Genomic DNA, 144,179 nt, shown 5'->3' on the forward strand with positions numbered 1-144,179 from the left:
AGTTCATTTGAAAACATATATCTAACACTGAAAAATAGTTGTTTCTGGTGAGCGATACAGGGACGTTATGGTCCTCTTGTTTCTTTCAGTCTTAAATTGTAGTGATAAGCATGTTCATTATATATCATATATATGTCATTGTTAAATGTGAACTTATTTTGCCTTTAGAAAATATGAAGAAACTCTACTATATTTATGTATGTTATCATGATACTTTTGACATCAATTGTGGGATACTCCTGCATTTACATATGATGTGGTTAAATAACGAAGGACAATGAATTGGCGAGCAAGTCACTCGATTTCAGCGATTCAAAAACGGCGAATACATGACCACAGATATATTGCGACGGACGCGCCCTCAGGCGCGTTCAGAACTAAGTCATCTACACATGGTATTTCGTCGGCTACAATCGATCCTATGAAACTCCCATTCTTTGTGGGGATATCTAAAAACTTCCATATTTCGCCTTTTCAATTTTAAATAAAGTTATCCAAGTTAAAATATTAACGTATTTGATTGATAAAAACGCTGTAGCCCCCGTAGTATAATTGCGCAATATGCAAATAACTGCTTAAACGATTTACCGCTGTCGAAAAAGTAAGACAGCAAATTATGCTATAATTAAGGAGTAAACTTTATAATTCCTAGAAATTATAAGTAGGAAATAGATATTTCTACATTAAACAAAACATTTTTATTAACAGATCAAAAGTTTTTCGTGACTCAGCAATTCTAGAATAACTCGCGCATTTATAAAAGAAGAACTCTTTTCGTGGCGTCATACCGCGGGTAAAGCTGAATATCCAACGGTTATTAATAAATTAGACTACAGTATGAAGGTTAGTATTATCAATATTTATTTTTGAAAATGCATGTAACAAAAGGGTTGATAGTTTTTTTTCTATTTACATATCATTTCTTGGAATAAGTCGATAAGTACACTGATTTACAAGTTTGGTCAGAGTTTTAGGCATACATTTCAAAATTAATTATTTAAAAATTTGGACTTGTTCTGCTTGAAAGTAGAAAATCTGAATTATATCAGATTGGGACATCTAAAATATATTGCTCTTCAAATCTCGAGCTTGTATGGAACAAATTTTCCATGTGATATCTCATGTGGTTTTTTTAAAAAAAAAACCCTTAATGTCTCAAAAATGAACAAAAACTAACAACATAACATTAAAGCAGCACGCCTCCAGATTCATGCTAATTTTCATGAAAATTTTGAAAATATATTTGAATGTATAATATTATGAAATTACCAAAAGGAAGCAATTTACACATTATCACCACGTAAATTACCAAAAGGTGGTCAAAACATGCATAAATAGCCCTTACTGCGTTAGTAACGCAGTAGAAATATACTTGTAAATACCAAAAAATCAGTCATTAACCGCACATAACATGTAAAATATTACTTGAATCTTGCATCATTTTACTTTTCCTAAAATCTGATTATAAGTACATATTTCTCAAGTTTGATTTTATTGAATTTTTTTGACTCATCTGGAGACATGCAGCTTTAACGTTTATGATAATATTTGCTATATTCACTGGGAAGGACAACTTGAAAAGTCGGGTATAAATCTGTTAGCCGGTGCTTTATATTTGCAATTTTACATTATAATTAGGTATTTATGTATGGCAAAGATGAAGACCAGAAATAAACCGGTCAAAACTTGTGAATTGGCAAGTAATTTGGAAATTTTACTGAAACTACCAGATTTGAAGCAAGAGGCGATGAAAAAAGGCCTGTGAATTAGTTTTTGACACATAATACAAGATGTAAGACAAGCTTTATCATTAAAGTTTAATTTAGCACCTAAAACTTATTTTTGAACGGTGAAAATAACCATTTTTGACGAGTGTTTTTGTAGTATATACAGTTATCACAAGAACTCCTGAACAAGTTATCATACGTACTCCATCCTTCGTGTAACACTTCTTAACATTGTATGAAATTCAGTGAATAATAAAATGTATCCTGTTTCACATTTATTTTCATTTATACATGTGAAACACATGTGAAAGTGTAACACGTAATTTCTTGCTACATGTGTAATATAACCAATAAATTCAGTTTCACGTTACTTGACATATGTATTATCGTACTTTTTCAGTCATTTTAAAATACATATAAGGAAGGTGGAGGAAGGCTACTGACTAAACGAATGATATCAAACAATCGCAGTTATATTGATGATACAGCTGAAAACATCTGTATCATTTATTACAGAAGTCTTTCACTCAGCTTTGAAGAGTATTTAGATAGACTACAATTACTGTCAACTACATTGAAGCAGGCGTGGATTAAAACCCCTGAAGAGTCAACTTTTTGTTTTCTTTTTTTGTACTTTGTATGCTTCGATGTTGAAAGAAAAAGAAGTGTTTTATTTTAATAATATAATTATTTTAGGTATTAATTGGCCAATAATGCCAAATTAAAAAACAAATATGGTACCTCATATTTTAAAAGTCCAGAAAAATAAAAACTACACAATAAAAATATTTTATAATTCACATGTTTAACTTATACTTTTAAAAGAATTACGGCAAACTTTTAAAACAATCCCTCACTTTGGTAAATTTAAGGGCTATTTTGAAAGATGCTGTCTAAGTAGGAAAACGGTCAAACAAGTGTTTAAAATGGGTGGGTAGGGTAACATTTTTGTACATTTTTCAAACATTTTTAGTAGAAACAATCAAACAATCATTTTGCTGATGCGATTTATTTACTGAATGTTATTACTTGTTTCTTATCAAAGATCAATAGGAAAACATTTTCACAATGATGATATAATAGATTATAAAGGGTTTCCTTATTCCTGAAAAAGAGCCCTTCTAATAGCAAAACTTAAGATCTTTAATGACCATAATTGGAAACAATACGGTAAATTTTGTATAACTTTTGTCGATTTTACAGTTCCAAGTAGTGTCTATTAGGACAGTCATATTTGCATTGAAACAGTTTGTCGTTTCCCAAAATATTTCTGAAAATAAGGGTAAATAATTTGATGTTACCGTAACATCATGAGAAGTATCCTTAGTTATTTCATTTACAAATGATCAGTATCTAACAAAAACATATGGGTTGGGCACCAAGTTCTTAAACATTTGATGAAGCCCTTCCCACTCTAAATAGGTAGTTTTATTGTTTATGGTAAACTGATTCCTGTCTATTATTTTAATTTGTTATATGTCATTGTTTATCTTGGTATAATCTCAGACAAAATATATCCCAGGTATAATTTACTGTGTTACTTTTCACAGATTTCAAATTATTTTTTGCATATCAATGAGAAATGTTTCAGGCCTGATAATATTTTAAGAGCATATTGATTTATACTGATTAAAAAGTACTTATTACTATTTGTGGAAATGTTAAAACTAGCTATAAATGTATATTGAAACCACAAATATAACCAACCAGACTTCGTATTCAGTGTCAACAAAAGTTCATATAATGATTTGCAAAGGGAAACGACCAAGTTCTCAACATTTAAATAGTGATAATTTGACAAACATATATAATTATCTTTTTTCAATGTGGAAAAAAAATATTTCAGACCCGATTATTTCATATTATTAGCTGAAAAATCGGTAGGGCACTAATGATACTATTATTTTATTTTAAACTTCACAATGAAATGCTGGGTTTTATGTTAAACTTTTTGTAGGAGTGTGTGTTTATTTATACTATTCCGTAACATTGTAAATTTACATGAAAATAGATGTTGCGCGTTTTTGTTTTTGATTTTTTTTTTCGGACGAAGTTCGTCTGAGATCGATTTGACTTTTTGTAAAATTTACAGGGAATAACTGAATATTAGAAGGTTTTTCATTAGTCATTTTAATGTCAGGAATCACATTGGCCAGTCTAAAATTAGGGTAATAATCTAAAGGATTTTTCCGAAAAGTGAAAACGCTCAAATTATAAAATAAATTAAAAGGGTATCTGAAACAATCTTTCAAGTTAAATTGCTTGGATTTTTCTTTCTCCAAATAAATATTGCTGTAAAATTTTTCATTATTTCTCTCGTAAATGTTTTATTCAACATAAAAATTAAGCAAGTTTGAAATGACATTCTAAAATGACGAGTATATCAATTGAGTAGCTTTTTAAAAAATACTTCTTTTTTTTGTTAAAATTGTTTATAACCAGTGCTCTTCATATATGAAAGTAAATTTTGCATTGATAATCAACTCGGGTGTATCAGTACAATTTTAGGGTCCCAAGATGTTATGGGAAAGATAATGTAACTTTTTTCAAATGCCAACAGGCACTAAAAATTACTAAGGTAGAGGATTAACTTCACTAGTATGACTACGAGGTTGTTCAAAAAGTAATAGGACTGCAGCTCTACTGTTCACATTTTTTAATTTACGTACATAATTTTACAAGAAACAAATATCGGACCATGTTCTCTATATACAGTGAAAATATCAATACAAAATGTTTACAAATAACAATTATGTGCAATTTTAAAATGACAAGGAGTACGAAACCCAGCGCACGCTGACAATACAATAAATGAAGTTCATGTTAACTAAATACAAAATATAACACGTGTCATCTGGCCTGAAAGTATTCTTCCTAGTGCTCTAGTTGTCTTAATCATGTGACCATGATAAGGTCTCATATGTGGATATTAAGCGAGAAAGAAAGCGATCAAAATTTCGTGCATCTCTCCAAGAAAAATGCCCTGTAGCCGACCGTTTTCCTCTTTTCTCTAATATTTTAAGCAAACTGGGATCTTAACAAGCATAGACGTACAATGATGCTAATGCAACAGTGATTTATATTATTAGTTTTCACATGGTATGTCATCGTACGTTTTTAAAATAATATGATTATATAAAGTAATATAACAATATTTATCAAATAAAACGTATTATTTATTGAAACATAATTGGGGGGAAATACTACTAATCATTATCGTTAATCATTATTTTATAAATTTATTAAAACCAATCATATCTAATGGGATACAATAAAAAAGAATTTGATAGAAACTTCTTATATCCTTTGGTGAGAACTGAATAAGTAGACACGAAGCAGACATGATAAATGCCGGACAGTCCGCGTACCGTTTACCGTCGATCCATTTACAGCGTTTTTATTTGTTTGGGTCGTCAGACCAAACAAATAATGGTTGCGAAATTTCAGAGTCTAATGTTGTTAATTGCAAATGCCGAAAGAAGTCCACTTTTTTGAAGCGGTTACTTCCCTTTTGTATGTACACTAAAGCCAAAAAATTCAGGGAGATCACTGCGTAAAGATGGTCAAAGACAGGCGCATCAATTTTCAAGCAAAGTAATTCCCGAATGGTCGAATATTTCTAATATGGTTTTATTGTATTTTCTGATCGAAAATAACTAAATACAAAGCGGACATTCAATCTCTGACACAGAAGTTTACGACAAACCTAACAACAAGTAGTTCTCAAAACAGCTTAAAACTAGCGATTTAAAAGAAAAAAATATTTTATTTTGTTACAAGTATCCAACAAATTACAACGCATTTAAAGTTAAACAATAGCGTTGGCTTATAGAATTGTCAATAAATGCACAATCACAAATTACGAGGATGAATATGATTTTATCAATGAAAATACTATTTAAATTTTAGCCATGTCGATTAACGAATACTACACAAACCGAGTAGTGGAATATGTAGATTCTACATGCAGGACTGTTTGGGCGAGAGAATATTCGCTACAATATTTACTTCAATTTTAAACAACAGGTTTACCCTGAACAAAATACCTCGAAATTAATAAGGATTACAAACCCGAACTGCAATGGAAGTTCTAAATTTAGAATGACTTGATATTATTCAGACGCTCTATGTATAACATCTCCGTGGTACAGTGGTAACGCGCTCGCTTCATGAGTGATATGTCTCGAGTTCCAATCCCAGTCGAGGAAACTTTTTTTTTTGTTAAATTCTTTTTTTTAAGTGTTTTTGTTAAGGAAGTAGCCATGATATACAAGGATAAAGTGTGGCTGTCGTAAAAAAGAACATAAATGATTTTTTGATGCATCTCTAGTTATGCAGAATTCCGTTTGTATCAAACTCTGGTGCCTTACAAAAGGAATTATAATACATAAAAATAAACTTATACAGGAAAATGCATACAGATATACAGTACGATTTAGATTGCAAAGATCAGATAATACCACAGAACTTGCAGCCCTTTGATTCTTTATAAATATACACGCTTATAGTAAGCTCCAGGATACATCTGTGTTAAACAACAGTTAAAGTCGTTACAAGCCCTAATTTAGAATAATATGGTTTTCTTCAGGCCGTTCACATATAAATTCACCGTGGCTGAAGGGTTTTCGGGCTCGCTTAGGAAGCGAGAGGTCTGGAGTTCAAATCCCAGTAAAGGTAACTCATTTTTTTAAATTGTTAAAGTCAAATAAACATTGGATTGAATATCAGTGTTGCAATAAGTCATATAGTCAATGTACTACAATTAAAACGCTGGAAAGCATTTGTGGCACTAAACATATAATCTCACAACCTGCACCTTTCTTACATTCTGAGACCCAAACATATTCAGCGCCTTCTGTGCTTTGATTGCAATTGGCGTCACTAACGTCCTGTCAATTGTCCGCTTTCACCCTTACGACTTTCGTTGTTAAATTGATTGATACAGCTGAATACGAGTGTCCCGATCGCAGGATAATTTTCCTTCCTTAATCTTATCATTTTGTATGTATCTGAAAGAATATTGCCAATTTGTTGGCACAATTTAACGATCGTTCGAATTTCTGTTTGTTACCGAGTGCCTTATTTCTACATTTAACGCCATGACCACAGCTGTTCAAAACTGAATATTTATGCCATTTCATGCCCGAATGACGTCACATTTAGATATAATGCCACTTAAATATAAATAAATGTGTTGACAAACAGGGTAAAGTTTATGAATTTATTAGTACAACTTAGCTTCAATAACTATTTTATATGCTGCGCCTGGTGCATATTCCATATCACAGAAAACGCGCGTTCATCACAATAAATTGATAAACTTATGCATAAATTGTAGAAAACATTTTACAATTTGAAAATATTCTAAATTGGATGAAATATGAATATGCAAAACTATCAGTCCTATTACTTTTTGAACAATCCTCGTAGATATTGATTTTCATCTTTTATTGTTTTCCTGTAAGTATAGTAAAAGAAATAGAAAATACATGGTTGATGTCGGAATGGAGAAGGTTTATCCGGTGAGCGAGAAAGTGTATCTTGGCGAGCTTTAGCGAGCCAAGATTCACTTTCGCAGCGAACCGGAAAAACCTTTTCCATCCCGACATCAACCATGTATTTGATTTATCCTGCTTTTTATCATGTTTTTAGAATAATTAAATAGTTTCATTCTTCTTTTCCTCGATAAAATAGCATCTATATGCAGTTTTGTTTTGCTGCTAAACATGTGACGTCATCATGTGACGTAATGACTGGAGATAGATAAGTTTATCCGGCAAGGCTTTATCCAGTTGATGATATTGACAGTAGCAGGATAAATAGAAAATACATGGTTGATGTCGGGATGGAGAAGGTTTATCCGGTGAGCGAGAAAGTGTACCTTGGCGAAGATTCACTTTCGCAGCGAAACGGATAAATCTTTTCCAGCCCGACATCAACCATGTATTTGATTTATCCTCTTTCAAATAATGTTTTTAGAATAATCAAATGGTTTCATTCTTCTTTTTCCCCGATAAAATATCATCTTTATGTAGTTTTGTTTTGCTGCTAAACATGTGACGTCATCATATGACGTAATGACTGGAGATAGATAAGTTTATCCGGCAATGCTTTATCCAGATGATGGATATTGACAGTAGCAGGATAAAACGTTTTAATTATCATTAATACTTTATCTTTATGACATCTTACAGTTTACAAACTTTTTACGTTTTTTTTTTTTGCTTTTTCATCTTGTATATATTCTAGTAAGTATGTATCGAAGGACCCCATTGGAAATAAGCTTTCGGGCTTTCATGGGTAATCCAGGGTAATTGTACACTACATTAAACATGCTTTCACTTACACAGTCACATTATCATTAATTGGTAAATTAATATCTAGTCAAGTGAAAAAGAGATAAATTATTATTATTTTTAGATCTATTATTTATTTATTAATGAGCCACCTGTCTGTGATAGTTATGTTTGACAAACTTCCGAAATATTTTATTACAATTTTCTTATAATAACTTTTATATAAAATGCATAAGTGTTTATATTATGTGTATGTGTGTTTTAACCTAATAATATATATTTGTCTCTCTATTTGTTAGAGTAACCTCCGTGTGACGAATATCGTTTTATCAGTTCACGATGTATATACAGCATGATAAGGGAAGTGTAAAGCGGTGTTAATCTTGATACTGATTAAATTGTCTTGTTATACAATTGATGGATGTATGTCACAAGGTCTACCGTATATATTATAATTAATAAACCAACAAAATTGGCATCAAACTACACTACCGAAGAGCTAGATTCAGATGAGATGAAATTGTAGAAATGTATTGTGAATTGTGCAAAAAGAATGGTAAACATCGCAGCGCTGACGGATTTTGTGTGAATTGTGTCAAATATTTTTGCAAAAAATGCTTATCATATCATACCGATTTTTTACCTGATCATGTACATACTGACAAGACTAATATGCCACAAGATGCGTGCTTAAACCCGTGTCCAAGTCACAGCGAGGATATCATCAAATTCTACTGCTCAATTTGCAACATGTTTTTCTGTTCTAAATGTAAGAAGAACGACCACAAGGAATATAAAAATTTTCATCATTTACCCGAGGTTGTAAAAGATCTAGAAAAAGGAACAGAATTTTTGAACCTACATGACCTAAGGCAAAATTTAGATGCAGTTGTGGAGGAATCACAAATACACGTTTATGTTCTGTCTGAGGCTTAGAAATTAATGGAAGCAATGTGTAGTGCGGCATTGTTAGAAATAGATTCAATGAGGGACCAACTTATCAAGTATATAAATAGATCTGTTGGAACAATAAAATCAGATTTGAAATCAATAGAAAACGCAGAAATGAAAACAATTGATATACATGTATACGGCAAAAGATATTTTCCCGGTATGTTTTTTCCAGTAAATACATAAAACACTTGTACAGTGATCTATATAAAAAGTGACATAAGCTGCGGTCTCACTTACTCCCGACAGAGCCCAGGGCCACCCCGGTAAGTTACCGGGATGATCCGGGATGAAATTATTGTTGCGGTCACAATTACCCCGGAAGCACTACGGCATTTCCTAAATAACACGCAGGATGCACCCGGACCATCCAGGCAGAGCCCAGGTGAAGCTATGGTTCATGCCGGTGCTTCCCCGGTCGTTCCCGGACGATGCCGGCAGAGCCCCGGTTGACCCAGGTAGAGCCTCGGTCGATCCCGGCAGAGCCCAGGACGATCTCAGGAGAGCTCTGGTTGAACCCCGTTGGATTGAAAACGCGCGAAAATGATGACGTTGATACATAATTTTTATTTAATAATAATATAACAGTCATCATCTTGCACCATGCCACCGAAGGGTAAGGGTAAAAGGTCTTCTTCTGAAGCGACCTCCAATATTTAGGCGACAGTAGACAAAGACTGCACACCATATTGTGATGGAGAAAAGAATAAAGATCCTATACAGGAAGATGAAAATAATGACCAAGGATCCAGTAACACTGCCAAAAAGCAGAAATCTCTGCCTCTTTTACTGTCTGAGGAACAGGAATAAATAGAGGAACTAAATAAGGACATTGAATAATTGTTTACTGATTAAATAGAATAAAATGTTTCTTTAAAAATAAAACTTTCACCCGTAATTAATATTGTACTGTCACATTGACACCGACCTATAATATTTAACTGTGTGGTTATTAAGACCTTTTGATTGGTTAATGTGTCGTTTTAATTTAGGAAAATAAAGAATTTAACTGACATTATTTTATAAATCATTTGTTTTATTATCTGACCGTTTATTCACTGAATATTTAGGACAATGATAGCTCACAGGATGATAATGGTAAATCATCTAATATCATCAAGAAGAAAGAACCAACTCGTCACTAAGCCTAGTCAAAAGATTCTGTAATGGCTAAATGAACCGAGCAAATGACTGCTAACACACAACTACAATCGCATATACAAAGTCTATTGTCGCCAGCGCAAGTGTCTGCACAGCAATTGTGGGGTTCCTGGATTGGAACTGTCTCTGAGTCTTTTCATATCTCTTTGATTGACAATTTCTATCAGGAAAGCTTTGACCTAGTACAGAGATATTCCATAAAGAGTAAAGAGCTTTCACAGGTGCAGCAACAACAACAACAACGACCAAAACAGCAGTATTCCACCAATCAAAACGCTAATGATAACATCAGAACGCAACAAAGTAATTTTCAACACGGAAACACCTATGTTAATCTTCAACCATCATCGGCTCGAAGCACAGATATACCAATACATGATCAGCATGTGGAATCAGGCAACATCAGTATGTGGAATGCATCACAATCTGAGTCTATTCAACCAAACTACAACAACATGTGGAACACTGTTACGCCCGTCAGTGGTATGAGGAAAGCAACCCTTGTTCATCAAGGCACAAGCAAGGACTTGGTTGCCACTAGCTTACACATGTCAGAAATTCAGGCAATTTCTTATGATTTAGTAATCATGTACATGTATATGTAAAACAGGTTTGATTGCGAGAATGAACCGATTGTGACATTTTTAAAGGCATAATTTTGATTATAATCTATGTTGGTTAATGTTTTTTAATGATGAACATTTCTGATTATTGCCTATCAAAAACACAAAATAAAACAAAAATACCTTTTTTACTTTGGGTGCTACCCTTCAATAAGATAAATTAAAGTTTGTTATAGTAAATGTTTCCATTGATTTTCGTTTTGAAATATTTGCTTTACGGCAGTGCAATTTTTATGTATCTAAAATTACTGATTTTATTGGATACAACCCACTGATACTATTGGAATCAGATAACACTACTAGTCATTATCAATATATACAATTTTTATCGCAAAAATTTCATTAATTGAGTTGAGGGCATTTTTAATTTATGTTATTGAAGGGTAGCACCCAAAGTAAAAAGGGTATTTTTGTTTTATTTTGTGTTTTTGATAGTCAATAATAATAATGGGTTTAAATGTTATAAAAATACAATGCACGTCTTATAAGACTTATAAGTCTTATGATCAAAATACAATTATAAGCAATTCATCTGCCACGGAACTTCACCAACAGGACTCATGAAATAAGAACTAAGGTAGTCCCGTTGTTTTTTTTTTTTGCTCTTTTCTGGTGACGTCCCTGGCGAATTCGCCCCATGTACAAAAGTGGACGATTAACCCTCCATGAACCAGGTATAATGTAGTGCTGAGTATCCTCTCTCTGTCAAAATCTCAGTTTTGTAATGTTTGGTACCGTATTCTCATTACATTATGTAAACACACGCACGCTAAGACAATAGAGCATACAGTGCTTGGTTTCTGGCCCATAGTGGTAAGGAGGACTTGGAACCGGTTTGCCAAAATTCCAAACGCATTCTCAACTATTCGTCTGGCTCTTAATGGACAATAGTTAAACACCCTCTCCGTAATACTAAATTGTTGTTTTGAATACGGCTTCATTAATCAAGTGCGTAAAGCAAACGCGTCATCCCCTACTATGAAGGAGTCAATATCTGTATTGTCTCCTGGTAATGGAGCAGCGACAGGTAATCTTGTAGTATCATTTTCAAGACATTCTAATTCAGGATTATTTAACACTTGTGCATCCCCTGCAGATCCTGGCTGCCCGACATCCACCCAAATAAACCTTTAGTCTGCATCCACTAAAGCCATTAGAATTATCGAGTGAAACTTCTTATAATTGAAATACTCCGATCCCCCGTGTGGCGGATACCTTATCGCGACAGTGTTTGCCGTCTAGGGCGCCCACGCAATGATGTTTTTGCCACTTAGAACCAAATAGATCAGATTTAGCTTCCCAATCTTCCTCATCTATTGGACAGTCGATCACCTCGTCTGCTAATTCTGCAACGATTGCTTTATAAATCTGAAATGCAAAATATATTTCTTGCAACATTAAACCGGACATATAGCAGTTATTTCTTGCAAAATTGATGACTAGCTAGAGAAAATAGAGAGAAATAAACAGTTCAATGAACGTGATGTGACAATATAGCATTACTTATAAATAAAGATGTATTTACCTTTGGAATAAATGATGAGATACTGTTGTGAGCTACTCTGAATCCGTACATCAAAGAGTGGTAGTTATTACCGCTGGCCAAATAACGCAGAGTAACTGCTAACTTCAAACCAGGTTCTAGAGCCTTTCTGTATCTCGTGTCCTTCTTTGAGATACGATGTTCTACCTTCTGAAGTAACTCGTTGAACATTCTTGGATCCATTCTTAAAAAATTTCGAAATGCAAGCTCGTCCACTAATCTTAGTTCTTCTTATAGTTTAGAATATTGACCATACTCAATGCGTCTTGACAGCCAGGGCCTAACTCACACTTGCTTTTGCTTTCATCTTCCTGTGTCCCTCACTTCTTCAATTGTAAAACGTGTTTGTCTAAGTCTTAGTTGTAACACCATTTGTGTCAACTTTAAACTTTAAACTTCTCAATTTTTAATATGTAATTAATGCTTATTCAAGACTGGACAGGAGGGAAATGGGAAAGGGTTTTTATACAAACAAGTGCCCTCATCGCAAATTGTCGTGATTCTTTTGAAATGAACCGGGCTTTGCCGGGGCTTTACCGGGATCAATCGTAGTTCGGGGCTCTGCCTGTAGTTACCGGGGCTCTGCCGGCATCTACCGGGACTCTATTGTAGCTCTACCGCCTATATATTACCCCGGATCATTCCCGGTTTGTGCTGGCAGGCCGGTATAACCTCGGTCGTTCCCGGCAGAGTTAAGGATGAAGCCGGCAAAGCTATACCTTCCCGGATCATCCTGGACCACCCCGGTAATATTTAATATTTTATTCCATCCGGTGTCGAATGCCCTGATCATCCCGGATCATCCCGGACGTTGCCGACAGAGTTACAGATGTACTCCGGTTGTTCCCGGTCGTACCCTGGTCGTTCCCGGATCAGCCCGGACGTCTTCCGGGGATCTGCCGGGGCTCTGCCGGGATGTAAGTGAGACTGTAGCTTAAATTTGACATACTTGCATTCCAATGTTTACATAGAAATAATTTTTACATGCAGCCAAAGTCCATGGTAGAAGTACCAGATGTAGAAACACAGAAGTCAATCGTTGCAAACCAATTACAGAAACCATTAATTAAAGGAGAGACATGGTAAGATTTTAGATTTTATTTGAATATCTACATTATGTTTATAGTATATTAAATTTTAATCTTCCCATCTATAAACTCGGAAACTTTGTACTTTCACAGTTTTTCTACAACATTAGGGAAATGCACTCGTTTCTCACAAAACAGAGTTTCAAATATAATTACACGACACTATATATTTTATATTTAAAGGCACATTGTGTCCAAGAAATGCCTTTTTTCATTTCTGTAGAGTTTTTTTTTTTTGCTGTTCAATAATAGTTTCCAAAAAGTTACACATTGGCTTATTATATTTATAATCTTACAGTTAATAAACGTTATTATGATTCATTGTTTTGTATGGATTTCAAAAACTATTTGTTTACATTTTGCTACCTTGATGACAAATTATTTCACATGTAGGGCTACTGTCTTCAAGTAACAAACATGTTGTAAAACCGCTATTAAAACGTGTTTACCCTTTATTTGTATAATATGCCTTTAACGGATAATTCATGACCTACTTTATAATCAAACTTTTTATTTACTCGTAAGGGGTCATTCGTTGCCGAGTGGTGAACGTCGTTGATAACAAACCACTTGTGGGTTCGAATCCCGACAGGGACTTTGGATTCTTTCACGTGAGGAAGCTATCCAGCTAGCTTACGGACCGTCGGTTGTTCTACTCAGGTGCCTGTTCGTGCCTGAAATAATGCACGGAAATAGACCCAAGGTCTTCATCCACCAGTAAAGCTGGAACATTGTCATATAATATACAGCTCGAATTAGCTATTCCTTTCATTATCTGTTTACATCAATATTGACAAAAAGGGATGTCGATAATTCTTATATAAAAACATAATATTTATCGCCTAAATCTTTAACTACCTAAACAATAACTCGTTTTTTAAACGTTCAGCGTAATAACGTAGTCGTTGAGTGTTGGCTTCGTCAATGTAGAGACCGTTGTTCGATTCTAGGAAAAAGCATTTTTTCTTTTCTTTTCCTTTTTTGTTTTTAGTTATTTTTTAAGAACTCGTGAATTTATTTCACACAATACTATTTGAGAATATTTAGTTTTACACACAATCGCTTTTAACACGTAAAGTTAGAGGCAACACAGTCGTAATTATAGTGATACATTTGGAATGGAAGAAATTTTAATATATAAATATACAAATGAGCCGAATTTTTTTAAAAATATAACAAACTGAATTCAGAAATTTTAAAAAGAATTAAATTGACAATACTTTTCAATCTGTTTGATGACTGCTAAAATCAAATAATTTAATTTTGATAAATCGTTATAAGTTTAACTTTAAATTGTACAAAATATTAAATTAATCACAGGTTTATAAAAGAGAATATGAAAATGTTTTCTGAAAGTAAAAACCATACAGACATAAAAAAATATTGCACAATTCCAGATTTGAACTAAAAAATAAAGCATTTTCTTTTTCATGAACTCTTCATACATGTCATAATCTGAACTCTCTAACCACTACGCTACTCGGATTTACGTGTCTATATCCAATTTAATTATTCTTTGTGCAAAATGTAATAACTGAGTAACTTGCACAACCAATTATATCATAATGGTTTGACCGATTAATGTAAACGTTATCGTGTTCGATTTATACTGTGTCGACGTGATGTAAAACCCAATCAATCAAACAAACAAGCATACAAATTTACACGTAATACTATAAACATAATTTACTTCTGTAGATAATTTGTCAAAATGTAACATTATTATACGTGTATTCAATATGAATAATTATTATGGTTCGTATAATAAAATTTCAAACTATTCAGTTATCTTGAATTCAAATGATCATTGTTGAAACGAACAGTTTTTGTTGTGAGAACATAGATTTCAAGCAAATTTCTTACAGATTTTGTTTGTCTACGTTCACTGTCTTTATTTTAACCAATATTTGAGCCAATATAAACTACCTTGGATAAATACCAAAATATTGTTTAAGAAATTCTGGAAAGAAAGTGATCCCTCGGAAGCATTAATCACGACAGAATTACATGAACATTGCAGACTTGGTTTGATTGAGTCTGTACATCACGGATAATGAATAAGGGCAACATCTCTCACTCACGCCCCTAGCACCGGCTTGAGCGTTACTCAATTCTCAACACTTACTAATACTGGCATCAATGATCGGAAGAAACAGAAAAGTATAACAATACTGAAGTGTAGTTGAATTGCAGTGCAAACGAAAGAATGATTTTCGGGCAGAATTTACACTGTTTTTAGACAATAATATCCTTACAAATTTCAATAGAATCTGTACTAATAAATTTTGTTTTATAACATCGTTAAATAATTAAATAATTAATAATTAAGTGTACAAAATGATTTCTTGTGATTATTTATCCTTTCTTTCATAACAATAGGATGATTAATATTTTCTTTAAATTAAGCTTTGGTATAAACAGCATTGGGAGTTCATGTTAACATTTCAGTATGACAATTGTGTTGTTGTATGTTGTGTTGTTGTATGAAAAGACCCTTAAATGCTGAATGATTGATAATTTAGGTACATTATTGATGTCAAATGGTTCAAACAGTGGAAAAGTTATGTTGGTTACGAGAGCAAGGACCACTGTAATGAAGGCGAGGAATCAGCTCATCCAGGACATATAGACAATACCCCTATTTTACAAGGTAACGTTATACCAAACCAATCAAACATTTGTTGTATGTTGTGTTGTCGTATCTAAAGACCATTAAATGCTGAATGATTGATAATTTAGGTACGTTATTGATGTCAAATAGGACCTATAGACAATACCACTATTTTACAAGGTAACGTTTATCAAACCATTCAAACATTTAATAATAATCTTACCCTCAAAATGTTATTTTAGTTTCTTATTCATCACAAAAAATAAGAAAGCGATTGATATGTTTGAAATTATAATATTGGATGTTACTTTTATTATTCTCAAGGTTTAAATTCTTTATGTATCAAACTGTCTTCAATTTTTGTTTAAAGTACACCAATACATAACCAGTTTTGATAACACTTTTTAGTTTACGCAATAACCACCATTAAAAGTTCATTAATTAACTTTTGTTTCGAAATTAAATTAAATGTTCGATACTTGATTGTTACTTGCCATTATACAATAATGGCTCGACGATGCCAATAAATTGTCTAAATGTCCTTCGATGGCCATTATCACATAATGGCGAGCAGAAACTAAGTTAATAGCGTATTTCCAAATAGGCGGTGTTAAAATTAGCCAAAATTGTTATTTTTAAGATACACACCTTAACATCTTAAGTTTTCAGACATAATATTTCAAAGATTAATGTAATATTTAATGAAATAGAATAACAGTTCTGTTTTTCTTTCAATGTAAAGTTCCGATTATAATTTACCATTGCTATTTTCTGAAACAATCGTTTTTTAGTTTTCCCCAAAACCATATACATTTGTATAGTTTGGACATTCAACTTTTTTTGTAGAACTCCTTACCAAGAATCTAAACAGGTAAACACCATTTACTGCGGATTTAATGACGTCCGTGTTGAAAAAATGGGAACTCACACAAATATTTTGGCTTGAGGTCTATCACCTCAATTTGTCTTTACCAAGACAACTTATCGGAAACATAAAGATCTCTCCTGTCTTTTTAAGCTACCATCAAATCAGTGAATAAATGAAGACTGTTTAAGCAAGGTTAGAAAAAATGTTTTAGCACCTGTGACATTGACCTTAAATACAGAGACCAAGTTATGAAAATTTATAAATTAAGGCTGTATAAGCAACGAAAAGTAAATTTACAATTCTTATCATTGTTGAACTTGACACAATTGACCCTTACTCTACCTAATTGTAGTGGAACATTAGCGTTAAGCTTCTGCCTAACATACAAAGATCAGTCAATGACCATTTCTTTGTCTTTGGTCTCTAGACCATGCAAAGGTATAATACACAATACATTTACAAAGCATAACATGTACATAACAATTGACATATTAGTCACAAATAAGTAAGAAATGCTGTTGATCTTCAACACTGTTATTATCTCACACCTTGCAAAGTCGTTCACTTCTTAATTAGGGTATGGGTATATCTTCCCCTTTTTATTTCAAAATCCAAACTGCCAATTCTCAAGTTTGTGTTTATGAATCGATTTTTTGTTTGTTTCTTAACATATGATCGATAATTGATTTTAATATAAATGCTCTATGTATTGTTGAGCTTTCTGCTTTTAATCCTGATTTGTTTGCAGGATTTTTTAAGTATTCGTGCAAATAATTATTTCTGTTTACAAGGATGCAACACTATATTTTGCTTATTTTATTAATAGCGAATACCTCTATAATTTTTGACGTTATGTACATCACATTAAATTTCTTGTGTATTGTAATAATTCACACTAAGCTCATTGGAACTAATCAGATGCTAATTAAATAACCTTATTAGAATAGTTACAATATTGCCAATACTATATAAAAAATAATTCAGGCATAATTTCATTTGGTCCAGGTTTTTTTCTCTTGTGTCAAGTGTTTAAAAGCAAACTGAACTTCATATTCTGTTATAGAAGAATGAAAGATATGATGTTCAATTTCAGAATCTGTTTTTTTTTCAACAGATGCATCTATTGTAATGTGTTAAACATTATAATAGCATAAAATTGGCTATTCTTCCCTCTTTTGCCCATGCTATAACGGGACCAAAACCATGTGTTAACATAGTCACGCCGTCGAGCCCTGTGATGTGAGGTGCTCATATCTGACGCAAAGTCAACCAGAACCCAAATAAGTTTTGTGGTCTTTATTTAAGTTGATGCGAGAAAAAACTACAAATAAAGAAAGAAAACAAAAATACAATAACAATTAGAAACCATATTTTGACAGATTTTCTGAGAATTCTATTGTAAACCCTTATTGACTTGATTTCAAGAATAAAATAAATTTGTGACTAGAAGATGTAAAACATAATGCTGCAATCCAAGCTTTAAGATAACAAAACAGATCATTTAACAATAAATGTAATAAATTGTTATCTCAAAGCTTGAATTGCAGCATTATGTATTAAAAAAAATTGTCACAAATTTATTTTATTCTTGAAATTTCTTTCTTTCTTTCTGTAATCGTGAACGCAGCTTCCCATACATAGTTTATATTTATTCTTTTTATATTCAAAGTAGACATATTCAATAAGAATTTCACAGATTTCAATAGATTTATGTAGTTAAAATATTTAACTTAACAATGAACATAGTATATCTTTAACAAAATTTAAGATGCAATCGTTCATTGTCGTTTGATTTTGAAAATCCCAAAGCAACACTTCATTAACTGAGACCTGGACAAAAAGCTGCAACTTATCTCATATAAATTGATGTTCTTTGATAAAACAGACATTGCTTTTAAACAATTACGTGTAAAAGACCCGTTGTAATTAAAAACTACACATAAATCGTTAAAATTGTCAGCAGTTTCTAATAGAATATCATTATAATACCAATTATCATTATCTATTAAAGATCATCTTTTCCTAATAACCATTATTTTGCTCTTATAAGTATAGCCACCTCTAAACTCACTTCCTACAATGTTCAAAGAACTAGCTTGTAAATCCATTAGATTTTATCCAGAATGCAGATACAAAAGTCATAACAGTTAATGTAGATGTTCATTTATGATTTAAAGTAACATAATTGATAAGATGATTAATTAATAAAAATACAGACATGGCCCTTAAGTTGACTATGTTATACTTATCCACCAAAGTATGCTTATGAAATAATCTATGCAGTGTAAGTGTTAAAAAATATTAAATTATTGTACCTATGTTTAACTTTCATAAGGAACGGATAAACTGAAATATCACTTGACAGATGATTTAGATTATAAACTTGTTCCTGAAGAATGTTGGGAAATGTTGTTGTCTTGGTATGGACTCTTGGGAGGACAGGTAACAGTTATTTTATGTGTGAATACCTCTGTACGATATCCCTGTACGATATGTTTATCAAATGACGTTTTTTGAAGGTGTACATACTCTTGAGCATTTTTTCTTTGAATTAGACAACAAACACAACCCTTATAATAAACATGAGGTATAGAAAGTGGCAATAAGTATATAAGCAATATTGTAAATAACATATAACATAACATAAAAAATTCTATATTGTTAGTGCATGTACAGTATATGGAATTAATAGAGACATTAAATCATGTTGTTTTTAAATGACATTTACGATAAGTAAACATATTTGGTTAAAATAATTCAATGTTTTTGTAAGAACAATGTCTGTTGTCTCAAATTTACATCATTATTTGATTCAAAAAATTACTAGTAATATGATAATTATTCAAGGTACAGAAGCGAAAAATATATATGTTGTAATAAAGATTATCGAAATAAATTTTCGATGGTGTTGAATGTTTCGTTTGTTCAGGAACCATTACCAAGAAAAGTGATAGAAGAAGGTGTTTATAGTAAATCGTTGAAAGTGGAAATTTACTTCTGGCATTTAAAGATTTGTGATAACTCTAAACCAGATGATGTCATTACAAAATCTTTCAGCAGAAGCTATACAATCCGTAATATCACTTTTATTATATCTTTTTTTGAGTTTATGTTTTGTCCTTTTACAAAATTTAAAAAAATATACTGATCGAAATGGTCAAATCAAATTATTAACTATGTAAAACTACAATATAATAATAATAATAATAATAATAATAATAATAATAATAATAATAATAATAATAATAATAATAAAACCATAATATTATTGTTAACAGTGAAAATTATTCCATCCATTTTAGCATACCCAGTGATAAAGAAGTCCGTTTATGGAGTAGGTATATGACAAACATGTACGAACAGCTGATGGACAAAGACAAGACGTTGCAGGATGCAGGGTTATATCAGGGTCAATTAATGGTGATAGAGCAGAAAAATCCCGACGGATCATGGATTAAAGGAATCAAAAAAGAAAAAGAAATAAATAAAAAGTAACCAAAGCAATGAGTAGAGTTTTAAAATTGATGGAAAAAAAGTAAAACGAAGACAGGTTGGATCTTAAAAAAGTGGAATTGGATGTTTAGCTAAAGGAACGATATTCATTACAGCTATAACTACTATTCATATCAGGTTGCACAAAGATTCTATGCATTCATTTCATAAATGACAAGATTATTTAAATGTATGTATGTGTATAGAGGAAAAACTATTGTATTTATTAGAGTAGAGCACTGTCAGTAACATTTTCAGGTTTCTTTTTTTATTGAAAAAAATGCGATACTTTAACTTACATAACACTCCCTTTAATTGTTTAACTTGTACATGTATATATGCTATTATTACCCTTTCAGAATTTTTCCGCCTTTTTGTTTGGGTATTGATCACCCGAAAGAAATTGATATAACCGAGCCAGACGGGTAATATACACACTAAATTTCACCGTTGGGTACCCAACGTTCTAAACAACATGCGCTGAGTTGATGCGCGTACGGTTCGATTTTACGCGTTGTAAATGTATAGGATAGATCATGAGTACCAGTTGGATGTGAGATTTATCAACGAGCGAAGCGAGTTGATAAATCTCACATCCAACTGGTACGAGCGATCTATCTGACTTAGACCACAGGTAGTTTTCTCTGTTTAAGGTGAAAATTACACATGCGTAAACGGCTTTTTTCTCCGACAGTTACATAGGGATATCCAAATATTTCTTATTCAATCTATATGGCCTTATTGTAGGCAAAAAAATGCACGAGAAAATGGCATAATTAATGTTCTTTCATAAGTTACTGAATACACAATCTATTGAATGGAATGATAGATAGATGCAAAGGTGCAGTCAGAAGAAAATTGGGAAGAATTTAACATTTCTGAATGTGATAACATTATAATTTCGAAACTTGGGATATTTTTGTTGTTATTCCTGTTGATTCCTCAATTAAATGATTTAATGACATAACACCGTACACAGCGCTTGGAAGCAAGACTGCTTACCGAAATATACTCTTAGACAGAAATCATGGGCGATGGCTACTTATCAAGAGTGGGCTCGTTGGAGAAACGGGCAGGTAACTTTCATTTAACGTTTTCCTTAATGCTTAAACAACAATAGGGTTCAGGATATTAATTGGTTGTTCGGCTGAAGTTGAAAATATTTTACTTGACGTATATATAGATTCGTTTATTTATTGTATGCTTTATACACACCCAACATTGACTTTTTTTCTTCATTCATGAACTGAATTTTTTTTACAAACGTCCCTCTGAAGCCTTAAAGCATAGATTTTCCTTAGCGTTACAACCGCAGCCCAGTCACCGTTCGGAAACTCCACCCCCTTCCCCACCAGTGGAATCCCCTCTTCCCAAACCAGTAAATGAATGTACGTCTACAGTGTCTGCTATTAAGAGTACACCGGGCATAATTCAGGATGCGATTATTGTAACATAGTGCCTGAAAAGCCGTCGTAAAATTTAGATACATATATAGATTTAAATAGATAGATAAACGAATTTTACATCATTATTGCTAGTTTTTTCTTATTTACAAATACAGTAACTATTCTTGTAAAATGATGAAATGACATTTTTTTTAGAAGGGAATTACACTATTTACTTTGCAATAGGGTATGTAAGTCTCGTCATGTGACTTGCGAGATTTCACGATATTTTGCACTTCCGGGTACAAACAAATATCAACAACATTGCTAATCTATATTGGGTAATACTTGTATGCCGGTAAGAAAGTAAAACTTACACGGAAAAGCAATGGAAATGTTGAAATTGGCAGAGTCTTTTTATTTTGTAACGAAATGCAAATGGTTTCATCTTGTGAACAAGTATCAAGAAAGACACTTCTTATAATCTTCAGGTGGGTGTGTCATTTCGAATTCAGTTTATCGCAATAAATGCTGTAATATTTTCATATTTCTATGTAAATCTGATAAATTTGTTATTTGATACAAATAATTCGCATCTGACTTTAGACTGGTGAATTTGATTTTATCAATTTTCTATAGCGCAACCTGATTATCTCTCAGAAATATAATGTTTAGAAATTTCGGACAGCACATATTTCGGATAGAACGTTTCATTATGATTATCAGCGTGTTTTAGTTGAATATATTTTCTTATCACTGAAAATTTTATTTATTATTATTATTATCTTTATAAAGCACAAACAGTCAAGCTATATAACCAATTTAAATTGTCATAAAATTTGATGAAATATTTTACTCCTGTAGATATTTAGACAGAGGACAGTGGTGAGATGAAAAACGTCAGTATCCAATGTAAATACACATGCATGACATGATGTAGCTGCTGTAAAATCGTTTTGGTAAGAAATATACTTAAAGCTACTTAAACTACATTAATGAAAAACATATATTCGTGTATAACATAATGTTCACATTTTTGTAAATAATTACAAATGTACAGTGTAGCTAAATAAACAATCAGTATGACATATGTAGTTTATTCATGTTGAATACTGATTAAAGTATTTTTTTCTCAAGTAAGTGGGTCATTTTTTAAATAAATCATGTTCAGAAAATGGTTACAAAAACTTAGTCACTATCACATTTTTTAACATCATTTGTCAAAGCAACTCTACAATGTATGTAAACTAGGACACCAAGAAAGGTTTTTTCCTTTTCAACAATATTTTCTTTTCATGACAATATTTTTCTTGAAAATGATTGAAATTAATAGCTGACTAATTATTATTACTTTCAACTCATGATAAATTTTCTTTATATGCAGGTTTGTGATATCAAGGTTGGATCTTGAGTACTTGGCATGATGGCTTTTTTTTTGGAGTGTTCACCATCAGATTAGAAACCAAATAGTGATACCACTAGATATAGTTGAAAGGGAATGTCCATACCCAGCCTTGGAGTACATAGTAGTAGAGACATGGCAGTCCATTACAGATTTTTGACTGAATTAAAGCTTCTTAGAGCTCCATGGCTTGTGTAAACTGTCTGACTGAATGTTTGTATTCTAATAAAAACTAAGGTTGAAGACACTTCAAAGACATATGTCAGTGTAAAAATTTTTAACAAAATATCTGTCTTTCAAACTCTTTGTTAGAAATAAATAACCTGTCATAACTTTATATTTATATTCAAAGATAATTTATTTTCTGCAAATGACTGTCCAAAACAGTTTCAACCAGGCATCATCTAGTTTCATAACAGTTAAGATAAATCTGTTATAAATAGACTTGTAAGGTGACAAGAATGGTAAAAAGATAAATGTTCTGCATTAAAAGTTTTCTATCTTGATTGAGTTTTATATTATATCACCATGATCACTGAAATTGTAAAAGTAAAGTTATCTTTAAACATTTTATTAATGTATCAGTTTTAATTGATTCAAGGGAGTTTTTAATGACACATTAAATAATGCCTCAGAATTGCTTTTATTTTTATTCTTCAAAAGCTTTGAATTTGGTGTCCTGATATAGTTTTCAAAAAGTAACTATTTGCAATTACCTGAACCATCATTTGCTTTTGTTTTAGGCAGTTAGCAAAGTTATTTTGATTAAGTATTTTGTATGAAATATATTTTGTTTAAATTTTGTTACTTTTATGATAAATAATTTATTTACTGCAATTCTTTCTTCAGGTTATAAGCATGTGACATGCTCAAAAACCATGATATAAATATCAAAGAAAACTTGTTTCTGAGGCAAGATGTGTTAAATTCCTTCCACAAAAAGCCTTTCACTGCTCTTAGAAAAGCCATGGTTTGCATTGTACATGGCAGGTAGTAAGTAATACCAGAGTAAACAATATTAATGCAATTCATCTGTGTTGAGTATTCAGTAGCGAAACACTAACTTGCTAGCCCTTGAAAGCCCAAGTCTGTCTCTTAATCACATAATTGTAGAAGACATGCAATTCTGCATTCCTTGAAAGATTTTAGTGTCAGAGGGACAGTTATTACATACCATATACGTCTTTGTGTTTCAAATTACCTGTAATATAATGTATTGAACCTGTTGACATTTGACCAAAAGTGAATTATCTATACAAAACATGCAAAACTTAGGGTTTGCACTTGATACAATACAAATACATCACTGATACATTAATATACCCAAATTGGGAATGTTTCAAAATTGTAAATGTTTAAAAAAAATCAATGCTTTTAACTTCTGTCCAGGTACATAAAAGTCAATGTAGTCATTGAAGAGCTATAAAGAACTATTCATCAATATTATTTAGATAGTGTCTGTTTCGATTTCAGGCCAGACAAATTCAAATGACATGCATAGTATTTACTGCAATCTAGCCATTTCTGTTAGAGAATTTAAGTACACACTTATTTTGCAGATGAAACTTTATGATCATGAACAGCATATAGAAGAAATAAAAAACAGTTTATAAGTTTGATAAACTTTTATTTTTACACAAATTATAGTCCACTGCTTTGCAAATATATCACACTGATTTTCCAGTGGAAAAAAACTTCAGGAAATCACTTGAAATTATTATTAGTTATTTGGACAATGTGACTTTACACCGTGAATGTCTACTGATACAAGAATAGGCATATTTCCTTTTACAAATGTAAAGACTTTGAAAATTTACATGAACAAATTATCATGGAGTTAAAAATCATATTCTAATTGAAAAATGGTCAGCTTGGTATCAAAGCATTGAATGCAAATTTGTAAGCTTATCAATGATTACACTAACAATATTAGAAGTAGATGATATATAATATTTTTACTATTTTGTTTTCTTTTTCATCTTTACATCATAGTCATTTAATGTGATTCCATGAAAATCTTTATCTCTGGTGTGTTTTCTAATTTGGTATACTTAAAACTGCAATGAAATGTGGATATTTCACTCTGTTTCTATCATTGTGACATTAACAAGTTAACAAGATTATGGAATCATAGTGTCAAACACTATAAAATCATACTCTTTTACATTAAGATTTTTGTGCTGGATGTCATTCACTTTCTTCAGAAAAGTACATTTGGCTATTCTCAGTGGCTTATATTAAACTAATATTTCACTGTAACTGTGTGTTCTCTGATATTATTCTCAAATTAAGGAACTGGAAGATGGTAGTTGCAATAAAGTTCTTCCTGGACAAATTTTCCTTCATCTTTTCCTTGTTATCTGCAGAAAGAAAAATCAATAAATATGTTGTTATAAGTGTAAGACCTGAATATATTTCACTGAATAAAACACTAGAAATGATATTTATATTACTTTTAATAAGCTGGTCATGATTGACAGAAAATTTCATATTTGAAGTAAATAAAAATTAAAGATAAACAACAACACATAATATATAACAGTCAAAAATATTTATCTTCTTCAATTTGAAACATGACTGTTTTTCATGTTTTATTTACTTATCAATTATCATGCAGTGAAATCCAAAAAATTTTTAAAATATTTGTTTTATCTCTCCAATCTCAACTAAAAAGTAATCAATTATTTTACATGTATTTACCTTTGATGTATAGATATTTCAGGATCATAGGCAGTACAAACAGTTGATTAATGGTCCATAGTGAATATGCTTGTCATATACCTCCCTGTCTACACATCTGAAATAGTTTATTCAAATATTATATTTTTTATTTCAATTATAATTTGCTAGATACCATATTCACATGTATATATAATTGAAAAAAGTTTTAGTGCCTTGATACTATTCTCCATAGTTAGAAATGGATCTATACTATTAAACTTTGCATACATCTATGATCAATCGTTTCTGATTTAATTATCAAAACTCTTACTTGGGACCTGGGGTTTATTATACCAATATAAGTATTGAAATTTTGATAAAAATGGAAGAGAAGATATATCCGAATTACTGTGCAATGTCCGAATTTTGTATAACTTTAATATACACTAGAATTAAAGCGTTTCTCCATTGTTTATTTCAATAAGTAAAAGTGGTTTGAATAAATTTCGCACATAAGTAGTTTTAAAACAATACCAAAAGCTAAACAACTAGAATTCACTACCTTGACAAAACATCCGAAACAATTGTCACTATCCGAAAATAAACTAGTTTTATAAAACTCTATAAATCCCTCGGTTTTTCGTCAGATAATTGACCTACCTGCATATTTTTACCCGTGCTTTCCATTCCTGACTATCTGAAGAGGTTCGAAACAAATTTAACTTCTATATCTCTCGAGTTCTTCGGGGTTACCTACATGCGTAATGGTAAATATGTCTGCCGATGTACCCGGAAGTGGAAAATCGAAAGTGAAAGTAAACGAGACTTACGGGCCCTATATACATAGAAATTTTCCCCTCATAAAGCGTGCACATAACGGGGTTTTCCTTTCAGTTGAATAAAACATGATAGTTATATCAAACACTTTACTGTGATGTGTGGGATATATCAAACACTTTTAAACCTCTCTGATTGGCCGAGAGAAAACAGCTGTGGTCTAATCCGATTTACAAGCACTTTTTAACTGTCAAATGATAAATATTTACCAAAGTAGAGCAGTGATACCTATTCCCATCAGTATTGAAAACAAATTTGACCTTGTGAAAGCTTGATATTAATTACAAAAAGTGCGTTCAATAGACTATTCCTTTTCTCTTGTTTACATGTCTGTTAGGTACGTGAAAAATACGTCATGTTTTTATGTGACGTCATGTTGTGACGAAGAGGTACCCTAAAGGGAATCTTATTTCGATGTTTCATTTGAAACAGCAATGATTTTTTTAAAAATCGTCTAAACTCGGCAGGGGAAGGGTAATAAAATTATTATTTTGGTTTTGGAGTGATATATGTGGATATATTAACTGCCAAGATAAAATATCACCCTCGCCTAACGACTCGGTGATATAAAATCTTAGTAGGAATATATCCACATATATCACTCCAAAAGCAAAATAACATATAATACAATTTTGTCATTGTTGTGATATTTATGATATAATATTTATTTATTAATCTAATCTGAATAATAAACTTTCTGTCCTGTTCTGATTTAAATATACAATAAACATATAAAACTTGCACACTAATATTGCCTGTTGTATCTTTTCAGCTCTTAAGACATTTTCGTACATATATAATTATAAATCGGCGTTTTCCTTCACTAGCCTTCATCTGTACGTCTATATCAGAAAATTGTCGTTTTGCACCCGCATATTTATCATTGTTATGAAAGCATTTTTGCCATGGTAAGTGAACTTATTTTACAAATTATTTAGATTTCCTTGTATTGAATCATTATAAAATGTATTGCACGTATTTTAGGTGTATATCTATTAAAAATGTCAAATTTTTGCTCTTTTTTTATTTCACATGTCATACTTACACAGCTTAATATTCATGAACTATGATCTACATCTCAATAGTGTAGTGATATATGTGGATAAATATCATCAATACAATTAATCAATTTGAACGATAAAAAATATGTTTGTTCCGATCCGATACTGTTTTATTGCGTTATGTTGATAGGTTAAATACGTTTTCCATATAACTAGATATATATGTCCACATTTTACTTGTGTTAGCTTAGACCATGTCTATTTTTATTTATTCATTTATTTCAGCTTTTTGTTTTTGGTAAAATATTGAATCAAAATGCAATACATTTACATTAACTTATGTGATTTAAATAAGTAAAATACAATCATTAATGTATATTGTATTTGTATAGTTTGTCGTTAACTGTATTCTGTATGTTTACAATTTCATTACAATAATAATGTATTGTATATGTTCATTGTTTTTATGTTGTAATAACACGTAGACATCAAGGAATGCCAAGGGAAGAAAACGAATGCCAAAAAATGCACCATAGATGTAATATAAAACTAGTTTTATAAAAAAAATTCCTCCAAATATGTCCAAAAATTATAACTTAAGGAAACAATTTGTAACACCATATTTCTGTTGATGGCCTTTAATTAAACATCGAATTATTGATGCAAAATTCCTTTTTATCATAACATAAAAAAGTCAATTAATCAAAATGTTGTTTTGTATCATTTTTCTGTAAATTAGTATGCAAATTATTGTTCCACGTTTATCACATGTTCATGTATATTGCATGTATGCTCATGTTATTTCATGAACAGAACAGAAATTTTATTTCGTATCGTATACAATACAGTGTCTTGTTACATTACACATATCAAATATTATAAATAGATAAACACATGATATAATTCAAAGATTTTACAGTATATTGGAGAATGAACATATATTGATGCAGAAAAACTTGATTTTGTATAAAATAAATGTATATCAGAATAATATCATTTTTAATATCAGAATAATCTTATTTTAATATAAACATTACTAGCGAAATCTAAACGTTTACAATATCTATGAAAATAATAACAACATTTTAACGTTACATTTTATGTATAACCTAAGCTTATCAACATATCTTTTCTTGTACTATTTGCAAAATAAATAAATTTACATAAATTTAATAATATAGACTTTTCATACGACTGAAGTAATTCTATTGAATTTAAACATGCTAGGTTTTTTATAATAATATCTTTTAATGGGTTAAGTGCGTATTTCCTGGTACAGATTACAAACAAGTATAAAAATGAATTTGTTTTCAATATCTTGTGTATTACAAAGTTGACATATGCGCTCATGTCTTTCAAGTCTATTTCTACCATATCTACCAGATTCTATTATTAAATTATGCGCAGCTATTCTGAGACGAGTTAATTGTTGTCTTGATTTCATACACTTAATTTTATCTAAATAGCATTCCAAAGAAAAATTATCCTTGATATGTCTTTACAATGTATTTAAAACGTTATTATTAACAATATCTGAAAACCATTTTTGTTTAAAAACATCAATGACTCTTTAGATTATAAAGTTCAGGACAATTCCACACCTCAGAAAAACCAAATTCAACTAAAATTCCTTTTACTTTATACGCCCAGTTTTTTACTCCTTTTTTCCACTGATTTAATGTATTTATATACACACATTTAACATTGATATTGTTTAAATGTATCACTTTAAACCAATATTTTATTATGTGAACATATCTATTAACATAAAGTGGGTATCTTCCTAGCTCACCATAAATTGCTGCATTGCAAGAGCTTATTTTCACCCCAAGAATTAACTTGCAACATTTCAAGTGTAATCTCTCTATATCTTTAGATTTTGTAAATCCCCAGACTGGACAAGCATAATTTATGATAGAGCCGACAAACATCAAATAATTGCAAGGAAACAGAAGGGGATATTTCATACTTGTTAATATTACATATTAAAACATTCATTGCTTTCAAAGCTTTACCTATAAGATATTGAATGTGAAGTACAAAGAACCCAATGTAATTAAATACTACACTCGTCAACAATTTCCAAAGCTTCATTATTATAAAACTGACGTTCATGAGGAAGTACTGATCCTCTATTCTGAAAAAACAACTATTTTAGTTTTGGCGGTATTTACCTCTAGGTCCGATAGATTACAGTATTCAAATAAAGAGTTTAATCTTTGCTGTAAATCCTCTTGCGAGTTACCAATTATTACCATATCGTCAGCGAATAAAAATAATACTATACATATTTCAAATATATTTAATCCACAATCGACGGAGTTTTGTAAAAATAATTCTAGGTGTTCTAAAAATAGTGCAAACATGGCGGGCGAATTATTTTGCCCTTGTCGTTGCCCAACCGATAAATTGAAAAACTCTGAAAATGTCTTGCAATGTTTAACACACGACTTAACAATTGAATACATTGATTTAAAAGTTCTAAGTTACTTCCCATCTAATCCCATATTAAACAATTTATACCAAAATGCATTGCGGTTCACAGAGTCAAACGCCTTTTTTAAGTCGATAAAAGCACAAGGTAATCGCATTTTTTTAGTTAACACCTGGTTTATTAAATTATGTAACACGAAATTGCATCTACTGTACTAAATCCTTTTCTGAAACCAAATTGAACGTCTGACAAAATGTTATTATCTTAAAACCATTTTTCCAGTCTATTTGTCAAGATACTTATAAATAATTTCCCAAAGTTACCTAGTAATGTGATGCCACGATAATTGTTAACATAAGTATGATCGCCTTTTTTATGAAAAGGTATAATAAAGCCTTCAGACCATATTTCTGAAAAAAGCCTGCATCGAAAACTCTGTTAAAAAGATCAGTGATATGGCCTACTAATATATCAATAGAAAATATAAAGTATTCGTTCAACAAGTCATCACTTGGACAAGACGCATTGTTTCGGTTTAATCGCTTCACCGCATCTCTAACTTCTTCGCAAGGTATGGGAATATTAAGCTCTTCAGAAGTAGGGTTACTAATATCAGGATCAATATTATCATTTGAAATATTTGCATCAAAATTAGTTGTAGCCCTTATTTCTTCAAACATATTTTGCAAAATAATTTGGAAATCTAAAATAGGTATATCCGAACTTTGTGATACATTCACGTTTTTTGAAATGTTTCCAAAACTCTCTTGGTTTACTAGTTTTCATTTCATACAATTCTTGTGCCCTTTTAAGTCTATATTCCCGTTTTTTTTACGAACAATGTTTTTAAACTCTTTTTTCAAGTCACATAGAATATGCCTGTTAGTTTCGTTTTTATAATTACTAAAAATCGACAAAACACAGTAAGATAATTACGCTTTTTCGTAGCATTCTTCATCAAACCAAGAAACAATCAGAGTTTCCACCCTTTTTTCTACCTTTTCGCTTAAAAAGAGGCTCGGGTACATCTTGTAAGATCTTTGAAAAACTTTAAAACAATATTTTCAATGTCGCTCGAAGAAGAATTCTCAAAAATATCGTTTAAATCAGCCATTCTTCCTAATACCCCTTCTAAATTTATCTTTGTCAGCATCACGCCTTTTAAAATATGTACTCTCACTTTCTAAATTTCTTGGATTAAATTTAGTATCTAAGTATTTAACAGTAAACGAAAGCGGTGTATGATCACTGAATTCATAAAATTGACATATTTCGAATGCACTTATAATCTGAAAATTGCACTCTTTCAATAATTAATAGTCAATTGTACTGCTTGACTGACGGCTGTAATACGTAAATGCCCCTACGTTACAATCTTTACCTAAACGACCGTTAGCTAATCTCATTCAAGTAGTTTCACAAAAATCAAGAATCTTTTCACCTCTTGTGTTAACAATCGGATCGGAAGAGGCCCTGCATAATGGCACATCCGGAAAATAATCGTATTTTACATTATTATCACATACTATAAAATCTGATTTATTGTCTACTCTCCCATTCCAGTCACCTACTAATAACACCTTACCTAGGTCTTCAAAATAAAAAACATCATTAGTTAACATTTCAAATAAGTATACATTTTCAATACTCGCAATAGGCGAGTCATCAAACCACATATAAACTCCATATATTCTATATCAGTCATTGTCTTAACCCTTTACCTCATATATACGCGAAACAACGCACTTTCGACCCCCCCTTTTTTTAGGCCTGAAATAGTGAAAAAATGTCCTATTTGGGCCCCAAACACAGGTTTTCGTTTGAGCAATGTTGCTAAAAAAAGTTAGCACTTTTTCGGCGCCGCCCCCATCCAAAAGATACATCAGGGGGTTGCCAGAAGGGGGATGTGCCCCATTCTGTTTTGGGGGTTTGAAGGGGGGCGGAGTCCCCCTCATCGCCAAGAAAATTTTGGACTTGTGAGAAGCTTAAAATGACCCCAGGTTGATCATAAGGTAACGTGTAACCAACGCTGAAAAGCCTTTGACTCTATCTCAATCCCTTGAGAAGTTGCAGCACTTTGAAATAAATTTTGATGGAAAAAATCGAGGCAAAATAGTGATTTTTGGCAATTTTGAGATGTCCCCTCGTTGCCATGGTTACAGGAAATTTAAGACTGAGCATGTCGTTACAAAGGCAATAGTCCAGTCAACATTTGTGCCAAGTTTGATTAGTATTGAAGCATTTTTCATAGTTTCATAGCAGTTTGAACTTGTAAGAGGAGGCTTTTCAGTGAAAATGGCCATTTTTCACAATATGCTCATGGGGGAAAGGGTTAACTAAAAAAATTATAAATGTTACAAAACAACAATTTTTCACCAAAATTAGGTAAAAGACCACATGTTAACATGGAAAAACTTGATTTTGGGTGATTCCAAAGTTTTTCATCATCTTTTGTTAACCCTTTACCTCATATATACGCGAAACAACGCACTTTCGACCCCCCCCCTTTTTTTGGCCTGAAATAGTAAAAAAAAATGTCCTATTTGGGCCCCAAACACAGGTTTTCGTTTGAGCAAGGGGGATGTGCCCCATTCTGTTTGGGGGGGGGGGTTTGAAGGGGGCGGTGTCCCCCTCATCGCCAAGAAAATTTTTGGACTTGTGAGAAGCTTAAAATAACCCCAGGTTGATCATAAGGTAACGTGTAACCAACGCTGAAAAGCCTTTGACTCTATCTCAATCCCTTGAGAAGTTGCAGCACTTTGAAATAAATTTTGATGGAAAAAATCGAGGCCAGATAGTGATTTTGGCAATTTTTGAGATGTCCCCTCGTTGCCATGGTTACAGGAAATTTAAAACTGAGCATGTCGTTACAAAGGCAATGGTCCAGTCAACATTTGTGCCAAGTTTGATTAGTATTGAAGCATTTTTCATAGTTTCATAGCAGTTTGAACTTGTAAGAGGAGGCTTTTCAGTAGAATGGCCATTTTTCACAATATGCTCATGGGGGAAAGGGTTAAAAACTCACGGTCCAGTTTCATCCATATAATTGTATCACAATGGTTTCTTACAATAGTTACTCCGTTTTTAATATTATTTTTTTTTACATATAATACAATTAAGATGTTCTTAATATGATGGACACTGTCCTTGAAAATAACACTATTTCATTTGATGGAAGAAAATTTACGCAGACAGAAGGAACAGCGATTGGCTCACGATTAGGGATGAATTACGCATCTACATATCTTGGATCATGGGAATCACAGCTGATGACGATAACAGATAAACTTCCGCTTGAGTATTTCCGGTATGTTGATGACGATTGGGGCCTTTGGACTCACGGTATCGAGTCGTTAAAAACATTCCATGAGCTTGGGAATAACCTTCATCCAAGAATAAAATTAGAATTAAGATATTCAGCTGAAAAACTTGAGTTTCTCGACGTAATGACGAAGATTCAGAATGGCATTTTAATAACAGACCTATACACTAAACCCACAGATAAACACCTGTACTTGCATAAAAATTCGTCTCATCCGGAATCGACAAAAAAATCAATACCATATGGACTTGCCCTCCGTGCTAAGCGAATATGTACTAATAAATCGACATACAAACAAGATAGAGAAAATATTAAAACTCAGTTACAGAAACGAGGCTATGAAGATCGGCATATTGAAACAGAATTAAATAAAGTAGATAGTAAAAAAAAAGTGACCTATTACATTATAAATGAAGATAAAGAAAACACTGAAAGAATCCCCTTGGTACTGACATTTTCCAGAGCGCTCCCGAATGTAGGACAAATAGTACGAAAACACCTACCTGAATTACACACCTCAGATAGAATGAAGGAAATATTCCCGAATCCACCAATTGCAGCATTTAGAAGAGATAATAACCTACAAGACATTCTCGTTCATAAGAAACACAATAAACTATTTTTTTCAACAGCCGAATTCCTGTGCTCCTTGCAGATCCAAAAAGTGTGCGATTTGTCCGTACGTTATTGAAGCAGACACATTCATTGGTGTGAACGGGGCCTCGTATAAGGTTCGAAATCAGATCACGTGCAAATCTACGAATGTTGTGTACGCAGTTTATTGTAAGCGTTGCGAACGTTATATTTATGTTGGAGAAACAGGGGATACGTTGTACCAAAGACACCTTCTTAATTTATCCAGAATACGAACCAAATACAACGATCCGTTAGTGGCGCATTTTTACACGAACGACCACACAGTAAATGACTTTTCAATAATGGGGCTGGAAAAGCTAAACAGGAATGACCAATACAGAAAAACAATAGAAAATTTGTGGAAAAATAAATTAAGAACCTATAGACCGTATGGAGTAAATACCAAAGAATAACGCGGCAGACGGCAAACAACGCCACGGCGGGCGTCGTTCATTGACGTTACGTCACTTCCATTGTTTTGTTTGATATATTTGTATGTAGAATAAATGCTGTTGAAGAAGGCCGCAAGGCCGAAAGCTACGGCAAATTTAAATTAGCGTTTTTGCTTATATATATATATATATATATATATATATATATATATATATAATATATATATATATATATATATATATATATATATATATATATATATATATATATGTATATATATATATATATATATATATATATATATATATATATATATAATTATGGAAAAAAAAAATATATACATACAATGTCAAGGTTTAATGATGACGATTAAAACTAAAACTTACAGAAACCTTTTTAAACTCGCCAGAACCGAAGGTTCATGGTGAGCTATGAGTATCAAAAGGGAATGCTCCGTCGTCATGCGTCAGCAATCATCTTCTCTGAAACTGCCGGACAAAGTCACTTCAAAAATGGTCTGTAGTATCCTTAAGACAGTCCCACTGCAATTCGCTCATATCATTTCAGTTAGCCCCTAAAAAGGGGCCAACAGAGCTAAAAATAGAAAAACCTTAAAACATCTTTTTCTACTGAACTAAGTGATGAATGATCACCACACTTTGTCTGTAGCATTCTATGATAATCTGTTATTAAATTTTTTCTACTGTGTTATTCATGTAATATTGAAAAGCATAACAAAACAACTGGTGATATAAAATTACTAGAAACTGTAATGATTGTTTTTACTGTATCAGCCGACAATTACCTACGGTTGCACGTGCGACCAACCAGCAACCCCATGTTATTTATGTAACTGCAACTACTCGGCTGCTTTCGATTTGTTAAATCATATCTATGGGTACGTAATATAGAATGTGGTATATACTTGCCACTATTTTATTTTCACTAGGTATTCTATTAATTGAGTTTTAAAACTAACAAAATATTAAAAATAACATTTGTCTATTTCAAGATTTTGGAAGCTATTAACTTAATTTGATAGTAGAAAAGATAATTTTCAACAAAGTGTCATTTCATGACTTTCCTATCTATGAAGTTGGTAAGTCAATTAGTAAATGTTTTTTTTGAGTACATGTCCCTTGTAGATGTCATCACGTCAGGTGCAAGCGAATGGAAAGGTAATAAGTAATGTTGCATTTTGACGAAATAAATGTTGACACCAATGTTCTCTAATTTACATTTAAATGTATACAAGTATATTAGATTAATAAATTTATAATCTTAAAGTTATGATATGTTATATTGCACATGAATGTTTGCAGAATGCTTAAAATTGGCAATACAGGATTTACCCATCATTCTACAGAACACATCACCTCGTTGCTAGCGCCTATTCAGAAAACTAACTTTTGGTAGGATAAAACCGCCATTAAATTCCCGTAGATTGTTTGACATGTCTGTAGCTTGCAAAATCACTCCTTTGGTACCAGAGTTATATTATGATATTCTCATTCAACAGAACAGGGTCTTTCAGATATATATTTTTAAGACCCTGAATAGAAGAAGATTCTGCAGTTAACTATTTGAAACCTTTCTTACAACATCAACATTAAATAAACAATGTCAAATGAAGATTTCTTGTATTTCACAAGTTGCTGAAGTTTAGTCAGATTGACTTTTTTCTATGTATCAACACCAGGCATGTATAGTATGGATACGACCGGAAATATTTATGTGCCCTTGGTTGTCGGGATAAATTAACCAGTAAGTAAATGACGAGTACTAGCTAACCATTACATATATACAGGATATTCAAGTTTTTTTCTATAAATACAGGATTTATTTTCATCGAGTGGTATGAAAATAAATATTTCACGAGTGGTTTTATTATTTATATTTATAATAGAAAACTTGATTTTTCTGTTTATTATATACTTTTTATCTTTTTAATCTTATGAAAGAATTCCCTTTTAATTTTGTGTTTTGACTGAATTTAGAAAGAAGTAGTCCGGCAAGACACTAGTGAAAATACGGAAAATATATTTCACTGCAGTAAACACAATTTAAGTCGAAAGTACGGGAAATGAAAATACGCATTTTATTTCATCAATAATTCTCATCTTTCATTTATACGTATTAATTTAATTGACACATGCTAAAATCCAAATAACATATGAGTGTTAATTAAAACATTTAACTTAATTATCTTTCTTAATTTTTTACCATTAAAAATTTAGATAATTCGTTGAAAGTGATTTACTTGTCTTCCAGAATGCAGACTACACGTAGCTTTTCATGGCTGTGCAATGGGGCAGTTAGTAATTTTATAGCATAATTGAGCCGCGCCATGACAAAACCAACATAGTGCGTATGCGACCAGCATGGATCCAGACCAGCCTGCGCATCCGCGCAGTCTGATCAGGATCCATGCTGTTCGCTTACAAACCATATATACAAGAACGAACAGCATGAATCCTGATCAGACTGCGTGGATGCGCCAAGCTGGTGTCGCAAACACACTATGGTTGGTTTTGTCCATGGCGAAGCTCATATATTGTGTTAAAATGACTTTACGAGGGTGCAATTATTCTTTAAACTTGTACATGTAATTTATTATTTTATTTCAAAACTACTGACATCATGATGTTGTGAATAATAATATAATGATTTGTTTATAAGCACAGTTTAAGACTCATTTTGAGACATTTTATCCCAGACCTAGACGGAAACAACGTGAACTTTAAAATCTCGCAAACGATGCTAAGATAATTGAAAAAAAAAAATCTTAAAATCGTGGAAAATTCTTCTGAAAAAACGTTTTTACAGTATAATATTTTTTACAGAAGTAAGATTGGGGAGGCGTATGTACGTCACGGAGGTTACAACGAGGTTGGAGAGCTAAATGACGGAATCATCATACTTTATCCTCAAGCAAAAGCCTCTACCGTACCATTCAATGTTGCCGGTTGCTGGGACTGGTGGGGATACACTGGAGCATTATTCGGTGCGTTAGTTGTACATCTTTTATAACTTTGTACCACGTGATATAACACGTGCGTATATTCGAACACATTATGTTCATATCACAGTTAAACGTTATAAACCGCCCAACATTTTAAAAAGTATTCAGAAACTATTAAAAATTTAATTGTAATTTTGGCTTAGATTAGTATGTTTTAGTTATATCCGTTGATTAGTAAACGTTGAAAGTTTAAGTTTAAGGGTTTATAATCTTCCAGCAAACAAACCAGTGGATTTCAAACCCAACAGCCACATCAAACGTATGATTCGACAGAGATTGCTTGCTTTGTGAAACCCCACACGATATATACATGTTATTAATTCTAGGAAGTGTTTTGAATTGTGACAAATAAAAAATAAAACCACTTTTTGAGTTAAAGTGATTATTATAGACTGGAACTTTTGTGTATTCTTTTTTAGAAAGGATGCGACAATGGCTGTAAGTACATGCCCAAGTGGTTAGAGGGGTATAAATCTTAATATTGTATAAGGGATAGATGCTATTATTATCATCGCCCTAACTATATTTTTACAATAATAGCGCCAAATGCGCTAGTTAAATAATTATATTTTGACAGTTCAGGCTATTATTAGTCCTGGATTTTCCCGGGTAAGCAACTAGTTTTAAACTTGATTTTTTTAATTTCATTTTCTCAAGATAATAGAAGAACATCAACGATTATAAAATAACGCTTCTTCCATTGAAGCTCAACGAAAGGCGCGCTTAAAAAGATAACAAACACAAAGTATATAATACATGTAATCTTTTGCGCTGATTTTTTTTTTATATACTTTAAAGGCACACTAATCCTCTGAACTAAATACATATGTTTTTTCTCTAAAAAAGGGCATACTTTATATAACTCATAAAATATAGCAAAATGTAAACTTAGTGGTATTTTTGACTTACAGTCAAAATGCTAAATCACTCATGTTATATGCCATAGAAGCAAAAGGCGACTACTACTTGGACAATTAGCTCTATTTAGGAAACTGAATCAAAAACATCAAGAGTGAAAGGCTGTTGAAAAATATGAATTTTAGCATTTTTGGATCTCAAGACACTTTAATGAATATATGGTATTTGAATCGCGAAAAAAACGCAATAAGATAAGTGATATGCATGTTCAAAAGTCAAGATGCCTAGAAAAGAAAAACGGGTTTTTTGAATGACTGCCTTGTACGGCAATATTCAATTTGAGAGAAAATATAGTTCAATAAGGAAGCATCAACAATGTTCTAATTAAATGTAAGGCATGTAGTAGTGTATATTCTATGAATATTGACATGATTTTCTTTGTTTATTTAAATTTTCAACACATTAACATGATGAAAAAATGTCCAAGAAACATGAACTTGAAAACACTGCTAAAAGTGATCATTCCTTTATAGATATCAATTTAAGCCGTTCTGAAATGTAAGGAAGATAGCAAAGTTGTCTTCTGTTCTAAATATGCTACCCTCTGTGAGCAAAACTCTCACAAAGTTCTTTTTCGTTTAGGAACATGCACAAATAAATATTCAAGTCAAAGCGTAACTTTATTCGGAAAACGCAGCTAATTTATAAAACATAAACTATACATGTACGATTTTCTTGAATAAATACTTCAAACTATAATAACGTATATGTAATTTAATCCATAAAGAATCAATTTGAACACATATTTTCTCCTCCCTAAATAAGAGAAAAAAGACATTTTACCTATACAGTTTTTCAAAAATAGTTTATTGAAAATAGCAAAAAAGCAAAATATCTTTAAGTTACTGTTAACAATAAAAATTACAGCCTTGATTGCGCTTTCATGTGTGTATTTTAGCCGAAAATTTCTGTCAAATAATGTGTATGAATGCTCTTTTGAAATGAAAATTATTGTATGTTTTTTTAGATTTTTTTCGTAAAGAGAAAAATCCCTCGCGCTTTCGTTGGGGACCCAACTTTCGTTACTTCACATCAAGGACCCAGTGATGGTATAAATGTTAATAAATAGTATTAACCCCATCACACCCAGAAATTTATAATTTTATAGCAACCCACGACAATTGATATGGTCATTAATGCTGTGTGGTTGTCATCTGGGAATTCTAATGTTTTTTGATTATTTGTTTGATTATTTTAATTAATACTGAAGAAAAGTGTTGTTTCCCAATATAGATTGTTACATAAATGCAATTTATAATATGTATTTAAAAAAAATTAAAGCACATAGTATTGACATGTTTTAACACAACTAAATGTAATACGTTACTGTACGTAAACATCGTTTGCAAACCACCTTTAGTCATTCAGTGTTGACTTAGGGTTTTTAATTTTGAATTTGGTAGTTACATTGCCTGTTTTTAAAAATTATATTTCGATATTCGTCCTTGTATTGAACTTGTATTTAAGCTGTATTTGATTTTCTGGGTTAAGTAGAATATATTTAACAAATAACGGGAAATATTGGAAGTTTACAGACTGGTTAGTCAGACTTGGGCAAGGTATTTTGACCCGAAAGCGCAGCTTATATATAATAAAATGCCTATAACACATTTATTCGGTTATGTGGTATGTTAAAACGTTATATTAACACAATCAATTTACAAATATACTTGGCACGATTAAAGCAACGTTAACCCATTATGTCTCCTGTTTGTAATTTTAGAGAGTAACTTCCCTGTGAACGAATATCGTATATCAGTTCACATGTACACAACTGATAAAGGAAGTGTAAAACGGTGTTTATCTTGATACCGATTAAATTGTTTTGTTATACAATTGATGGATGTGAATGTGACATAGGTCTACTGTATATATATAATTAATAAACCAACAAAAATGGCATCAAACTACGCTACTGAAGAGCTAGATTCAGATGAAATTGTAGAAATGTATTGTGAATTGTGCAAAAGAAAGGTAAACATCGCAGCGCTGACGGATTTTGTGTGAATTGCGTCAAATATTTTTGTAAAGATTGCTTATCATATCATACCGAATTTTTACCTGATCATGTACATAAAGAGAAGACTAATATGCCGCAAGCTGTGTGCTTAAACCCGTGTCCTAGTCACAGCGAGGATATTATCAAATTCTACTGCTCAAGTTGCAACATGTTTTTCTGTTCTGAATGTAAGAAGAACGGACATAAGGAATGTAAAAATGTTCACCATTTACCAGAGCTTTGTAAAGGATCTAGAAAAAGGAACAGAAATTTTTGAACCTAAGGCAAAATTTAGATGTAGTTGTGGAAGAATCACAAAAAACACGTATCTGTTCTGTCTGAGGCTAAGAAATCAATGGAAACAATGTGTAGCGTTGCATTGTCAGAAATAGATTCATTGAAGGACCAACTTATCGAATATATAAATAGAAGTGTTGGAACAATAAAATCAGATTTGAAATCAAAAGAAAACGCAGAAATAAAAAAATCCAAGATACTTGTTCAAAACTGTCTGCATTGATTTCCGAGACATCATCCATGAAATCTAAGATGGAACAGAAAGTACGGGAATGTAAAAGATGTGAATTGTTCATGGCCATGAAGGATATGCAAACGAAGCATAAAGCCCTACAGCAGAATGTATTGGAGGTGAAGCGGCACAAGTTGAGGGACTTTGTGTTTGAAGCAAACAGCAGTATCAAATCTTTGATTTGAAAAATCATATTCCGTTGGGAAATCTAGTTTTCAAAACAGAATGTAGGTATCACCTGTATAAACGAGGAATCCGCACAAATGGTAAATATAGTTTTCATAATAATGATATTTACAATGACCCATATATAACACATTATAGTGATAATGATAATGACAACAGCAACAATAACAGCAACAACAGTTATAATAATAATAATACTTATTTTATAATTGTCATTACTGTCATTTCTATTATGATGGGCTGATAGAGGACATTGTGATAAGGAGGTTGACATAAGCTTATCCGGTGCTGAATGTCTCCCACAAATTAGGAATTATCTAGAAATTATTTCATAATGTTAAAATTCCGTCGACAGTTTAGATCATGCTATTACTTCGGGAAGCTCATATGTTCTATGACACTTTGTCAAGAAAGTGTAATCTGCTTGGATAAGATGTGGAGGAAAAGAAGTGTCAAACATTGCATTTCAACATATATTTATATCTATATTTATCATATGCTATCTGCTTGACAAACTTGCATTCAAACTTTACAGTGAAATAATTTTTACATGCAGTCAAAGTCCACTGTAGAAGTACCAGATGTAAATACACAGAAGTCGTTCGTTGCAAATCAATTACAGAAACCATTAATTAAAGGAGAGACATGGTATGTTTTTATTTAAATATCTATATTATGTTTTTGATTTACTTAAATTAAATCTATCAATCAATAAACTCGAAAACTTTGAACCTTTACATTTATTCCCACAACTTTGGTAACTGCACTCGCACTCGTATCTCCCAAAATAGCCTTTCAAGTATGATTACACGACAATATATTTTGTTCATTTTCTGATACCAACGGCTGAGTCATTTACATTTACATGCTATGTAACATGTTAATCAACCGTGAGTGTCCAACAATGATATTTTATATTTAAAGGTCCACTATAACCCAGAAATGAATTTATTTTCATATCTCTAGAGGTTTTTATTTTTGGTGTACATTAATAGTTTCCAAAAAGTTACTTATGTACCAATTATCTGAACCATCTACTTCTTCTTATTGCTTTATGGCAATTACAAAAGTTATAAAAAGATTTCTTAACATTATGCTACCTTTATGACAAAATTATTTCACATGTAGGGCTACTTTCTTCAAGTAACAGGCATGTGACATGTTGTAAATCTATTATTTAAACGTTATAAATTTCCTGTTAACCCTTTTTAATCATTTCTGAGGTACAATGTGCCTTTAACGGATAGTTCATGACCTACTTTCTAATCAAACTTTTTATTTACTTAACCTCCGTAGATAATTTGACAAAATGTAACATTATTATATTCAATATGAATAATAACTAAGGTTCGTATAATAAAATTACAAACTTTTCTATTATCTTGGCATAAAATGATCACTGTCGAATCGAACACTTTTTTGTGGGAACATATATGTCAAGCAAATTTCTCACAGATCGGCTGTATCAGAAAATTTGTTTTGTCTTCGTTTTGACATGAACCACACTGGATAAATACCAAAATATTGCTAAGTTTAATAACAGTGCAAAAGAAAGAATGATTTTGTGCTGTTTTGGGATAGCCTTCTAAGACCATAATATACTTGCATAATTATCATCCTTATATATAGTCAGAAAAAAATGTTCCCGTGTTTCTAGCACGTTTGTTTTCCAAATAACATTGGAAACTGTACTAATGAATTTTGTTTTATAACATCGTTAAATAACCAATCTAAATATACAAAATGAATTCTTGTATTTATCTATACTTTCTTTCATGACATTATGATGAATAATATTTTCTTAAAATTATTCGTTTGTATAAACAGCGCTGCGAGTTCATGTTTATATTTCTTTAAGTATGACCATTGTATTTTGTGTTGTTGTATTAGCAGACACTTAATGCTGAATGATTGCTATATCAGGTACATTATTGATGCCATATGGTTCAAACAGTGGAAAAGTTATGTTGGTTACGAGAGCAAGGACCACTGTAATGTAAGCGAGGAATCAGCTCATCCAGGACCTATAGACAATACCCCCATTTTACAAGGTAACATTATATTAAACCATTCAAACATTTGTTGTATGTTGTGTTGTTGTATCTAAAGACCATTAAATGCTGAATGATTGATAATTTAGGTACGTTATTGATGTCAAATAGGACCTATAGACAATACCCATATTTTTCAAGGTGATATAACATTAAACCATTCAAATATGAAATAAATATCTTACCCTTATATTTTTGAAAAGAGCTGATTTATTACATTTTAGTTTCTCATTTATTTCATATAATATATATTATATGCATAACTTTCAAGGTTCAGTTTCATTAAGTGTATTCGCAAACAACCTGCAACACTTTTTTTGATTTATTTTTGTTTAAAGCACACCTACAATTATTTCTTTAATATCACTTTAATAACAATCTTATATATATATAGATCTACATATATTGATATCACCAATAACAATCACACAAACACCACAATTTCTTTAAGTGTACATTGTATAATAAAAAAAACACATGCAACAATGTTTATATTTTTTGTTTAAAGTACACCGATACATATATACATGTATTTTGATATCACTTTATTAACAATCACACAATAATTAACATTAAATGTTCGTTTATTTTTTTTGTTTTGAATATATTTAGAGGTCGATTGCCATTATGCAATTATTGATCGATAATGTCAATAATGGCCGCAAACCTGGCGAGTAGCAGAAAGCAAGGTAATTGCATATACGGTTTTATCTTTGGCCAAATTTGATATATTTTAGTAATACCTAGCCCTTCCTAAGAATATTTTTAAAATTGTCCAATCTACTTTGTTTGTCGTTAAAAAATCATCTTACCAATTCTTACATGTCAGCATGTGCATTTGCAAGTAGTCACAATAAGCCTTGTTGTGAAATGTTTTCTAAGCTACCATCACATCAGTAAATAAAGCATTAGTAAATAAAGACTGTGTAAGCAAAAGTGTAAAGAAATCTAATTAAGCACAGGTAACTTGGACCTTAAACCCAGCGATCCCAAACTCAAGACAAAGTTTGAAGACTACTTACGGCATGTATCTTCCAATTATGAAAGAAAATACAGTAATTAAATTAAGGCTGTATAAGCAAAGTGTAATAATATAATTGTGGCACTGATGACCTTGATCCATCTGACCCCATACTCCATATAACGGTAGCGGACCATTCATGTTATGCGCCTACCAAATATAAAAGATCTTTCAATTAATATAGAGAACCAAAGGGAGACAATCTTTTTACCCAGCCACACTCTAGATATGAGGACCATCACTCAGTGTAACTCGGTTGATAAGCAAAATAATAAAAAAAGCTTCATAGGTGCCTTGACCTCAAATCAAGTGCCCCAAAAGTCCAGCTCCACCCAAACGTAAATGACTACCCATGGTATCTACTCATCAAATTTATGAAGTTGAAATTATGAATTAGAGAAGATAAATTCTTAAATTCGTGAAGAAAAATCTTGAATTCGTGATTGAAATCGTGAATTCTTGAAGTTGAAATGATGAATTCGTGAAAATAAAATTAAACAAGTGTGTAATTCTTTTAATCATAATTATATTTCTCAGTTCTTCAATGAAAAAGAATTTGGAAAATATATTCAATAATTGAAAGTTATGAACTAGCTTAACAGAGGTTGCATAAGATCAAAAATGAAATTAAAGTTAAAAATATTATAGTTGAGAATAGTGTCATCATAGTGAAACTGCTTAATAATTTTCATCATGAAAATATAAACGCAAAGACGTTGTCGAGTCATGAAGAGCTTCTAATGCTACTGGACAAAATCAGTTTAATGTCTAAAAAGCACAAGAAAAATCAATGTGTTTGTTTTTGTTTTGTTCCTTATTTATATTTATTCTAGGCTACGTCACGATTGAAAATATGACAACTCTTGATCTCGCACTGAAACAAAACAAATTATATGTAATGTGTGTACGAATTACTTATTTTGGACTGTCTTTTGAATTGTGTTGCAGTGGGAAGATGGTAAATTCAAATTAACAATGGACGAAATTTGCGTTTATTTAAGTTTTGATCATGTTTCGTGTTTCTTAGCATTTTAGTAATTATCTTTGGTGGATTTTACTTAATTCAAATGCACTTACCTTATTAGCTTTTTAATTAATTCATAAACATTCTGACATACATTTTAATTATATCCACTTTTCTTGTATTTTTCTAACATTTTTCATGAATTTTCCTTTAAATTTTTACCAGAATCTACAAATTCTAAATATTTCCACTACAAGTGGAAATTAGCGTGTTGTTATATTTGATTATTATTGCACTAAATACCAAAATACTCAAATATTTCGAATAATTCTTTCATCTTATGATAGTTCTGGCAACTCAATACGAACAAAATAACTACCGCCTAAGTTTGCAACCAGAAATGCATGAAGTTAAAGTTTTACACCAAAATGACTTGAACCAGATATTTGTGTGTATTGTAACTTTTTTGGAACATTCAAATTAAACAATTTATATATGACATATTTTGATTTGTTTGATGATTTTCGAACCTTATAGTTGTAAATAATTGAGTAGAAAACCCGACCAGAAAAATCACTTGTCAAATCTCAAAACATGAACATGACCAGTTTGGTTTGTATCTTCAATAACTTCGTCAAATCAGAAACCTAACACCAATCGTGTCATAAACATTGCCTTTAGGATTGGCATGTTAATAATTCATAATAACATACAAACCCACTTACCTGGATAAAATATGTACGTTTGGGCGTTATAAAATTTCATGTAGCCATTTTGTCAAGTTTTCAACCATTTCCCTCGCTTGAACCAAGCGTGCACCCACGTCACGTCCTGCCCCTTTGGTTTAGGTTCAAGTTGATACTAACATTGTAGAAATGACAACATTATGACATGTGTAAACAGGACATTGGCACCCCAAGCTAAACCGGCCCCAATGCAAGACTCGACCAGAGACTAATCGGCACTATTTCTTTAAATACTTTAGCCCTTTTATTACATTAATTTTACAATACAGTAGCGTGTTTTCTCCAATTAGAATACTTCAAATTAATTCAGCTGATAGTCAAGAAATTTTAAGCTTAAAATGAACCTAAAAGGCATACTACCATTATTATGGACAAAGTTATTGTTGACGTATGTATTGAAATGATATTTTGCTTTGAATGTTGTGCAAATTGTTTTTTTACATAGAAGTGCTACTTTCAATATGAATCATAAAAATACATTTTCTATACCGGTATTTGACGCTGCATGATTCAATATATACAGCATTAGGAAATATGAACTTTTCCGTGCACCTTTAAACTTCTATACGTATAGATTTTTAAGTGTAAATGACCCGTTGTAATTAAAAACTGTGTAGTTGAAATTGTCAGCAATTTCTAATAGAATATCATTATAACACGAATTTTCATTACCTTTTAAAGGTCCACCTTTTCTAAAAAAACACACATTATTTTTGTTTTATTAGAAGCCACCTCTAAGCCCCACTACCTACAAAATTGATATAAATTGTTCATACTAGCTTGTAAATCCATGGGATTTTAAACAGAATGCCATATCGTCTGCAGAAAGCAAACTATTTATAAATAACATATACATAGCATTTTAAGTTACGTTAAATAGTTAAAACTTGACACATGTATTCGCACACAAAAGAAATAACTATTACTGTAAATCAAAGTCACATAATTGATAATTTAATAATTGATTAATTAAAATACAGACATGATCCTTAAGTTGACTATGTTACACTTATCCCCCAAAAATTTGCGCATGAAACAATCTATGCAGCGTAATAAGATATTAAATTATTGTACTTTCAGAAGGAACGGATAAACTAAAAGAAAACTTGATAGGTTCCTGAGGAATGTTGGGAAATGTTGCTGTCTTGGTATGGACTGTTGGAAGGACAGGTAACAGTTATTTTATGTGTTATTATCTCTGTACGATATCCCTGTACTATATGTTTATCAAATGACATTTGTTGAAGGTGTACGTACTCTGGAGCAGTTTTTCTTTGAATTAGACAGTAAACACAACCCTTAAAATACACAAGAGGTAAAGAAAGTGGCAATAGAGTATTCATATTGTAAGTAGCATATAACATAGCATAACAAATGCTATATTGTTATTGCATATACAGTATATGGAATTAATAGAGAAATTAAATCATGTTGTTTTTAAAATAAGTAAACATATTTGGTTAAAATGATTCAATGTTTTTGTAAGAACAATGTGTGTTGTCTCAAAATTTACATCATTATTTGATTCAACTAATTAATATGATCATTATTCAAGGTACATAAGCGAAAATATATTTTGTAACAAAGATTATCGAAATAAATTTTCGAGGGTGTTACATGTTTTGTTTGTTCAGATACCATTACCAAGAAATGTGATAGAAGAAGGTACTTATAGTAAATCTTTGAAAGTGGAAATTTACTTGTGGCATCTGAAAATTTGTGAAAACTCTAAACCAAATGTCACCGTGACAAAACTTTTCAGCAGAATTGATACAATCCGTAAGATAATTTTCATTACAAATGTATATCCTGTTTTAAAGTTTATTTTTTACCCTTTACATACTGAGAAATGGTCAAATCAGATAAAAATGCTAAAACTTTCTTATATAAAAATACAAATGAATGAATGAATAAATAGATAAATAAATGAAATATATAAATGAAATAAATAAATGAAAATAAATGAATAATGATAAAATCAAAGAATGTTTGATAATCTTTAATTTTCACATTATAAGCATTAATACATTATTCCATCCATATGTAGGCAAACTTGAAGAAAAAATGCGTAGGGAATTTAGCATACCCAATGATAAAGAAGTCCGGTTATGGAATAGGTTTATGCGAAACTTGTATGAACAGTTGAACAGCAAAGACAAGACGCTACAGGATGCAGGGTTATATCAGGGTCAAATAATCGTGATCGAGCAGAAAAATCCCGACGGAACATGGCCTAGAGAAATGAAAAAAAATAGGAAGAAAATGGTAATTTAGCTAAAGAAACGATATTCATTACAGCCATAACATCATGTTAACAAACTGTGTATGTTTTGTGATTGATACTGTCACTGTGTGTATATTTTTTCTTCTTTAATTAAGTTTATTTTAGCTCGGCGCCGGAAATTCCATATGTCCGAGATCTCAGCGTCCATGCCGGTCCACTCTAGAAGTCTCATCGGGGACGTCTTTTTCATGCCGATCTTCCCAAGTCATGTACTTCGTTCGATGAAAGACAATACTGGAAAAGCATCAAGTTCCGTGACAGGCGGTTGAAATAAAATGGCTCTTGTTAGCGCCACCCTCCAGAGTTAGAAACGACAGGTCAACCAATCACCTCTGGTACTTGAGATGAAGCTGTGTGTATACATTTATTTAAGGTCGCCGCCGAAAAGCCCATATGGGCGACCGTACACTCAAGTCGGGCCATCCTAGAGCGTCCTGCCGAGATTTTGTCGTCGATTTTTTCCAGCTTTATTGGTGGAGGAAGACCCCAGGTGCCCCTCTGTGCATTATTGCAGGCACGAGCGGGCACCTGGGTAGAACCACCGACCTTCCGTAAGCCAGAAGATTTCGACCCGAGTGAGGATCGAACCTACAGCGGTGAGGGACCTGTGATCTAGAGTCAGCGACCGTATCCACTCGGCCACGGAGGCCCCTATGTGTGTATACCACGCTTGCTAAAACTTATATATGTATTTATTATGCAAATAAAACAATTTTCGAATATCAAAGAATATGTAAAATGTGTACTGCAAATATTTGTGCACATTACATTTAATAAATCAAAGGGCTGCAGCTCTATGGTATTTTCTGATCTTTGCAATCTAAATCATACTGACTATCTGTATGTACTTTCCTGTATAAGTTTATTTTTATATACTATAATTCATCTTACGCAGCGACAGCGTTTTGATTTTCTTCTATAACAGTTTGAGATTGATACATATGGAATTTTGCATGAAAAAAAAATAGAATTGCCTCGACTAGGATTTGAACCATAGGCCTCTCACACCCTCAACGAGACCGCTTACCTCTGCACCACGGCGAAGTAATACATATGTACCTTGAATAAAAACGAATACATTATGTAATTCTAAATTGAGAATTTCCATTTCGTGTTTGCAATCCTTATTAATTTCGAGGTATTTTGTTCACGATAAACCTGTTGTTTAACACTGATGAAAATAATTTAGCGAAAATCTTCTCGCCAAAACAGTCCGACATGTATATATTCCACTACTCGACAGTCAGATTTATTTGTGTACTACGCTCTGGAGTATTAATTTAATCGACATAGCTAAAAATAGCATTTTCATTGATTAAAATGATATTCATGATAATCCGAAGTTTTACGGAAATAGCCGAACATTTTTCATTGGGTAAAAAAGATATTCATCCGCGAAATTTGTGGTTGTAACCTCATATTTCTATTGACTAATCTAAACTTTTAATGCACTGTAATTTGTTAAATGCCTACATTAAAAATTATTCTTTCTTTTAAATTGCTGGTTTTTAAGCAGTTTTGAGTGAGAACTACTTTGCGTTGTTAGGACTGTAAGGAAATTTTGTGTTAGACCGTGGATGTTAGCGATGTATTTACTGATCTTATGATCAGAAAATACAAAAAATCACATGCATTCATTTCTTATTGGAAAATTTGACTTAAAATTTAAAGAAAATAAATTTCTAATTACTTCCCTTTATTAAAAAGGAATGTTAAATTCGGTAATACCTTTATAAATAATGCTTATTGGAACTTACAGTATTGGCAAATCTTAATTTGAGCATCATATATATTTATGAAATAAAACCATGAAAAAAATGTGTTACAGGATCTTTAAATGCTATATAGAGGAAGAACTATTGTATTTATTACAGTAGAGCACTGCCAGTAACGTCCTTATGTTACTTTTATATTAATTGGTAAAATAGCATACTTTAACTTTTGTAACACTCTCTTTGATTGTTTACCTTGTATATATGCTAATACAATTTTGTAATTTTGTCACATATATGTTATGATATTTATGTTTTGGTCTATGCCACAGTGCTGTATATATGCAAAGAATGAATAAACGTTCTGTTCTGATTTAAATATAAAATAAACATATAACACTTGCACCCTTATATTGCCCGATGCATCTTTTTAGCTCTGAAGATATTTTGGTACATATAGAATTATATAAGAATTGTCGTTTTGCACTCGGATATTTACCATTGTTACGAAAGCATTTTTACCAGTCTAATTGAACTTATTTTACGTGATATTTAGAACCTTTTTATTTCAAGGTTCCTTATAATGTATTATTATAAATTGTGTTGTACATGTTTTAGGTGTTCATTTCTTAAAAATGTCAATGCTTAAAATTTTAATCTCACCTGTCATACTTACAAAATGTAATATACATGAGCTATAATCTACATCTCTTGTGTCAATAGTGAAGTGAAATATGTGGATAAATACAGTCAATACAACTAATCAATATTAACGATATAATTTATTTGTTCTGACACGGTTTGTCATAGCGTTATGTAGATTAACTACGTTTTCGATTAAAATAGAAACATGAATATATGTCAACTTTATACTTATGTTAGCTTAGAACATGTGTACTTTTATTTATTCAACTATTTCAACTATTTGTTCGGGTAAATCATGCATGAAATACAAACATTAATGTATATTGTATTTGTATAGTTTGTCGATCACTGTATTCTGTATGTTTAGCATTTCATTACGCTTATAATGTACATGTATTGTATATGTTCATTGTTCGTTATTTTGTAATTACCTGTAGACATCAAGAAACGCCAAAAGAAGAAAACGAATGCCAAAAGTGTACCATAGATGTAATATAAAACTAGTTCTATAAAAAAATTCCTCCAAATATGTCCAAAAATTATAACTTAAGGAAACTATATTTGTAACACCATATTTCTGTTGATGGCCTTTAATTAAACTTCGAATTTTGATGCAAATTCCTTTTCATCGCAAGATATATACTTTGTGTATTACAAAGTTGACATATGCGCTCATGTCTTTCAAGTCTATTTCTACCATATCTACCAGATTCTATTCTTAAATTATGCGCAGCTATTCTGAGACGAGTTAATTGTTGTCTTGATTTCTTACACTTAATTTTATCTAAATAGCATTCCAAAGAAAAATTATCCTTGATATGTCTTTACAATGTATTTAAAACGTTATTATTAACAATATCTGAAAACCATTTTTGTTTAAAAACATCAATGACTCTTTAGATTATAAAGTTCAGGACAATTCCACACCTCAGAAAAACCAAATTCATCTAAAATTCCTTTTACTTTATACGCCCAGTTTTTTACTCCTTTATTCCACTGATTTAATGTATTTATATATACACATTTAACAATGATATTGTTTGAATGTATCACTTTAAACCAATATTTTGTTATGTGAACATATCTATTAACATAAAGTGGGTATCTTCCTAGCTCACCATAAATTGCTGCATTGCAAGAGCTTATTTTCACACCAAGAATTAACTTGCAAAATTTCAAGTGTAATCTCTCTATATCTTTAGATTTTGTAAATCCCCAGACTGGACAAGCATAATTTATGATAGAGCCGACAAACATCAAATAATTGCAAGGAAACAGAAGGGGATATTTCATACATGTTAATATTACATATTAAAACATTCATTGCTTTCAAAGCTTTACCTATAAGATATTGAATGTGAAGTACAAAGAACCCAATGTAATTAAATACTACACCTAAATAATTAAAATCGTCAACAATTTCCAAAGCTTCATTATTATAAAACCGACGTTCATGAGGAAGTACTGGTCCTCTATTCTGAAAAACAACTATTTTAGTTTTGGCGGTATTTACCTCTAGGTCCCATAGATTACAGTATTCAAATAAAGAGTTTAATCTTTGCTGTAAATCCTCTTGCGAGTTACCAATTATTACCATATCGTCAGCGAATAAAAATAATACTATACATATTTCAAATATATTTAATCCACAATCGACGGAGTTTTGTAAAAATAATTCTAGGTGTTCTAAAAATAGTGCAAACATGGCGGGCGAATTATTTTGCCCTTGTCGTTGCCCAACCGATAAATTGAAAAACTCTGAAAATGTCTTGCAATGTTTAACACACGACTTAACAATTGAATACATTGATTTAAAAGTTCTAAGTTACTTCCCATCTAATCCAATATTAAACAATTTATACCAAAATGCATTGCGGTTCACAGAGTCAAACGCCTTTTTTAAGTCGATAAAAGCACAAGGTAATCGCATTTTTTTAGTTAACACCTGGTTTATTAAATTATGTAACACGAAATTGCATCTACTGTACTACATCCTTTTCTGAAACCAAATTGAACGTCTGACAAAATGTTATTATCATCAAACCATTTTTCCACTCTATTTGTCAAGATACTTATAAATAATTTCCCGCAGTTACCTAGTAATGTGATGCCACGATAATTGTTAACATAAGTATGATCGCCTTTTTTATGAAGATGTATAATAAAGCCTTCAGACCATATTTCTGAAAAAAGCCTGCATCGAAAACTCTGTTAAAAAGATCAGTGATATGGCCTACTAATATATCAATAGAAAATATAAAGTATTCGTTCAACAAGTCATCACTTGGACAAGACGCATTGTTCGGCTTAATCGCTTAACCGCATCTCTAACTTCTTCGCAAGGTATGGGAATATTAAGCTCTTCAGAAGTAGGGTTACTAATATCAGGATCAATATTATCATTTGAAATATTTGCATCAAAATTAGTTGTAGCCCTTATTTCTTCAAACATATTTGCAAAATAATTTTGGAAATCTAAAATAGGTATATCCGAACTTTGTGATACATTCACGTTTTTTGAAATGTTTCCAAAACTCTCTTGGTTTACTAGTTTTCATTTCATACAATTCTTGTGCCCTTTTAAGTCTATATTCCCGTTTTTTTTACGAACAATGTTTTTAAACTCTTTTTTCAAGTCACATAGAATATGCCTGTTAGTTTCGTTTTTATAATTACTAAAAATCGACAAAACACAGTAAGATAATTACGCTTTTTTCGTAGCATTCTTCATCAAACCAAGAACAATCAGAGTTTCCACCCTTTTTTCTACCTTTTCGCTTAAAAAGAGGCTCGGGTACATCTTGTAAGATCTTTGAAAACTTTAAAACAATATTTTCAATGTCGCTCGAAGAAGAATTTTCAAAAATATCGTTTAAATCAGCCATTCTTCCTAATACCCCTTCTAAATTTATCTTTGTCAGCATCACACCTTTTAAAATATGTACTCTCACTTTCTAAATTTCTTGGATTAAATTTAGTATCTAAGTATTTAACAGTAAACGAAAGCGGTGTATGATCACTAAATTCATAAAATTGACATATTTCGAATGCACTTATAATCTGAAAATTGCATTCTTTCAATAATTAATAGTCAATTGTACTGCTTGACTGGCGGTTATAATACGTAAATGCCCCTACGTTACAATTTTACCTAAACGACCGTTAGCTAATCTCATTCAAGTAGTTTCACAAAAATCAAGAATCTTTTCACCTCTTGTGTTAACAATCGGATCGAAAGAGGCCCTGCATAATGGTGCATCCGGAAAATAATCGTATTTTACATTATTATCACATACTATAAAATCTGATTTATTGTCAACTCTCCCATTCCAGTCACCTACTAATAACACCTTACCTGGGTCTTCAAAATAAAAAACATCATTAGTTAACATTTCAAATAAGTATACATTTTCAATACTCGCAATAGGCGAGTCATCAAACCACATATAAACTCCACATAAATATATATCAGTCATTGTCTTAACCCTTTACCTCATATATACGCGAAACAACGCACTTTCCACCTCCCCCCTTTTTTTAGGCCTGAAATAGTGAAAAAATGTCCTATTTGGGCCCCAAACACAGGTTTTCGTTTGAGCAATGTTGCTCAAAAAAGTTAGCACTTTTTCGGCGCCGCCCCATCCAAAAGATACTTCGGGGGGTTGCCAGAAGGGTGATGTGCCCCAGTCTGTTTGGGGGGGGGGTTTGAAGGGGGGCGGAGTCCCCCTCATCGCCAAGAAAATTTTGGACTTGTGAGAAGCTTAAAATGACCCCAGGTCGATCATAAGGTAACGTGTAACCAACGCTGAAAAGCCTTTGACTCTATCTCAATCCCTTGAGAAGTTGCATCACTTTGAAATAAATTTTGATGGAAAAAATCGAGGCAAAATAGTGATTTTTGGCAATTTTGAGATGTCCCCTCGTTGCCATGGTTACAGGAAAAATTTAAGACTGAGCATGTCGTTACAAAGGCAATGGTCCAGTCAACATTTGTGCCAAGTTTGATTAGTATTGAAGCATTTTTCATAGTTTCATAGCAGTTTGAACTTGTAAGAGGAGGCTTTTCCGTGAAAATGTTTTTTTTTTAAATATGCTCATGGGGGAAAGGGTTAACTAAAAAAATTATAAATGTTACAAAACAACAATTTTTCACCAAAATTAAGTAAAAGACCACATGTTAACATGGAAAAACTAGATTTTGGGTGATTGCAAAGTTTTTCATCATTTTTTGTTAACCCTTTACCTCATATATACGCGAAACAACGCACTTTCGACCCCCCTTTTTAGGCCTGAAATAGTGAAAAAATGTCCTATTTGGGCCCCAAACACAGGTTTTCGTTTGAGCAATGTTGCTTAAAAAAAGTGAGCACTTTTTCGGCGCCGCCCCCATCCAAAAGATACATCAGGGGGTTGCCAGAAGGGGGATGTGCCCCATTCTGGTTGGGGGGTTTGAAGGAGGGCGGAGTCCCCCTCATCGCCAAGAAAATTTTGGACTTGTGAGAAGCTTAAAATGACCCCAGGTTGATCATAAGGTAACGTGTAATCAACGCTGAAAAGCCTTTGACTCTATCTCAATACCTTGAGAAGTTGCAGCACTTTGAAATAAATTTTGATGGAAAAAATCGAGGCAAAATAGTGATTTTTGGCAATTTTGAGATGTCCCCTCGTTGCCATGGTTACAGGAAATTTAAGACTGAGCATGTCGTTACAAAGGCAATGGTCCAGTCAACATTTGTGCCAAGTTTGATTAGTATTGAAGCATTTTTCATAGTTTCATAGCAGTTTGAACTTGTAAGAGGAGGCTTTTCAGTGAAAATGTTTTTTTTTTAAATATGCTCATGGGGAAAGGGTTAACTAAAAAAATTATAAATGTTACAAAACAACAATTTTTCACCAAAATTAGGTAAAAGACCACATGTTAACATGGAAAAACTTGATTTTGGGTGATTCCAAAGTTTTACATCATTTTTTGTTAACCCTTTACCTCATATATACGCGAAACAACGCACTTTCGACCCCCCCCCCCCTTTTTTTAGGCCTGAAATAGTGAAAAAAATGTCCTATTTGGGCCCCAAACACAGGTTTTCGTTTGAGCAAGGGGGATGTGCCACATTCTGTTTGGGGGCTTTGAAGGGGGCGGTGTCCCCCTCATCGCCAAGAAAATTTTGGACTTGTGAGAAGCTTAAAATGACCCCAGGTTGATCATAAGGTAACGTGTAACCAACGCTGAAAAGCCTTTGACTCTATCTCAATCCCTTGAGAAGTTGCAGCACTTTGAAATAAATTTTGATGGAAAAAATCGAAGCAAAATAGGGATTTTTGGCAATTTTGAGATGTCCCCTCGTTGCCATGGTTACAGGAAATTTAAGACTGAGCATGTCGTTACAAAGGCAATGGTCCAGTCAACATTTGTGCCAAGTTTGATTAGTATTGAAGCATTTTTCATAGTTTCATAGCAGTTGAACTTGTAAGAGGAGGCTTTTCAGTGAAAATGGCCATTTTTCACAATAAGGGTTAACTAAAAAAATTATAAATGTTACAAAACAACAATTTTTCACCAAAATTAGGTAAAAGACCACATGTTAACATGGAAAAACTTGAATTTGGGTGATTCCAAAGTTTTACATCATTTTTTGTTAACCCTTTACCTCATATATACGCGAAACAACGCAACTTTCGACCCCCCCCCCCCTTTTTTTAGGCCTGAAATAGTGAAAAAAATGTCCTATTGGGCCCCAAAACACAGGTTTTCGTTTGAGCAAGGGGGATGTGCCACATTCTGTTTGGGGGCTTTTGAAGGGGGCGGTGTCCCCCTCATCGCCAAGAAAAATTTGGACTTGTGAGAAGCTTAAAAATGACCCCAGGTTGATCATAAGGTAACGTGTAACCAACGCTGAAAAGCCTTTGACTCTATCTCAATCCTTGAGAAGTTGCAGCACTTTGAAATAAATTTTGATGGAAAAAAAATCGAAGCCAGATAGTGATTTTTGGCAATTTTGAGATGTCCCCTCGTTGCCATGGTTACAGGAAATTTAAAACTGAGCATGTCGTTACAAAGGCAATGGTCCAGTCAACATTTGTGCCAAGTTTGATTAGTATTGAAGCATTTTTCATAGTTTCATAGCAGTTTGAACTTGTAAGAGGAGGCTTTTCAGTAGAATGGCCATTTTTCACAATATGCTCATGGGGGAAAGGGTTAAAAACTCACGGTCCAGTTTCATCCATATAATTGTATCACAATGGTTTCTTACAATAGTTACTCCGTTTTTAATATTATTTTTTTTTACATATAATACAATTCCACCGCTGTTTCTTTTAGCCCTTTTATGTTTAAATTTTGTATAAAAATTAAAGCATGTATAACCATTAATTTCAATATTGGAATTTTGACAATAAAGATTCTGTTATGTATATTGTTTTCATAGGCTTATCAGCTTTATTTGATTCAAATAAATGCCTGTGAAATGCAGTCAACGAAAAGAAGATCTACATGTAGAGAGTTGCATGAATATTTTTTCCATAATTCCATAAACCTTTTTAAACTCGCCAGAACCGAAGGTTCATGGTGAGCTATGAGTATCAAAAGGGAATGCTCCGTCGTCATGCGTCAGCAATCTTCTTCTCTGAAACTGCCGGACAAATTCACTTCAAAATGGTCTGTAGTATCCTTAAGACAGTCCCACTGCAATTCGCTCATATCATTTCAGTTAGCCACTAAAAAGGGGCCAACAGAGCTGAAAATAGAAAAACCTTAAAACATCTTTTTCTACTGAACTAAGTGATGAATGATCACCAAACTTTGTCTGTACAGTAGCATTCTATGATAATCTGTTATTAAATTTGTTCTACTGTGTTATTCATGTAATATTGAAAAGCATAACAAAACAACTGGTGATATAAAATTACTAGAAACTGTAATGATTGTTTTTCTGTATCAGCCGACAATTACATACGGTGGTTGCACGTGCGACCAACCAGCAACCTCGACTTATTTATGTAACTGCAACTACTCGGCTGCTTTCGACTTGTTAAATCATATCTATATATAACTTCCGGTCAATGGCGGGTAAAAGCACGAAGTTTGTAAACAAAGAAAATATATGATTAAAATTAAGCCGAATCCTATAGCAAGTCTGCAATTATTAGAAAATGAATCATGAAACATGTCGTAGCGAGATGGGAGATTCAATAGACGAATCTGATAGTGAACAATCTGTGAAAAATATTTTTTCTGTAAGTACACAAAACCGGTTTGATGAGCGCCATGACAGTCATGGACGACAGTATGTAAACCCAAATCGTAAGAGAAAAAAGGCAGTCGAGGAAGTATTGAAATTGATGCATTTGTTGATCTAAGTACGGACGAAAAGCTAATTTGTATATTTGAACAAATGAACAAAAATTTTAACAAAATTGAGGCTATTGAAAAGAAACAAGAAAAGTGCGAGAACGATATACAGAAGGTAATCAATGGCGTCTGTTCAACAAACCAGAGAATAGACCAGTTAGAGAAACATATGTAGGTTACATACACAAACATTGAAACAAATGTCTTATCATTCAATTTACCAAGAAGCAAGAAGTAGAAGAAATAATATTATTTTCTATGGAGTCACAGAAAATTTGAATCAGACTGACAGAGATATTGCCTATGGATTCATGGAGCATGACCTAGTTATTGACACTAGTGAAATGTACATTGAAAGAGCTCACAGGTTAGGAACATTACATAATCCAAAATACAGAAATACAGATGACCCAAAGAGACCACTCATTGTGAAATTTAAATATTATACAGGTACAGAAATAGTTATGCAGAAAGCGTACAAACTGAGAGGGACAAAGTTTGGAGTGGACAGGGACTATCCGAAAGAGATTGCAAATGCGCGTAAGTCATTATATAACTCTCTGGAAGCAAAACAAGCACGCCAGGATAAAGTAAAAGTGTATATAAAATATCCAGCCAAACTGTTCATTAAAGGTGTAATAGTCAAAGATATGTTCCCAGAGTGGCCTAGTGTACTAGGTGTTAGCAGAATTGAGGACGCGAATCAAAGTGTCTATGCCAGGAAGAAGGTGTACTCGAATGAAACTGAGGTAGATAACATTTCATTGGGATCACCAATAGGGTCAGACAGAAACGATGAAGTATTCGAGTACAAACGAACTGACATGTATAGTGAAAAGGTAAACAGTGCATCACGTGACAAGCGGCCAAACCAAATTAACAGTAAAACTGACAAAAATGTTAACATGAAGCTGTCCTTACCTGAGAAAACGCCTTATAAACGTAAACAGTCACTATCCAGAGGAAGAAACCGTAATAAATCCCCAAATATAAACTCTAAAGTCGATGATATATATACGCAATCGTCCGATAGACAAGGTATGCACGCACCTGTTATAGCACGAGGGCACGATTAAACATCTATAAATAGCATGCAGAAAACCCATGAAACAGAAGATAGCGGGGGAGGTCAATTGAACCGTGACGGTAGACAGGAGAAACGTTAGGATCGGAGTGAGGGGAACAGGGGTGTAAATATGTATTTACTTAATTGTCAGGGACTGCTTGGTTTAAGATATAATAAACTTGACACTGATGAGATGAAACTTTTATTCAAAAAGCATGACATTTTATTATTTACTGAAAGTTGGTTAAATGATTTATATAATTATGAAGTAGATGGTTTTATTAACTTTGCTGTAAATAGAAAAAGTAAAAAGGTGCAAAGAGAGACAGTGGTGGTGTAATTGTATACATCTCTGAAAAGATAAAACGCAGTGTTGTATTCCTTAAAAGTGTAGAAGACTGTATTATTTGGTTACAATTAGATGGCAAATTGTTTAATTTAAATAATGATGTATTTTTGTGTTTATGCTACAATGTACCTACTGGAAGTAGTAGAGAATTTATTCTTGAACAGAGTATATTTGATATAATATCTGATGACATGTACCATTTTGAAAATGTTCATGACGGTAAATGTCATTTCTTTATTGCTGCAGATTTCAATGCAAGAGTTGGAGAGAAGCAAGATTATGTCGAAAATGAGTTTTTAATTAATGTAGATTTATTACCGGAGGATAACATCGCAGATACTGTTATGTTAAGAAAAAGCCAGGATAAGCAAGTAAATGAACATCGCAAACTTTTATTAAATTTTTGTAAGGCCACTGGTTTGAGAATTTTAAACGGGAGAACTGGCGCTGATAAAAACTTGGGTAAATTTACATGTGTAAAAGAGCAAGGTAGAAGTGTCATAGATTTTGCTTTATGTAGGCCCGACCTGATGAAATATGTTACATCTTTTAATGTTGAGGATCCAAATATTATATCTGATCATTGTGTTGTGAATTTTTCTTTATATTCAAAGTTAAACAGTATTGATGATGAAGTTGTGCAAGATAATATAAACAACCCTCCTTTTATGTATAAATGGGATAGTAGCAGGAAAAACGAGTATTTAGATGTACTTGAAACTGAGAATGTATGCCATATATTTACAGAATTAGGATATTCAATTTTTAACTCAGAAAATACTGAAGATGTTGATAAAACGTTGTCTGACTTTTATGTTGCTGTTGATGAAATATGTACCCCCCTGTTCAGGAAAAAGGTTGGAGATGTGATAAAAATAAATGGTATGACAAAGAATGTGTGGATAAAAGAACGATTTTTTTACCAATGTTTAAATGAGTATAGAAAAAATGAGTGTAATGAAAATAGAATAAATATGACTAAAGCTAGAAGTGAATATAAATGTCTTGTAAGAAATAAAAGGTATAATTTTGACAAAATGCAAACTACAAAATTAGAAAAAATGAGACTTTCAAATGCAAAAGAGTATTGGAAATTGTTAAAAAGTTTGTGTGGTACTAATAGTTCGAACAATATTTCTGCTGATCGTTTTGCTGTATATTTTAAAGCAGTTACAACCCAGAGTCTGCATTTTTTCAACCTGATGATGACATTCTACATTTTAAAGAAAGATATCTTAATAATGAGCTTAACGTTATGTTTTCAGAATTAAACGTGGAAATTTCTTCTGCTGAGGTTTTAAAAGCTTGTAATGAGTTAAAATTAGGAAAACCGGCTGGTCCAGACTTATTTTTAAATAAATTTTTTAAATATGGGTCTCAAATTAGATTTTTCTTATCTTTCCTTAAAAATTTATTTAACAAAATTTTTGACCTCGGTCATTTCCCTGAAAAGTGGACTGAAGGATACATCATCCCTATACACAAAAAGGTGATACAGATGAACCTGGAAATTACAGACCAATTACTTTATTAAGTACTATAGGCAAGCTATTTACTAAAGTTTTGAATAACCGATTAAATTGTTGGGCCGAAGATTATAATGTGTATATTGAAGCACAGACAGGCTTCCGAAAAAATATGGGAACGATTGATAATATCTTTATTCTACATGGATTAATTAATCATATGCTTAACAATAACAAAAAAACTTTTTGTAGCCTTTATAGATTTTACCAAGGCATTTGATTTTGTTGTACGTGATATAATAACTTAAGTTAGGCATTAGAGGAAAGATATTAGATGTCATAAGATCAATGTATAATAATGTTAAATCTAGAGTTAAGCATTTAAATACAGTTAGCACTGATTTTTTATGCATGTTGGGCGTTCGTCAAGGAGAATGTATTTCGCCTTTTTTATTCTCAATGTACTTAAACGACATTGAGGAGCATTTTATATTACATGGATTTGATGGTGTAAACTTAGATATGTTCAAACTTTTCCTTTTGCTATATGCTGATGATATTGTGATTTTTGCTGAAACCGAAATTAGTTTACAAAGAGGTTTAGATCTGTTATTTGACTATTGAATGAAATGGAAACTAACTGTTAATGTTGAAAAAACAAAGGTAATTGTATTTAGAAAAGGCGGCACAAACAGAAGAAATATGAACTTCACATATAATGGTCACACAGTAGACATTGTTAAAAAATTTCTTATTTAGGTATTACATTTACCACAGGTGGTTCTTTTAGCGCAACGCACGAGGCATTAGCAGGCCAGGCGTTGAAGGCAATATACAAACTCAAGTCTTATTTAGTTAAATTCACTAATATTGATGTTAAGCACTCCTTAGAACTATTTGATAAGTTAGTTGTTCCTATTTTAAACTATGGATGTGAAATATGGGGATTCAAAGAAACAAATGTTATAGAAAGAATACATTTACAATATTGTAAACAACTTTTAGGAGTACGTGCCCAAACCCAGAATAATTTTGTCTATTGAGAATTAGGTCGAACAAGTTTACTTTCTTATAGGTTAATATGTATAGTAAGATTCTGGTTTAAAATATTAGAATGCGAATGCACAAAATATATAAGACATGTATACGATATGATGTTAAGAGACTTAGAAATGTATCCTTATAAGATTTCATGGGCCTATAATATTAAACTTTTACTAGACTCATTAGGATTTAATCATGTGTGGCTATTCCAAGGAGTTGGAAACAAAAATATTTTTATAGATGTATTTAAGCAAAGACTGTATGATAATTGTTTACAACTATGGAACGCTCAATTAGAAAATTCGACAAGAGCCAGGACATATAAACTTTTTTCATGTTTTAGATATCAGCCATATTTAGACATTGTTAAAATTACTAAATTTAGAAAAGCATTAACAAGACTGAGAGTGTCATCCCATTATTTAGAGGTAGAAGCGGGTAGATGGCATAGGCCACAAAAAATATCATTTGACGAAAGAAAATGTAGACTTTGTTATACTCTAGAGGATGAGTTTCATTTTTTATTTGAATGTCCCCTGTACCAAGATATTAGGCAAATGCATATGAAAAAATATTTTTGGAAAAGACCTAATGTAATTAAATTTAGAGATCTATTTGAATCTGAAAATATTTGGATTGTTAAAAATTTAGCAATATTTGTTTGCAAAAGTTTTGATAAAAGAGACAGTGCATTGTATCAACGATAACCTTGTCCTCTCACTATTTCATATATATGATGCTTATATCAAGTCATTGATGTTATCATATACATTTTATAAGTATCACATATATAATAGACTAGATATGTTATAATGAATAAGTATTGACTTTTTAATAGACCTATTTTATGTATACCATGCTATATCATGCCATTGATGTTATGTAACTGCTGATTGTATTATTACTGTGTACTGATGGGCATATTGCCTTTGTATGAATAAAGTTTATCTATCTATCTATATATATAGAGGTAAAGAAAAAAAAATATCTATGGGTACGTAATATAGAATGTGGTATATACTTGCCACTATTTTATTATCACTAGGTAAACTATTAATTGAGTTTTAAAACTAACAAAATATTAAAAATAACATTTGTCTATTTCAAGATTTTGGAAGCTATTAACTTAATTTGATAGTAGAAAAGATAATTTTCAACAAAGTGTCATTTCCTGACTTTCCTATCTATGAAGTTGGTAAGTCAATTAGTAAATGTTTTTTTGAGTACATGTCCCTTGTAGATGCCATCACGTCAGGTGCAAGCGAATGGAAAGGTAATAAGTAATGTTGCATTTTGACGAAATAAATGTTGACACCAATGTTCTCTAATTTACATTTAAATGTATACATGCATATTAGATTAATAAATTCATAATATTAAAGTTATGATATGTTATATTACACATGAATGTTTGCAGAATGCTTTAAATTGACAATACAGGATTTACCCATCATTCTACAGAACACATCACCTCGTTGCTAGCGCCTATTCAGAAAACTAACTTTTGGTAGGATAAAACCGCTATTAAATTCCCGTAGATTGTTTGACATGTCTGTAGCTTGCAAAATCACTCCTTTGGTACCAGAGTTATATTATGATATTCTCATTCAATAGAATAGGGTCTTTCAGATATATATATTTTAAGACCCTGAATAGAAGAAGATTCTGCAGTTAACTATTTGAAACCTTTCTAGCAACATTAACATTTTACTAGCAATATCAAATGAAAATTTCTTGTATTTCACAAGTTGCTGAAGTTTAGTCAGAGTGACTTTTTCTACGTATCAACACCAGGCATGTATAGTATGGATACGACTGGGTATATTTATGTTCCCTCTGTTTGTCAGGACAAATCAACCAGTAAGTAATTGACGAGTACTAGCTAACCATTACATACATGTATATACAGGATATTCAAGTTTTTTTTCTATAAATACAGGATTTATTTTCATCGAGTGGTATGAAAATAAATATTTCACGAGTGGTTTTATTATTTATATTTATAATAGAAAACTTGATTTTTCTGTTTATTATATACTTTTATCTTTTTAATCTTATGAAAGAATTCCCTTTTAATTTTGTGTTTTGACTGAATTTAGAAAGAAGTAGTCCGGCAAGACACTGGTGAAAATACGGAAAATATATTTCACTGCAGTAAACACAATTTAAATCGAAAATACGGAAATGAAAATACGCATTTTATTTCATCAATAATTCTCAATATTTCATTTATAAGTATTTAATAAAGTAGTGTATCATTTCCATCATACTAGGATCTTTCTTTACGGAATTAATATGATTTATTATACAAAACTTACAAACATTGGTTAAATACGTTTATTAAAATTATATTTAATATTACAGACTGTTGAAGTTCTATAGATATCCGTATTTACCATTTGTTATTTAACTTGATAATGACTCGTCCATGCCACCATTATTGTTGATTTGTACTCTTACATCTCAAAAATATCAATTTTGTTGACTGCTCAAATTTTTTTTGAGACTGTAACCCCTTAAACTAACGGAGAAAGGGAAGTCTTTTTCGTATATTCAGCATCTTTATTGTTAATTTATTGAACTTTAACATTATGCTACATGTCATTTTCCGAAAATTGCATTAAATAATTATAAAAAACAACGTATTAGTAAATTAAAGCGTACGAATCATTTGTAAGAACAAATTTGTTATGTCTTTTCTTCTTTTACAATGGTACCATATCTTTAACAATTCACTAGCTGTATATGATAATTAACATTATTCTTTAGCCGATTAATGCATACCACGAATTTGTGAAAGGGCGATAACAATAACAAAAAACACACGCGTGCGCGCACGTGCACACGTGCACGCACGCACATTTATTGACACACATGCTAAAATCCAAATAACATATGAGTGTTAATTAAAACATTTAACTTAATTATCTTTCTTAATTTTTTACCATTAAAAATTTAGATAATTCGTTGAAAGTGATTTACTTGTCTTCCAGAATGCAGACTACACGTAGCTTTTCATGGCTGTGCAATGGGACAGTTAGTAATTTTATAGCATAATTGAGCCGCGCCATGACAAAACCAACATAGTGCGTATGCGACCAGCATGGATCCAGACCAGCCTGCGCATCCGCGCAGTCTGATCAGGATCCATGCTGTTCGCTTACAAACCATATTACAAGAACGAACAGCATGAATCCTGATCAGACTGCGTGGATGCGCAAGCTGGTGTCGCAAACACACTATGTTGGTTTTGTCATGGCGAAGCTCATATATTGTGTTAAAATGACTTTACGAGGGTGCAATTATTCTTTAAACTTGTACATGTAATTTATTATTTATTTCAAAACTACTGACATCATGATGTTGTGAATAATAAATATAATGATTTGTTATAAGCACAGTTTAAGACTCATTTTGAGACATTTTATCCCAGACCTAGACGGAAACAACGTGAACTTAAAATCTCGCAAACGATGCTAAGATAATTGAAAAAAAAATCTTAAAATCGTGGAAAATTCTTCTGAAAAAACGTTTACAGTATAATATTTTTTACAGAAGTAAGATTGGGGAGGCGTATGTACGTCACGGAGGTTACAACGAGGTTGGAGAGCTAAATGACATCATCATACTTTATCCTCAAGCAAAAGCCTCTACCGTACCATTCAATGTTGCCGGTTGCTGGGACTGGTGGGGATACACTGGAGCATTATTCGGTGCGTTAGTTGTACATTTTATAACTTTGTACCACGTGATATAACACGTGCGTATATTCGAACACATTATGTTCATATCACAGTTAAACGTTATAAAACCGCAACATTTTAAAAGTATTCAGAAACTATTAAAAATTTAATTGTAATTTTGGCTTAGATTAGTATGTTTAGTTATATCGTTGATAGTAAACGTGAAGTTAAGTTTAATGTTTATATCTTCAGCAACAAACAGTGGATTTCAACCAACAGCCATCAAACGTATGATCGACAGAGTTGCTGGCTTGTGAAACACACGATATATACATGTATAATTCTAGAAGTGTTGATGTGAAATAAAAAATAAAACACTTTTGAGTAAAGTGATTATTTATAGACTGGACTTTTGTGTATCTTTTTAAAAGATGGACAATGCTGTAAGTACATGCCCAAGTGGTAGAGTGGGTATAAATCTAATATTGTATAAGGGATATATATTATTATCATCGCCTACTAGTATTTTAAATATAGGCCAATGCGCTAGTTAAATATTATATTTGACAGTCAGGCTATATAGTCCTGATTTTCCCGGTAAGCAACTAGTTTAACTGATTTTTAATTTCATTTTCTCAAGATAATAGAAGAACATCACGATTATAAAATAACGCTTCTTCCATTGAAGCTCAACGAAAGGCGCGCTTAAAAAGATAACAAACACAAAGTATATAATACATGTAATCTTTTGCGCTGATTTTTTTTATATACTTTAAAGGCACACTAATCCTCTGAACTAAATACATATGTTTTTCTCTAAAAAAGGGCATACTTTATATAACTCATAAATATAGCAAAATGTAAACTTAGTGGTATTTTGACTTACAGTCAAAATGCTAAATCACTCATGTTATATGCCATAGAAGCAAAAGGCGACTACTACTTGGACAATTAGCTCTATTTAGGAAACTGAATCAAAACATCAAGAGTGAAAGGCTGTTGAAAACTATGAATTTTAGCATTTTTGGATCTCAAGACACTTTAATGAATATATGGTATTTGAATCGCGAAAAAACGCAATAAGATAAGTGATATGCATGTTCAAAAGTCAAGATGCTAGAAAAGAAAAATGGGTTTTTGAATGACTGCCTTGTACGGCAATATTCAATTTGAGAGAAAATATAGTTCAATAAGGAAGCATCAACAATGTTCTAATTAAATGTAAGGCATGTAGTAGTGTATATTCTATGAATATTGACATGATTTTCTTTGTTTATTTAAATTTTCAACACATTAACATGATGAAAAAATGTCCAAGAAACATGAACTTGAAAACACTGCTAAAAGTGATCATTCTTAATAAGACTATCAATTTTAAGCCGTCGAAATGTAGGAAGATGCAAAGTGTTCTGTCGTTCTATAGCTCACCTCTGTGAGCAAAACTCTCACAAAGTTCTTTTTCGTTTAGGAACATGCACAAATAAATATTCAAGTCAAAGCGTAACTTTATTCGGAAAACGCAGCTAATTTATAAAACATAAACTATACATGTACGATTTTCTTGAATAAATACTTCAAACTATAATAACGTATATGTAATTTAATCAATAAAGAATCAATTTGAACACATTTTCTCCTCCCTAAATAAGAGAAAAAAGACATTTTACCTATACAGTTTTTCAAAATAGTTTATTGAAAATAGCAAAAAAGCAAAATATCTTTAAGTTACTGTTAACAATAAAAATTACAGCCTTGATTGCGCTTCATGTGTGTATTTAGCCGAAAATTTCTGTCAAATAATGTGTATGAATGCTCTTTGAAATGAAAATATTGTATGTTTTTAGATTTTTTTCGTAGAGAAAAATCCTCGCGCTTTCGTTGGGGACCAACTTTCGTTACTCACATCAGGACCCAGTGATGTATAAATGTTAATAAATAGTATTAACCCCATCACACCCAGAAATTTATAATTATAGCAACCCACCACAATTGATATGGTCATAATGCTGTGTGGTGTCATCTGGAATTCTAATGTTTTTGATTATTTGTTTTGATTATTTTAATTAAATACTGAAGAAAAGTGTTGTTTCGATATAGATTGTTGACATAAATGCATTTATAATATGTATTTAAAAAAAATTAAAGCACATAGTATTGACATGTTTAACACACTAAATGTATACGTACTGTACGTAAACATCGTTGAATACCACTTTAGTCAGTGTTGACTTAGTTTTAATTTGAATTTGGTAGTTACATTGCTGTTTTTAATTATATTTCGATATTCGTCCTTGTTGAACTGTATTTAAGCTGTATTTTGATTTTCTGTTAAGTAGAATATATTTAACAAATAACGGGAAATATGGAAGTTTACAGACTGGTTAGTCAGACTTGGGAAGGTATTTGACCCGAAGCGCAGCTTTATATATAATAAAATGCTATACACATTTATTGTGTTATTGTGTATGATTAAATACGTTATATTAACACAATCAATTTACAAATATACTTGCACGATTAAGAACTCGTTAACCCATATGTCTCACTGTTTGTAATGTTAGAGTAACTTCCCTGTGACGAATATCGTATATCAGTTCACATGTACACAACTGATAAAGGAAGTGTAAAACGGTGTTAATCTTGATACCGGTTAAATTGTTTTGTTATACAATTGATGGATGTATGTGACATAGGTCTACTGTATAATTATAATTACTAAACCAACAAAAATGGCATCAAACTACGCTACTGAAGAGCTAGATTCAGATGAAATTGTAGAAATGTATTGTGAATTGTGCAAAAAGAAAGGTAAACATCGTATCGCTGACGGATTTTGTGTGAATTGTGTCAAATATTTTTGCAAAAAATGCTTATCATATCATACCGATTTTTTACCTGATCATGTACATAAAGACAAGACTAATATGCCACAAGATGTGTGCTTAAACCCGTGTCCTAGTCACAGCGAGGAGATCATCAAATTCTACTGCTCAAGTTGCAACATGTTTTTCTGTTCTGAATGTAAGAAGAACGATCACAAGGAATGTAAAAATGTTCATCATTTACCCGAGCTTGTAAAAGATCTAGAAAAAGGAACAGAATTTTTTAACCTAAGGCAAAATTTAGATGTAGTTGTGGAAGAATCACAAAAACACGTTTCTGTTCTGGCTGAGGCTAAGAAATCTATGGAAGCAATGTGTAGTGCGGCATTGTCAGAAATAGATTCTATGAGGGACCAAATTATCGAATATATATAAATAGAAGTGTAGGAACAATAAAATCAGATTTGAAATCAATAGAAAACGCAGAAATGAAAACAATCCAAGATAATTGTTCAAAACTGTCTGCATTGATTTCCGAGACATCATCCATGAAATCTAAGATGGAACAGAAAGTACGGGAATGTAAAAGATGTGAATTGTTCATGGCCATGAAGGATATGCAAACGAAGCAAAAAATCCTACAGCAGAATGTATTGGAGGTGAAGCGACACAACTTGAGAGAATTTGAGTTTGAAGCAAATAGCAGTATAAAATCTTTGATGGAAAATCATATTCCGTTGGGAAATCTAGTTTTCAAACAGAATGTAGGTATCACCTGTATAAACGAGGAATCCGCACAAATGGTAAATATAGTTTTCATAATAATGATATTTACAATGACCCATATATAACACATTATAGTGATAATGATAATGATAATGAAAATGACAACAGCAACAATAACAGCAACAACAGTTATAATAATAATAATACTTATTATAATTGTCATTACTGTCATTTCTATTATGATGGGCTGATAGAGGACATTGTGATGAGGAGGTGGACATTAGCTTATCCGGTGCTGAATGTCCTCTACAAATTAGGAATTATCTAGGAATTATTTCATAATATTAAAACTCCGTCGACAGTTTAGGTCATGCTATTACTTCGGGAAGCTCATATGTTCTATGACACTCTGTCAAAAAAGTGTAATATGCTTTGTATAAATAACTTGGATAAGAGGTGGAAAAAAGTGTCAAACATTGCATTTCAACATATATTTATATATATTTTACTCATATGCTATTTGCTTATACCATTAAAGATATGAGCAAATGCTTATTTGGGTTATTCTGAAGGTCTAGATTCTCGATCCATTTTGATATATACGGCAAAACATATTTTCCCGGTATGTTTTTAAGTAAATACAAAAAACACTTGTACAGTGATCAATATAAAAGGCGACATAAACTTGACATATTTGTATTCAAACTTTACATTGAAATATTTTCTATATGCAGTCAAAGCCCACTGTAGATGTAGAAACACAGAAATCGTTCGTTGCAAACCAATTACACAAACCATTAATTAAAGGAGAGACATGGTAAGTTTTTATTTGAATATCTATATTATGTTTTTGATATATTAAATATTAATTTACCCGTCAATAAACTCGGAAACTTTGTACCTTCACAGTGTTTTCTAACTGCACCCGTTTCTCACGTATCTCACAAAACAGCGTTTCCAATATAATGACGAGACACTATACATTTTATATTTAAAGGCACGTTAGGTCCCAAAAATGCCTTTATTTTCATTTCTGTAGAGCTTTTTGTTTTTGGTTTACATTAATAGGTTCAAAAAAAGTTGGCTAATTATATTAATTATCTTACATTTAATAAAGTTATTATGATTCATTGTTTTGTATACATATCAAAAACTATTTGTTTGCATTTTGATACCGTGATGATAAATTATTTCACATGTAGGGCTAGTTTTTAGCTCGACTATTCGATAAGAATAAGTAGAGCTATTGCAGTCACCCGAGCGTCGGCGTCGGCGTCGGCGTCGGCGTAACCACTTATGTTAAAGTTTCTGTAATAGTTCAAATATTTTCAAAGTCCATAGACATATGGCTTTGAAACTTTGCACACTTGTTCACCATCATGATCCCAACCTGTAGACAGGAGGAGGTAACTCTATCAAGCATTTTGACAGAATTATGCCCCTTTTTCGACTTAGAATTTATGTTAAAGTTTTTGTAATAGTTCAAATATTTTCAAAGTCCATTGACATATGGCTTTGAAACTTTGCACACTTGTTCACCATCATGACCTTAACCTGTAGACAAGAGGAGGTAACTCTATCAAGCATTTTGACAGAATTATGCCCCTTTTTCGACTTAGAATTTATGTTAAAGTTTTTGTAATAGTTCAAATATTTTCAAAGTCCATTGACATATGGCTTTGAAACTTTGCACACTTGTTCACCATCATGACCCCAACCTGTAAACAGGAGGAGGTAACTGTATCAAGCATTTTTTTTACTATCAAGCACTAAGAATAGTCGAGCGTTGCTGTCCTACCGAGGGCTCTTGTTTCAAGTAACAAACATGTTGTAAGACCGCTATTTAAACGTTATAAATTTCTTGTTTACCCATTATTTATTCCGTTCTTAAGTATAATATGCCTTTAACGGATAATTCATGACCTTCTTTATAATCAAACTTTTTATTTACTCGAAAGGGGCGTCCGTGGCCGTGTGGTGAAGGTCGTTGAAGGTCGTTGACTTCAAACCATTTGCCCCTATCCGCTGTGCGTTCGAATCCCGGCAGGGACTTTGGATTCTTTCATGTGAAGAAGCTATCCAGCTAGTTTACAAAAACGCCGGTGGTTCTACTCAAGTGCCCGTTCGTGCCTGAAATAATGCACGGAAATGCACCCGAGGTCTTCATCCGCCAGTAAAGCTGGAACATCGCCATATAACATACTAGTATACTGTGTCGGTGTGACCCAATCAAACAAACAAATTTACTCGTAATAGTATAAACATAATAAAGTTATGATAATTTGACAAAATGTAACATTTTTATACGTTTATTCATTATGAATAATTACTATGGTTCGTATAATAAATTTTCTTGCATTAAAATGATCATTGTTGAAACGAACATTTTTAGTTGTGAGAACATATATTTCAAGCAAATTTCTTACAGATTCGGCTTTTTCAGAAATTTCGTTTTGTCTGTGTACACTGTCTTTATTTCGACCAATATTTGAGTCAATATGAACCACACTGGATAAATACCAAAATATTAAAAAAATCTTGAAAGAAGGTGATCCCTCGGAAGCATTGATCAGAACAGAATTACCTGAAAATTGCTGACTCGGTTTGATTGAGTCTGTACATAGGGATAATGGTACATAGGGATAATGAGAATAAGTGCAACATCCCTCACTCCTCCTAGCATGGACTTACTCAATTCTCAACACTAAATAGTTCTGGCATCAATGATCCCGAAGGACCAGAAAAATATAACAACACTGAAGTGAAGTACGGGTCAACAGTTTACAGCTGCCACACGGCACCTGACACCTGCTGTTGTGAATTATAAAAATCTGGAAAGAAAGTGATCCATCGGAAGCATTAATCAAAACAGAACTACATGAAAATTGCAGACTCGGTTTTGATTGAGTCTGAACATGAGGGATAATACATACGTGCAACATCCCTCACGCCCCCTATCACCAGCTTTAGCGTTACTCAATAGTGCTGGCATCAATGATTCCGAAGGACCAGAAAAATATAACAACACTAAAGTGAAGTACGGGGGCACCGTTTTACAGCTGTCACACTCAATTCTCAACACTTACTAGTGCTGGCATCAATGATCGGAAGGACTAGAAAAATATAACAATACTGAAGTGTAGTTAAATTGCAGTGGAAACGAAGGAATGTTTGCTTGGAGCAGACTTTACACCGTTTTTAGCTCGACTATTCGATAAGAATAAGTAGAGCTATTGTAGTCACCCGAGCGTCGGCGTCGGCGTCGGCGTCTGCGTTTGCGTCTGCGTCGGCGTAACCACTTATGTTAAAGTTTTTGAAATAGTTCAAATATTTTCAAAGTCCATTGACATATTGCTTTGAAACTTTGCACATTTTGTTCACCATCATTACCCCAACCTGTAAACAGGAGGAACTGTATCAAGCATTTTGACAGAATTATGCCCCTTTTTCGACTTAGAATTTACGTTAAAGTTTTTGTAATACCTCAAATATTTTCAAAGTCCTTTCACATATGGCTTTGAAACTTTGCACACTTGTTCACCATCATGCCCCAACCTGTAAACAGGAGGAGGTATCTGTATCAAGCATTTTTTTTTACTATCAAGCACTAAGAATAGTCGAGCGTTGCTGTCCTACCGACAGCTCTTGTTAGAAAATAATATCCTTACATAATTATCATCCTTATATTGGTCAGACTTAAAAAAATGTTCATGTGCTCATAGAGTGTTTGTTTCCCAAATTTCATTAGAATCTGTTCTAATAAATTTTGTTTTATAACATCGTTAAATAATTAATCTAAGTGTACAAAAGGATTTCTTGTGATTATTTATCCTTTCTTTCATAACATTAGGATGATTAATATTTTCTTTAAAAACATTATTGCGAGTTCATGTTAACATTTAAGTATGACAATTGTGTTGTTGTATTAAAAGATCCTTAAATGTTGAATGATTGGTAATTTAGGTACATTATTGATGTCAAATGGTTCAAACAGTGGAAAAGTTATGTTGGTTATGAGAGCTGGGACCACTTTAATGTAGGCGAGGAATCAGCTCATCCAGGACCTATAGACAATACCCCTATTTTTCAAGGTAATGTAATATTATATTAAACCATTTAAATATGAAATAATAATCTTACCCTTAATTGTTTTGAAAAGAGCTGATTTATTACACATTTTATTTTCTTATTTATCTTATATAATATATATTATATGCATTACTTTAAAGGGTTAGTTTCTTTATGTGTATAATCAAACAACCTGCAACAATGGTTTTGATTTTTTTGTTCAAAGTACACATATACATATCTATTTTAATATCACTTTAATAATAAGTTTTGTTTTGAATATATTTAGAGGTCGATTCTTGATTGCTGCTCGCCATTATGCAATTATTGATCGATGATGTCAATAATGGCCGCAAACCTGAAGTAATCGATGGCCATTATCACATAATGGCGAGCAGAAAGCAAGATAATTGCATATTACAAATGGTGTTTACATTGGCCAAATTTGATATATTTTAATCATACCAAACCATTGCTTTCAAAATCGTGCAATCTACTTTGTCGTTACCAAAACATCTTACCGGAAACTTAAGTTTTTCCATTTCAGCATGTGCATTTGCAAATAGTTCCAAAAAGACCTTTTTTTGAATTGTTTTCTAAGCTAGCATCACATCAGTTAATAAAGAATGTGTAACAAAAGTGTAAAATAAATCTATTTAGCACAGGTAACCTGCACCTTAAATCCAGCGATCCCAAACTTAAGTCATTGTTGGGCGATTTCTTACTCTTAGGGAATGTACCTACCAATTATAAAAGTGAATGAATTAAGACTGTATAAGCAAAGTGTAAAAAAAAAAATAATTGTAACACTGACTGGCCCCATGCTACATATAATCGTAACGGGCCATTCATGGTATGCTCCTACCAAATTAAAAAGATTTTTTAATCAAGCGAAAGGGAAAAACATCTTTTTACCGAGCACTTCTCTAAATAAGACGACTACCCAATGTAACTTTGTTGATAAATAAAGCTGTATAAGCAAAAGAATAAAAAAAATTGTTTCAAGCACAGATGACTATGACCTTAAATCAAGTGCCCCAAAACTCCAACTCCACCCAAACGTAAACGACTACCCATGGTATCTACTCATAAAATACATGAATTCATGAAGTTAATTTCACGAATTCGTGAAGATAAAATCTTGAATTTTAAGATTTTTTAAACAGTTGCCCTTAAATCTTTGCCAATTCCGTGTAAAAGACCCGTTGTAATTAAAAACTACGCCTAAATAGTTAAAATTGTCAGAAATTTCTAAAAAAAATAGCATTTCATTATCTTTTAAAGGTCCTCTTTTCCTAAAAAAACATTATTTTGGTTTTATTATCAGCCACCTCTAAACTCACTTTCTACAATATTCATATAAATTGTTCAAACTAGCTTGTAAATCCATTTTATCCAGAATGCCATATCGTCTGCAAAAAGCAAAATGATGAAACATATCGAATAATGGAAAACTAATGTCTTCTTGTTTTCAATATAAATAACATATACATTGCATTTAAAGTTACATTTAGCAATTGAGACATTACACATGTATGCAGATACAAAAGTAATAACAGTTACTGCTGATGTTCTTTTATGATTTAAAGAAACATAATTGATAAGATGATTAATTAATAAAAATACAGACATGGCCCTTAAGTTGACTATGTTATACTACTTATCCCCCAAACTATGCTTATGAAATAATCTATGCAGTGTAAGTGTTCTAAATTATTAAATTATTGTATCTATGTTTTACCTTTCAGAAGGAACGGATAAACTGAAAGAACACTTGATAGATGATTTAGATTATGGACTTGTTCCTGAAGAATGTTGGCAAATGTTGCTGTCTTGGTATGGACTATTGGAAGGACAGGTAACAGTTATTTTATGTGTGAATATCTCTGTACGGTACGGTGTTCCGTTTGGACACGTTTGGACAATCGTGACATTTTATTTATTCTGTACCCGCGATGCACGATGGTACGATGGTGAAAACGCGATGGCACGATGGTACGATGGTGAAAACACGATGGTACGATGGTGAAGTCACGATGGTACGATGATGAAATCGCGATGGTGCGATAGTACGATGGTGAAAACGCGATGTTACATCGCGTTTCACCATCGTACCATCGTGATTTCACCATCGTACCATCGTGTTTTCACCATCGCACCATCGCACCATCGTGCCATCGCGCTTTCACCATCGTGCCATCGCGATTTCACCATTGTACCATCGCGATTTCACCATCGTACCATCGCAATTTCACCATCGTACCATCGCGTTTTCACCATCGTACCATCGTGTTTTTACCATCGTACCATCGCACCATCGCGCCATCGTGTTTTCACCATCGTGCCATCGCGTTTTCACCATCGTACCATCGCACTTTCACCATCGTACCATCGCGATTTCACCATCGTACCATCGTGCATCGCGGATGCAGAATACAGAAAACGCGATGGCACGATGGTACGATGGTGAAAACACGATGGTACGATGGTGAAAACGCGATGGTACGGTGGTGAAATCACGATGGTACGATGGTGAAAACGCGATGTAACATCGCGTTTTCACCATCGTACTATCGCGCCATCGCGATTTCACCATCGTACCATCGCGTTTTCACCATCGTATCATCGTGCATCGCGGGTACAGAATAAATAAAATGTCACGATTGTCCAAACGGAACACCGTAGTACGGTATGTTTATCAAATAACGTTTTTTGAGGGTGTACATACTCTTGAGCATTTTCTTTGAATTAGACAATAAACACAACCATTATAATAAACACTGGGGATAGAAAGTGGCGATAAAGTGTTCATATTGTAAGTAACATAAAACATAACATAAAAAATGTTATATTGTTAGTGCATGTACAGTATATGGAATCAATAGAGCAAGAACAATGTGTTTTGTCTCAAAGTTAACAGCATTATTTGATTCAACAAATTAATATGATCATTATTCAAGGTACAGAAGCGAAAAATATATTTTGTAATACAGATTTTCGAAATAATTTTCCAGTCGTGTTGTATGTTTTGTTTGTTCAGAAACCATTACCAAGAAAAGTGATAGAAGAAGGTACTTATAGTAAATCTTTGAAAGTGGAAGTTTACCCTTGGCATATAAAGATTTGTGATAACTCTAAACCAGATGCTGTCATTACAAAACTTTTCAGCAGAAGTGATACAATCCGTAAGATCATTTTTTTTTATTATATATCCTTTTTTAAAGTTTATGTTTTGACCTTTTTACAAAATTAAGAAAAACATAAATACTGAGATAAAACTATTTCGAACTGGTCAAATTAAAATGCTTAGACTGTTACTTATGTAAAAGGAAAACAAAACAAATAAACAAACAAACAAACATATAAATAAATAAAATCATGTTTAATATTCTTACATTTTCACATTATTAACATTAATTCATTATTCCATTCATATGTAGGCAACCTTGAAGAAGAAATGCGTAGGGAATTTAGCATATCCAATGATAAAGAAGTCCGGTTATGGAGTAGGTATATGACAAACACGTACGAACAGTTGACCAAAAAAGACAATACGTTACAGGATGCAGGGTTATATCAGGGTCAATTAATCGTGATAGAGCAGAAAAATCCCGACGGAACATGGCCTAGAAAAATTATAAAAAAAAAAGATTAAATAAAAAAGTAACGTAAGTAGCGTGTATGGTTTTAAGTTGATAAAAAAATTGTATAACAAAATGAACAGAATTTGGTTTAAGAAAGGTTGAATCTTAAAAAGTGAAAATGGATATTTAGCTAAAGGAACGATATTCATTACGGCTATAACTATAATACATCATGTTAACAAATGCATTTGCACAAAGTTTATGTATATGCATTTCATAAACGACAAGATTATTTAAATGCTTTATAGAGGAAGAACTATTGTATTTATTAGAGTAGAGCAAATTCAGTAACTTTTTCATGTTTCTTTCATTTTAATTGGTAAAATACCATACTTTGACTTTCGTAACACCCTCTTTGATTGTTTACCTTGTATCTGTATATATGCTAATAAAATTTTGTCATTGTTAGTCACATACATGTTTATGCTATGGTATATGCCGCAGTGTTGTATATATGCAAATGAATGAATAAACTTTCTGTTCTGTTCTGATTAAAATATAAAAAAAATAAAATATAAAACTTGCAATATTGCCTGATGCATCTTTTCAGCTCTTCAGACATTTTGGTACATATATAATAATAAATCATTGTATTTCTTTAATAGCCTTTCTCTGAATGTCTCTATCAGAAGTGTCGTTTTTGCATCCGGATATTTACAATTATTACGAAAGCATTTTTGCCAGTCTAAGTGAACATATTTTACAAGATATTTAGAACCTTTTTTATTTCAAGGTTCCTTATAATGTATTATTATAAATTGTGTTGTACATGTTTTAGGTGTACATTTCTTAAAAATGTCAATGCTTTCTTTATCTCACCTGTCCTCCTTACGATTTAATAAACATGAACTATGATCTACATATCTTGTGTCAATAGAGGATAAATTTAATCAATACAAGTATAATCAATATTAACGATATAATCATATTTGTTCTGACACGGTTTGTGATAGCGTTATGTAGATTAAATACGTTTTCGATTAAAATAGATACATGTATATATGTCAAATCTTTACTAATGTTAGCTTAGGACATGTGTATTCTTTTTTTTATTCATCTATTTCAACTATTTGTTTTGGTAAATATTGAATCAAAATTCAAAACATTTACATTAACTAGTGTGATTTAAATAAGTGAAATACAAACATTAATGTATATAATATTTGTATAGTTTGTCGTTCACTGTATTCTGTATGTTTACAATTTCATAACGAAAATAATGTATTGTATATGTTCATTGTTATTGTATAATTATGTTCATTGTTCGTTATGTTGTAATAACCTGTAGACATTAAAGAACGCCAAGGGAAGAAAGCGAATGCCAAAAATGTACCATAGATGTAATATAAAACTAGTTTTATTAAAAAAATTCCTCCAAATATGTCCAAAAATTATAACTAAAGGAAACAATTTGTAATACCATATTTCTGTTCATGGCCTTCTATTAAAATTCGAATTATTGATTTATCAAACTATGAATACTTTGTTTTGCAAAAAAGAGCTACAAAATATTTTGATTTTAGTATATTGAATATATATGTACTAAAAAGATCAATTAATCAAAATGTTGTTTTGTATCATTTTTCTGTAAATTAGTATGCACGTTTATCACTGGCTATATGTATGCTCGTGTTATTATTTGCCAAATAAAGATTTTGTTATGTATATTGTTTTTATGGGCTTATCAGCTTTATTTGATTAAAATAAATGTCTGTAAAATGCAGTCAACGAAAATTATAGATCTACATGTAGAGAGGTGCATAGATATTTTTTCCATATATATAAGCTTGACAACGTCAAGGTTTAATTGTGACGTTTATAGGTAAGATCTAAAAATGAAACTTGCAGAAACCATTTTAGCTCACCAGAACGGAAGGTTCAGGGTTAGCTATGAGTATCAAAGGGGGATGCTCCGGTGTCCGTCGTCATGCGTCAACATTTTTTTCCTCTGAAACTGCTGGGCAAATCTACTTCGAATTTGGTCTGAAGCATAATTGTGACAGTCGCACTTTAATTCGTTCATATCATTTGAATTCGCCCCTTTTAGGTGCCAACAGAGCTAAAAATAGAAAACTCTTAGAACTAATTGATGGATGATCACCAAATTTTGTCTGTAGCATTCTTAGATAATCTGTTATCAAATTTGTTCAAAATTTATTTTATCCGCTCATATCATTTCAATTTGCCCCTTTTAGGTGCAGAGCTAAAATGGAATTTTTTAAACATCTCCTACTAAACTAATGATGGAATGATAACCAAACTTTGTCTATAGCATTCTTATGTAGTCTTTTATCAAATTTGTTAATATTAATTTGATATGCATCTTTTAGGGGCCGCTTAAGCTCAAAATAGAAACAGCTTTTCTATTTTTCTCTTCTTCTTTTGAATTAATTGATTGATGAATGATCGCCAAACTTTGTCTTCTGCATTCTTAGAGGATTTTTATCAAGTTTGCTCAAATAAATTTGATGGCCTATTTTCAGGGGCCGCTAGATCTGAAAAAGGGAAAAAGAAATATGTAAACATCATCTTCAACTGAACTGATATCACTAGTGTTTGCTTGCACCTTTCCTTTTTTTAGAATTTACCAAATTAATGCTATTGGTTACTTTTATGACCTCGAGAGTCAAAAATAGAAACATTTTTTAATAGCTTTTCGAAATAAATTGTTTGAAATACTAACTAGATCTGTCTATTTCTTACTATGTTTTGCTTTTTATGTCAAACCCTTTAACATAACCATAGCTGCCACTTCATGTATTATTTTCAATACAAGCAGACATATTATTATAGAGGCTACCGTGGGCACCATGTTAAAATCGTTGACTTTAAATCATTTTCCTCTCACCACTTTAGGTTCGATACGATTGGTATTTTGGATTCTAACCATCTAGCTAGCATACATAATGTAGGTGGTCCTACACTGGTGCCCACTCTATTTGAACATATTATTAGGCCTAAAATAGTTATGGTTAGGGTAACCCTACCCTTACTAGCAAAATCTTCTGACCCTAATTTGTTTGATGTTTTTTCAGTGCGATTCGTTAGCATTTTATAGTCCGTATCACATTTTCAGCTCTAACAGGTAAGGAAAAGACAAACTGAATAAATCTTAATGAAGAAAATTGGCATTAAAACACTTAAAATGATGTCAGTATGAACAAGTTCAATGATTAAATAATAATAATAATAATAATAATAATAAAAAAAACCTACATACCCTACCTATTTTAAATGGACATGTTAACCTAACCACAACATGCCTTATGAAGCACACCAGTATTGAAACCTAAAAGTCTTAAGAAGTAAATTGGCTGAAGTCTACATATTTTACCAAGTAACAACAATATTCGCTGTTGAAATGCCCAAAACAAACATGATAATTATATAAACATTATTTTCCTTTCATGGATGATTCACACCAAAAAACTTCCGTAAAAATAGTGTACTTGCCTATCTCATACTGTTCGCAAATACATTTTACAAATAAAAATGTAAATGATTGTACTTTTCAAAAACAGTGATAAAAATAAGCAATTGTCCGTTGAAAATTGGCTGGGAAAGTTAGTCACGATATTTACTGTTCCGCCAAGCAAGTTCTTTTTTCACGAAAAAGAATCCATTCCTTTTTCCTTCTTTTCCGTAGTTTTTGCTTTTTGAGTTGTATAATAGCCAACTGTTATCCTGATTAATAATTGATTGAATGAAAAAGGAATTAAAAAGGTTCCAGTATGAAAAGGAATTTAGAAAGCGTGAGTTAACATGCTTAACTTGCCAGATGTACAGTAACAACAAACTTGGGTCATTTGTGAAAGGAAAAAACATACCCCCGAACAATCGGTGTTGGGAAATTATATACTAGTAACTTAAGGGGCAAATTGAAATTGAGCTGGACTTGCATTTCAAGTTCATTTGAAAAATTCTTTTTTCTAACACTGAAAAAACAACAACAAAAAACAAAAAAAAAACAACAATTATTTCTGGTGAGCGATTCAGGGTCATTATGACCCTATTGTTTGTTTAGTGATTACTATATGAAACTTTAATGGTACGAATGTAAAAAAACTAACAAAGCATATGAGCTGTAATGACAGACTTTTTAATTAACGATATAGACGTTTTTTAACAGTGCTGTAAAGTTGGATTCCAACTACAACAGGTTATATAATAATACATATGTAACATAATATTATTCAAGAAGTGTTTTTTCCGTAAATTTGTCAATCTTTACATTAAAAATAGATTGTGTTCGCGTTTTTTGATTTTTTTCGGGACGAAGAGCCGTTCTAGATCGATTTTGACTTTCTGTAAAATATACAAGGAGGGAACCTGAATATAAAAAGGAATCTTCATTGGTCATTGTTTAAGATCGGAAATTCTCATTTTGCAAATTCTATCATTAGTTTTAAGTTGAATTTAAAGGATCTTTCCCCTTGAAAAGAATTTTATTAAAATATTTCTAAATGGTCAAAAATGGGTTTTCCGGAAACAAACTTCCATGTTAAATTGCTCAGATTGATTTGAAAGCTGCTGAACTTTTCCTGCCCAATAATTAATTTACAACATCTTTGATTATTTCATTTATTCATTTCGTAGATATCTTATTATCAACATAAGAATTTTACCGAGTTTTTAAATGACATTCTAAAAAAACGAGTTTTTTACCCAAAAACGTCAGAACAAAATCACGGAAAAAAACATGTGCATCCCAAAAAGACAAATGCAAGTAAACCCGTTTTAACCTTTTTGGTTGTCTTTTTAAAAAGTTTTTTTGGGTTTTTTTTTTGTTTTTTTTTTCAATGGCATATTCCCCCAAATTCGAATATAAATTAAACTTTTTACATTTAAAACACAAAAATTTTTACTTGTTAAACTTTCTGGCAACAGGGAAATTTTTTTACGTTGGGCCTGTTTTGTTTTACTAACTGGTAGTAAACTAAAAAAAATGTTTTATTTTCGGAAAATGCTCTTCTTAAAAAAAATATCCTCATTTTCAATTAACTCATTTTTTAGTGTAATATATAACATATATTCACCCAAATACCAAAAAATTTTATTTGTATAAAATCCCCCTTTAATTTTAACTCGATAGATATATCTAAACATACAATTATCTTTTCTCTTTTAATAATATAACAAAACATCTATCCCCAGATATAACAGATACAAGGAAAACACTCTATCCCCAGATATAAAGACACGAGGAAAACACATCTATCCCCTGATATACAGATACAAGGAAAACACTCTATCCCAAGACATAAACATACACAAGGAAAACACTCTATCCCCCAGATATACAGATACAAGGAAAACATTCTATCCCCCAGATATACAGATACAAGGAAAACACTCTATCCCCAGATATAAAGACACGAGGAAAACAATCTATCCCCCGATATACAGATACAAGGAAAACATCCCCAGATATCTACACTCTATCCCCAGATATACGAGGAAAACAATATATCCCTGATATACAGATACAAGGAAAGCATTCTACAGATATACAGATACAAGGAAAACACTCTGTCCTCAGATATACAGAACATAAGGAAAACATTCTATCCCCAGATATAAAGACACGAGGAAAACAATATATCCCCAGATATACAGATACAAGGAAAACACTCTATCCCCAGATATACAGATACAAGGAAAACACTCTATCCCCAGATATAAAGACACGACGAAAACAATATATCCCCTGATATACAGATACAAGGAAAACATTCTATCCCAAGACAAACATACACAAGGAAAACACTCTATCCCCCGATATACAGATACAAGGAAAACATTCTACCCCAAGATATACAGATACAAGGAAAACACTCTATCCACAGATATAAAGACACGAGGAAAACAATCTATCCCCCGATATACAGATACAAGGAAAACATTCTATCCCTAGATATACAGATACAAGGAAAACACTCTATCCCTAGATATACAGATACAAGGAAAACACTCTATCCCAAGATATACAGATACAAGGAAAAACACTCTGTCCTCAGATATACAGACATAAGGAAACCGATATATCCCCAGGTATACAGACATAAGGATAACAGGTCCCAGGTATACAGACATAAGGATAACACTCTATCCCCAGATATACAGATACAAGAAAACACTCTATCCCCAGATGTACAGACACAAGGAAAACATTCTATCCCAAGACAAACATACACAAGGAAAACACTCTATCCCCCGATATACAGATACAAGGAAAACACTCTATCCCCAGATATAAAGACACGAGGAAAACAATATATCCCCTGAGATACAGATACAAGGAAAACATTCTATCCCCAGATATACAGATACAAGGAAAACACTCTATCCCCAGATATAAAGACACGAGGAAAACAATATATCCCCTGATATACAGATACAAGGAAAACATTCTATCCCAAGACAAACATACACAAGGAAAACACTCTATCCCCCGATATACAGATACAAGGAAAACATTCTATCCCCAGATATACAGATACAAGGAAAACACTCTATCCCCCAGATATAAAGACACGAGGAAAACAATCTATCCCCCGATATAACAGATACAAGGAAAACATTCTATCCCCAGATATACAGATACAAGGAAAACACTCTATCCCCAGATATAAAGACACGAGGAAAACAATATATCCCCTGATATACAGATACAAGGAAAACATTCTATCCCCAGATATACAGATACAAGGAAAACACTCTGTCCTCAGATATACAGACATAAGGAAAACATTCTATCCCCAGATATAAAGACACGAGGAAAACAATATATCCCCAGATATACAGATACAAGGAAAACACTCTATCCCCAGATATACAGATACAAGGAAAACACTCTATCCCCAGATATAAAGACACGAGGAAAACAATATATCCCCAGATATACAGATACAAGGAAAACACTCTATCCCCAGATATACAGATACAAGGAAACACTCTATCCCCAGATATAAAGACACGAGGAAAACAATATATCCCCTGATATACAGATACAAGGAAAACACTCTATCCCCAGATATACAGATACAAGGAAATAATTCTATCCCCAGATATAAAGACACGAGGAAAACAATATATCCCCTGATATACAGATACAAGGAAAACACTCTATCCCGAGATATACAGACACAAGGAAAACACTTTATCCCAAGATATACAGATACAAGAAAAAAACACTCTTACCCCAGATACAAGGAAAACACTTTATCCCAAGACAAACAGACACAAGGAAAACACTCTTACCCCAGATATACAGATACAATGAAAACACTCTATCCCCAGATATACAGATACAAAGAAAACACTCTATTTCAAGACAAACAGACACAAGGCAAACACTTTATCCCGAGATATACAGATACAAGGAAAAACACTCTATCCCCAGATATACAGATACAAGGAAAACACTTTATCCCCAGATATACAGATACAAGGAAAACACTCTATCCCCAGATATACAGATACAAGAAAAACACTGAATTTCAAGACAAACAGACACAAGGAAAACACATTATCCCCAGATATACAGATACAAGGAAAACACTATATCCCCAGATATACAGATACAAGGAAAGCACTCTATCCTCAGATATACAGACATAAGGAAAACACTCTATCCCCAGTTATACAGATGCAAAGAAACAATATATCCCCAGATATACAGTCATGAGAAAACACTCTATCCCCAGAGATACAGATACAAGAAAACACTCTATCCCCAGATGTACAGATACAAGGAAAACACTCTATCCCAAGACAAACATACACAAGGGAAACAATCTATCCCCCGATATACAGATACAAGGAAAACATTCTATCCCCAGATATAAAGACACGAGGAAAACAATATATCCTCAGATATACAGATACAAGGAAAACACTCTATCCCCAGATATAAAGACACGAGGAAAACACTCTATCCCAAGACAAACATACACAAGGGAAACAATCTATCCCCCGATATACAGATACAAGGAAAACATTCTATCCCCAGAGATAAAGACACGAGGAAAACAATATATCCCCAGATATACAGATACAAGAAAACACTCTATCCCCAGATATACAGATACAAGGAAAACACTCTATCCCCAGATATAAAGACACGAGGAAAACAATATATCCCCAGATATACAGATACAAGGAAAACACTCTATTCCCAGATATACAGATACAAGGAAAGCACTCTATCCTCAGATATACAGACATAAGGAAAACACTCTATCCCCAGTTATACAGATGCAAAGAAACAATATATCCCCAGGTATACAGACATAAGGATAACACTCTATCCCCAGATATACAGATACAAGAAAACACTCTATCCCCAGATGTACAGATACAAGGAAAACATTCTATCCCAAGACAAACATACACAAGGAAAACACTCTATCCCCCGATATACAGATACAAGGAAAACACTCTATCCCCAGATATAAAGACACGAGGAAAACAATATATCCTCAGATATACAGATACAAGGAAAACACTCTATCCCCAGATATAAAGACACGAGGAAAACACTCTATCCCAAGACAAACATACACAAGGGAAACAATCTATCCCCCGATATACAGATACAAGGAAAACATTCTATCCCCAGATATAAAGAAACGAGGAAAACAATATATCCCCAGATATACAGATACAAGGAAAACACTCTATCCCCAGATATACAGATACAAGGAAAACACTCTATCCCCAGATATAAAGACACGAGGAAAACAATATATCCCCAGATATACAGATACAAGGAAAACACTCTATCCCCAGATATACAGATACAAGGAAAACACTCTATCCCAAGAGAAACATACACAAGGAAAACAATCTATCCCCCGATATACAGATACAAAGAAAACATTCTATTCCCAGATATAAAGACACGAGGAAAACAATATATCCCCAGATATACAGATACAAGGAAAACACTTTATCCCCAGATATACAGATACGAGGATAACACTCTATCCCCAGATATGATATACAGCTACAAGGTAAACAGATATACAGATAAAATGGGCAAACCGTGACACAAATCTTCATCGTGGCATACACGACAAGTATGGACGCTTTGCGACTTCTTAATTAATGAATGATCGCAATGAATGTTTTTGCTTTATTCTTTATTATACATGTAATAGAAAGAGCATCGAAACACGAGGCTATCTGATTTGTACGAGGGGGCGTAGTCCCCGAGTATTAATCAGATTGCCGAGTGTTTTGATGTTCTTTCTCTTTTGTATCATAGTCAAACATAAAAACACTTTCCCTGTTGTCACAATATGAAACCCCGGGAAAAAGTAACCAATGAACGAGCATCTGAATATGATATTTCTGTCGCTTTCCCTTTCTCTTCCGACACAATAAGTACACCCCAATCAATGGGCATGCTCTCGAGTGCGGGTGACTAATACCTGCACTCCAGTTAACGCACTGTGCATGTATATGTATACGATTTAACTCTGACACATTTTCAACAGAAAGGTCCCCAACTATATTCAGAGTGTCAAATTCTTATAAAAACATATCCTGCAAAGAAATATTGATAGCTAAATACCCTCTATTTTAACCTTATTAATTCTACCAGGTAGAATTATGTTATTATCGGTTCAGAGTTCAGTTCCTTGCTACTCATTAGCTTGTTTTAATACTATTTTGACGGTAAATATTAAGAAAAAATAAATGAGCCGTGTCATGACAAAACCAACATAGTGGGTTTGCGACCAGCATGGATCCAGACCAGTCTGCACATTCGCGCAGTCTGATCAGGATCCATGCTGTTCGCTATCAGTTTCTTTACTTGTAATAGGGTTTGTAAGCGAACAGCATGGATCCTGATCAGACTGCGCAAAAGCGCAGACTGGTCTGAAACCCACTATATATGTTTGTTTTGTCATGGCTCAAATCATTTAAACAGCAAACAAGTAGCAGATTAATAAATGTTGTTGTTGAAAGAAAATTCTTATAGAAAGGTCTACAAATCTTTTAAATTAGGCGGTCTCAAAGTAGAAGAAAATTTAGGTTCAGAACATATTATAACATTACATCCAAAAAAAAGGTTATAAAAATATAGAAATATTAAACATTATTATAACATTATATTTGAATAAGTACTCTGGTTCCGACAGCCTATTAGTTTGTCAATTATCTTGTTCTTTGTTACATATTGTACGGGTATTGTTTTATACGCATTGTCTATCAAATATTTATAAATCATTAAGTATTCGTTATATACCTGATGCTGCAGCTACTGTTGCCTAGCAACACTAACGCCTTCTGCTCGGTCAACTAGACGCTCATTGAGAGTCATTATATTGGTTTCTGCTTCTATCAGATGGGTTTATCATTCACAATCTATCAAGCTGTCGAGTTATAGAATGTTTCTAGTAAAAGGTAAGTGAAAGTTTTATCAAACTTTTTATTTCCTCATGAACTGAAATATTCTTTTTTTTAAATATGAAATGCGACAATGTTCTTCCATAAGTAATGAGTCTTTTATGATATACACTGTTATACTTATAGATGCGTTAACTTTCATTTTGTGAAGGGGACAATAAATATTTTCCTCATAATACTTAGACGGAAGTTTAAATGAAACATTTCCTTATGCTGCACTAGCACTGACTCAATGAAATAATATACAGTTGGAAAAAAGAAGGTTCCATTGTTTTTAAAGATTTGAATTATATCTACTATTTAATGATTTTCTCAACGTATTTTGGTAAAGTAGACCCTAAACGGTAAAAATAATTATATACTGATGTAAAGTGTGTATTATACTATAACAGTTATTTAAATTACATTTTAATTATAGATTTTATAAGACATAAATATAAAAAGATCAAATGTGATGAAATATAGAGCTAGTAAGTTTCAAACAAGCGATGTAAATATTTCGCTTTTTTTTTTATCTAATATTATTTTTAATAAATGTATTTTATAGGAATAATGTTAATTTATTTTGTGTGTGTGAAATGGAGAAACAGGCTATAGGCCTATTGCCTTTTAAAATGCTACAGGAATCCTGCCAGATATATATATAAAACACAGAAAAGAATTATGATTTGTGCATCATAACATTAAACATTCCTACTTATATATGTTTGTGCTATATCAGTACATGATCTGAGAGTGTGTAATCAAATCTGGCATAATTTAGGACGATTATCAGCGTCAGCATCGTGGAATAATAAAGCTACACTTTAAACGTAACACCAGACGATATTTACATACATAATGCTTCTGTTGCAGACGAGAGTTTTTGTGTATAAATAGTGTTCTTAAAGTCAAGAAAACACACTCGTGTAACTTCCGGAATATCACTTGTGTGTTTCCGGCTAGCTTTAGTATATGATTTTTTTCACTGTATAAGTTTGAAAAGTTTGTGTTTCAGAGAGCACGTATAATGTGGGGATAATTATCACGGACATGGATTTAATAAGCTGATAATACCGATGTGAAGGAAATACATGTAAGTTCTATGTATTAACAGTGTATAGCTTCTGTGTTGTTGTTGATGTTGTTGTTAAATTCTTTGCCAGACTTATCTAAAGGGTAAAATCAACTAAATATAAGTAACATGTAATTCTCTTTTTTTTCTCTCGTATTGTTTAAAGTACAGAGTCTCTACTTCTGATATCTCTGAGAATAATTGAAAGTTATTGATTATATAATGCGCAGTCAAACCTATAAAAGCAAGTAAATTTTCGACGTTTTATAACATAGTGTCCAACTGAACATTCCTTTATTGTGATACTGGCATATACTAAAACGCGGAGTGGAATACAATGCATTTGAATGATACTGATCGGATTTCTCGTTGGGTATTGTTGACAAATTACTTGATAAGAATTGATGTTACTCGTTCATCTCGCAGTCTTTATCATTGACATTGCTTAAATAATAATGGTCTGTAAATTCGTCTTTACAGTGATTTACAATGAGAGACATAAACGATTAATTATTCAGGAAAATTATGAATTCATTACGTAAGGTTACTCTGTGATCACGGAGAAATGCCATCTGTGAAAGGGTGCTGGTCTCTGGAGCGGAAGTTGTAAATAATGGTGAAAGGGTGCTGGTCTCTGGAGCGGAAGTTGTGAATAATGGTGAAAGGGTGCTGGTCTCTGGAGCGGAAGTTGTAAATAATGGGTAAACATTGATCAAACATTGTCTGCCCTGATTTTATACTGCAATTACTTCAGATAATAATAATTCCTTTCAGTAATACAAAGTGAAATCTAATATTGGACATTATAAATATAAGCGAGAAATCATCGCTCAATATGTTAAAACAACAGAAGGTACATGTATTCGTAATACGAAATAAATTCGGAACAAAAGTCGATCATTAATATATACAGATCACGGGGCTGATATGTTAAAGAGTTTTAGATGTTATGATAATTTCATCTAGACATATTACATAAGCAAACTACGGGGAATAGCGCGTGTTTTCTGAAGGTCACGGTTGTTTGTTATTCGTGACTGTACACGATAAAGTGATTACTGGAAAGGTCAGATAAAATCTCAGTTAAACAAAGAAACCTCAAAGTCGGGAGGTTGTGTTACTTGCAGTCATTGCCTTTAATTTATTATTCAACAAAGCATACGTTCGCGTGTAAATGCGAGGGAAAATTCCATCTGACAATTTTCCAATTATCATATTAAACAAAATGACTTGTTTTGTGAAGAAAAAACTTGTAGTTGAAAACTCTTTAAAGATTTAGTTTTACTCAGTTTTGAAGAATAATGAAAGCGGAATTTATTTCCAAATCAATTCTTAAATTTTGAAAATTTGTAATTTAGATTGTCTGGAGGCATGAGTATACGCAAACTGCGTTGGAAAACTAAGCATCGCCCTACATAGAAATGTAGTAGAAGTTCATAGATAATTCCGAGTTCCTTTAAAAGTAGAAAATAGTATTGGGTAGCTTTTAACAAATACACAAAAGATGCCTTTATATATGTTTGTGGACTAGATTGCCTTAAAATGCAAGATAATTGTTTAAGAATTCGAATCCTTTTTACGATCACGGATAGTTGTTGAATAAAATGTGGAAATATATCTATTAGTTGTTGAAATAGTTCATATATATATATAAAAGAAATTTCATAACATATGAAATCGAGGTTAATTATCATTCTAAAAAAATCAGAACACGTGATAATGCATTTTTAGTTTCCAGTTTAATACTTTAATTTTGACAGAATATATCTTTTTATTTCTTCTCAAGGTACATGGCAATACAGCATGACGATGTACTATATCCGGATTAACAAACTTCCGGTAGCACTTTAAACGAAGATGTATAATGTTTTGAGGCTTTAATGCAATTTGATGATAAAGATGTTTATTTAGGGACAATCCTTCAACTAAGACTGAAAAATACGTACAATATTCATATGATGTTATAGTTTTGATATATACTAAAAATATAAGGAAAATACTAAACGGTATTGTCATACCATGGAAAAAAACAAAGTTAAAGTTAGAGTGTATATCATATTACATGTACTTTGAATATATTACGATGTTATTGTAAAGGAAAATAAACAATAACACAATAGTGTCTACATTAACATTGATACGCTGAAGATAACCATTTAATGTACAGTAAATATATACATACATACATTTGTAAAGACAAATATGATCAGCAAGTTATATAGAGACTTCATGTATATCATGCATAGCATTTCATTTACTTTTAAATCCAAAAAACATACTAGTGTCTTAATAAAAAAAAACAAATAAATAGATAAATAATATTTTTACGTACGATTTAAATTCATACTGATCAATATTTTAAAACTTGTCAAAAAGAAAAAGAAGGCATTACTATTTCCGTAGGTAGGGAAAGTTGGTGGTTTATGCACGTGAAAATCATGAAAATCATGAATTTCATACTTGTAATTTTACAACGAAAAATAATGTCATTCATATGTTTGTATAATTCTTACATGCTAGATAACACAGATGTTTTGGAATTAATTGCGTAAGTAAGTTTTGCAGGAAAAAAGGTGATTAATATAAATATATGCATGATAAGTAAGAATTGTCATTAAGGAATCTTGTTGTAAAACGCAGATATTTTCCGCGCAGTCTGATCAGGATCCATGCTGTTCGCTTACAAACCCAATTACAAGTAGAGAAACTGATAGCGAACAGCATGGATCCTGATGAGACTGTGCGGATGCGCAGGCTGGTCTGGATTCATGCTGGTCGCAAACCCACTATGTTGGTTTTGTCATGACGCGGCTCTTATCCCTTAAAGGATACTTAGTTACTAAGAATATATATTAATATAAATTAGTTCCCATGCCTGGCAGACGAATCATCAATATTCATCTATTAATATTTGTTTTCTCAACTCTCATGAGATCTTCCCTTTTTCAAGTTTATAAATTATTTCATCGGGATCCTTCAAAATGGCGAAAGTCAAACTGTACGAGTATTAATTTCAGAGCATTTCCTACATCAGCAGCAGTGTATTGATTTGTTATGAATTGCCATTTCTTTTACAAGCTTTCATATTTTTATTGATCCAGCATAATAATCTCAGAGCGTTAAAACACGTGTTTTACCCTTTTTATAGTAATTTAGCCCGAAACGAACAGAAATAAAATATATGGACATTTAGTCATTAATCACGTATTTCTGGGAAAATAATTCAATTTTATTATACCAGGAATTAGTTTCACTGGAGATGTGAACCCGCGCATCTTTATTTCATTACGGACATCATGAGGGTATAAAACATAGCTTTTTAATGAGGACAATTTTATTTGCTGCTGAACATTTGAAGAAACATCCGTTTTTCAAACACAGAAGCAAAACAGTGAACGTTTTAAAGTAACAGGGTTACTGTAAGAAGTAAACAGCGGATAAAATAGTTTGTTGAAAGATTGTTAATCATTGGATTTAAAGTTGTCTTTATCGTTATTTGCAGGAAAGCAATTGTAGAGAGATGTGGAAAGGACCCTGTTTCCAGGAAAGGCATTATGTTAACTGGAAAGGTTTACCGTTCTATCGGAGTCGTTTTAGCTTTTGGTGGGATATTGTACCTTTTTATGGCAACACGAATTAACAACGGGGCCGATGTGTCAGGTTAGGAACTATTTTTACATTTTGTTGTTATAATAGCATTGATTTACACACTATATGTTAGTAGTTCTTAAAGGTTATGAATAATGAGACATTTGACAACAGGCTAGTCATATTTTATATTTTCAAGAGCAGAAGTATTTTGTTTTGTACGAAATAGAGACAGTGAATTAAGTTTTATCGATCCATTGCCTGCGTTCTCATCAGACGACGCGTTGTTTCCGTTTTATTTCTGTTCCAAGAAGATATTTTGTCAATATTATTCCCTAATGATAGCTCGTGTCTAAATTTATAAAAGGAATGTAATGGAAATTAAATCAGTTTATATCCTATCCTGTAAATCTAATTGATTTCTCTTTGACATTCAAGATGCATCACTTTGTCACCTGAGGATAACTTGAATATCATGTTAGGGTAGCAGATTCTTTCTTTTTAAAGGCCCATAAAGCCCCCAAAATGCTCAAATGTTTTCTTTCTCATTTTTAAAAAAGTTTTTTTTGGTGTGTTTTGTTACTGTTTCTAAACTTGTAATCATAAGCTATTAAGCTGAATTATCATATGTTTCTTCTGCTTTTTAATCATTATTATAGACAAAGCATGGAAGACATATATTGTTTAGTAACTTTATGTTGTCCTACATTTATTTTAAATAGTTTTGCTTCAAATTATGTCACATTCAAAACTACTTTCATCACACGATATATTACATGTTCTAAATTAATTATTAAAACATTTTCAAAACACACCTATTTCTTCCGGTATATTGTTTAGGATTAAGGTACCTTTTATGGATAACATTACGGCAAGGTCAGAAATAACATGCCATAATGTTAGTCTTCAAGAATTATTTCTTGGAAACATCGTCATATTACCCTAGTTTAATAAGTTCTTAGAGCTCTCATTAAAACATAAACGTTCTTAATTCAGAAACATAATGAAAGTTGAGATAAATCTGCATGTAAATTATATAAAATGTTCTATATATAAAGCAGTATAAGATGGTATTTTGTCACGTGTTGAATGTTTTTATAGTTTTAATGATGCTAGCTTATATGGTGGACATTTGATATCTGCACGTGTATTGTTTATTCTTTAATATCAATCATATTGTGGGAATGTATTACTGAATCTTGAAAAGAAATTTTTTTTTAGAAATATGAGGTGAATATGATATGACACATTGAAAACGTTTCGTAGGGACTGTAAATTGCAGTGTTCCGTTAGAAAGCGCGAAACATGACAGTACGACAGTACAATAGAGAAACACGACAGTGCGATGGTGACAATACGAATGTACGATGGTAACAATACGACAGTACGATGGTGACAGTACGACAGTACGATGGCGACAGTAAGATGGTGAAAGCACGACAGTACGATGGTGATAGCACGACGGTACGATATTGACAGCACGACAGTACGATGGTGACAATACGATGGTGACAATAAGACAATACAATGGTGACAAAACGACAGTATGACGGACCGCCACCATCGTATTTCCGTATTGTTACAATCGTGCTGTCATGTTTCGCGCTTTTCGTTCTCAGCGAAAACGCGCTGGCCCTAACGCATCACTGTAGTAAATAGTTTTTGTTTTATTTTAGATTTTAAATGAACTTGCATATACCTTTCTGGACAGAATCAAATATAAATCTTTTAAAGAATTATCATTTCCATAAGGCTTAACATCAGGCATCAGGCAGATGTAAAAAGTTGCCCCGTATTGCACTTTATTACTGTTATATTTTTCTGGTCCTTTGGGATCATTTATTCCAGCATATTAGTGTCGAATATTGAATACCAATTAGCCGATGCTAGTGAGATGTTGATTTTTTACATTTTTTCTCGTGAACAGACACAATCAGACCGAGTTTACAATGTTCACTGCTTCTGTGCGATCACTCCTTTTTCATTTTTTTAAAAACAGAATGCGTATACAATTAACTGCCTCGGTTGTATGACAATTTAATCTACATGCACATGGACGCATTACAATAATGTACATTGCTTATTTAATACATTTCATAGATATATATATACATGTATATAATTTTTATATATATATTTTTTTCAGATGTTGTTTTGTTTCAACCGGTGCCCACAGACCTGAGCGGAGAAAAACCCGTTTCATATAAATCACACCATCTACACCTTACTTCCAAAAATGATGCATCTTTGATAAAACCAGGAGTTAAAAACGTTGATATAAACAACACGTCGTCATTTGTTGATATTCAACAAAACCATTCAAACAATAATCTATACAACATAACTATAAAGGACAAAACGAGTGTCATTAATGTTCACAAAGTGATCAAAATGACGAGAACTGAACCAAACGTGACCGCGGCAATATCACCAAGCCTTAGTCACAGCTCTGTAGATTCCAACCATATTGATAAAATACCAACCGTTCTTAGCGATAAGAAAGTAATTATAATTATTGCTTACATGAGAACTGGGTCAACATTGACTGCATCTCTTTTACAAGAACACCCGAACACTTTCTATGTTTTTGAACCTATACGTAGTGTAAATACCAAGTTCAAAGAAGCTAAGAAAAAGAACTTGACAAGTACTTTATTACATTACGTTCATGGAATAGAAAGGTAAGTTATTTTCGGTGTCATCATTGGTTATTTTAATCCATCTTTGATGACGTAGTTCAGATGAAGACAGTTCACTTTTTGTTAAACATTGTGTTACTTGTAATTCAGTACTCTATTTATTGAAAAAAGTGAATGAAAAATAATTATTAGAAAACTGATTAAAAAAAATCCTGCAAACAAATAAGCTGACTAAAAAATTGACAAATGGATCTAGGCAGGAATGATAGATGTTCAACTTTTGTTTACTTCGATTTGTTTGTTTGATTGGGTTTTAGGTCACATCGACGCATAATAGGTCATATGGCGACGTTCCAGCTTTACTGGCTGAGGAAGACCTCGGGTGCCCTTCTGTACATTATTTCAGGCACGAACGGGCACCTGAGTAGAACTACTGACGTTCCGTAAGCTAGCTGGATAGCTTCCTCACACGAAATAATCCAAAGTCCGTGTCGGGATTCGAACCCACAGCAGTGAGGGACAAGTGGTCAACGACCTTAACCACTCGGTCACGAACGCCCCGTTTTTACTTCGAAGTGAACATGATAAAAATAAATCACTTAATGTTTTAGCGTGTTCATATATATAATTTTATAATACCATAGAGAATACATCTTTTTTTGAATTACAGAATTGCATGGATTTATACATTTCAGGAATTACACATTTTCAAAGAAATCACAAGTAATGTTAGATGAAATTAACAGTTGGCTGACATGCAAACTAGATTCTATAAGCAAAGAAAGTCTAGGCGATGATTTCCATAGACATTACACCAAAATTATGAAGCTATTTTATTACTGTAGCCATGGTGTTATGGCTAGTCTAAGTACTTCAAAGAAATTAGCGATGCATAGTAGACTTCATCCGCGATTGCGGCAATATTATGAAAAAACAAAAAGCATGGACTCGTGTCTGAGAAGAGCAATAGATTCTTGCCAGAAATCTACAACTAGGTTGCTGAAGCTTATTCGGTTACGCATGAAAGAGATAGAGAAAATATTACCATTGTATCCAAATATGAAAGTTATTCATCTTGTCCGAGATCCGAGAGGTATTATTAACTCTAGAGTGAAAGTACATGCTTTAAAGCCGAGTATCTATGAAGAAAATATAAATGAACTTTGTGATGCACTTAAAGAGGACCTTAAATACTCCAAAAGAATTTTACAGCATTATCCAGATAGACTAAAGGTTGTTCATTATGAAGACATGGCTGAACATCCGATGGAAACAGCAAAATCTCTTATAGATTTTGCAGGACTACAGTTTACTAAACATATGCAAGACTTTTTGCTAAAACAAACGCATTCAGCACGTGATTCATGTCCATATTGCACACAAAGACGAGATTCAAATGCAACAGCTCATAAATGGCGGACTCAACTTGATCTAAAAAATGCAAGTTATATTTATGACAAGTGCAGATACAGTAGTGGAGTTTTAGGATATTTACCATTGTCAACTGTTAGTTCTCTGCGAAATATAGAAATTGCCTCTAGGCAACCTTTTGATGTGAATAAACTTTTACTCAATGAAAACTTCTGACAATACCAGTTCGTACAGTATTGCAATTTGAGCATTTAAAAAAACCATTCAATTTCACGACTTGTTTCAAACTTACCAAAAATGAAACATGATTATAAATGTTTTAAAATATGAGTCTATGAGAATAATATGTATTTAAAAGATGTGTTATGTGCTGAAATATTTTTAACGAAGGTTTGTTATTCTAAATATTTTACAAACCTTAGCATGACATGTTTACAGATTTATGAATTCACATTAACGTGATTATAGTCTGTTTATTGATAGATCAAGGGTCAAACTGATAGGAAACTAATAACATAAGGGAATTAAACTAATTACATAAGGGATAAACACCAAATGTCTTTCAGTCAAGAAAATATAAAAAAATAAACGTTACAATTATATGTCTTGTAGCGTTCCTGGTTGAATAATTGTGTGAATGTCAATGTTTTAGCCAACACCTTATAATTTAGAATATATGGAACTTAAAGGGACTCCACTGAAGTGTTTTGATCTTACAGACTGGAAATCCATTTTTGAGATAAATGCTCTATTTGTTACAGGTCAAGATAAATAACGTGTGCAAAATTTCAAATCGTTCCTTCACTCCGTTTTTTCCGGAATAATTATTTCATTTGCAAAATTAATTAAAATTGATAGCGTTGTAACCCTTTTCACTTAAACTGGGCCTCGAATAGCAGAATTACTCGTTCTGTGTACATTTCGTAATTATCTTTTGCATAGCTTCCTGTTTAAAATTCCCCACCTGGTCTATGTAAATAAATTAAAATCTTATGTTTTTGAGCGTTTGGACCTCTGGAGTTCCATTAAAGTTGAATTATTTTGTTAAAAAGTTTATTTAGATGTGTAACAATATAACAATATCTATGACAATCATGTACAAATATGTTTCTGATTCTTTTTAAAAAGTCTCGGTTATTTGAAGAGAATTGTCACACACTGTTATTATCAGATTTATTTATTTGTCGTTAAAATGGCCAATATCGGTTATTTGAAGAGAATTGTCACACACTGTTATTATCAGATTTATTTATTTGTCGTTAAAATGGCCAATATCACTGATTCAGATGTTAGAATAGTCAATATATGTCTGATTCAGATGTTAGAATGGTCAATATATCACTGATTCAGATGTTAGAATGGTCAATATATCACTGATTCAGATGTTAAAATTTGTCAACAAATCACTGATTCAGATGTTAAAATTGCCAGTATATCACTGATTTCAGATGTTAAAATTTCCAATATATCACTGATTCAGATGTTAGAATTTCCAATATATCACTGATTCAGGTGTAAAAATTGGCAAAATATCACTGATTCAGATGTTAAAATTTCCAATATATCACTGATTCAGATGTTAAAATTTCCAATATATCACTGATTCAGATGTTAAAATGGTCAATATGTCACTGATTAAGATGTTAAAATGGTCAATATGTCACTAATTCAGATGTTCAAATGGTCAATATATCACTGATTCAGATGTTCAAATGGTCAATATGTCACTGATTCAGATGTTCAAATGGTCAATATATCACTGATTCAGATGTTCAAATGGTCAATATGTCACTGATTCAGATGTTAAAATTAACAATATGTCACTGATTCAGATGTTAAAATTAACAATATGTCACTGATTCATATGTTAAAATTAACAATATGTCACTGATTCAGATGTTAAAATGGTCAATATGTCACTGATTCAGATGTTCAAATGGTCAATATGTCACTGATTCAGATGTTCAAATGGTCAATATATTACTGATTCAAATGTTAGAATTCTCTGGAAGGTTTATAACAGATTTTTTATGATTGCTGTCTTCGAAGTCTAGATCAATATAACCTAGTATATTAAAGAACATACAACATTAAAATCTGATTAGTTTAACAAATTGTAGGTATTGAAGTATGGCGGATTTACTCGCTAGAAAATTTATTTTATATTTACAAATAAAGAAAGAAAATAAAATAAACAACACAATTTACAGGTACTTGGGACCATAAGAGACTTAAGACATTGTAGCGTTGATTAAGTTATATTAGTCACGGACTGTCTGGTGATAACAGACTTGTCTATACATTTAATTTGTACATGTATATCTTTTTCAAGATCGTCAAATATGTTTTCTTCCTCTTCCTTTTACATTATTTTTATTTAGTGAGTTTTTCAAAGTCCTTAACCCTTTTTCTTACTATAAGTGAACGTGGAAATACTCAAAGTCGACGCTCTACATGATGTATGTCATCTGTGATTTGTAAAAAACTTGATATGTATATAAATAAGAAATATATAAATATATTTCATAATTTATGTGTTCTTTGATTTTTTAATTTTTTTTTTATATTAATGATCATTGAATCAACTGTTTACGAAATATGTAATACGAAATATATAGGTCTATAAATATTGCACAACAGCTGAATAGTATGCCTTTATTATTTCAGTAAAACGGCGGGAAATAATGGACAACAGTGCAAAATCAATTATGTCCGAAACTAAATATCAATAACAAGAAGTATCTTTAAAGATCCTCGGACGAGGCAAAACTACTTTTACTTAAAACTCGGTAAATTCTTATGTTGAATAAGATATTCACTTTAAAATTAATGAAACATTTTAAAGCAGTGTAAAATATTTTTGGAAGGAAATTCATAGATTTCAAATAACGGAGAAATTTAACTAGAAAGTGCGGTATCGATACTTCTTTAGATTATTTTATAATTTGGACGAATGTACGTTTCAGAAAGATCCTTAAGATTATTATTATGCTAACTTTAGAATGGCCAATGAGATTCCCGGATTTCAGTGTGCAAATTATTAAAATTCTTTTAATATTCAGTTTCTTTTCTGTAAAATTTACAGGAAGTAAAACCGATAAAACACGGATTTCGTCCGAAACAAAACTCAAAATTGTATTCGCCTTATATTAGATAAAATGGTTTCCAGGACAGTTTCACTTTAATTGCTAAAAGTGTGGAAACGAAATAACCTTTGAGGAAAAAAAAAAAACTAATCGTCATTGCAAAATCACAAAAATTGTAAAAGAAATCTCTACATTCTCTTGCTTTAAATACAAGATGACACTTTCATTAAAATCTAGTATGTTTAACAAAACGAAAGCAACAATGATTATGTTAATTTAAAGAGAGTTATAGTTCAGATAAATACTTCTTATCAACTCATTTGTTAACAGGATTAAATTTGACATGAAACATTGTTTTTTTACAGAAATTCACAAAAAAAAATCTAGGGTTAGGTAACTTGTTTGATATAACTAAATAAACTCACTTTGCTTTACAAAATACAGGATGTATTTTTAAAGAGTTTTCAGATTTGTGTTCACTGTTCCTTTTTTTCAAAGACATGTGTAATAACTTGATGATAAGTAAACATTCGATCACGATTGAACACGTTAAAACAAGAAGTTCTTTAATAGGACCTCATAATACACACATGCATAGTATTGGTCTTCGATATATCACTTTTTTTTCTTCAGTTTCGTATTTGGTAAAAATCAAAGAATTTATATATTATATACATAAAATAAAAAATAATTCGATTGAAGCTTCAAGGTATTATGTAGCTCAGAATATGATAGAGGAAGAATATGGTATATTTACTTATAACATCACATAGTAAAAAAAGAACAACAACAACAACAAAATAATGAGAGCAGTGGCGGGTGAAATAGCTGTTTATATTGAGATACCGGTATTATGACGTTTAATATATTATAATATGGCATAAGCAATCTCGTTTGGTCATTGATTTAAAGAATGTTTCTACAAATTACAATTCTAAGATTCCAGTGTAGTTAAACACGTACATTTAATAATGAATATGTTCAAATTATTCAATTCATTGAGAATCCAGAGAATCATTTGCACACTTCGTTTTTCCAGAATAAGTATCAAATTGTAAAAAAGTGACCCAAAATTTTTTAAACGCTTTTTACTCAAATCGGGCTAAGAAAAGCATAAAAATACGATTTTCATTTTATTTCAAAGTATATTTCTTAACTGCCTTTGCATATATTTCTGTTTAAAGCGTCCCAGCTCATTTATGTAAGAAATTCAAATGTTATGTTTTAGACTTTTAAACATCAGTGGAGTCGCTTTAAGTTTGACACTGTTAAAAGAACCACCAAATTGTAGTACAAATGACATGTCTAATTAAAAAGAGATAAGGGACATTTAGTTTGCAGTTACAGGGGGTCGTTATTTGTATTTTTTCCTAATGCTGTGAGAGTGCCAGATGATTACTCGTCTATTGCTTAGATGTAATATATCTCACAATTCGTGACTTAACTTGATAAATTATTTACAATAATGGATTGGTTCCAGTGCAGAGGGAGGAAATAATAGAATAGTCGATTTTTGTCGCGCTATAATTACATTTCTCAAGAAATTTTTCACTTAACTGCGTTATTTTTGGGAAATTGCATCTTCCATATGTACAAAGAAATAGAAGTTTTTATTCCATTGTTTATGTAAATGTTCACGCCATATCTATTACTCATATTAAAGTAACTTGGAACTTTTATTAACGTGAAGATGCACTTTGGTAAAATGGCTTTAATATGAGTATTTGACATTGACCCTACGAAATATTACAATCATTGTAATACTTCGTAGGTTTTCGTTATATACATAACATTATGTATTATATACAAGTTACCTTAATATATAATCCTATTATACAGAAATGATCTAAATATTAATTCCAAGAGGAATTTAATCATTGAAACAATATTCCAATAGTATACTGACTAGTAAATAATATTTCTAATATGTTATTGATATTGACCATGTTGACAGCTTTATTGTTAGTGCTCGCTTTTGAATCGATGAAATCAATTTGAATGCATTCAAATCTATAATTAGAATTTTAGCTAAACATAATAATTATTCACGTTATAAAGCCTTTTTGTTTTGCTATATGACAACAGGGTTGATAAAAATTGATTTGGTTAACGCAATAACAGTAAACGAACTATGAAATTTGAAAAAAGACTGGGAAAGTTTACAAAGGTTACAGGATGTACTACTATTGTAAAAACTATCGTTTCCTTTTTTTAAAATTCAGCATAAGTAGAAACTATATTCTAGATATATTGAGGGCTATATAGAATGCAGATATTTAATTTCAAGGCTTGCAAACATCATTTCTTTATACCAAATGAAACACTAGTCGTCACAAAAAAACCAACATAGTGCGTTTGCGACCAGCATGGATCCAGACCAGCCTGCGCATCCGCATCCGCGCAGTCTGATCAGGATCCATGCTGTTCGCTTACATTTGAACTGATTGTAACAATGTTATGTCAGGATTAATGAAATTGTTACATTATCAAAAATAAAAATACCATGGACAAGTTTTACACTGATAGATCAAATGGAGGACTATGTGATGGATTCTAGTGCACTGCACTTCAGGTCAATGAAAAAAGCGCGCATACCAAATTTGGAGTCAAGCAAACTTACACTGACCAAGTTCTGCTATGGACAAGCCAATTAAGTATGAAAATTAACAAAGGGCAATTACTAAAAAAATTATGAAGACAGAGTACCGACTCTTGTGCACTGCACTTCTCAATGAGATCCATCATCCTATGAAGATTCAAGTAGATAGATTTTAAAGTGTAGGAGAATTGGCCCGTACAAAAATAACACAAATACAAAAACAACGTTGGTGAAAAGTCAAATGTACGATGATGAAATGTCGAAAAAGTCGAAAAAACGAGACCACGATGATAAAAATTCGATATAATTTCTTGTCTTCACCATCGTACTTTAGACTTTTCATCATCGCCATCGTGGTTTCGTTAGTATGGAATTTCACAATCGAACTTTTGACTTTTCATCATCGTGGTTTCGACTTTTCACTATCGTAGTATCGTCTTCTTGTCTAGCATGCGCACAGAGTTCACAACTATGGATGAAGGTTTTAAAAAATATGTTTACTAATTATACAAATAAAAAGAAATAATATTGGTAATGTCTTTGGATAATGATGTTAGCATAAGGTGTGTACATTGTAAGGTTTGCTTAATTTTAAACGTTTACTGTTGCGAACAAGGATACTAAAATACGATGGTAAAAACTCAAAAGTACGATGGTGAAAAGTCGAATTAACAAACAACGAAACCACGATGGTGGCAGGTCGAAAGTGAAAACACTAAATTATAACGAGTTTTCATCCCCGTGTTTTCCTTGTTTCGAGTAAATGTGTGTCGCGAAGACCTTAACGGGACACCGTATTTAAATGACCGATGTCATAATATTTTACGATAAGATTTTACTGAAAACGTTCATGATCACCTTATTAGTGTCAAGTAAACGAGATGCTTTTGGTGTTCTTAATAAAGATAAAAGTAATGATGTATTTGCTTCTTATAGTATATGTTATATTATCATCTTACTATATTCTTTTAATTTCTTTTGTTATTTAAAAATCTAATCCGGCGTACACAATATATAAACGTACATACACTTTTTCCAAGATTGACACAAACTCCTTCTGTGTAATAACAATTTGGAATATTACTACACCAAATAAATGAGAAAAAGCCTTGATATTAAAACCTCACAATATCCGTCAGGTTAAATAATTCATGTCAAAATCATAAGAGCTCTGTCTACATGCATTGAAAAAAAAACTTGAGACGTAAAACTACAAATAAGCACAAAAAACGTCACTTTAATATTTGAACAACGCGGTAGCCTGTCTATAAAATGTCCTTTAGCCAGTCTATTAAAATCCATAATACATTTCTTCATTTTTCTCTCAAAGATTGGAACGAATTTAATACGCGTGGATAAAGAAGCACAAGCAGTCTTGATCTATTTTAAGGAGAACTGAATAGTTACCTTACAAAGATACATTCTCACCATTATACCATGACACCTGACTATTACAAATAGGAAATGCGAGTATCATCATTCTCAGGATAGGGACAAACATCAAATATTATTAAAATATTAATTACACAGGACTCACTGTCGTCTGTCTGTTCACTGTCATCATTCATGAATGATAAAAAATACAGACAAATTACCAAAAAATCAACATCCTTAACGGATCATAGGCAAAGAGTTTAGATTCTTTCTTCCATTCCAACTTCTCTTTTCAAACATCTCCACCTTATTATTGTCTTTTTATTTTTAAAACAAATTTTATTTGTATCTATATTTTCAAAGTGACATTGGAAAGTGATAGCATCCGTTTCGTCTTACAGGCTTCATATTTCTTCCACAATTTCTGAATTAAACATTTCTGTCAATAAAACACAGAGATATTGCCATTAGGCCAATACAATTGTTTCTTGTTTATTTTAATGTGTGGTTTTAGTTTGTTAGTTTGTGTTTGTGTATTTTTACGTTTGTATACTTTGCTGTCTTCTTCATATTTCTATAATTATATTTCATATATTCTCCTAAAATTACAATTGGAATTTGTAATTAGCAATTGTAATGTCTTATATGTTATTTCTATGTCATGCTATATCTTACCTTACAGGGAGAAAGATTAACAAAACTAATTAACTTTCTTCTCAATCATGTTTCTAAATTAAGTAACAGGAACAACCATGTTTTCAAATTTATGTAAAAAAGAGGAAACATCGAGTTGTTCTACACTATAGTTTTGAAACGAAATTTAAACTTCTATCACAAAACATTATTGATTATTTGATATCACTTAGAAAGCAACAGAGAACGTTTACGAAGAAGCAATTTTTGGGGAGGCTATGCCGACCCAATGTTAATAACTGTCTGTCAAATCTTACTGCCGCGGTAATCAGGTCAAAAAATAGTACCTTGATTTTTTCTAAGCTGACTCATCACTCATCACAGACATTTACAATATGAAAATATTTTCATTCTTTAATTTCATATCTGCAATTTGTAAAGATAATAATTCTCTGAAAAATTCTTGATTTTTGTTTAAATCACTACTCCGTGACGTCATACTGCCGCGGTAATCAGGTCAAAAAATAGTACCTTGATTTTTTCTAAGCTGACTCATCACTCATCACAGACATTTACAATATGAAAATATTTTCATTCTTTAATTTCATATCTGCAATTTGTAAAGATAATAATTCTCTGAAAAATTCTTGATTTTTGTTTAAATCACTACTCCGTGACGTCATACTGCCGCGGTAATCAGGTTTAGGCATACGTACGTCTGTAATAAATAGTTCTGGTATGAAAACCCTTCAAAATAATAACTTTATCCATATTTTTTTAACAAAAAGCATAAATGAAAATTTATAAGTAAATGCTTTAATTCAGTGGCAAATATTCTTTATTATTTTTGATAACAATTTTCCAATTACTACGCAGCGACCAACTGTTTATGACGGGTCATTAACTAGAACGTTGCAACTACGTATTCTCAATATCATGCATGTTCTTTTGTTGTTATAAACTATTAATAGTCCTTAATATTTTTTAAAGACAAATAATTGTAAACTGTCGCTTACATCAGAGACATGGATCATGCTTGCGTGATAACTAAGGAAAACTAACTTATTTGTACACCCCAGGAGGCTGTACGCGGAAAACGCTCATAAACCGCTAAATCATATAGCTGTTTAGTAAATATTTTGCATACATTTAACTAAAAATTCACTGATGGTGATGAACATATAGTTTAAAAACATTATATTCTTTAACCATTATCGCCGAAAAAAAACTATTTAACTACAAAACCCCTAAGGACCTCCGACAAAATTTCAGCACAATATTACATTTTACATTAGCAAAATAAAAAAAGCAATACTTATATTTTCATCTTACATAATTCATAAATCAAACTTTTAACATAAGTTTTCAAGTTTTCAAGTTTTCAAGTTTTATTAAATATATCTCAGTATGTAATATACATAGACATGAGAACAAATTCTAATAATACACGTAATCACAGAGGACAACTTTTATTTAAGATCTTGAAGGAATTTATACGAAAGTGAAAAAAAAATCTATTCCGTAATTAATGATATTGATACCAGTCCATTCTAGTCATACTCATGGATTTTAATAATGCGCGACCCGGTCTGTAGATATTTTAATCAGGTTATTTGATTGGTCGATTGATTTACACACCGTGTAAACCCATTAATATTATGTCATGTAGGTCAGTCAGGTTATGCAGAAATTGTGTCATTGTGTCAGGATGAGGTTAATATCATGGAAAACGTGGATTTTGTCTGTCTCGGACTTAATCACACGTAATCTGATTAAGGATAGAAGTTGACATCTTCGTACTGGGTTATTAAATGTTGTCTGCGGTCTGTGGAAACTGGCAATAATTCATTTTTGGAATAAATGTGAATCAGTGAACTGTGTCATTTTGAAATTTATTTGATGGATTATTTATAAGAGGGTCCGATTATAAGATGCTCACAATCTCCTGTTGGCATGCATAACAACTGTAGAAATAGGTAAGTGAATTTTATTTTTATTTATTATTTTTGTTGAGTTGTTTACACGTATAGGGATTGTGCATGCCGTCTAATTTGGTGAACAGGCCACTATGTACAGTCCTTTAAACGAAAGCGAAATTTGAAGGGCTGCTGAACTGGCAGTTTTCTTGTCAACAATATGGATTTTAAATCTAGTGAGCGCGAAATTTTCAATTGAAATGCATTTTCCAAACTACAGTAAATATTTGTTAACATTGAAAATGAATATTTCCTTCAAGTTTTTAAACAAACTTTGTCCTGTACAATATAAATGCATGTTAGTGACAGCAAAAAAAATATATATATCCGAAGTATTATGGAAAATTAAATGGTAAAGAATTGTATAAATATTTTCTAAGTTAGTCATAATATTTAGATCTATTTACTTAGAAGATTGAACAATACAGTAGTTACAATAGAGTGCATAAAAAATGTTAACAGCAATATGCAAAATGATTCCATATGTTTGAATTGTTCTATTATAAAAAGATTTTCCGAAAAATTTAGCATCATCCTTCAAATATTTTACCAACTTACAGTACCTACTGTCTGGTTTATTTATGTATATACAGTATTGAAGTAAGGAACAATCTCAATAGCAAAAATATACATTAAATGAACACATACATTGATATGATTATGTAAAATTAAAATTGTTTATTTGTTTATTCATTCATTCACTCAATTATTCATTTATTCATTAATGTTTCGCACAATATGTCTCATTATGAGATAATAAAAATAGATAAATGTTAACGATGTTAAACAATAAAGAGTAAAATAATAAATAAACAAATAAACAAAAACTATTAATAATAGAAAAAATAAACTAACAAACAAAAAATACAAAAAACATACATCCTTATGTGCAAAAAAAAAAAAAAATTAATTAATTGGTAATAATAATGTATGTGTAAAGAATATACTGCAAATGCAGTAAAATAGCAATAAGGCAAAAAGAAAACAATATAAATGTACATCTGAGTCAGCTTAATGGATACATAGGTCTATAAATTGAGTTTTCAATCTTAATATTATACATATATATGTAAGTTAATAATGTTAATACAATTTATAACTTTACATCATATATTGTACAGTACATTTGACATGTTGATGTATAATATAGTACATACATATACTTCATGTATTATTTATATATAGTAATATGTTAGTTTCTTTGATCTTACTGACTGGGTACATGTATGAAATAAGTACATATAAAATGGTTTATTTTTATTTTCCTATTTATATTACATATCTTATGTCTTAATTTGATTTAGTTGTAATTATCAAACTCATGTGTAATAAGTTTTTACTGTTTTGGTGATAATTTCAATAAATTTACTCAGTTTAATTAGCTCTATTTTATTTTCAGTATTGAAAAGTTGGTCAAATTTGAGTGTATTGTGGTTGTTGTAGTAGTAGGGCTTTATATACTTAATTCTACTATCATTAAAGTGATGGCATTCTAAAATATAATGATATTCATCCCCAATTCCGTGATTACATAGGAAGCAAATTCTTTCATTAATTGGTATATTATGATAGCGTCCCACCTCAATGGGACATTTGTGGTTTCTTGTGCAGAATCGTGTTATTATTTGACAGTAATAGTTTGGGATTATTGTAAAGTATTTATTTAGTTGTATGTTATGCTTAATTGTTTTATACATGAAATTTGTGGAGTTATTAACTGTTGAGCTCCAGGTTTGGAAATATTGATCTATGATGTTTCTTTTGAAGGCGAGTGAGAACCATTTAAGATTGACGTTGTCTTGGTTTAACCATATATTGTTAAAACCGTTTGTTTCTATTAGACTTTGAATATAGTCTAACCACTTTGATTTGACTCTTGTTTGGTTTTTGAGGGCTAGTAGAATTTTATATAATTTAGTAGATAGTTTATTGTTGGTATCATTAATATTACTTTTCAATCTACACCAGTATGATATCATTCTAATTTTTGCTTCTTCCTTTAGAGGAATTATTCCAAGTTCACTATAAATCATATAGGATGGTGTTGACATTTTTAAATTGAGGATGTGTTTAAAAAATTTCAATTGTACTTTTTCCAGAGTGTTCATGTTGCTGAAACCAAATAATTCACTACCATAAAGTAGGATTGGCCTAATGGTTTTATTGAATAAGTCTATTTGTATGTCAAAAGATAAATCTAAATGTCTAATTTTCTTTAGTAACATGTACATTGCTTTAGTTGCTTGTTTAGCTATGTGTTCTTTAGTTTTCTTATAGTTACAAGTTTTTGATAAGTATAGTCCCAGATATTTATATTCATTTTCTATTTCTAATTCATCATTGTTAAATTTAAATTTTGGAATATTGTTTCTTAGTCTTGATCCGAAAAATAACTATTTTAGTTTTGGATGTATTTACTGTTAGTTTCCAATTTGTACAGTATTGTTCAAATATTTTTAACTCTTGTTGTAGGCCTGTTTCATTATCACTCATCAAAACTGTATCATCAGCATATAGTATAACAAATAGTTTTAGGTAAATTATTGATATGTCTTGTTCATTGTCAATGTTGCAGGTTACTCCCTGTGCATTATTTTCCGATAAAAAGGAGTCAAGGTCATTCAGGTAAATTGAAAATAGTATGGGGATAAATTTTCTCCTTGCCGGACCCCAATCAAACTTGGGAAAAATTCAGACATACCTTGGGATGTTTTAATACAAGATTTTATATTTTCGTACATACTTTTAATTATTTTTAGAAATTTCCCATTTACGTTATATTTTATCAGTTTTTTCCACAATCCTTGTCGCCAAACAGTATCGAAAGCTTGTTTAAAGTCAATAAATGCACAATAAATTTTCTTTTTTTGGGTCCTTAAAATATCTATTAAACTTTGCAATATAAATAGGTTATCTACAGTGGAGTGGTTTTTTCTGAATCCTGCCTGGCAATTTTTGATTATGTCATTTTCGTCAGTATACTTTGTGATTCTGTTATTTAAAATGGCTGTAAATAATTTTCCTAGGCAGCTTAGTAATGTTATTGGCCTGTAGTTTTCGGGAAGATTTTCATTGCCTTTATTTTTATATATTGGAAGAATAATACCTTTTGTCCAAACTGATGGAATGCAACCAGAGTTAAATATTATATTAAACAATTTTTTATATATAGGGAGCATTTTTTCAAGGGTAACTTTTATATGTTCGTTTAGTATTTTGTCAATTCCAGGGCTTTTATTGTTTTTTAGTGTTTTAACGGCTTTCATTATTTCATCTTCTGTGATTTCGTTATTTATTTCTTCATTAATTTCAATTTGGATATCTTGTTCATCATTTTCAGTTAAGTTTTGGTCACCTTCATTCACTTTCTTAAAAAATTCATATAGGTCTTGTAAATTTGCTGAGCTTTGTTTTTTGGATTTATCTAAAGAGTTTATTATTTTCCAATATTCTTTTGGGTTTGTACCTTTAAGGTTTCTAAGTTTGTCTATTCTAGTATTCCTGTGATATCTGAAAGCATTATGTATACTCTGTTTATATTCTTTACTAATATTTTTAAGCATTGACTTATTTCTATCTGTTTTACTTTTATTATATATTCTTTTTGCTATATGATATTTATTTCTCATTGATTTACAATTTCTATTAAACCATGGTTTCCAATTTTTCTCTTTACCATTGATTTTGTTTTGTTTTATTTTTTCGAATGTTAATGTACATGCAGTGTTAAATAGTTGTTGGACATCGTCAACACATTTATCTATTTGAATTATCTTTGGTAATTGACAGATCCCTACTCTGATCTTTTATTTGTATAGGAATAAATTTAAACATGTGCTCTTTTGTTTAGGAATATTTTGTAGTGAAAGTCTTATATATTCACTAATCTCATAATTAGAATTAGACAGGTCAGGAATTTATACAAACAGTTGTTTAGTTAACTATGCTCATTTTAATCCCAATAGAAACATTCAAATATTTGTGGTAAAAAACATGACCAAAGTACCTAGTAGTCGTTTACCCGGTGGTGATCCCATTAAACTGATTATAGATTCGAATTGATTAGAAAACACAAATAGAAACATGTGTTTCCGTACAACAAAATCGGAAGTAAAGTGAACAGTTAATTGACAGAAATATGTGGTCAAATATGTTTTAACAAGGAAATAATTATTTCAGAGAAAGACGCAAAGATCAGTATGACCCCGTATTGTGTAATTAGAAAGTTTATTCAATTCTAGGGCATACATCATAATTTGATAGTCCATTTGTAATAAAATTCAAATTTTCAATACAGATTATGAGATACATAAAAAATATTAAAGAATAAGAAGCTTTAATTAAAAAACAAAAACAAAAAAACAAAAACAAAAAAAACCGCATACATATACAAATTACTTACAGTCGAGCATCGGGAAGTCATTAACATATCTTACGAAACTTTAATTTGAAACCGATATTTGCTCCCGCTGAAGTGATAAATGTTTATTTGAAAAATAAAAAGAAAGAACTTTTATGGTTGTGTTCTAAAAATAATGGGCGGCATAAGAGGAATTTCTTATTCATTTTACAACACTTGAAAAATTACTACAGAAAATGTGTTGTTGTTTTGTTTTCAACAAAAGTGTGTGTGTTTTAAGTTTATTTATACTCGGCGCCGGAATGTATGTGAGAAGTTAGCAGTTAACAGTGAGCTAAGCAAAAAGGCATTACGATTTATATAGGGAAATCAATGATCTGCTGTTATGCTCAGCTGGGTAAGCAATCTAGCAGAGCATTCCAAAATAAAGTGTAGAAATGCTTTGCTGGTATGCTCAGCTGGGTAAGCAATGTAGCAGGCCATTACTAAATATAGTGTAAAAATATTCTGCTGGTATGCTCAGCTGGCTAGGCAATCTAGCGGGGCGTTCCAAAATATAGCGTAAAAATGCTCTGCTGGTATGCTCAGCTGGCTAGGCAATCTAGCAGGGCATTCCTAAATATAGTGTAAAAAATACTCTGCTGTTATACTCAGCTGGCTACGCAATCTAGCGGGGCATTCCAAAATATAGTATAAAAAGCTCCGCTTTTTTGCTCAGCTGGCTAAGCAATCTAGCGGGGCATTCCAAAATAAAATGTAAAAATGCTCTGCTGTTATGCTCAGCTGGCTAAGCAATCTAGCGGGGCATTCCAAAATATAGTGTAAAAATGTTCTGCTGTTATGCTCAGCTGGCTACGCAATCTAGCGGGGCATTCCAAAATATAGTGTAAAAAGCTCTGCTGTTTTGCTCAGCTGACTAAGCAATCTAGCGGGGCATTCCAAAATATAGTGTAAAAAATACTCTGCTGTTATGCTTAGCTGGTTAAGCAATCTAGCGGGGCATTCCAAAATATAGTGTAAAAATGTTCTGCTGTTATGCTCAGCTGGCTAAGCAATCTAGCGGGGCATTCCAAAATATAGTGTAAAAATGCTCAGCTGTTATGCTCAGCAGGCTAAACAATCTATCGGGACATTCCAAAATATAGTGAAAAAATGCTCTGCTGTTATGCTCAGCTTGGTAAGCAATCTAGCGGGGCGTTCCAAAATATAGTGTAAACATGATCTGCTTGTATGCTCAGCTGGCTAGGCAATCTAGCAGGGCATTCCTAAATATAGTGTAAAAATGCTTAGCTGTTATGCTCAGCTGGCTAAGTAATCTAGCGGGACATTCCAAAATATAGTGTAAAAATGCTCTGCTGAATTGCTCAGCTGGCTTGGCAATCTAGAAGAGCATTCCTAAATATAGTGTAAAAATGCTCTGCTGGCAAGCTCAGCTGGTTAAGCAATCTAGCAGAGCGTTCCAAAATAGAATGCGAAAAATGCTCTGCTGGTATTCTCAGCTAGCTAAGAATTCCTAAATATAGTGCTAAAAATGCTCAGCTGGCTAGGCAATCCAGCAAAGCATTCTGAAAATTAGTGTAAAAATGTTCTGCCGGAATGCTGAGCTGTCTAGGCAAACTAGCAGGGCATTCTTAAATAAAGTATAAATTTCGTTGGTCTGCAACTAATTATTTGGCACTCGTAGACTTTCTGAAATATTTAGTGCCAATGCAGAAAATGTAATTTTTGACTTCTACGGGACCCCTCAAGTGTCTATTTTTTTGGTCTCCGACTGATTCTGGGACGATCGTAGACTTTCAGGAATTTTTGGTGTTAATGCAGATAATGACATTTGTGAATTTTTAGGACCATCCGGAGTCCATTTCGTTGGTCTGCGAATGTTTCTGGAACACTCGCAGACTTTCAGAAATTTTCGTTGCCAATGGAGATAATGACATTTTTACTTCAAAAGGACCCTCCTGAGTCTATTTCGTTGGTCTGCGACTGATTCTGAGTCACTCGCAGACTTTCTGGAATTTTGGTGTCAATGCAGAAAATGATATTTCTGACTTATTGGGACCTTTCTGAATCATTTTTTTTGGTCTGCGACTGATTCTGAGTCACTCGCAGACTTTCTGGAATTTTGGTGTCAATGCAGAAAATGATATTTCTGACTTATTGGGACCTTTCTGAATCAATTTTTTTGGTCTGCGACTGATTCTGAGGCACTCACAGACTTTCAGGAATTTTTTATGTCAAGGCAGATAATGACATTATTTACTTTTAGGGACCATCCAGGGTCCATTTTTTTGGTCTGCGACTTAATCTTGGACAGTCACAGACTTTCAGGAATTGTTGGTGCCAATAGAGATAATTACAATTTATGACATTTTTGACCATCCAGAGTCTATTTCGTTGGTCTGCGACTGATTATTGGGCACTTGCAGACTTTCAGGAATTTTTGGTGCTAATGCAGATAATGACATTTTAGGGTAAAAATGCTCTGCTTATGACTAAGGCGTCCTTAAAAGTAAAAAAGTCATGATCTGCAATGGCACTAAACATCCTGGAAGTCTGCGAGTCTCAAGGAATCAGTCGCAGACCCAAGAAATGTACTCTGGCGGTTCCCTAAAAGTCAGAAATGTCATTATCTCCATTGGCATCAAAATTCCTGAAAGTCTGCAAGTGTCCAAAATTAATCGCAGACCAGCGAAATGAACTCTGGTGGGTCGCTAGAAGTCAAATATGTCATTATCTCCATTGGCACCAGAGATTCCTGAAAGTCTGCGAATGTCCCAGAATTAGTCGCAGACCATAAAAATGGACTCTGGCGGGTCCCAAGAAGTAAAAATTGCCATCATCTCTATTGGCACCAAACTTTCCTGAAAGTCTGCGAGTGTCCAACAAAACGCTGCAGGCCAATAAAATGGACTCTTAAAGGTCCCTAGAAGTCAAAAATATGATTATTTCCATTGGCACCAACCATTCCTGAAAGTCTGCGAGTGTCCAAGAATCAGTCGCAGACGACCAAAATGGACTCTTCAGGGTCCCTAGAAGTCTTAATTGTCAATATCAGCATTGGCACCAAAATTCCTGAAAGTCTGCGAGTGTCCTTCAAAAAGTCGCAGGACAATGAAATAGTCTCTTAAAGGTCCTTAGAAGTCAAAAATATCATTATTTCTATTGGCACCGAAAATTCCTGAAAGTCTGCGAAAGCCTCAGAATTGCCTAGAAGTCGAAAATGTCAATAAAACTTTGGCAACAATAAATCCTGGAACTCAGAATCAGTCTGCCAACTGAGCATTCCACCAGAGCATTTTTTAACTATATTTCGGAATGCCCTGCTAGATTGCCTAGCCAGCTTAGCATTCCACCAGAGCATTTTTACACCATATTTAGTAATGCCCTGCTAGATTGCCTAGCCAGCTGAGCATTCCACCAGAGCATTTTTTCACTATATTAAGGAATGCTCTGCTATAGTGCCTAGCCAGCTGAGCATTCCAGCAGAGCATTTTTACACTATATTTAGTAATGCCCTGCTAGATTGCCTAGCCAGCTTAGCATTCCAGAATAGCATTTGTACACTATATTTAGTAATGTCCTGCTAGATTGCCTAGCCAGCTTAGCATTCCAGCAGAGCATTTTTACACTATATTTAGTAATGCTCTGCTAGATTGCCTAGCCAGCTTAGCATTCCAGCAGAGCATTTTTTCACTATATTTAGGAATGCCCTGCTAGATTGCCTAGCCAGCTTAGCATTCCAGCAGAGCATTTTTACACTATATTTAGTAATGCCCTGCTAGATTGCCTAGCCAGCTTAGCATTCCAGAATAGCATTTGTACACTATATTTAGTAATGTCCTGCTAGATTGCCTAGCCAGCTTAGCATTCCAGCAGAGCATTTTTACACTATATTTAGTAATGCCCTGCTAGATTGCCTAGCCAGCTTAGCTAGCCAGCTGAGCATTCCAGCAGAGCATTTTAACACTAAAGCTAGGAATGCTCTGCTAGATTGCCAAGACAGCTGAGTATTGCAGCAGAGCATTTTTACACTATATTTAAGAATGCCCTGCTAGATGCCCAAAACAGCTGAGCATTACAGCAGATCATTACCTTCCCTATATAAATTGAAATGCCTTTTTGCTTAGCTCACTGTTCACTGCTAACTTCTCACATACCGCCGGAATAACCATATGTCCGAGATTATAGCATCTGGGACGTCTTTTTCAAGCAGATTCTTCCTGGAAGCCCATTCTTCGTTCTTTGGTGGTAAAGGAGACGACAATACCGTCAAGGCATCAACTTTCTGACTGACGACAACAAAAACGGCATCTATTAGCGCCAAACCTCCAGAGTAAGTCACGACAGGTCAACCAATCACCTCTGGTACTTATGATGACTTGACTATGACCTTCCGTGTGCCTTCTCCGCGACGTGCACGCCTCTGGAGGAAATTGGAGAAGTTTCAACAAAAACTTCCAAAACACGCCATTTATAACACCATTCATAGCACTGGCGGCTTCGATGTTCTCATCTATTTGCGGGAAATGGTCGACAGGGAAAACCCTACGTAATAATCGCACACCCTGTTAACAACAGATTTTCCGCAGTATATATTTCAAGCTAGTGAGGTTTAAAAATACACGTAGAATCTATCGATTAACTACCATAAGTTGGTTGAGTGTTGAGTGTTGGCGGTAAAAAAAGAAGATATAACTTCCTGATCAATTTTCACTTAGGTTGATTCAGTTTTGAATAAGCTTTGCAGAGATGTATTTTTTCAAGAAATATTTAGCTTTAATATTATCCGACGCCGTCAGTAATGAAATGGGATTAATTTTCTGAAACGTGATTTTATTCGAGATTTGCTTCTGAAGAAGACAACCTTCTGTCCGTAGAGCATGAATGTTAATACTCATCACAAGACAGTATCTTATTGATCTCAATTATGGTACATCTAAACGTGTATAATTTTTATGTTCAATAAAAATGTTGCATCACTTGCAGTTGTTATTATCATTCAATAATATTAAAATGACATAAAATATTTATGATGAACAGTCCTAGAATATTTTGATAAGGAACCGTCAGTTGTAAAATGTTATTGTTATCTGATAATGAACAGTCGTCATACTTGCTGGTATGTCATTTATTATTGACAGTTTAGGTTTTTCAAAATTTGCATGATTAACAGTCCGAATTTAGACCTTAATTAAATGTTCTGGAATATTAACAAAATGAATAGTCAACCTCATTAACCATATATATGAATGGTTGAACACAACAGTAAGGATAAATAGCGCAATGTGCATATCTTTTTATTTTGGTAGCATATTTTAAGCAAAAAGAAAAGAAACTATAAGTCTGAAACATTCTCTCATAGCCTCCCCATCAGTACATTCAGTGCTTTGATTATCGATAAAATTAATGTAAATGACTGGCGTAAAATAAGAGGAAGCAATTACAAGAAACGGCGTATTTATCCAGCATATTATTGTTACATTATGAATTTTTTTTCAGAACTCCTTCCCTTCATACGTAAATAGGAAACATAATGCTTTAATCAATATAGGACATGGTAAACATCTACTACTCCTAGAAGGATAGAAATCATTTAAGGTAGAACGCGACACTTTGCGAACTTTCGAGTAGCGTCTTGAAAATTGGCATGCAAAAAATTGACCATATTTCTGATTGGATTTCGTTGATTTTATTTCAATAGTTTCAGCCAATTTTTGTACACATGACGTCAAAGTTGACCATCAAAGCCCGTTTTTGAATATGACGTCGTTGCGTATCCTTGGCAACTGTTACGGGTATTTCAACGCCATTGGCGGACAAAATATCTTAAATCCTACAGCATTCGACGGAAATTATTTTTTCCTTTAAGCAGATATAAAAATTTTTGTTTTACGCCGAAAATTGTTCGAGTAATGGAAAGAAAAGTGTCAATTTTGTGTAAAAATTGACGTTCAGTTTAGCCGCAATTTTCGGCTTTAAAGCGGCTTATTAAACAATTCCTGAAATAAATTTTTGATTTTTTTCTTTAAACATCCTTTAAAATGTATACTTAGTCAAAATAACTAAAAAAATTAGGGGGTCACCGACTCAATTTTTTCGGTACACGTGATTTTATTTCCCCCACCCCTTTGGATAAAAGTCATGCTATCACAGGACGTTTGGTTTTTTGATGTTATTAAAACGATCGCCCTGTGTCAAAATCCCGCTTTTTACGGCATTTTACGCTATTATGACCACTGCGGAAAATATATGGATACAATAAAGGGTACGGAATTCCGTATATTATAGATAGATAGGTAAAAATAAGTGAAATTTGATGTACGGGACCGTATATCATGCAATACGTATATGACTAATATACCGTGATCCGTACACTCGTAATATGCGGGAACTTTGAATGAAGTTCGTATTTACTAAAATACGTATTTTTTTAATAACACGATCAGATATTACCAAAATATGGTTTTTTATTCTTATAATTACAGATTTTGTATATAAAACAGTGAATAAAGATGTACTTCAGAATTACCCACTTTCTCTATATTCAAGAGGAAAGAAATAATAGTCAGATCTGACATTTGTCAGAATAACATTAAATATTAAAACTTTAAGTAAAATGTAATATTTCTCGGTTTTATTAACATATCAGTTTCATACTGATTACATAGTTAGTGAAACATCGACAGATCCTCTACAGTGCCCGTAGCATGTACAGACAAAAAAAATGACAATATATATTGAAATATCTTTATTTTGTATAAAGATTTACAACGCAACACTCCTTTGTGCAGTATCTAGCTCAGGGCCGCCGGTTCGCTAAAATCCGCAGACGTGTATTTACAGCGTTTCATTATATTTCATGTTTAAAGTACTGTTTCTAAATTTTCCTGTTCGAAATAAGTTCTACCATAAATTTGGCTATACAGTGAATAATGAATATTTGCAAAGGCCGATTTGATAGTAATGTTTTTAATACAGCGTTTATGGTGAATCCTCAATTAATCGTTATTTTTAACATTATGATATTCTAAAATGATAAGCAAAACGAGAGAATATGTATTACAGATACTAGTCTTGTAGAATCGAACGTGCTGCATCTGTAATCCAACACCCACTGAGCTAACGTTTCAAGCATGACTGTTTGCTTCACGCTAATATAATTGACTAAAGTTTCATTTATGAACCGTATATTTTAATTTGTCAATATTTCGCCAATTCTGTCAAATTGTTGCAATAGTTTTTGACTACAAGTGTAATTCAAATTCTGGTTTTTAATAGGTGAAATAAAATACATATCACTCACAGTATATCACTCATAGTGTGGGTAATGCAAAATGTATAGATTTGCTGAATTTCTTGTAGACTACGTATTAATTTATGACTGAATTTCCGTAAATTTCTAAATTTACATAAAAATATATAGTTGCTTTTTGTTCCTTAAGGCATATTTCTCGATTCAAGTTTATTGATCTTATTGTATTACAATATCAAAAAGGAACACCGCAAATTATTACTCTCTGCAGCTGTATTTATTGAACGCCTAACGTCATTTTCTTTACATGCGTCTGTTTACAATTCCTTATGAAGTTATAAATCATGCTTAAAAACAAGAAAAAAATCGTTTGTTTTTCGTACAATTTTAAGAATTTGCAATGGAACATTGTTGTTGTTGTTTTATATGTATTAGTAAAACTCTAGAACAATTCTCCTGATAAGCTGAACATTATTGCCGCACTTTGAAGTCTCAAACGTATCTGCATACGTCGAATTTCGTTACAAAATTACTCACGGGGTGGGGGAAATAAAATCACGTGTACCGAAAAAATTGAGTCGGTGACCCCCTAATTTTTTTAGTTATTTTGACTAAGTATACATTTTAAAGGACGTTTAAAGAAAAAAATCAAAAATTTATTTCAGGAATTTTTTAATAAGCCGCTTTAAAGCCGAAAATTGCGGCTAAACTGAACGTCAAATTTTACACAAAATTGACAATTTTCTTTCCATTTCTCAAACAATTTTCGGCGTAAAACAATAAATTTTATATCTGCTTAAAGGAAAAAATAATTTCCGTCGAATGCTGTAGGATTTAAGATATTTTGTCCGCCAATGGCGTTGAAATACCCGTAACAGTTGCCAAGGATACGCAACGACGTCATGTTCAAAAACGGGCTTTGATGGTCAACTTTGACGTCATGTGTACAAAAATTGGCTGAAACTATTGAAATAAAATCAACGAAATCCAATCAGAAATATGGTCAATTTTTTGCATGCCAATTTTCAAGACGCTACTCGAAAGTTCGCAAAGTGTCGCGTTCTACCTTAAGTGGAAATTACTTTCAAGAAAAGCAAAGGTTGTGTTGACAGCAAAACGATGAATATTTTGATGTATGGCTTACACTATTTCACTAAATTATTTGACCATTATTTCCAAAACAAAATGACTCATATTTGTCTTAAAAATACCGAAATACACAATTGTATAATGTGGAAGACGTTTAGTGTTTCGAGCTGAGCTTAAAAATATATCTATTACAATGTAACAAACATTGACTGACGGATCATTTACATAACACCTGTTGAAAATATATCTATTACAATTTAACAAACATTAATTGACGGATCATGAGTAATTTACATAACACCCGTTGCTTCTGGCAGTTTTATGTTATGTGGAGCCTGCATTATTTAAAAATGTTCATTTTGATAACTGTTTTCCTATATATATTTTTCTTTGGTCATTAAAAATAAAATGACATTTTCACAATATTGTGTTGGTATTATATCTAGTCTCTCACGTATAAACTTCACCTCAGAAGTAGTTTTCTAGTACTGGAAGGGAAGATTCAAATATCTTATGTAAAAAAATATATCTTTCACTTTCAGTTAAACCTTTTTCTCTAAATTAATGTTAACATTACCAAATCCAATCTGATTCCATTTTTCTTTGATTCAATAATTTGATAATGAAAACTGCTTGAATAATTCTCCACACAATCCACTAATTGTCATAACTGTGATAATTGTTAAAAAAGGAGCTATATAGGAAGCAAAGCACGATATAAATTGTAGGTTTCATAGTAACAACGTGAGGAAACAATATTTTTTTTACGTATAAAATTCAAGTTAAGACTGAATTTTAATCCACATTGTCCAATATAGCGTTGCAAACAAAAGGAGCTTAACTTGCTTAAATTGATTATTATCATTTCTTCTTTTTAGAAATGAGGGCAATGCTCTTTCGATGTTAATTGGCAATTAATTTTGTCCTTTTGCAAAATGATGTAAAGGTAAGGATTTTTTTCAACCGAAGTATTCATTTATTCCTGGAAGGAATTGCGACATTCACAAGCCGCTTAGTTTTAGTACGTTTGTTTGTTTCAGTTTACGCCTTTTCCCAACAGTATTTCAGTCATATCTATAGGCGGGTAGTGTCCTAAACATCGTTCCTGAAGAGTTACACCAGTACTAGACTACCTTCCTCCGCACGAAACTACTAAAGCATCTCCCAGGGATCGAACCCACGCCAGAGAGGTAACTGGATAAGAAGTCATCAACTCTAACCCCTCGACCACGGAGGCGGTTTTAAGTACGTACATATTTACGTATGAAAATGCCGATGTACATAATCAATACATCTTTAAACTCTAAAGTTTAGATGCTTTCAGTTATTTTATGCTCATTATATTTCAATTGCTTTAATATCAATCGTTTTCCCAAGAGGCATCAACTCATTAAAACAATATTCAAATAACTCGCTTTTGCTTTAATGGAAAAAACCAAACAAAGTGATAGTACGCAAAAAAAGTGTTTGAAGTATGCTTTTGGACGTGGAAGCAATTTAAAGCGATTTCATCTTTTATGATTATTTTTCAATATTTTATGAAGTTACTGACTCTTTCTACAATAATTTGATATTTTCAATTTTCTTTCTGACAAATTTACGTTAATTTATTACATTTTGAATTCACATTATTGGGAGAATATAAATTGAGGAAAAGAAAATTGATTGATAAAATATTTGCGCGCAAAACCAATTTTGATAATTTTATGTCTGGAAATAAATGTTATTCTATATTTTGCTGGGATTTACGTCTCATCAATACAGTATAGGTTATATGACGACTTTCAAGCTTTTATGGTGGAGAAAGACTTCAAGTGGTCCTCTATACATTATATTATGCACAAACAGGCACCTGAGATGAACCACCGATGTTCCGTTAGCTAGCTGGATAGATTTCTCACATGTGTTATTCTTTAATTATCCCTAAATCAAATAAGATACATATGTTAATTATTGCATTAAATACTTTCACCAACATTCTACAATAACACACACTGTCTGTTCGCCTTTGCAGACTTAATGTTGACACGCAGGAAATAAAAGCTAATGAAACTAACATCTTGTTCAACTATGACATTACTGGAGACGTATGAGAACTTTAGCGGACAATCGTCACACAGATAACAAAGTTATCACGACATTTTTTGTGCAACTTGCAGCAAAGGTCAATCGCCTTGTACAAGGGATGATCAAAAATTAACCGGACTTTGTAAATGATTTTTAACATGTTAAATGAATTTACATAACAATACACGGAAAATAAATCGGAATTTATCCCCTAAATGATACAAAAAATACCAACATGAAATATTAATAAAGTAAAAAGTTATAATGTTGTTGGCATGCACATGTAAAGCAATGCGGCACACGGTATAACTTTAAAATTACGTTAACGACGTCACAAGCGTATTGTCCTTAACGGAGCAGATATTTTCTCATTCACGGCCAATATGTGGTACAGTCATGTTATTGATGCGGCGGATCCCCTGCCTATATATATTTCTGTACAAGTGGGTATCATATTGTATTGTAATAGGTTGAATGGTGATAAAGAGCTCCTGTAATGACGCAAACTTCGTTATTTCCTTCTGTAACTTGATTGTTGAAAAAATCGCACATGCATTAACTATATTATGTATTACAATTTATTTACAAATAATGTAAAATAATATTGCTGAATGATAATGTATCATACATACAAAAAAATAACAGAATAATACAACTATGATCAAAATTGTCATTATTTTAAAATAAATAAAACGCATAGCCAATTTGAACAGTGACTGTTAAATTGTTGACACAATTTCTCCATAAGACTACTGCGTAAAATAAGAAAATAATTGATACAAGTGTAAACCAAGAATACAATACGTGTAATTAGTGCATTAACTATTATCATTTTAAGATCCTCAGAGTTGACTTCACCGTCCCGTAGTTACTGTCCACATCGTTGACTATGTCCGCAGTCAATCGACTGTCATTTTTAAACGTCTTGGCGATTGACGTCACCAACGTCCTTGAAAATGTCTTTTTTCTGTCACTCCCTTACTTGTTTTCTATTTCTCTATTATCCTTTCTTAATCCTTTAAGCTAATCAAAAAATATGCTGTGGCTTTCTTGAACTTTTCCCTTGATAGCCATAATCTTTTTCTACGTTTTAAACAGTTTCTCGTCTTACATTTGACAAATTTTTCCTATTGATCGATTTTCGAGACATTCCGACGACATAGTTTTAACGCGAGTATTTCATTCACATGTGACGTTTGAATTGTGATTGTAAACATAAATATGGTTTAAATGAAGTCATTTTTACTGACAACGTCAAAGATATGGTACATGACATTTTGGCGTATTTTGAAATCTAAATGTGCCATATTGTAAAATGCACGCAACATAAAGCGCCTGATGTCAAGGCGAATTTACGCACTGCGCCGGGTGGGCGTTACCATGGTTTTTGAATTCGCTGTTACGGACAAGCTATTTGCGTTATCAGATTAGATATAGTATCAGTTTACAGGTATTGTTTTCCGATTAAGTGTGATATATAACAGTAAGTGATAGGATGAAAATTCTTCAATTGCCAGTCACAATCCGGTTTATTTTTGATCATCCCTCGTATGTACAAAAAGCTATCAGGCCTAAATAAAAGTTTCAATTTTGGTCTGAGGTGAAAACATAAGTAAAATGTGTACGTTTTCGATGGAAAGAAGATGTCAGGTTGTCACTATATTTATTAAAATATGAAGTTATTCACTCGGTGTAAGGTCTTAGAGAGTAATAAAGTCTAATAGAAATTGAATTCCTTATTATAAAATTAGATACGTGCTTTTACATAAGATCTTCATCAAGTTAAAAAAAGAAACTTATCTTTTATTATGAAATGTTGTTAATTGAAGTGACACTTTGACTATCAAAGGGTATATAGTGAGTGAACAGGTGAAAATCAAAATAAATTTACATTTTGGTATAATTCCTCTTAATTTTATAATGTTCTTCGCGTGAACATTAAATAACTCACATGGCCAAAGACATGTATATCCAGTAACGTTCAAATTTATAAAAAGAGCGAGACAGTCTTTTTATATTTTATGCAGATTTATATTTCATCCTAAACATTTTCCAATAACAACTGTTGGTAAATCACCATTATAACTCGAGTCTTTTAAAACACATGTATAAAGTAAATTCAATTCAACGTGACAATGAAAATATCAGCATAATGTCACTTTAAATATTAAATATTTAAATATTTTCCCTCAGAAATGAGATTGACATTTAATTTATTAAATTGTCATGAATTTTTATTCAGTTGCTATGGTGTCCAAACAAGCAACAGTTGTTCATATTTTTACAATTTAATCATTAATATTTACAATTTTCTGTATTACCTGTAATTAGATATATAACTGCATTTGTTATGAAACAGTGTGATGATTGTTAACATTTTTGTGAAATAGAGACAAAATGAAAACCCTGTAGAAAATCCAAAAACGGCAAATTTTATTTTGTTGTTGCCATTTCATGCTACCACTGTTGATATAGTTACTAAAACTGGTACTTGGTAACTGTATCATTACTGATTTTATAGCAAGTGTGAAAATCAATATAATGTTAAAGACTTCATATTTTAGTAGAACCATATAAAATAGCAATATCAGCAAAAACCGCTTTCGTGAATGCTTTATGTCAATTGTTTGGATATTTATTAAGAATAGAACAGACATATTATTTCATTGTAAGCATGGTATAGCATAAAGTCATATACAGACAATACATGTATATACATACAAATAATGCATGGCAATTAAGGATATATGAGCCGCGTCACGACAAAACCAACATAATGGGTTTGCGACCAGCATGGATCCAGACCAGCCTGCGCATCAGCGCAGTCTGATCAGGATCCATGCTGTTCGCTATCAGTTTCTCTACTTGTTATAGGGTCTGTAAGCGAACAGCATGGATCCTGATCAGACTGCGCGGATGCGCAGGCTGGTCTGGATCCATGCTGGTCGCAAACCCATTATGTTGGTTTTGTCATGGCGCGGCTCATATAGTTTTGATATTGGTTGCTGGTGGCATCCGAGTTTTGCGTATCAAATTGAAGCTAATACATCGCATTTTAAGAGCCAGTCTGCAAAAAATGTTATGGTCATGCTTCGCTTCAAAATACGACTTAACTTAAACGAAAAATTGACATCGAAGTGGACAAATCGTTACAAAGAAAAATAGGAAAATATTATTTACGTTACTTAACACTACGGGCAATGGTTCAATCCGTTTAAATCCTTTAAACTGTATATGTATAAATCGATAATTGTTTTCTGAATAGCGTTTTACTATTTCATGTTTCGAAAAATAGTTAGAGTTAACATTATATAGCTACAATATCACCATGCACTATTATAATATTATGACCGAGTGAACCGTGTACCGAAATTTTGCTGCTCCTTTAACTTTTGAACCGGAATGACTAAATTAAGCAACGGAGATTTATTGATGCAATTTGCGCAGATTTTTCTCAAATTTGATTTTCTTAAAATATTGTCATTTGAGGCATGAAGCTTTATATACTGTTTTTCCCAAACAAATGATTTAAACATTTTTTACGAAATCTGGGACTTAATATTGTTTGATTAGCACACTTTATACCCGTTTTGGAAAACCTCTATTGCACAGGAAATGTTTCCATATACTTACCAAAACATCAATCGAAAAATCAATTGTTGAATTTTACAAGAAACTTTTATTTTGTTACTACTTTTAATATATATCATTTATTTTAAATTTAGTTTGATAGCATAACATAAATGTTTCCCTTTGTAGAAATAATATCCCTGATGCACCAGGAAAATGTCCATTTCTCCGACAAAAAAAGAAATGTAAAACAAACTTTCATTATGATACTATATTCCATATAATATAGATAATAAATTCTATTTTGTTAAATAATAGTAATTTATTAACATTCATTGTACCTTTTATGAGAAAAATATCTCCAAATATTTTCGAATTAAACAAATCTTCCACAGATGCAAATTTGTTAAAATACTATTAATGTAAGTAAATTCATTTATAAAGCTTCTCATTTGAAGTAAATTCCTGATTTGGACATAATTAATGAATTAATTCTAACGGAAATGACCTAATTAATATTAATTAATGTTCACCTTAATACAGAGAATGTTGAAATGTAAGAGATATGTTTACAGAATACGTAAAATTCTTTGTTAACCATGTACTTGCCCTTTATATGTGTGTATAGTAAGCGATTTGATATGACTATGAATGTTATAACATTTAATGCTTCATAAATATTATGTTATGTTATGTTTAACTAGATGACTTTTAGATTTGAACGGTCATATGGTATCTGAGGTCTCCCTAAAGCTTATTCATCAAAGCAAAGTCGAAGAAGAGAAATAACTTTGCCAAATAAATTTTAAAATTTCACTTCACTTTTGAAATGGGGTCGCATTTTGATAGTGAATATGTATACTAAGTGAAGTGAATACCTTTTTATGGTTTCTAAAAAGGATCTTAAGAAAAAGTAGATGAAAGTATAAATAATTTATTTATGTATGTATGTATTTATATCATCAAACTATCTAATAAATTGATTAATCAATTAAAGAAAAAAATTAATTCATTCATTCATTTATTTATCCATATGTAAGTTTGAAGCAAATACATAAATCTAAACATAAGTCGGTAGGAAAAAGTACGAGCCGATACATGGACATTTCCATTTAGAAATAAGGGTGAAGCTGTTATACTGTATCAGGCGTATTAAATTTCAAATTTTGTGTTTTTTTTCATAACTGTTACTTGTCTTATTATGAATAACCTAATTACGATTAGAATACTTAGATCAGATCAGTACATGTTATAATGCTACATGAATCGGTCTGAGAATCCGCACTTTTTACTTATATGTTTAAATTTCTCCTTTTACTGATTTATTTCACCCTATGCTATTGATGAAAGTATTAACATGTCACATTAATGTAAAAAATCTTTCAATGTGATTAAACAGCAATTTAGATAAGTATCGAAGTTAAGTAATCGGCCTTTAAATTTTGATATAAAAACAGACATGGTTTATCTCGTAGAACTGGATCACGGACAAACCTCAAGGTATTTTTGATAAGTTTATTGTTAAAAACTGAAAAGTGAACGTATTTCTGCCATATCTTCAGCTGTAAGTTGTTTCTTTCTTAACCCAATCTTATTTAGATTACAACAATTATATTTCTTTTCAGATTTATTTGGAACAATATAATAAATCTGAGATCTTAATAATTTTCACAAATGCTTATATTATATTTATGTAATTGTCATTCTTTAACTTTTTCAAACAGGTCGACGCATTGGCGTCATGTTCAGTATAATATTAACACTCCTCGGATTAGTCGGGTTACATTACGTAAAATGCACTCAATGCGCATGTGCAACTACTAACGTGCATGTAAGGGACGGACCTGGTTTATCACATACCATACTGACTATCCTATTTACAGATCAATGTCTGTCCTATAAAGGTCACAGACAAACCGTGAATGAAACATCGTGGGTTAATGTAGACTACCATGGCCACGTGCGTATTAATTTGACAAGTCGTTATCTTGACTTGTTTTGTTGTGTTGTTCTTTTTTGCTCTTCTGTCAGCTCTTTTCTTGCAATAAAATACATATGAGCCGCGTCATGACAAAACCAACATAATGGGTTTGCGACCAGCATGGATCCAGACCAGCCTGGGCATCCGCGCTGTCTGATCAGGATCCACGCTGTTCGCTTACAAACCCTATAACAAGTAGAGAAACTGATAGCGAACAGCATGGCCCCTGATCAGACTGCGTGGATGCGCAGACTGGTCTGGATCCATGCTAGTCGCAAACCCATTATGTTGGTTTTGTCGTGACGCGGCTCATATATATCTTACAATGTAAGGATGATTTTAGTTATAATTCACTACTTATGAAACATTAAGATAATCAACTACACACTTCATGAAGTATTGACTATAAATATGAATGACATACTTTATTCATTAGATATATTTGATTTGTTATCAAAACTTGGTCTTGGGTCTTTCTTTGACTATTTCACTACCGACTAATGTGTAGTTTCATAAACCTTTTATGACACAAAACGTTCTTTCCGAGGTTCTTATTCAGTATTGTCTGTCATAATATATAGTTGCATATATAAATCATAAATGACCACATTTCTTTTTTATTTTGAAAATTAGAACGCAATTAAGATGATACAATAATATCAAACTAAGCAATATAACACTTATCATGTTATCATTCACTTTAGAATGGATGGATTCATGAAGGATTCGTAACACTTTCTCCGTGTGTTTCGTCAAATGTCACAAATAAACAACTGCAACTTCCGGGCTGCCCTAAAATCATAACTCGGACAGAATGGGGAGCACGTGACCCCATCTCCACATACCGGAAACTCCATCACCCAGTGAAATATATGTTTATACACCACGGTGCTTCCGACTTTTGTTTTACCCGGACTGATTGTATCCAGATGATGAAAAACTACCAAACCTATCAGATTGACTTTCTTGGTAATATAATATATGTCTGTTAGTAATTATTTGGACATCACATACCTGTCTAAGAATGATGCATTTTTCATAAACAAACGAGAAGTAAGGTACAGAAAATATCTTTTGAAAATTCATCTTATGTTAAATAATTGATTAAAAATATAAAGCCACATGTAGTTCATGGAAATGTATTTTCATGTTTCTCACTGTCTTTGATTGCCAATAAAACGAAAATATATGATCAACATGATTTTAATTATGTTGGCAAAACAAAGTAATACACAAAACCTTTCTCCAGGTTTCACAGATATTGGATATAGTTTTGTTGTTGGTGAGGACGGCAACGTTTATGAGGCCCGAGGTTGGGACGCTGTTGGTGCACACACGTATGGTTATAATGATGTTGGACTTGGTAAGTAATTATTTGTTTGCTTTAGTCGATTTAAAAAACTGATTATTATCTTGAAATGTAAAGGCTTTCTAATTTTCGCCGTTCCTAATAATTAACAGGATTTGACCATTTCTACTCGAGCACGGCTGCCTTAAGCCAATCAAAACGGATAATTTAATACCACATGATGGACGGCCTCGCAAAAAAGGCGCCTAAGCAAGGGTGCAAGCTACCCACCATGTTTTTGTCGGGATACCTTTATAAAGAAAATGAATTACTACTACGGGGTAAAAAGCAATATAAGATATTCTCTTAAAGAAGAACATTAGCTCTATTGTTAAGGAAGGAGACTGTTTCCCGAAAAAATGTTTTTCGAATACTTCGCTGAGCAGTGATGCCTAGCATTTTTTGGCGATGCTTATACTCGTTTATTTCAAGGACTTATAAAAATAAAGTTTTAATGGGGCTATTATTGTTAAAATGAGTAAGAAATCCAGTTATAATGATTACAAAAGTCATTCACTATCAGTACCTGTTTTTGTTTTCGTTCACTGCAGCTATTTGTGTCATCGGTGACTTCACTAACAGAGTGCCAAACGACGCTGCCGTAAACGCTGTTAAACAAATGATTGCGTGTGGTCTCTCCAATGGTAAACTGTCCAACACTTACCTTTTGAGAGGTGCTAGAGACGTAGAAACAACTGCAAGTCCTGGTGAAAAACTGTATGACCTTATCAAAACATGGCCACACTATTAAAGCCAAAATGAAGCTTTGGCTTGTTTTAAGAAAAGAAAGAAGAAACAACACTGACACGAAACATCGGCTTTAGTTGTGATATACAACATATTTCATTTACCTCTGTAGCATTTGTACTAAGTTTCTCGTTTAGATTTCCTGTTTGATATACCCTGGTATGGTCAACATTGTTTTGAGACAATTACACCCCCCCCCCCAAAAAAAAAATAAAAAATAAAATAAAGATAAATAAAAAAACAAAAAAAAGAAAAAACAAACGAATTTGCTCTTAAAGTAGTGTGGTTTCTTGATTGATGTCATTATGTTTGCTGCAATATAAACGGGTGTACATTTAAACATTTTAGTAATTAGGAACATGGAATCAGATATTGTACAACATTTGTAAATTTGTAGGTAATTTAAAAATCATGATTTCATTATTTTTATTAAACATTGTAATTTCGCTGAAATTTCCATTATTTGTTTCGCTGTTAATGTTACCTGTTTGCACATTTCGTCTTCTATTGTGTTGGTATCAAAAATCCTTAGCCTTTATGAAGTTTGTGGGATAAATGTTTAGTTTCAGGTTTTAATAGTAATGCTCAACAAACAAAATATTCGAAAACTAACTACTATCTATATTTGATACATTTTCTTTCAAAAGATCATCATGAAGTATGGCTAGGGCCTATGTCGCTGAAAAAGATTGTTTTTCTTACTAAATAAGACACGTAGGCGTCATGGAATGACATTTAAGTGTCCTTTGGAAAAGTTTATGATATTTGCAATATAAACACAGCTGCGAATGTTTCTTAATTTTACAGTTTGATAATTAAAAATAAAATTATTTACTTTAGGTGTAAATGGACATGAACAGATTCATCAAATCGAGATGCAACATTTTTAATTTGGTATACCACTTTCAAAAACATACTTATTTATTTGTGCGTAAATCTTATTTTCATATATCATTTCAGTCAAATCACATTTAATAATAAAAAATAACTTGTGATTAGTCATCAAAAAACGACTTCTTAAATAATCATAAAATGTAAAATTTTGTGCCCTTACACATTGTATATATGACATAAAATTGAAACAACTTGTGGCTACGTGGCCGAGTGATAAATGCATTTGTCTAGTGCTCTGTGAGTGACTGGTCCAGTGGGTTCAGGGGCAAGTCGTTGTGTCCTTAAGCAAGAAACTTTACATTCATTGCTTAGTACTATTTGGTTCCAAGGACTGTTTCGAGAGTGTGTAAATAATTTTATAAGAACCAATATAATCGAACTAACATAAGTTAACATAATCTTTATTTATTGTCAGTTACAATAAAACATAATAACACTAGCTATAAAAGTTATTTTGCAACATAACATACAAACCTTTAATATGCAAAAAAACAACAACAAAAAAACATGTACATGTATAATAATTAGATTAAGAAAATCATCTATTCATCTATGATAAAGCTGTAAAATAAATTAAGATAAATAAGCACATATGGATAAAATATTAATTGATTACAAGCAAATATCACAATACAAGCAATAATCACAATATAATACAACATCCTAGAAATACATTTTATGAACACTTAACATAAAAAAAATTAAAACAAAAATGAAAATGAGGGAAATGAAGGATAAGTCATGTCTCAGTAGCGCACTGGCCCAAAGACCAAATGCTGCTTGAATATATATATTAGTAGCATACTCAACAAAGAAAGAATGAATATAGAATAGCATATACATGCATCGAAATAAAAGTTTAAAATGTTAGTGTGGTAATCGCTGAGGTAAGGTGAGGTAAGATTATGAGAAAAAGAAAAACTTAAAAAGGTTGACAACAAAAGGTTTTTAAAGCTTTTATCCCGAAATAAAATTTGGGAAGAGCTTATCAGCAGCTACCACACATTAAAAAATACACAAGTGACATGACAGAAAGCTACGCAACTTCCTGACATGATTATTTACCAATTGCTAGTTTTCGGAAGAAATTGTGATTTGCTTATTTGCATATCGGTACCGCGCTATGTAAGAAACACTAGATTTATACCAAACATGGTAGAGTAAAGTCGCTATTAAATCTTACAGAGTTACCTTTTAACAACTAATTTGTGTTTTCCTCATTGGTATAATCGAGAAATTGCTTAACCCGTTCATACTTTTGACCGCTTGCTTACCGGTTGGAGACACCCTAGCAGAATAAATATGTTATGTTTTTTTCATGTTCCTATTTCATCCTATTCATATTTTCGTTCTTGTAACTGAGAGGAGAATGTAATGAGAAATTTATTTTTATGTATTTTTTTCTTCTAAATAATTTAAACATATAGAAATATAATGAAAGTATAAGCTACCTTACTAACAGGAATTGATGTAATACGTTAAAGAAAACCAAATATCTTCAGGTTTATCTTGTTTGTTTGTTTGTGTCATTTTACGCCTTTTTCCAACAGTATTTCAGTCATATAGGCGGGTAGTTTCCTTACCATCGTTCCTGGAGAGTTACACCAGTACTTGACTACTTTCCTCCGCGCTAAACTACCAAAGCATCTCCCGGGGATCGAACCCACGCCAGAGAGGTAACTGGATTAGAAGTCATCGACTCTAACCACACGACCACGGAGGCGGTCTTCAAATTTATCTAAGCTGGTATTTATTTATAGTTTTACTAATTGCTTCATAACCTATGATCCTCTTTCAAAATTCCATTTTATTTAGTTCTTCGGTTAGGCCAAACACTTTCCTTTACTTAGGGACCATATGCCGCTTTTCAACTACTTAAACCGGTGCTAGGGGGCGTGGATGATAGCTCTGTTTTTAACCGATATTAAAAAAATATTTTCATGAAATCTTGTCTTCTTTATGATAAGATACAACTTAAATGCTGATATATGAATTACTAATTACAGTTAATCCTATTCTGATTGTTAAGTAAATACCATTTGAAGTCAAATATAACTTGATATTGAATATTGCAAATGTTGAAATCTTATATTATAATTATTGATAATCAATATTATCGATTGTTTGCGCATGCGTGAGAATGGCGGTACAATTTTTTTTCTCTTGAAACTTGTGTGAAAAATAATAAATAAGCAATGATCTAAAGGATAAATTGGACTTTATTTGGTGTTAAACTATGGACTATTGTTCTAACTATTCAAGTGATTGGATTTATTGCTTTTAATGGGTAAGAAACGGAAAGATATTACACCTAACGAGAAAGACTCTCAGACAAAGAGGCAAACAAAAGGCGGAATGGCGGGCAATACATCTGCACAACAACATACTATGTCTACGAATATATCGACACCATTACCAGCAGCTTGCAATCAGGGTAATCAATCTTTTACAGTACCTCCCGTATACCCTTATACGCCGACTTATATGAATCTTAACTCAGGGTCTGCTGTTTTTCAACAAATCAAAACCAACCTACTCAAAAAAGTCAAGCGAACCAGCATCTTGAAATATTGCAATGTATACTTCAAAGACTGGACAATGTTGATCAGAAACTTAGTCAAGTTAAATTCTATACAAAAATCGGTATATGATATTACTTCACGTTTGAATAGTATGGAGCAGAAAATGAGTGACATTGAAAATAGTCAGAAATTCATAAGCGAACAGTATGACACGCTTTCTACATGCACTACTGTAAACAAGGACAATATAACGCTTGTACAAAATGATATCAAAGTTTTTGAAACGAGGAAAATCGTGATTTGATAACAGAAAATAGATACATGAAAGATTCAATAATTGATCTCAAATGTCGCTCTATGCGTGACAATCTTATGTTTTTTGGAATACCCGAGGGCAAATTACAGTCAAAATCACCGTTAACAGGTATGGGTCAAGAAGTAGTTCATACGGAGGTCGTAGGTGATCAATATCTAGGCCATAGTGAAACCACATCAGCATGGGCAAACAGTGACGTAGCGGATGAGGCCAGTCAGTCAACGACATCGTCTGCTATACCGGATATGACGTCAGGTTTAAATTATGAAAATTGTGAAGCCAAAATAATAGATTTTTGTAAAAATGTACTGAAAATTTCGGAGGTTGATAACAAAGTACAGATTGATAGGGCTCATAGAATTGGGAAATTCGTTCACGGCAAAGAACGTCCGATCGTGGTTAAGTTAAAAGACACCGAATCAAAGCTTGTTATTAAAAGCGCGTTAAAAACATGTAAACTTAAAACACAGTAATTATAATGTTACTGAGCAGTATCCCCAAGAAGTTAAAGAGAGAAGAAAGGCTCTTATACCGGAAATGATCGAGGCCAGAAAGCAGGGCAAAAGAGCAGTATTAGTGCGCGATAAACTCTATATAAACAATATATTGTTCGATCCGGAATCTCGTGGAGTACCAAATTTCTAGGACAGACGAGAAAAGTATGCCTTATCTATTGTATCGTGGAATATTGAAGGTTTAGGTAACTGTTCAAGTGATGAAGACTTTTTGAATTTTTGTTGTAAATTTTGATATTGTTTTCTTATGTGAAACTTGGCAAAAAAATCAATAATGTGTACGAAATAGATGGGTATGAATGCATTTCAGTTCCCCGACCCGAAAGCTTAAACTCAAAAAGAGGTCACGGGGGTGTATGTTTATTTTACAGAAGTCGTTTAAAAAGTGGTATTACAGTAGCTGAAATAGACAATAGTGGTGTTATATGGGTTAAACTGTGTAAATCTTTTTTCAATTTAGATAGTGATGTTTACCTTTGTTGTTTATATATCCCGCCCAGTAATTCTATATATTTTACCATGCACGAAGAAGGCTTTTTTGAATTATTAGAAAGAGGCGTGAGAAAATACTCTCTTTTAGGAAAAATTGCCGTGATTGGCGATGTAAACGCTAGATGTGGCGGTAAGAATGATTTTATTCAAAAATGTTCGCACTATGATAAATTTATTTCTGTAATTGATAAAAATAGCGACGGTGATGATTATCAATTTGTTAATATCCCTTGTAGACTTTCAATGGACCCTGTTGTAAATACATCTGGAAATCGATTGTTAGAAATATGTCAAAGCAGTAATTTATATATTATAAACGGGAGAGTTGGCGATGATGCCGGGACCGGAAGTTTTACTTATTTGTCAACGAACGGTAATAGTTTAATTGACTATGCTATATGCTCGGAGGATTTATTTCCCCTGGTTTCAAATTTTATAGTACATGATTTATATACTTTTTCACCACATTGTCCTATCCAAGTTGATTTAAATGTAAATAGTTATGAACAATGTAATGCTACAAATAATTCTACATTATGTGAAAAAATTGTATGGGATAATGAAAAAGTTGATTATTACCGAGACGTTATTTCTGCTGAACTGTCTAATATAAATGACATTGTTAGTTGTATTGTTTTCAAAAGAAAACTAATGTTAGCGCTGGAATAAATGAAAATATCTAATATTTTGTATGATAAAACTAAAAGTGTTTTTGGTAAAACTACGTGTAATAAAAATAATACATGTGTTAGAACGTATAAGAGCCCATGGTTTAATAAAGAATGTGAGACCGCTAGGCGGAGAATTTAGGACTGTTAATAAATCTCTTAATAAGAATAAATCTGTAGTAAATTTTGAATTGTTAAAAACTAAACGACGAGTATATAAAAAAGCTAAAAGAAAAGCACGATCTGAGTATAATGGGAAACAGAGGAAAAATCTACAAAATTTAGCCAAGCACCAGCCTCAAAAGTTTTGGCAAGAAATACGAAAATTAAAAAAAAAAAAATCTAAAGCTGGAGATATTTCTAAAGAACATTTTTTCAATCATTTTAAAACATTATTTGCGGAAAATAGTGCTTTCATTAATAATGAGGTTGAGGATGAATTGAATCAGAAAAGTTTAGATGAAAATGTTATTGAACAACTTGATAAAGAATTTAGTATTGATGAGATAAATTTAGCCATTTCTTCTTTGAAAAGAGGTAAAAGTGGGGGTGTAGATATGTTGATTAGTGAAATATTTATAGAATGTAGTGATCTTTTACTTCCTTCTCTTTATAAATTGTTTAATTTTATGTTTCTTAATAGTGTATATCCTGAGATATGGACAAAAGGTATGATAGTTCCAATCCCCAAAAAAGGAAATGCTGATGATGTAAACAACTATAGAGGTATTACCCTTACCAGTGTTTTTTCTAAAATATTTTCTTCAATGTTAGATACACGTTTGCGCAAGTGGGCCGAAACTAACAATTTGTTATCGGAGTACCAGTATGGGTTTCGTAACGGCAAAAAGCACCATAGATTGTATTTTTGTTTTAAATTCTATAATTAATAAAGTTATTAATAGTGAGAAAAAGAAATTATATTGTGCCTTTATTGATTTTCGTAAAGCATTTGATGTTGTATATAGGAATGGTATATGGTTAAAATTATTGAATTATGGAGCTTCCTCTAAAATTGTCAAAATGTTAAAAGCTATGTATGAAAATGTTAAAGCATGTGTTAGAGTTAATGGGTCTGTAACTGATTATTTTGACTGTAATAATGGTGTTAAACAAGCGGCGAACCATTATCTCCTTTGTTGTTTATCTTTTTTATCAATGACATGTATGAATATTTGTATGATGATAATGTTGAGATGTTTACGTTAGAAGATATGAAATTATTTCTGTTATTGTTCGCCGATGATACAGTTTTGTTTCATATACGAAAAGTGGTTTACAATTGTTACTAGATAAACTATATATGTATTGTCATGAATGGGGAATCACTGTTAATCCAGAAAAATCAGTTGTTATGATATGTAAAAAAGGTACTAGACAAGAAAATGATGTATTTATGTATAATGACCAAATTTTGAAATGTGTTAATAAATTTACTTAATATCTAGGTGTATCTGTTTCGTCAAACGGTAGCTTTGTTTCAAGCACAAAAAATCTTTGTCAGAACAAGCTTTAAAGGCACTTTACTCACTTAATTCACTTTTTGATAAGGTATCTCTAGAAATATCGGAAAAGTTAAAATTATTTGACTACCATGATTATGCCTATTCTCAATTATGGTTCTGAAGTATGGGGTTTGCATAATGCACCAGACATAGAACATGTTCATAAAAAGTTTTTGAAGCAACTTCTGGGTGTAAGACAGCAAACAGCAAATGCTGCTGTATATGGTGAATTTGGAAGGGTACCATTGTTAATATTACGCAAAATACGTGTTGTTAAATACTGGTATAGAATAATTAAACAGCCTGATTCTCTTATGTATAAATTGTTAATGATGAAAGATAGAAATAATCAATATGTTTAATAAATGGTCGATTGATGTTAAAAAAATTGTTTCAAAATTTAGGATTTGCTAATATTTTTTGATAATCCCAATGTTTATTGATTTAAAAACCATCATTCAACGTATATATGATCAATATAATCAACAATGGTTATCGGAAATTAGTAATTCATCAAAATTAGAGACGTATAAGTTTATAAAAGATAGTTTTAATTTTGAAAAAATATCTTTTCTTAGTAAAAAAAATCCAAAGTTTAGAATAGCTTTGTCACGATTTAGATGCTCAGCACATAGACTTATGATAGAAGAAGGTAGATTTAGAAAATATTGACAGAGATCAGAGAATTTGTTTAAAATGTAATATGAATGAAATTGAAACAGAATATCACTTTTTACTTGTTTGTCCATTTTATAGGGAATTAAGGAAAGAACATTTACCAAAAATATTATTGCTCTTGGCCTACCTTAAATAAATTTATATCTTTAATGAAAAATTCTAAGCATGGAACTGTTAATAGATTATCAAAATATATCTACTTTGCAAATGTATTACGTGATAGAACGAATGATTGATTGTTTTCAAATACTGATATTGGTATACATAGAATACTATTATTTACAAAACATATATTGTAATACATTAGATATGTGTTCTTTACAATATAAGAATGTTAATGTAAAATTATTTGTATTCAGTTACATACTTTTCTCATATACTATTTGTAACCGTCATTCTGTTTATGGCGACGGACATTGTAAAATGTTTATGCCTTTTGAAATAAAATCTTGAATCTTGAATCTTGAATCTATAATCAATTGTTCAATTATCAGTATATATTTTTTATCACTAACCTTATGGTGCATCATTAACGCTGAAGTTATTGTTACATATGCCTGGTAGGATTTATAACATTTGGTTTTATTTCACATATAAAAAAAATTAATAATTTGAGTTATTTGAACATAGTAAAATATATATGTTTAACACATTCAAGACAAATCGTAATGCAGTTAAGGCGTGACTTACTGAATAATTGTGTTTGTGGAAATGTACACAAAAGTAACTGTAAATTGTTGAAACAATTGGTATTAGTATTCAATCACAAAACAGGTAAGCTTAAAACATTTTTACTCGATTTTTTTTTGTGTAAATGAGATGTCATGTAAAAATAATTGAAACCTAATATATCGATTTATTAATATGTTTAATACGCCAGTACCGTCCATGAAAAGGCTTTCCTGCAACATTTTATAACTTACCGTTTTGGGGCGTTCTTTAGGGATTCTGTTTTTTTCTTCTACTAGTATTTTATATTTAACTTATTAGCTCGTTTCATCATTTAATCATAGATTATTGAAAATAACAAGCATATCTATAATTAATAGTTGTAAGTCAATTAAATATTTGACGCGGCAGAATAGATGGAAGCACTACCGTATTACCGTAACTTTTATATACTAAGTGGTTGAAAATATGATTCAAATACTTACACAGTGTATATATTTATCTTTTATTTAAGAATCATCATTGTACAATTTATTACATTCATACAATTTATACATATACATTGCATATAGTCATTTGAAAAAAGAGTTACAAGAGATTATGGCTTATAATGATAGCAACTGTATAACATTACTTATAGTAGTTAGGTAAAATAATTGACATTCATTCTGAGCGAGTATAATACCTTAATTTAAATGTACGATCTCAATGGACAAAATATTATCTAAAACAAAACAGAACGTTTATTTCAAAGTTTATAAAATACATAGTCCACATAGCATACACATACATATCTATACACAAACAATCATATAATCAGCGGATAGTTTGTACAAATCTCAGTATACATGTTTTTCTGTATCATTTAGATATAAGTTTCTGCCTAATAATAAACATGAATACACATATAATTAAATAGCAAACCATATAATTTGTGGTTTTAACATTTACTTATATAACAAAGTGATATTCATCTTCTTAATCTGAAGAATGGCAGCATTCACAATATCTTTCATTCTAGGTATCCTTTTTCGGAAATATTATCCTTTTTGAATTCTACGAGCGTGTGATTTAGTTATAAAACAAGTTATTGAACTAGGTAAAATTTCTAAATGTTGCTAGTATCTTAAAAAATCAGTTTTTATAAAACTACAACTACAAATATTTTATTGCAATAAAATTCCATACTCCATAACAATAAGTACAATATTCAATACAAAGGCATGGTATTATACTATTACGATAAACATTTTTCAGACTATTTCGCAAGTTTGTAAATATATATATATTTCGCACAATTGCAAATTATTGCTTTGATTTTGCACATATGTCCAAGAGATAAAATTAAACATTAATTATTTTCAGTTTTTATTATTTATCAACTTTATCAGGTGATCTTATCAACTTGATATCAAAACTGATCTTCTTATTCATTTTACATACCGGTTATGTCGTAGTATTTTTGAGGCACATTCAAAAATTTATAACTTAGGCTATGCATTTACATTGCAGATATTGTCAATGCTCTATTTTCTCTATTTTTTTATTAAACTTGAAAATGAATTCGAAAGGTTTTGCCAGGCTCTTCCCCTGAAAAATTCGAAATTCATATACGAAAAAGATGTTCCGTTGTTTACGCTTTAGAAAAAAGGTCGCATTCAATTTCACATTGTTATCTAAAGACGAAGCATTTAAATATTGATCATTAATTCGACATACATATAACTATCCGCCTGGCGCCTGGCATAGTGGTAGGAATCGGGAGGTACATGGTATGCAAGCAAAAGGTGTCTCATAAGTCAAAATGGCTGGCCCTTTCAGTAGGGGTGACACTATAATAAACAAGACCTTTACCTTTACCTTTTATAACTTGAGACCGTGTTTGTTAATCTAGACTGATAGAAACAACGATACTGATAAAAACAACGACACTGATAGAAACAACGACACTGATAGAAACAACGACACTGATAAAAACAACGACACTGATAGAAACAACGACACTGATAGAAACAACGACACTGATAGAAACAACGACACTGATAGAAACAACGACACTGATAGAAACAACGACACTGATAGAAACAACGATACTGATAAAAACAACGACACTGATAGAAACAACGACACTGATAAAAACAACGACACTGATAGAAACAACGACACTGATAGAAACAACGACACTGACAGAAACAACGACACTGATAAAAACAACGACACTGATAGAAACAACGATACTGATAGAAACAACGACACTGATAGAAACAACGACACTGATAAAACAACGACACTGATAGAAAAAACGACACTGATAGAAACAACGACACTGATAAAAACAACGACACTGATAGAAACAACGACACTGATAGAAACAACGACACTGATAGAAACAACGACACTGATAAAAACAACGACACTGATAGAAACAACGACACTGATAAAAACAAAGACACTGATAGAGACAACGACACTGATAAAAACAACGACACTGATAGAGACAACGACACTGATAAAAACAACGACACTGATAGAAACATCGACACTGATAGAAACAACGACACTGAGAGACATGACCAGAAGTAAAATGATTGTGAAAAAGCTGTTCCGTTTAAAACAGAGAGTTTTTCTCGTGGCCGTATTATTAATTACTTACACAGCGTTCATGATGACAAAAACACCGAACTATATAAAAGGCAGGAAATTACAGTCATTTCCTTTATATTTCTAGTTTTTTTTCTACAAATAATAAATACTGCGTTTAATTAAGAAATAAAATAAGATGTTAAAAAAGTTATTATATCATCTAGAGTAATATCTATCTTACTTACTTTATAGCATATGACAAAAAAGTAAAACGGTCTATTTTACTTCCAGGAAGAGACTATTGTTGTCAAATAATCTATAAAGTTGATTTTTTTACTGTTTCAGCTGCTGAAAGAACTGTAATGAAACATCAAACTTTTCATGACATACCAGCAGATAGTGACGAAAACGATATTCATTCCGCAGAACACATAAATATAACAAGTTGTCATAATCATTCTTTTTTAGAAAAACTAGAATCCTATTCAAATTATATTATAGATGTAAGATCGTCAAATAAACCAGATAGAAATGAGCCGTGACATGACATTTCCAACATAGTGGTCAAATGACGTAATCGTAGAAACACAACGTCAAAGTTGACGCCAAAATTACCACGTTTTTTTAAATTATATATCGCGCGTGTTTTCAATAAGCGTTGTACAGTTTTTTAACAGTGCGCGCACCCGTTGTTGTATGAAGTTGGCGGGTCCGTTAAATCGTATAATTATTAAACATAATGGCAGAGGGCGGAGAAGAGTTGCATGTATAATTTGTTCTTTGTTTTGAAAGAAACTACACGTAAGTTCAAGAATGAAAACAATTAAAGCAAATGTGTAACAATCGGATTTCTGATCTCGGAATGAGGTCTGTACTCTGTACTGTACAGTACTATAAGCAGACGTGTTTACAAAAACAACAAATGGGCATTGTAAAATATTTAAATTACCCTTTCCCCGATTTTTTTTGTAAAGTATAAAGATGTACATATGACATGTTTCAATTAGTAAATATCTGCATGGCTATGAAGATGCATTGTCTAATATTTTTAATCAAAGAGCAACTACTATATATTAAGGTCCCCTCACGTCATACTCTGTCACTGTGTACAGCAATTTGAGATTGTAAATTTATTACAGTTTAATAAAGGTAACATTAAAATAAGATATTCATAAGAAGTTTAACTCAGTGGATAAACAAGTGTAAACACGGCTAGGTAGAATATATGTCTATAAAAATGCAGTAGTTTTAACCAGCCGATAGATAAAACATAAGCTAGACGGATTGTCCCCCTTGTATCACTCACAGTAGAGTAACATGAACGCCTAAATTCAATTTTGGCCGTAATAGTCTAAAATCAAAAGTACAACTTAATGATTAGAATTATCATTTTACGGTTTTCTTTATTTTATTTTCGTTTTAGGAGATCAACAATTTGTTCAATGATCATTTTGGTTTATCAAATACAAATGAGACACCATTACCTGACCATGATATTTGTATAAAAGAAATTCTGGTCGCACAATACCTTGATCAATGTTCTAACGATAAGGAAAATGAAAATCCATTTATTGAGTGGGATAGTTGTGTTATTTTTAAACATTGTAACTGCGAAAATAAATGCACAGAAAAATTTAGTTCTTCAGATATATTTTTTTTTTTTTTTTTATTATTTTTTTTTTTATTTTCAATTTTTTACACAATACAAAACATTTATGCATATACATACAATATATGAGATAAACGTATAAGGAGGAATAAGAGATTACTTTTTAGAATCTACAAAGTTTATAAATATAATAAAGGTAATAATTCAATAGTATTTTAATAGAGTTGACAAATTTTTAATACCAGACTTATTTTAGTATAACATAAGCAAAAGATTCATTTTCGGAAACTTTACTTTATAATATTACAGAACTTATTTGACATAAAGGAGAAATTCCAATTTTACATTGAACTTATATCATTAATTCAAGGGAAACAACTCCTACTATCTTAAAATTGATATCCATTTAAGAGTTGCACCTCTTGTCATGAATACTTTATGCATAGTTCTTCAGATATTAATGATCATTTTATCTTATCTATTAGAGATATGTTAAAGGAAGAAAAAGAACAATTAATTATGACTAGTTTAAACACGGTAAAAATATCAGACGCTGACACCAGGAGAGGCTCGAGGGGAGAGCTTGTATTGTTTTGAAGGAAAGAAAATATGCCGTCAGGCTTTCATGATATATTATATGACATTACAGACTTTTCTCTGAGAGCTTTATGCGAACACGTACATGGTCATGGCATATCTCCACGTAAACATGGCAATACTGGACGAAAGCCTATTCATGCTCTCCATTTTGACGATGTTATGAAAATAGTGACATTTTTACGGTCGTATGCTGACGAAAATGGCTTACCACAGCCAGCTGCTCCGAGAGGGCGTGGTGATCTCCCACCCATCTATCTACATTCATCCTTGACAAAGAAAGCCATTCATTCTATTTATGTTGAGAGTTTACGATCTGAGAATGGAAAATGTGTAAAAAGAACAACCTTTTGTCAGATATGGAAAGCTTGTGTGCCGCATATTGTAATTGCTTCCCCACGTCACGATGTTTGTTCAAAATGAGAACAATATCGCAAGAAGATTGTCGATGCTGTGACAGAATCTGAGAAGATGGCCGCGACGTCATCTATGCAAACACATATTCAGCTAGCACAAGAAGAAAGAAATCTTTATCTGACATTGATTTGTCAAAGTAAGACAGCCGTGTAGGAGCACATTTGTCTCGGAGCACATTTGTCTTACGTAAGATCGATGCAGTCGCATTTGTCCCACATGAGACAAATGGGACCTCAAATGTCTACCCAAAAAACTCATTTATGTGACAAATGTGCTCCGATCTAGTTTTTTAAGGGACAAGAAAGCACATTTGTCTCATGTGTTTTTAAGGGACAAGAAAGCACATTTGTCTCATGTCATTTTTTATGAATTATTTGTCACATTATTCCCACGGCAGAAATTAATTCTTTTTTAGAATCGATTTTTCCTTTTTATCTCATGTCAAGTGTAATCATCAATAGGTTCTTAAAGTAATTGATTGGCTTAACCTGAAGGCGTACACTGAAATATACTAAATCCCGTTCACTATGGTACAATGGTGACAGTGCGATGACACGATGGAACGTTGATGAAAACGCGATGGTGCGATGGTGAAAACATAATGTTACGAACGTGAAACAACGACTGTACGATGGTGAAACAAGGATTGTACGATGGTGAATCAACGAAGGTTCGATGATGAAAACGTGATGGTACTATGGTGAAAGACGATGTTACGATGGTGAAAATACGATGGTACGATATGATGAAACTGCGATGGCATGATGATGAAAACGCTATATTATTTTCTCTATCGTGTCATCGCATCATTGTGATTTCACCATCGTACCATCTCAATTTCACCTTTGTACCATTGTGCATAGCTGTTCAGGGAGACAAAAATGTTACTTATGTCCAAACGGAACACCGTAATCGGTTGATATTGAATGATACAATATCGTGACTCGTTTCGCATCCCGTTCGTCGACGCGAGACAAGAAATTGATTCCAGGTCATATACCGCTAGGTAGTATTCCCTTTATAGTCTACAGAAAATCACTTAAAGATATTATGTCTGAGAAATGCTTTTATTTGTATTCCTCAAAAGCTTTGTATTTTTGGTATACTTTTATAGCTCCAAAAAGTTACTCATTGACTAATTACCTGAAGCATTTTTTCATCTGTTGCTTTTTTTTGCAGTTTGTACAGTTGAAGTGATGTAGAATTTTGTATTGAAGTCAAAATACCACTTTGTTTACATTTTGCTACTTTTATGTGCATTATTTCACACTTATCGTGAATTTCTTTAGGTTAAAAGCATCTAACTTCCTCAGAAATCATTATTTGAATATTAATAAATTCATACTTGCTCTATCTAAAGAAGTAAAAATTTATTCATTTATGAAATGTCGTGGTACGGGATACTTCGACATTGCGAGATCTCGTGTTACAATAATTTGCCTCGCTTCGTGTCTCATCGGAATGTCGCGTCTCGCCCGATTCTGGGTGGCCCGATATTCCATAATTATGGCAATACCCGGATTATTTTAGGAACTCATGCATGTTGTAAGTGCTTTTTCAATGGCGGATCTGAAAGCCGCAATTCTTGGAAAATGACGATTTTTACATACAGTACATATATTTCTGATGAAAACAAGATACGTGTGTAATGGTCATCTTATTTTCTTCCATAGATCTTTTAATGGCCTCGGTGGCCAAGTGAAGTCCAAAAACTACTTGCCCCTAACCGCTGTAGGTTCGACATATACACGGGGCGTCGAACTATTCAAGCGAGGATCCCGATCAGGGTCAAAATGCGGAATACATATCCGCGTGCGCACGTTATAGCAATCGCTTGTGCACGTAATAGTATCGCGTTGCCACGTAAAAGCTATCGTTTGCGCACGTAATAAATAAGGAAATTGTATGTCCCCTTATGGCGCCGTAGTTACTACCTTGTTTTTGCTAAGAATATTTCTAGTGCCATAAATCATTTATAAAATTTTAAGCATTGAAAATAAACGTATCACAATTAATAACGATAAAAATAGACTTGCTGCATATACGTGTTTAGGTTCTGGATGCTGCATTTGTAGAAAATTTCATTGTGACATGCCGAACAGGGATATTCTTTAATTTAATAAATGACTCCTATGCAGAGGCAGGAAGTTTTTGACTGACCGGAAGTGACCTAAAAATGGTATTACAAATACAGAAAACACAATCAATAGTTGGTAGCCGGTAAACGGACGGGCATAATTATTACCTTTTAAGAATTTTATGGAAAAATGTGAGACAAATGTGCTTCGAGTGTCCTTTCTATTGTGTGTCGAACACATCTGTCTCATTTTCAATTTGTCGCAAATATGAATGTTTACGAACACTTCGGTCACACTTCGTAAGCCAAATGTGCTGCGAGACAAATGTGCTCCTACACAGCCGCGTTACTCGGCAATATACCTAGTACAATGCACTATACATTTGATTTCGCCAAGAACGTCACGCTTCCGCATCATGCTCGTCAGATGGGACCTCTTTACTTCTTGACACTGAAAAATGTTACAATTTATCTACCATTTCTTTGTTTCCCATCTCATTTTGTATTTATAATGCGTTATTTAGAATTCAGACTATAACTTATCAATTATCTACCAATTTTCAACGCGCCTTTTCAGTAATTTATGGTTGAATTTCAAACACGCATGAATAAATCTACGGACACCGGCTGGCCAGTGATAAATTACCAAACATTTGAATTACATTATCATACTGCAACTGAAAAAAAACACTATAAAAATAAGTAACGGAAGTAGATTCTCGTCCAAAGACATTATTAGATAAACGTTCTACACATTCTAAAA

At 32.1% G+C, this 144,179-nt stretch overlaps 5 protein-coding genes and 1 long non-coding RNA gene across 9 annotated transcripts; 5 read left to right on the forward strand and 1 right to left on the reverse strand.

Annotated features, from left to right (window-relative positions):
* Nucleotides 1-13,296: 13,296 nt before the first annotated feature.
* LOC132725610 (ubiquitin carboxyl-terminal hydrolase 15-like) lies at nucleotides 13,297-79,723 on the forward strand. 2 transcript variants are annotated; one of them, XM_060710754.1, is made up of 6 exons: nucleotides 68,771-69,089; nucleotides 69,747-69,829; nucleotides 72,976-73,103; nucleotides 74,829-74,938; nucleotides 76,121-76,265; nucleotides 76,521-79,719. In XM_060710754.1, the coding sequence occupies exons 1-6, from the start codon at nucleotides 68,775-68,777 to the stop codon at nucleotides 76,733-76,735; spliced, it is 996 nt and encodes a 331-aa protein (XP_060566737.1). In that variant the 5' UTR covers nucleotides 68,771-68,774; the 3' UTR covers nucleotides 76,736-79,719. The 2 variants fall into 2 exon arrangements, with proteins under 2 accessions (XP_060566738.1, XP_060566737.1); XM_060710755.1 differs by lacking the exons at nucleotides 68,771-69,089; nucleotides 69,747-69,829; nucleotides 72,976-73,103 and adding exons at nucleotides 13,297-13,383; nucleotides 15,912-16,039 and having other exon boundaries at nucleotides 76,521-79,723.
* Nucleotides 24,805-26,627, reverse strand: LOC132725611 (uncharacterized). Its single transcript, XR_009625079.1, has 3 exons — nucleotides 26,469-26,627; nucleotides 25,848-25,944; nucleotides 24,805-25,507 (listed from the first exon to the last, which is right to left on the reverse strand). It is a non-coding gene; the product is annotated as an uncharacterized LOC132725611 (long non-coding RNA).
* On the forward strand, nucleotides 40,920-48,141 carry LOC132725613 (ubiquitin carboxyl-terminal hydrolase 15-like). Its single transcript, XM_060710758.1, has 6 exons — nucleotides 40,920-41,018; nucleotides 41,642-41,733; nucleotides 43,009-43,136; nucleotides 44,991-45,115; nucleotides 47,502-47,646; nucleotides 47,915-48,141. Exons 1-6 carry the CDS (start codon nucleotides 40,920-40,922, stop codon nucleotides 48,139-48,141), a joined length of 816 nt encoding a protein of 271 aa, XP_060566741.1.
* Nucleotides 64,600-66,461, forward strand: LOC132725608 (poly(3-hydroxybutyrate) depolymerase-like). Its single transcript, XM_060710750.1, has 3 exons — nucleotides 64,600-64,817; nucleotides 65,337-65,494; nucleotides 65,717-66,461. Exons 1-3 carry the CDS (start codon nucleotides 64,810-64,812, stop codon nucleotides 65,779-65,781), a joined length of 231 nt encoding a protein of 76 aa, XP_060566733.1. The 5' UTR covers nucleotides 64,600-64,809; the 3' UTR covers nucleotides 65,782-66,461.
* A 7,331-nt stretch (nucleotides 79,724-87,054) lies between the features above and the next one.
* On the forward strand, nucleotides 87,055-96,034 carry LOC132725609 (carbohydrate sulfotransferase 1-like). 3 transcript variants are annotated; one of them, XM_060710751.1, is made up of 5 exons: nucleotides 87,062-87,137; nucleotides 88,138-88,215; nucleotides 91,697-91,854; nucleotides 93,929-94,463; nucleotides 95,117-96,034. In XM_060710751.1, coding segments are annotated over exons 2-5 (1,587 nt in total). In that variant the 5' UTR covers nucleotides 87,062-87,137; nucleotides 88,138-88,213; the 3' UTR covers nucleotides 96,009-96,034. The 3 variants fall into 3 exon arrangements, with proteins under 3 accessions (XP_060566736.1, XP_060566734.1, XP_060566735.1); XM_060710753.1 differs by lacking the exon at nucleotides 88,138-88,215 and having other exon boundaries at nucleotides 87,055-87,137; XM_060710752.1 differs by lacking the exons at nucleotides 87,062-87,137; nucleotides 88,138-88,215 and adding an exon at nucleotides 88,667-88,895.
* A 29,496-nt stretch (nucleotides 96,035-125,530) lies between these two features.
* On the forward strand, nucleotides 125,531-128,064 carry LOC132725612 (peptidoglycan recognition protein 1-like). Its single transcript, XM_060710757.1, has 4 exons — nucleotides 125,531-125,758; nucleotides 126,484-126,748; nucleotides 127,029-127,142; nucleotides 127,679-128,064. Exons 1-4 carry the CDS (start codon nucleotides 125,540-125,542, stop codon nucleotides 127,876-127,878), a joined length of 798 nt encoding a protein of 265 aa, XP_060566740.1. The 5' UTR covers nucleotides 125,531-125,539; the 3' UTR covers nucleotides 127,879-128,064.
* The last annotated feature ends 16,115 nt before the right edge of the window (nucleotides 128,065-144,179 follow it).

Source organism: Ruditapes philippinarum, unplaced genomic scaffold (assembly GCF_026571515.1).
Source record: "Ruditapes philippinarum isolate M1 unplaced genomic scaffold, ASM2657151v2 ctg4469_1_1_1_1, whole genome shotgun sequence".
Taxonomy (NCBI): domain Eukaryota; kingdom Metazoa; phylum Mollusca; class Bivalvia; order Venerida; family Veneridae; genus Ruditapes; species Ruditapes philippinarum.

Excerpts from the sequence above, each read along its gene's own strand:
- LOC132725610 (XM_060710754.1), top strand. The coding sequence starts at position 68,775 with ATGAAAACAATCCAAGATAATTGTTCAAAACTGTCTGCATTGATTTCC. Across the intron at positions 69,090-69,746 it reads ACGAGGAATCCGCACAAATG|TCAAAGCCCACTGTAGATGT; the intron begins GTAAATATAGTT and ends TTCTATATGCAG. Across the intron at positions 76,266-76,520 it reads CAGCAGAAGTGATACAATCC|GCAACCTTGAAGAAGAAATG; the intron begins GTAAGATCATTT and ends ATTCATATGTAG.
- LOC132725608 (XM_060710750.1), top strand. Across the intron at positions 65,495-65,716 it reads ATACACTGGAGCATTATTCG|CAACAAACAGTGGATTTCAA; the intron begins GTGCGTTAGTTG and ends TTATATCTTCAG.
- LOC132725609 (XM_060710751.1), top strand. Across the intron at positions 91,855-93,928 it reads CAACGGGGCCGATGTGTCAG|ATGTTGTTTTGTTTCAACCG; the intron begins GTTAGGAACTAT and ends TATTTTTTTCAG. Across the intron at positions 94,464-95,116 it reads TACGTTCATGGAATAGAAAG|GAATTACACATTTTCAAAGA; the intron begins GTAAGTTATTTT and ends TATACATTTCAG.
- LOC132725612 (XM_060710757.1), top strand. The coding sequence starts at position 125,540 with ATGTTCAGTATAATATTAACACTCCTCGGATTAGTCGGGTTACATTAC. Across the intron at positions 125,759-126,483 it reads ATGTAGACTACCATGGCCAC|AATGGATGGATTCATGAAGG; the intron begins GTGCGTATTAAT and ends CATTCACTTTAG. Across the intron at positions 127,143-127,678 it reads TTATAATGATGTTGGACTTG|CTATTTGTGTCATCGGTGAC; the intron begins GTAAGTAATTAT and ends CGTTCACTGCAG.
- LOC132725613 (XM_060710758.1), top strand. The coding sequence starts at position 40,920 with ATGGAACAGAAAGTACGGGAATGTAAAAGATGTGAATTGTTCATGGCC. Across the intron at positions 41,019-41,641 it reads TACAGCAGAATGTATTGGAG|TCAAAGTCCACTGTAGAAGT; the intron begins GTGAAGCGGCAC and ends TTTTACATGCAG. Across the intron at positions 41,734-43,008 it reads TTAATTAAAGGAGAGACATG|GTACATTATTGATGCCATAT; the intron begins GTATGTTTTTAT and ends TTGCTATATCAG.